The sequence below is a fragment of the Anser cygnoides genome, chromosome 1 (assembly GCF_040182565.1).
Source record: "Anser cygnoides isolate HZ-2024a breed goose chromosome 1, Taihu_goose_T2T_genome, whole genome shotgun sequence".
Classification (NCBI taxonomy): domain Eukaryota; kingdom Metazoa; phylum Chordata; class Aves; order Anseriformes; family Anatidae; genus Anser; species Anser cygnoides.
Window position 1 is genome coordinate 39,115,658 of NC_089873.1, and position 121,896 is coordinate 39,237,553.

The 121,896-nt window shown below is 40.5% G+C and overlaps 1 protein-coding gene and 2 long non-coding RNA genes across 7 annotated transcripts in view; 2 read left to right on the plus strand and 1 right to left on the minus strand.

Moving 5' to 3' along the window:
* LOC106045724 (uncharacterized) overlaps positions 1 to 3,678 on the plus strand; it is a 12,131-nt gene extending 8,453 nt beyond the window's left edge. The window contains exon 4 of the long non-coding RNA XR_001212932.3: positions 2,751 to 3,678. This is a non-coding gene — a long non-coding RNA (uncharacterized lncRNA). The remainder of the gene's footprint in view (positions 1 to 2,750) is intronic.
* A 25,028-nt stretch (positions 3,679 to 28,706) lies between these two features.
* On the plus strand, positions 28,707 to 121,620 carry CNOT2 (CCR4-NOT transcription complex subunit 2). Of its 5 annotated transcripts, XM_066992981.1 has the most exons (17): positions 28,731 to 28,864; positions 60,739 to 60,811; positions 82,061 to 82,183; positions 83,572 to 83,619; positions 94,544 to 94,610; positions 97,754 to 97,901; positions 98,516 to 98,698; positions 101,524 to 101,603; positions 102,846 to 102,971; positions 105,475 to 105,599; positions 107,180 to 107,300; positions 107,412 to 107,568; positions 111,507 to 111,568; positions 111,665 to 111,714; positions 112,559 to 112,659; positions 113,214 to 113,358; positions 120,459 to 121,620. In XM_066992981.1, exons 3-17 carry the CDS (start codon positions 82,073 to 82,075, stop codon positions 120,543 to 120,545), a joined length of 1,611 nt encoding a protein of 536 aa, XP_066849082.1. In that variant the 5' UTR covers positions 28,731 to 28,864; positions 60,739 to 60,811; positions 82,061 to 82,072; the 3' UTR covers positions 120,546 to 121,620. The 5 variants fall into 5 exon arrangements, with proteins under 5 accessions (XP_066849089.1, XP_066849082.1, XP_066849087.1 ...); XM_066992988.1 differs by lacking the exon at positions 60,739 to 60,811 and having other exon boundaries at positions 28,707 to 28,864; XM_066992986.1 differs by lacking the exon at positions 83,572 to 83,619.
* On the minus strand, positions 89,607 to 102,614 carry LOC106046861 (uncharacterized). The gene is made up of 4 exons (XR_001213489.3): positions 102,170 to 102,614; positions 94,166 to 94,205; positions 91,063 to 91,131; positions 89,607 to 89,819 (listed from the first exon to the last, which is right to left on the minus strand). It is a non-coding gene; the product is annotated as an uncharacterized lncRNA (long non-coding RNA).
* Positions 121,621 to 121,896: the final 276 nt, after the last annotated feature.

A 121,896-nucleotide genomic window follows, 5' to 3' on the forward strand; every position in this document is an offset into this window, starting at 1 on the left:
GAGCGCCTGCCCAGCTGGCCCCGTCCTGTGGGAGCCCTGCCAAACAGCCTCTTGGGACCATGTGGAGGATGGAGGGATTCTCCCTTCTTGTGCCCCTTACAACGACTTCCAAATAGCTTGAAGGGCGTCCACGTCTGCACATCTAGCTATGACTCTCCCTAAGGGTGTCCCATATCCCTGGGTAGAAAGCTTTCACATTTGAGGGATCTGGGAAAATGGAAGAGCTGGCAAATAAACAAGAAAGATCATTTCTAGAGAAGTTCAGTATTCATTCCTTAAGGATCAGTTGTCTTTAAGGAGACGGGGAAGCCGCGAAGCTGTCACCAAAACATCTGCTTCCACCTCGGCAGGGTCCCTGCCTGAGCCTGCTGGGTGATGCATGGCGGCAGGGAGGCAACTTTCAGACTCACATCTGTCACAGCTAATGCTAAAAATGACTCCTCTGCAGAGCCTCGTTTTCCCCCCTGACTTGCATTAGTTCTGCCCTTGCAGGTTTTCTCTCACTTCAGTGAAACTACTCCCCGCCTATAGGGTGATCTTGGAGGAAAGGAGGATCAGGCCTTGGCCTCATCCTATAAAAACACTCTCATCATGGAAACAGTGGCATCTGCTATTGCTAAAATTGTCCTTAGAGGACTAGGAGCTGTTCTTTAGAAAAATGAGGAGTCTTCTCAAAAGAATGTCAGAGCCTGGAGTCTCGACCAGATAGATCACTAATGATAGCTTGTGCCGAAATTGCAGCAGTAGGGAAGTTGCAGTATACGTTCCATAAGCTTAATCACTTGGAAACTTTTCATTATTTTTTAAGCAATATTTACCTCAGTCTAGATGTCTTGTGTGGCTTCTGGTATTTAGAGATCTTTCAGCTCCCTGCAGGCAGTTGACCAAGGCATCCAGGGGGGTTCTGAATATCTCCAGAGAAGGAGACTCCACGACCTCTCTGGGCAACCTGTGCCAGTGCTCTGTCACCCTCACAGAAGAGAAATGCCCCCTCATATTGAGGTGGAACTTCTTGTGCTTCAGTTTGTGCCCATTGCCTCTCATCCTGTCACTGGGCACCACTGAAAAGAGTCTGGTTCCATCCTCTTGATACCCTCCCTTCAGACATTTGTGTACACTGATGAGGTCTCCCCTCAGTTTTCTCTTTTCTAGGCTTAAGCCTGGGAAGATAACAGGTTGCTCTGGTCCTGACATCATAATTCCCCAAGAACTTTTGTCTACCTAGTGAAAATTGTCAAAAACTGTATCCTTGCTGGTAATACCATTTGAAAGACTGCGTAGTAAATGGGCATGGAGCCTGGATTATTCTGTTCCTTTTGGAGATGGTTCCTGCAAGTAAGGAGTGGTGACAGAAGATTGCTTGGGTTCTCAGTGTAGGTGGGTGCTCAAGTGTTGGGCCTATATTTGTTCTTGCCACCTCGTTACTTGCAATAAGCCCTGCATTAGTTTTCACAGCTGAAGGTTTGAAATTCTTGTCTTGAACCACAAATGTAAATACCAAAGAAAAATAATATGAAGAAGCAAAGATGTCAGGAACTTAGAGGGAAAGACCCTCCTAAACACTGGCATTAATTTATATGTTCTTGGTGAACCACTAATTCTTTGTTTCACTGGACCACAGAGATGTATGCAGAGTTAAGTAAATTAACGCACATGATAGCTATCAAAATAGGAATTTTCATGACTGCCATATATCCATATGATCTAATAGTACAGTTGCAGAATGTAATTAGTAGCTCTACTAGCAGCAGTCTACATTTGTCAAATCATCATTACCTCAAAATTGACTTTATGTACACATCTCATATAATCATGGAGGCCAGATTCTTGTATGGTTTCAAATCATCCATACAGCCTTTCCATAGAGGTGATGCTACTGGCTTCTTTGTTGCACGTCAGGAGGTAAAGCGATGGAGAGTGCAAGTAAAGAGATGAGCATCTGGCCCTAAGAACTATGTAGTGCTCTTGCTTACCTCCACAAGATGGAAGTGAATGAAAACACACTGATATAATATTGATGCAAATACCTCCTCAGCCCAAATTGTTATGGGTCTCTGCACAAGAGCTATGAGAGAAAAAAAAAAGTAAGGATAAGGAGATTATAACAAGAGGCATGTAGCAGTAAAGAGATCAGTAATCTGTAGTTCTTAATTCAGAACTTAATCAGGTGCACAAAAGATTATTTTAATTTTAAGCAAGGACTGGACAGATCATTGATATGGGCTGGTTGTAATTATGACTTCTTGTGAGTTAAGACTTATAAATTAAAGCTTCTAACCGTGCTACTTGCAGAGATGTTTGATCTATATCCAAATGTACTGCTGCTGCAGTAAGACATGGGCTTTCAATGCAGTGAATAGTTTGATAGCTTCACTAAGTTTAAAGCTGCAACAAAAAGTTATTGCTTTTTAGTGTCATTTGCTACTTACAGCTATTAATGCATCCCATATATAAGGCTATCAATTCTTAGGCATGAGTGCCCCAACCAGTATTCACAAAGAATGCAAAACTTTTCTTTGTAGTGGTAAAGATATGTTACTTTGACATGTAATTTAATTAACACTTTAAGTAGTGTGAGGTTTTCCGCTGAATGAACTTGGATGCCTGTCTTATGGTTTAATACCATGCGCAAGCAGTGCCAAACTCTGCTCTTGGGTTTACAATTTCAAGCTAGCTGGCACTTACTGCATCTTGCTGAAATGAGGCATCTAATGAAGTGAAGCATGTACTTACCCTGATTTCCTTTCCAGTCAACAGAGAGAGACTTCAGTGGACTAATTAGCCAACTGGAAGATGCCTATGTCCCTTACTGATGACAGAGCATGTGCAGCATGATCAGAGCCTGAAATAGGTGAGAAGAATCTGGGCCATTAACCTAAGATGTCCTTGTACACCTTAGGATAGACCACGGCCCTTACTATTTTGAACTGTTCACTTGCAGAATATTCATATGTTCACAAATCCAGTCAGAGAGTATTCAATAAAACAGTTAAAAATTCAGTGTCTTTCTTGTGAAAAAAGGACAATAGATCGAAGTTGGGGTTTGTTTTTTCTCGCGTTGCTCCCCACACAGGTGGCATTGGTAACAGACTGGTATACAGATTCTTTTTACTTTCTTCTTATAAATCTAAATTAAAAGTTATAATCACTTGTGAATTTTGCATTCCTATTTTACTCATGAGAGGAGAACACATGCAGTTTTATCTCAGAGAGCACAGTCAGGAACCAGGTCATAATATGAAAACCTTGAGTGTGCTCTTTCAAGGCAGGATGTCAGCATTGCATCAATGATCACTTGGTGCATCTAAAAGTAGCACTTTTCACTAGAACCTGACAGACAGGAAAGAGAAAAACCTGCATGAATAAAAGAGACTCAGCTTGTGCTGGAAACTTCCACGAAGAGTAGATAACTTGCAAAGGATGATACTGCTGGCAGAAAAATTAAAAAAAATAATGCTTCACTTCTTGATAAATAAGGCTTGGTCAATGCACGGATGAAGTACTCTTGTGTTCAGTGTATCCCAGTCTGTCAGAAGCAATTGTATTGAGGCACCCCGCTGACTCCAAGTCCTTTCTGCAATATGAGGCTTTGGGATATGGCATATTCCCTTTGTCCAAGGAAGAAATGATCTGTCTTAAGGAAGAGCACAGCCTTGGTGGTCTTGACAGGTTGAAAAGTCTGCACACCCAACACAAGAACTGGGCAGGATACAGCCAGGGAGGTGGTACACATCATTTTCATCTCTTAATGTCAGTCACAAGCTCAGGCACAGATGTCTCTGCTCCTTGTCCTCTCTTGTGATTGACAGGCTGTCAATTGACATATAGTGAGGTTTGTGTTTGTCAATTAGTATATAGTGAGGTTTGTGTTTTGTGATGCAGGTTTGTCTTAATGCAGAGCTGGATTGCAGCCTCCACTAATGACTCCTAGTCACCGTTTTCCAAGTGTCTTCTGCCATTTCCTCTCTGGGGCAGGTTATGTTTGGCAATCCAGAGGTGAGCAGATCTAGTCTAATGTCTCTAACTAAACCAGTCTCGGGTTTAGAGTGAAGCTGATTCTCATACCTGAGCCAGTTGTTTTATGGATTTCCTGACTGGCAGAGTTTCATTGTGCAGTCCTCAAAAGTTCCTGTCTCAGTATTGCACATAATATTTCTTTCATTTAAGGCTTATAGAATAGGCCAAGTTCGTAAAATTTAATAGTGCCATTTGCAGAGGTCAACTGTCTCTCCCTCCCCCCCAAAAAAAGCAATATTATGTAAGTGAAAAACTCCAACTATGAAAATCAGTGAAAATATCTCCAATAAAACAGGTATCCCCAAAATTGATGGCAGATTGCAAAAAGAAAGGCAGAGTTTCCTCTAAGCTAAGCATACAAAGCCATTATTTGACTTTTAAAAATACACTAAAGCGAGAAGGACATTTCTGTGGGTATGCAGAGCATTCACCAAAACTTTTAATGTTTTTGAAAAGTCTCCTAACAGCATCGAGTTGCTTGTGAGAAAAATCTTTATGAGTGTTTTGAATTTTATATTGTTGGCTTTCTATACCTTTTTTTTTTTTTAGTCCATGTCTCAAATAATTTGGAAAGGTGTTTTCAAACAGATAATAAAGTAAAGTCCTTAATAAGTTGGATAAAATATTTATGTACAGATGAAACACCTAATCCTGTCTTTTCTTTCTATTGGCAATATATAGAAGTATTGCTATTTGTATCTACTTTTAGTCAGTGAAAAGAATGGAAAATATAAGATGTTGGAGACGGTAGAAAGAATTAAAATCAACTATTTAAATATTGATTTTGCCCTGGACTGCTCTCATGTTTTTGACTTTTAATTAAAAGTATTCTCTTTCCTTCTGATCATATTGATAGTACATGGGGATCTGTTACATGTGCAAAAAAATACCCCCATCTACATATTGGCACAGGTGCACGCACCTCTTCAGGAGTAATAACGCAACCATCTGCTGTGTGGAAATGCCCAATATTCTCCCAGACCTAGTATTCATTGCTGTCAATAGGAACCATGTTTATATGTGAAGGTGACAAATTTTTGTTTTAGGAAACGTAAAAGTGAGGCTTGCTTTCTTCCCCCAAACTGGAAGACCAGCACATACCCACTGACAAGTGAATCAGAAACCCACAGCAGGCTGATTTATGAATGGATAAGAAAAAAAAGGTACTCTTAGAGGGAAGAAACATAAAAACAGCTGATGGTGAAGGACAGAGCAACACTTCTCCAAGTATGGACTTCCAGCATCTGGCAATATTTGCATTATTCTTGGAGCTGCTCCTGGCCATGATGTATCAGGTTACTTGCCGCAGCTGGAATCAACTAGTATAAGATGGTATGCTAACCAGTATTTAAAATGCCAGATACCTCGGCTGGTATTATGAAATAGGTTTATAGCAGGAACTACTACATTCTTTTCCTGCAGTAGTGAATTTCTATTTCAATCACTAACAGTATGGAGTTAATCAGATAACGTCTTCATACTGGCTGGACTTTGATCCTGGGAACTCCCTGCAACGAAGTAAGACTCCAAGAGGAGAAACTGATGCACGTGAATAAGAGCATAGAAACCGTTCCATTTATTAAAGGTGCCAGGAAATTCTCAATGATAATAATAAGCCTCTATACCTAGAGCTGAAAAATAGTCCTGTACATAAGCCTTCTCTCCTTCTTTAAAGGGAGACTTGTCGGGACAGACTCAGAGGAGCTGAGGTGGTTTCTTCCAATAGGAAAAATCAACATAGGCACCAAACACGATAGCAACCTAGAGATTAAAACTCTGAAATGTGAGGTATGTGTTTATTTCTATTTTACAGTGTTGATATAAAGGAGTAGAACAGTTTGACACGCATGATCTGCAGATAGTCTGGGCTGGTAAACTGGTAATGAGAGCAAATCAGCAACCTGATAATGGCTTATCACTTGACAGTTGTTTTATTATATAGCCTTTCATCAGTGAAATGAGTTGCCTGTCTGGAAAGCTACATTCAGTGGAATTTGCATTAACCTCTTGTTTCCCACAGTTTCAGCAGAAGGAGAGAGGTCTGCGTGCCTGAGCCCTGCCTCCACCTGCTCCAGATCAACCCGCCCACCCTCTAGCTCTACAGACCTCCCTCGCCAGGCCTTGCCTGACCCATTTGGAGTCTGCAACAACCTGCTAGGCACCGTATCTCTTTTTCCAGCCTTCAGCTGCTCCTGTAGCTGTGGTCCCAGAGTCTACTGCCAGCGTCCAGGCCCGGGTTCCCTACCCCATGTCCACCCTACTGAGTGGGTCTCACAGTCCTTGGGCCTGTCACCATGGCAGGCTCATCATGAAGGGTATGGACACTTCCATATCTCCTCTTCAAGGCAAATTACAGCAAAACAGGCTTTAGGCAGGCTGCCAGGGCTGCATATTTTGCACTCTTCACACAGGGTTTATTGCTGATCAAAGCCAGTTGTCAGTACAACAGCCTTCACAAGATCGAAATGTCATTTGGGAAAGGAAGTGTGTGTTTTTAACTCAAACCAAAGGCTGACAGAGATGGCCTCTCAGGGTCGGACACAGCTGTTTCACTAGGGCTTAGCCCTTTACAATGCCTGCAGAAGTCAGGGGGCCTGGAGTTCTTCATTCACTAATGCTGTATCAGTGTTGAAGCCTGGAGGAGAACAACTCTGGTCTCCCCAGGCCGCAGTTTCTGACAGAAACTACAAGTGGTGCGGAGAGACAACACATGGCTGCACCTCAGCACTGCTGGTGCAGCGTGAAGGCTGAGCTACCAGTGTGTTACACAGGACCCATGCTCGTGCTTGGTGTGATTTGGCACCAGGACTCTGACAGATCCTCACTGCCTGGTCCAGCTACAGCCTGGGTTTGGCTTGCTCAGGTTGCACATCCCAGTTCCCAAAGAGCAGAGAGGCTGCTCAGAAAGGGACAGTGGCCAAAGTGTAAGAACACCTAATAGTCTCAAAAATGGTTGTGTTTCAAATCTGCCTGATGTTCCCACTGTCGGTTATATAAACATAGCAGCGTTGTTATTGTAGGGCAGGCTATTTTAAGACAGACAGACTAACAGAGTTGGATTTCAACGTTCAGATTCTTATTTTTCCCATTGCATATGTTAGCTCTTGTTTTTTGTAAAAATGGCTTGACTAGAACTAATGTCTCGCACATATTCCTTAGGGAGGGATGCCAAGATGAACTGTGAAAGACACTTGTTATTTCACGCTCTTCTCCTGTTACTTTGGGTGAATTTGGTCATGCCAGTCGGGCTCAGATTCTTCCAAAACAAATTAACCAGATGAAATCTGTGGTGTCCTCCACCTTTTAAGAAGCAAGCTGCAGAGATGTCAAACTGGGCGAATAAAGCTAGTGATCACACATTTAAGGTTTGTCTCTAACTTCTCTGCTCCTTCCCTAGTAAAACAGGGGAACTTGGGCTCTTTAGCAAACTGATTTAAAATCCATGGACAGAAGCACTACAGAGCAAGTTTTAAGTGTTGTAAGACTTAGCTCTCAATAAAGAATTTTACTCCTTCCCAGTGAGACTGCTGTGCTGTCATGTAGATTGACATCATTAGTTTGTTCTTCAGCTCTTTCTCATATGTGACTTGGTTTTGACTACACTTGAGAGTAGAAGAGACTTTGCAGTGGATTCTTTTCCAGGACTTTAATAATTTAAACTCCCTGAGAATGAGATTCCTTTCTTTGCTTATCCTTAGTAACCACCCCCCCCCCACCCAAACTTTCTTAGGATAAGTAATTTGATCTCTCATTAGTCTCTTCTTGTGGCCTGAATCTTCCCTCCTTCATGTTCCCCCTTGATTTTTAACACTGTGGAGATTGTCTGAAGCCAGCAGCAAGCTGCATAAGTTTTTCACTGCTGGCATTTCTTCTTCAAAGCAGCATTGCTGTGGCTGCTCAAGACTCTGCTAGCAGAGGAAGCTTTTGAAATACATAAGGCTCCACAGCATGGTCAAAGTAATGATGAGAATAAAATAAAATGAAAAAAGAACTGTTTGTTTAAACTGTTGGTAGCGACCATGTAATTAAAGAGATGACAAGGTCTGGAGTTTGTTTGTCTTTTCAAAGGAAGTTGCCCCCACACTGGCTTCTGTTTTACTACAGGTTGGGCCAAATATAGCCCTGCTGCTCACCCAGTGACTGCGCTGTTATTGCTTCCCAGAGAGATTTGGCTCTCGTGTCTAGGCACAGCCTAGGCACAGGCCTGCTAACCTGCAGCTCTCTGCTGCAGAGGAAACGTGAGGTTATGCAGGTAGAGCGATGCTTTCCGGAGCAACCCTGGGATGTCCCAGCTGGGAAGCTGCCCAGGGACACTGGAGTCTAGGTTGGGAAACACAAACTGAGATGCAGGCTTGGTCCTTCCCCAAGGGGTTTGCCATCGTTCAAGAAGGCAGGTGAGATCTAAAAGCATCCAGATGCCATCTGAATGGCCCCAGAAGTGGGGAGGCTGAGGTCTCCGTGATCCAGGCAAGCTGATGGTGAGCACTTTTCGTGCAGGGCATCCTGCCAGCGGCTGTCCTGCTTTGTGCAGGGACAGGCGAGCATGGGCAGCAGGGGCCTGTGGCCAGAGGTTTGGTTGAAATGCCCAAAGGCTGGACCTCCAGCTGCCAGACCCAGTGGTGAAACCTTCTGGGCAGTGAGAGATCACCACAGCCTGCTGCCAACGGCAATGAGGGCCTTCGGAGCATGTCCAAGGACAAATAATCTCCAAGTAAGCAATGCAAACAGAGCAAAGAAATGAGTTGATCTGTTTCATCCCATCTGTATATACACAAAATTACTCAGTTACTCTGTCAGGTAATCCTGCCCTGGGTAGAATTAAGTTTGTTAGCCACTTTAGTAAAGCAGCATTAGCTAAAATGAGAGAGCATTATATTCCATTTATCAAGCTAATCTACTGGGCTAATACGATAATCTTGGAATGACAATTTGTGGAAGATCTCTAGGAAGCTGGGTTTTACTTCCTTTCTTCTCTTCTTTCTTTTTTTTTTTTTTTTTTTGTGGGGGTGGGGCGGGGGTGGGTGGGTGGGGGGGAAGTTCTAGGATAAATACGTGAAACATCCAAGTACTGAGAAATTGTTGGAATAAAAAAGGATTAGTATACAACAATACAGCTCCATCTGTGGAATTAAGAAGAACTTTACGGCTTCCAAATGAGCATTTTGTTACTGTTACTCAGATGCTTTTTTATATTGCATTTCAGAATGTAGCCAGGGAAGATTAGAAAATTTTGCTATCAAAAGAAGAAAACTATGTGAGATTTTGCAAATGTAGTAGAATAAAAGAGATGTGGATTAAACACCCTCTTACTTGTTCATGAAGGTTGGTCTCTCCACAGTGCCTGCTCTGCACTGCAATACCTGAGAAAGTTGCCAATACAGAATGAAAAGCCCAGATTTGGAGTTTTTTTGTTTGTTTTGTTTTGCTTTGTTTTGTTTTGTTTTTCTTCATGGGGTTTGAGTCAGGTCGAGGTGATCAAGGGGCACAAAATCGCCTGTAACAAAACACAAAGGCGTTTTGAGTTCAGTGAAATCTGGAGGGAACCGCTTTCATGACAAAATGCACCGTGGAAATACAGATACCTCCCTCATCAGCCTTTGCCGCAAGCAGGCAAATACAGTGGCTCACTTGGCAAATGTGTTGGGTACTTCCTAATGCTTGTCTTATACTTTCTAAAATCTGCAGCGATGGGTAGATTTCTTCTTGCTCAAGCTTTTCAGGCTGAGAAACTTGCAATAGTCTATATTTGCAACTTGGGACTCCTGACCCAGAGGGCGGTTCAGCCCCGAGGGCTGCAGAAGGCCTCCTCTTCCTGAGCACCTCCGTTTCCTCCGTGGAGCAACCCTGGACAACCATCGTAACCTTCAAGACAGCTTTTGGAGGGCTAGAAACCACCTGGCTGAATCAATCCTTCCTTGAATAACTGAATGTGGGGCCTGGCTGGGAGCTAAAAATTTTATTGGCCTAAAAATTAGGTCTAAGACAGTTGACTCCCTTTTCTAGCCGGTACAGTGAAGTAAATACTCATGGAGGTTGATTTATCTGACCCGACTAGATAAGAAAAATTGCCCTCTGGCGGAGCCTGTTCCTCTCTAGCAGAAAAAAAGAAATAAAGTCTGGGGTGAGCAGCAGATGTTTTGTCATGTCATCACTTTACAGCTTTGTGGAGGTATCAGGATGTCTTCGTTACGGCAAAGCTCCATACCTACACTGCCGGTACACAGCTGACCACGTATACAGAAAGCCACTTTGGTAATGTTATGCTTCAGTCAGACCACTTAAGCTAATATTTTCCTTTCTGAATGAACATCTTCAATATAATGCATTGAGTACTGTCTGTAATGGGTTGGAGAGGCCTGTCTGTGCTGTAAGCACCTTGGAATTTCAACCACAGTATAGCTGCAGGTGCTCTATACATGTAGCCTATAGCATTCATGAATGTAAAGAGTGGATGGATGTTTGAAAATACTTATATTTTATTCACCAGTGGTATCTGGAAGTTGTTGAAATTTTTATTTTCATTAAACATGCAAGAACACTATGTACTGTGGTGTGATCTGAATGCACAATTTAGAGGGATTTTTTTTTTTTTTGTATTTTATAAGGGTTATTTGCTTCCATTCCTTTCTAGAGTTTATTAAATCAAATTTGTTTATACAACCAGACACATCTAAAGTAAGGATACAACATTTGCATTTTTTTTTTCCAAAAACACTAATCATGCACTTACAAAACTTTTTAAAAGACTTTCATCAGTCTTCATGAATCAGCTAAAATCTATGCTTTCCACAGAAAGAGGTCTATAAAGTATAAAAAGTTAACACTTAATTTCTTGTATAATGTATTCAGCAGGTCAAATTAATTATGATAAATGAGTATTGTCTGCCCAGATTTTTGCAGACAAAATCACTGATTCATGGCTGCTTTTAGGATTTCAAAGGTTGTTTGGTTGGATTCCATACTCTCTGTCTCTCTGTTCATCTGAACTCTGCCACTTCTCCACTGCTTTCTTCTGCAATGAAATCCACCAGAAAATTTGTATTAGTTTTAATATAATTTCATTAGCATCACCCAATAACATACTGCTTCAGACACCCCAAAAAGCCAGTTCTGATGTACAAGAGTTTTATCAAGTCAGTTGTTACTGAAGTTTACTTTAAGATGAATATTTTCCCCATGGAGACAGCAGTTTATGAATATTTATATCACAGTATATAATTGCAGTTTAGTGTTAAATTCAAAATGAAGATACAGATATGCACCATAAAACTCTTCCTTCCACAAAGTCCACTGAAGTAGAAAATCATTTTGAAGCTAAGCAAGGCATGATGAAATAAAATCCCTTGACTGATGCTCTGGATTTTTAAACTTGCTTAAGTTTTATGTGACTTAGTCAAATAATTTCCACAGTTTACACAATGCTAACAACATAACTGAAAAATAGTCTCAAGTTTTGAAGTTATGCATATTTTTGTCTACCTCTTTCTTTGCTTTTAACAAGCTCTTGTGCGTATGAGGGAGAAGCTTTCGCCAATATCCTATGATTTGTTATCAGGTATTTCAAGGGTCTTTTAATTTGTCAGGAAAATATGTCACTATATGTCATGTCTGTTACAGTGCATTAGCATTTGTGACTATATTGTTTTGTTTGTGGGATGAACTGCTTTATGTAAACCATATGACAGCAGCAGCAGCACTACTTCTCTGGTGTAGAACTTAAAAAAAATTGAGAGGATGTTGATTAAATTTTATTGACAGAACTTTTACTGGAATAAATTGGAAATTAAAGTGGAAAGGAAGGGAGAAAAAAAAATCTATTTTCTTTCTTTTTTTTCCCTTTTAAAAAGATAGAAAAAGACAGAAGAAAATGAAAAAGCCAAGGACTGTGGGAAGGCAAAGAGTATAGCTATATATTTTCTGCTGGAAATACTGTGTGTACTGCCATGAAGTGCTTGTGGCGTTTGCTTTTACAGACTCTAACAGGTAAAAAAAGTCCCCCTGGTTGATATGCAGAACTAGAGGGGAGACAGGGAGCTTAGTCTGTGTCATGCAGGTGCCTAACTGTAGAGGGTCAGCCTCTGTTTTGGGATCTGGGAGGATGTCCCGGGCCAAAAATGGATGGATGTTTTGTCTCAGGACTGAGCACGGCACAGTCCCTCCTGCTCACTGCATGTGCTGGGTGCTGGTGGGGTCAGGCAGCCGCGGGTGGGGAAGGCAGCACCCGGGATTTTCAGCTCGTGTCCTCCCAGGTTGTCACACCGCCGCTCAGTCAGCCGTGCTCCGTGTTCTCGCTTGGCAAATGGACCCTTAAATCCAACATGACAGATGACATTTTCCATTGTCATACTTCTGAGCTCTGCTCCGTCTTTGCTGAACCTTCACTGATGTCCTGGGCGCAGGTTCGTCAAAGGTCTTTTGTGATAGCACCAAGGTTTTGCCACCAAGCTCTGGTGCCTGTAGGCCGCATCAGGAACGGCCAAGTTTAGCTGTGTTTATCCCGTGTGCTGCATGATGGAGTGCATATATTCGGCGTTGCCGTGCTGTAACATGCACTGCCGCAGAATTAGGAGAGCAAGCATTTATTTTCTGGTGGTAACTTTCACAAGGAGATACTAGAAGAGGTGTGTATGATGGGACGGAGATGTACAGTGCGGTTCAGAGCTGGCTGTGTGCCTGAAATTATCCCACTAACACATCCCACTATAATGTGGTGATCGCAGGGGACTGAGATTATTTATAGCTGGTTGGTGGGGAGCCTCAGAAATTGTTTTACATGTACGGGGAGAAGTACTCAGGCTGTTTCTGGATTCAAGACTTTCAAGGAACATGAAAAAGAACTAATCATTTGGACATCAGTGATTAAGGACTGACAAATTAGTCATTCTGAGGCAGTTGGTGTGATTTAGCATCTAAGGCAGTGGTCATGTGTTCTCAGAGACAGAACCAAGCTGCAGAGCCTAAAGCCAGCCGGTCTCAGTTTATACTCCCAACCTCACCTCCTGCTTTCATCAACACACTCCTGGGAGGGAAAGCAATGCGAATGGAGGCTCAGCGTGGACACCTGCCTAAATTTGAAGGAGAAAATGCCCAGAGCTATTGAATTGGCTGGAAACCTGCAGGTGACGGGTGGCTCTGGTAAGCAGCATCCCACTTCCATGCGACCCTGCACGCTCCCAGGCTGTTGGGAGCGATGTGATGTGAAGCAGCAGGGGTGTGTGTTCTGTCCATGCTCTCTGTTCTCGTACCATGTAACGGAAAGGAAATGTTGATTTTGTCCCCCTGGCCCAACGTACCGACAAGAGTCCACCTAAGCACACGTGCTGCTTCCCTGGTGGCTAGTGAAGCACGGGGAGGGCCACTAGAGGGCTCATAAACTGCTGGCTGGAGACACCGTGTCCCACAGGTGGCCTCCTGTTGGCGTTCAGTCATTGCCACAGCATGCACGCGTGTGATTTACCACGGTGCTTACTTCATTTACCACTACCAAGAGGAAACGACATCTGCAAAATATCTTCTCATGGGCTTCATATATCAGCGCATTCACTCAACGGCGCATCTCAGCGCCATCGAGTCCTATCTGCAAATGCAGGACATTAATCATCAATGAAACTGAATCGCCAGAAGTTTAAAGCAATTATAAAAGGAGGGGATGAATTCCAAATTTCCACCTACAGGAGATTTCCAGTTTTGGAATTGTTATTGCTTACATCTTACTGAAGAAAAATAAAAAAAAAAGAAAAGAGAAAAAAAGTAACGATACACAGAATGCTTCAAATCTAATATAACGGACAGATGTCACAGATTGAGATTATAGTTTGTGTTTCTAGATTACTGAGTAAAAAGACAAGCTGTTGCTTTCATTGAAATTACTAATTCCTGCATTATTTTGTTAAAGTAGTACGTGAAAATCTAGTCATCATTTTGGCTGAACTGGGTTCTGTCAGAAAATGGATTCATTAAAATAATTTTGAAGGAGCATTTCAAGTTCAACAAAATATTGGATAAAGTAAAAGTTTGTCACAAGATTTCCTTATATCAAACATTTAATTTCGATGCTGGTTATTAGCCCAGTGGCTCCAAAAGAACACCGCCCAGTGAATTAATACAATTAACTGCAATAGCGTGTCCGCTTTTCTGTGATATTTCCTGGGCTCTCATCTGCTGAGTTTGTGAGATCTAACACAAAATAATGTGAAGTGATATACCTCTAAATGCTAAAAGGTCTCACATAAACAGGCTGCATGGCCTGATGTGTGCTCCTTTTAAAATACAGGGTTCACCTTTTTTTTTCTTTTCTCATTGTTAGCTACCCACTTACGAAACAAAGCATTGGTTAGGCATCATCAAATCATTGCTTTATTTTGAAGACGGGGTGCTTGTGCTCATTTTGACTTTAAATATAATGCAGTTGATTTTTTTTTCTAAATGTAGCTTTATTATGAAGATGGCACACAGTTAAATAATGTCAAGGAAACTAAGTTTACCAGCATAAGTAATGTGATCTAATATTGCAGCCCATAAAATAAACTGAACAATGAGATGTGTGATGGCTTGCATTTCACTTCTTGCTATAACGTTTGTTGGCAGGCATAATATTTTTTATTAAATCAGCTGATGTAGTTGAATTAAATTAACACTTTCAGACAAACAATTCTTACATCAGTCTAACAGAATTATATAAAAAAGAAATGTTTCTAACCTTGGGATTTTGACACTTCTTTGTCAGAACTAATAGAGATGCTGTGTGCTCAGGAGCCTCTTCAATTTTTGGAGATGGTCTAGCAAAAGCATTACCTCTTTCTACAACTGTTGCTTATCCTGTATTTTGGCACATCATAATTGCAACTTTACTATGACAAGTATTTGCTGTAGCATTGATTTTTTGTTACTTGGCTTCACTGGCACTAAGTATTAATTTAAAAAAGATATTTTTACTCATTATTGACTAATTTTATTTCACTATCAGTAAAATATTAATCTTCTTGCTTATATCCTCAAAGGAGCATACAGTGGAATTTTATTTTTTTAAACGTGGGAAAATTCTTGTTTATGAGAATTAAGGCGATAGTCCCCGGTGAATTTCTTTGTCCTTCCTTTTATGAAATATTTTACTGAAGTGGTGTGAACTAAAAATCTATGACATAATATAACTTATTGTCAAAGATTCAATAGTAAAAAATCTTGGAGTAATTTCAGCACATGCCAGGCTTTAATGCTGGTGGAAGGTGCCTACCTGTTAATCACAAGTTACTGTACAGGATCAGCATCCCAGCTCTGGACTTCTGTTTGTGTAGCGACCACAGGACCCTGATGGGAGTTGCGGAGAACAGAGACCAGTAGGAACCTAAGCACGGTGTGCAGAATAAACACAGCCCGTTCTGAGGGGGATGCTCCTCAGAGAGGAAAAATAAATAAATAAATAAATAAATATCACTATGATTTCTCTCCAGGTCAGCCAACAAGTGCCGCAGAACCTCGCTGTTTACAGGCAGCTTTCTTGGTTTCAGGAGACAGAAACAGCCTCTACTGATGCTGCTCAGCATCCCGACGGGACCCTGATTCAGCCGTGACTCAGAAGGAAATGTGTCACAAAATGAGTCACCAGCATCGCCACCTCCAGCACCTCTGGTCTAGTAATTTAGGTCTCCCATCTGAGAGCTGACAGTCACCTCTTCCTACTTGTGGGTCCCAGGAAGGTGGAGGCAGCAGACGCCATCATTAGGAGGCAAAAATACGGTGGAGACGGTTCAGCTACTGCTCTCAGTGTGACCTTTACAGCCCTTTGTACTCTTCATTTTTGGTTTTGATAGGAATGGACAGCTGCTTAAGGTACGGTGTCAGCTTTCGAGAAATGAAAAGCTAGGATAGTATTTATATTACCTTGGTGCCATTATCGTGATAAAGATCAATTGTGTTTATGAACACTGCATTACTTCAGACTATGGGTATCTAACTGTGATCCGCAGCTGGAGAAAAATTGGAAAATCATGTGTCCCTTTCTTTCTTCCAGCTTTTTAATCTATTAATAATGATACCACAAGGAAGAAAGAGCTCACTTACAAAGACAACTGGAAATGAAGAAGGCTGGGCTATCAAAGGAAACAGTGTCGTTTCTGTCACCCCATCCCTCCCCCAAAACAAAACAAAACAAAATGCTCTTTCGGAGAAGACCTAATGCAGTAAAACATCCCTCGTTTTGTTTCCATTTCCTAAATAAGTATCTCTGATCTGGATAAAGGTTTTGATTTTTAATGAAGGGCAGATTTCTGTCTCTGGGGGTCCGGGAGAGCAGATGAGCTGCTCTGTATTAGCACTGTCTTCAGGGTAAGTCTGAAAAAGGAACAGAGGTTGCTGGGCAGCCTAGGGAGGGAGAGATGTGTGCCTGTGGTGCAACCTCTGTCATACTCCTCTTAATTTAGAATAGGAAAAGAGGAAGAGAAATGGGGGAAAAGGGAAGAAGAACTTTTAATCCTATGAGTGCCTTTCCAGTGGGAGAGAGATCATCTGCAAAACCCATTTCCTTCCTTACCTCCCTACTGTTGAAGCTATTCTCTATAAGGTTAGGGGGGACTATCAGTGGCTCTCACCACTTCTGATCCCATTAACTTGCCTGTTAGCAACACAAATACATTGCCATAAACCAAACCAAAACAAAAAAAAACTGCACAACTCTCTTGCTTTTTCATCACCTGAGAGCCAAGACTCTTATTTGTTAGCCTGTGCTAATATTTTTACTAATCATCTTGCCTTCTTTAGTCGGGCTACTCAGAAAATACAAGAAAATTATACACTGTCAAGGAGAAGATACTTCTCTAAAAGCTGACACTAGTAATAAAGTATTCTAAAACCTTTTTTCTTTTGCATCTTATACCAAAACTGGATCATATTCTCCTGAGCATCTTAAATCTCTTAGTCATCTGAAAGGTCACCAAGCCCATTCAGGGCACCTGAAAAATGAGATCCTGCCATAAGGTGCCACGGGGCCTTTGCCTTGTCACTTCAAACCACATCCTGGGTGCCACTGAGCAGCGACTGATGGTGTCTAAAAGAAGGCAGGGGTCAAAGAGCGTGATCAGAAGTGCTGTTCTGACATCAGGCTTCCTCGCAGAGTTAAATCTCATGATTAAAAACACCTCCTGTAATCAAGGAGTTGCATTGTATAAGGCAGAATTTCTGAAACATCAGCAGTTCAGTGACGTCCGTTTATGAGACCTATCATCAACCAACAAGCATGTAAAGGCTTCTGATTTTCTAATTAAAAGGGTGAATTTATCTTGATTCCCCATATGCTAAGTGAGGTTGATTAGTGAAAGATATAAGGGATTAAAACTTCAGCTGATTATAATTAAGACTAAATTATTCATTGCAAATAAATTATCTGACAAGTTGGCCATTATCCTGCTCCTGAGCCAATCAAACCACAATCTAATGTTTTCAATTCCGTAACTATTTTGTGAGATGTTTCCGAGTTAACTACAGAGGACATCTTCAGAAGACAAACATAGACGTGTGTGTTGGTTGTCCATCAGTGTAAGATACATCTGGGAAAGTCAGATGGTCTTAAAAATTTTACTGTATATCTGAAAAAATATGTAGATGCATCTTACATACCATCCACCACAACTCTCTTACAACTGTCTTTTTGTGTCTAAAATATTAGGATTGAAAGGAACTTATTTTCAGTTAGAAGAGAGGCATTTACTGCCATTTCTTTATCTTTCATCAGAGGTGGGTCTGTAGGATAAGAAAAGTCTGGCTGGTAAATGTGAGAGAACCAGGGCAGTTGCAGGCAGTAAGCTGGTGGTCAAGACCTTACGGCCTTTTCCAGGTTGTTCATGTAGTGCAAAGCTGCAAAAACCCCTTTCCCTTTTGTAAAAGGACTGGCTGCCTTCACCAGGGAGCCAAGGCACAGAGGGCAGTGGCTCTTGGTGCCAATGAGCTGGGCTGAACGTTTTAGGCTGAGGTTACATCTGTGGTGCCAGGTGGTTAAAGGAGTATGTTAGTGCCACTGCAGGCCACAAACAGATTATTCTGAAACTTCAGATAAGTTTAGTGGCCACACAGAAGTTGTTATTGGACTGAATTTTTCAATGGGTGAAGAGGAAACATTTGAAAAGTCCATTGCTTCTGTCTGTTTGGGTGGTAGTTGGGGGGTTGTCTTCTGGGGAGTTTTCAGACTGTTGTTTTTTTCTTTGGGAGGGGGGGTTGTATTTCAGAGTCATCAGATTAGAAACTCTGTTTGAATTCTTCATACTAAAGGGTGACTTGCATGACTGCTATCTGAATTTTCATCAGCTTCTTGAACAATTTTATGCATTCAAACCAAAACATCTAGAGAAATGCATCTTTCAAGGAAAAAAAAAAAAGTCATCTAGCCTGTTCATAATTAGAAGCACATTTCAGGAAAGCTAAACCTTTTATCTACCTTTTAAATATGAACACCATATTTCTAGCTGGCTAAGAGGGTTGTTAGAGTTTGAAGCTGAGGTGCACAAAGTGCATTGCCAGGAAATAAAGTGTCATGTTATTGAGCTAGGTTGCAGCTATTTAGACCAGACCCCTCTGTCGAGTTTTTTCCAGACAGAGAAAGGTGTAAGCAGCAGAAAATCCATGTAAAAGAGCCACCTGCAGTGGACTAAGAGTCTTTTCTGTCTTTTTCCAGCCTCCTTTTCCAAGATAAAGGGTACAGGAGTGGCTGAAGAGGGGCATTTGCTGCATGTATCAGATCACCAGCTTTTTTGGTTACTCTCCTACTGACTGCCAGGACGCAACATTGCCTGCAGCAGCAAGGCACAGACACATCCCCAGCTGAAGATGCCCCATGGCTGCCACATCCTTGGCCTTGGAGATGACCCTCTGTGATGCACCAAGGTTGGAAAGAGGCAGTTGCAGCCCAGACGATGTTCCTGGATGCAATGAGTGTGCTCTAATGGAGTTGAAGATATCCATGTACAATTCCTTCCCTACAAGAGCAGCAAAATAGCTACAGGCTTTTCTAATTCTTCTGGCAATTTTGGTTTGGTGTAGCAATAGTGTTTCAATACTTCCACCACTGACATACAATAAGCAGGGTATATTCCCTCTGGAAAAGTCCCCACTCTAAATAAATGTGTATTAGGACTTGAGAAGTAGTTAAGTTGGCAGCTGAGTGCCAGTGTTGGTTACATCTGACAGACAAGAGACATCAGAATACATGCAAAAATATTTTGGTTTTAACTGTTATTTTTATATGAGGATTTAAGGGAGGGGATGCTTGCATGAAAATTATAACTGGGCATAATTTTTTTCTCATGAAAGCCCAGTGAAAAAGAAAGTCATGCAATACGTAGTGGCAGGGATGACTGACGATCTTTTATTTTCATTCCAGGAGATGGATATAGAAAGTAGGATCCACAAATGCTCTGTTTCTCTCCAGAGAGCTATAACAGTACAGTATTCACACACACGACACACATGCATGTGACACAGCCCTTAAAACACAATTGTTAGTTATTTTCCTTGCTGTGGGTGGGTGAAGCCCCAGTGCTCATAAAATGTCTCTTATAAAGGAGAAGTGAAAGACTGTTTGCCCAGTTTAGAGAATACAAATGAGGAATTATTCTGAACTAATTCAATAGCTTTTCTTCTCCCCAAACTGCCATGAAACGCAAAATATTTGATAATATTGTAAAACAAAAATTATTGCTTGCACTTCTCCAGATGAATCTGTTCAAGTTACTGCTGCACTGTGCTTTTGACTGCCACTGGGATTTTAACTATATGTTACAAGTGATAAATTCTTTAATGCATTAGGTATGATTAAACTTATGAAAATGCTCAACGGTGAGCTTAGTAACATATGTTTTTGGCACTAGGTTACTTCCTTCCCTCCAACTTAATTTTCATCTACAGCATCAGGAGGATCTTCTACTGAAACTACCGCTCAGCCGAGGCATGGAGGTCGCTTCACAGTAGACTTGAATTAAGATATTTATTTCCTGATAACTGGTGAAATTTTGGTCGACACGCATTTCTTTATTTACAACAGCAACAGATGGTGGAACAAGAAGTTGGGGCTCACACAATAGCTCTACAAGTAATTAGCATCAACAATAACGACAATACCAATAACAACATTGAAATTCATCTCCCCAAATCCTGCTTATGGGCACCTGTGGGAATCACCAGGAGTACATAAAGCTACTTGCGAAGCATGAGCTCGCTCTGGAAGAGTTCAGCCAGCAGCGTTTCACTCCTGGTAAGCAATGTTTCTGTTTCAGCTCAGAACCGGATGGTTTTGGCATCGACCGCCCTGAACTGCGCTTTCTTTTATTGCTGTAACGCTTCAACAACCAGAAGTGGTGGAGGCAGGAATTGCTTCCAGGCAGCTGAGTCGGGCGATGGGGTGGCAAGACCCTCACCCGCACCAGAGGAGAGGGCAACGCCACCCGACCATCCCGAAGACCAGGCATGTCAGCGGGGAAGGAGCGTGAACGCTGATCGGCCTGGTGCCGCGCTGCCCGCAGGGCCTGCCACGGGCCCTGCTGCCAGCACAGGCCTGTGCCACGCGTCCTGGTCAGACATGGGGCTTCTCCACAGCTCATCCTCACACAACACAACACAGCTTCATCCACGGTTCAGGGCAGCAGATTTACCCCTGTGCTGGGGCTTGGGAGGCACGGCTTTTAGCAAGTCATCTCAGCTCTTCCTCATCCTCTCCTCCATTTGTGTCTGGTCTGTTGTGGCAGTGAGCGCACAGGAAAGGACTGTCTCTTCAAACCTTGATCTCTGAAGCTCGTAACAGCTCTTCATGATGGGGAATTGGAAATAAACACGACTTGTTACTAACGAAACAGACATAATGTAATCAGCATGAAAACAGAGGATGTTGTAACTTCTATTTGCACTTTAATCGCTAACAACAATTTTGTGTTAAAAATTGGTTTTGTGCAGATGATTCGTCCAGCCCTGAACAATGCAGGGCCCTTCTGGAATCATTTTTAGAAATACACATTAGGATTGCGTAGTTTCATGTCTAGGATCTTCCTATTAGATTAAATCTTGCAATCGAGAGCATATTTCCCTTTCTCTAATGCCAAAATAACATTTCATAACCAGATTTATCATACAGTGCATAAAAGAGAGACCTTCCTGCATATTTTCCAAACAGAGACCCTAAGCAGAAAATCTTCATAATTGTGTACAAACTTGTTTTTTAGTAAGCGCCTCCTGAACACATGCAATGGGCTACCCATGAAAAGAGCAGGCAGTGTAAGGCAGGGTGCCCCTGGCTTGCATGGGCCATCCCAGCACTGCTCCCTCCTCCTGCAGGGGTCCCCACAGCCCCCAGACTCCCACCGTGGGCCATAAGTATTTCCTTCTCTCCGCTGACTTGCAGAAGGGCCAGAGGAATGGGTTAGTGTGGGTGCTGAGTGTTTAGATAGCTGGGATAGTGATAGTATGCCAAGCCTTCAAATTTATCTTAAGGAAGGAAGGGAGGAAGGGAGGAAGGGAGGAAGGGAGGAAGGGAGGGAGGGAGGGAGGGAGGAAGGAAGGAAGGAAGGAAGGAAGGAAGGAAGGAAGGAAGGAAGGAACGAAGGAACGAAGGAACGAAGGAACGAAGGAACGAAGGAAGGAAGGAAGCCTTATTTTGCCTCTCTGAAGCTACTGCCACTTTCCCCACCTGCTGGCCCAAGCAAAAAGCAGATCCTGAAGAGGAGTAGGGCAGAAACAGCAATCATGGGTGCTGCTGGGGGTGGAGGGACATGGCAGCCACTCACTATACATGCAGTTCAGCTTCTTTCTGCTGAGAGGCACATCTGCCTGGGGGAGAAGCAGGTGGCCTCTGGCAGTCGGTTTCGCCGTGCAGAACGGCTCTGTTGCTCTCAGAGGTAGGTAGCTCCTTAACAAAGCCTGAAAAGTGATGAGCAAGATTTATGGGGGAGAGGTTTAAGTGTTTGAGGATGCAATGTTTACAGTTGAATTCGTGCATGACAAGCTTTCATATACAGCTTGGCCACTCTGTAAACAAAAGTTCGAATTAACGGCCGTGAAAGGACAGGATTAGGGAATCATGGGTGGTATCCAGGGCATTGGGGGCAGTTTTGTGATAAAATGACATCCTATCAGCTGCTGCAAAGCTGAGACCCAGGAAACCTCTGGATGGTTCAAGTTGACATGTGCATGTCGTTACATCTCCAGCTGGGCAGTGTCATGAAGGCAAAGAGCACAAAAGTAGCTGCTGTTGCTCTCTTACAGAGATGTTATAGTCCATGACAGAGTGGTTTTTGTAACTCAGCTAAGATCACACAGCCTTGACCCTGTGATGGCAATGGGTGTTGGAGTTTCCCAGGCACACCAGGAATTGGTTTTCTGCAAGCCAGAATGAAAATAAATTCAATTCAGTGTCCTGGCTGCAGATACAGATTAGTTTAGATGCACTAAGTTCCCTCTCTCATCTGCTTAGTGACATGTCACTGCTTGAGTTGGCTCAGGAGGTAAACAGCAGCTTTGGACTTAGGATCTGGGGATTCAGCCTGCGTCACCAAACTCCTGCAAAGCGTTATGAACTGGCCCCAACTTGGCTGCCCAGGCAGCCGTGCTCCTCTGGGTCTTCTGGTCTGCATGCTTGGCACCTTGCTTGAACAGGGATTGAGCCATGTTCCCTGCACTCTGCCCGCTGGGACCATGAAGAATAATTTTTTCACAGAGAGGGTGATCAAGCATTGAAACAGGCTGCCCAAGGAAGTGGTGGAGTCCCCGTCTCTGGAGGTATTTAAGAATCACATGGATGTGGCACTAGGGGACACGGTTTAGTGATGGGACTTGGTACATCAGGTTCGTGGTTGGACTTGATGATCTTCCGAAGGTCTTCTCCAGCCTAAATGATTGTGTGATTCTACGATACTGGAGTCCTCTGGCTGCTGGTGGGATGGCAGTCTAAGGTGATGCATGTTATATCAAGCTAGAAGAGTGGCATGACATTGGAAGAAAAATCAGGCTAAAAGAAGTAGGTGGATGGACCCCAAGTACCACACCTAAACAGACATAAGTGAGATCCAGCACACGCTTGAGTGGGACAAGCTGTATATACACAGCCAGCTTGTTTCCAGTCCTTATATATTACGGGACTTAATGTCCTGAAATCTAGCTGGTGGCCCCTTGGGGCTGCGTGAATTTGGTCAGCTTCTGAGTTACCTGCTGCTGGCTTACAGTGACTCACCACGTGGGCAGCAAGACACCACTACTTTTTCTGTTGCAATTTTATCCTAACAAGTTGAATGCAAACTGCTGAGGTGCAAGCACATACATACTCACTTCTAACAGTTCTGCTGTGGAGGAGGCAACCTCTGCCAAAAAGAGGAAGAAAACAGCTTTGTCCTGTAACATTGTCATCTGCTGGAGCTAGGGTTCACTTGTGCTCATTAACACTAATTTAGGGGAGAACGCCTTTTTGGAAATAGGCCCAACTGTCAAACATGAAACACTGTCAAAACACAAGAACTAGAATTCAGCACTTTCCAGATCCCCAAGCTCTGTTCCCTTGCCTAGCTGAGACCTGTCATGAGTGAAAGTAATTCTCCTTTTATTTTAGATATTGTGATTACTTCCCCTGGGCTGCTGGTTATATGTTTACTGAACATTTTTTTTTACAAAGCCATTGTAATAGCTCTTACTTCCAAGATTAAAATTAACTTTTAATTATGGCAGTCTTCAATATGTAAGTTTATGTTCTTTATCAATAGGACTGAAACATAATGGAGAGACTGTCCTATGTCACACTTACTCATATTAACTAAATAAGAGGATCACATGGAAAAGTCATGCCAAAAAAAATCCCACCACACACAGAGAAAACAAAACACAAAACCTATATGCCAAAAAAAACACAACCCACCATCTGTCTTCTAATATGGTTTAAGAGTTTCAAATGAGAAGCAGACCTTCTGACCAAGCAGCTCTCCAAGGACCACCAGCAAAAGCACTGCTGGCTGCACCCTTGAGAACCGAGATAGGAAGGGTTCCCCTGTCACCACTGCAGCAAGTCCCGTCTCTTCAGAAATAATCTTGCTTGGGAACGTCAGTCAGCACCTTCTTAGGCACAGACTTCTGTTTCTTTAATACTTTCTCTTCTTTGGAAAACATATTTCCATCTGTAGTATTTTTTTTTTCTTAACAAAAAATTCAGATTGCAGGTATCTCTAATTCTTGATTTATCCTTTCATTTACCAGCACTCGGCAGACCTTTGAGTTGCTACACAGCAGCATGAAGCATCTTATTTTTGGAAAATCTTCCATTTCATCTCCTGTTTGAGGTCATAATATTTTACAGAATTGACAGATTTCATTTCAAACTTTGTGTTTTTTTTTTTTAATTTTTGTCGTGATGGTCTAGTGTAATGAACACTGAAGCAAACACTGAAGCGACTGCTGCAGAAGGCTGAGGTAGGGTTTCCTGATAGTAAAAATATGAGAGACTGAGATAAAGATACCTCTGCTCCCAATATTCCCTCCTGGAAACTACAAATCCAGCAGATGAGAGGCCATCTGTGTGGATAACTTGTGATGCATTTTAACACTAAAACAGTAACAGAGCTGCACTTCTAGGGCTTCCCTTGCCAGCAGCCATCCCTGGAAATCCCTGTAGGTGTGAAAGGATAGATAAGGACATTGTCATGGAAACAGTTGACCCTTCCCTTCCCTTCCCTTCCCTTCCCTTCCCTTCCCTTCCCTTCCCTTCCCTTCCCTTCCCTTCCCTTCCCTTCCCTTCCCTTCCCTTCCCTTCCCTTCCCTTCCCTTCCCTTCCCTTCCCTTCCCTTCCCTTCCCTTCCCTTCCCTTCCCTTCCCTTCCCTTCCCTTCCCTTCCCTTCCCTTCCCTTCCCTTCCCTTCCCTTCCCTTCCCTTCCCTTCCCTTCCCTTCCCTTCCCTTCCCTTCCCTTCCCCCTTCCCTTCCCTTCCCTTCCCTTCCCCTCCCTTCCCCTCCCTTCCCTTCCCCTCCCCTCCCTCCCCTCCCCCCCCTCCCCTCCCCTCCCCTCCCCTCCCCTCCCCTCCCCTCCCCTCCCCTCCCCTCCCCTCCCCTCCCCTCCCCTCCCCTCCCCTCCCCTCCCCTCCTTCCCTTCCCTTCCCTTCCCTTCCCTTCCCTTCCCTTCCCTTCCCCCTTCCCTTCCCTTCCCTTCCCTTCCCTTCCCTTCCCTTCCCTTCCCTTCCCTTCCCTTCCCTTCCCTTCCCTTCCCTTCCCTTCCCTTCCCTTCCCTTCCCTTCCCTTCCCTTCCCTTCCCTTCCCTTCCCTTCCCTAGATAAACTACAAATTGGAGACTAACTTGCAGAAGTCAGCCTAACCAACCAAATCCTCCTAAATCTGACTATTTTGTGCTCTATTTTAGTGGAATACTTAGGAATCAGGAGAATACAGTAAGAAAATGAGAGCTCTTCATGTTTTTACTCTTGAAAAAATGTTTTAACGTACCTTTGTGGTGAGATCTCTACTTTGACACACCTCTACCCTTGTGTTAAAGAAATATTTAAAAAACAAATAGCTGTATTTATGAAAAAAAAATCTGCCATGTTCTTCTAGGGCAAAGATTAATGCATAGCTGTGCAGTAACCCTCCAGCCTTGCTCCAAAGAAAGCAAACTGACAGACTTTTGAACATCATGCAGCAAGGAAGACATCTGCGAGAAGCTGCTGCTCCCAATTCACAAGTGTTACACAGCTCTCAGTTCAGCAGAAATCAGAAACCTCTGCCTTCTTCAGAAGCAGTATTTCACTGTTTTAGCTAATCAAATACACCCCGCAGTCAAGGGGCACTATCGACGGTTCCAGCTGTTTCTACCAATGAGCTTAAACCCTATTTATGAAAAAAATAATAATAAAAAAAATACAGCCTGTTTTGCTATCACTGAAAAGCTGCTAACCCTTGCTCTTGGCAATTGCTCTGTATTTGCTACCCCTGAGGACTACTGTAGGTTGGAGAAGGGAAGACCTTTGATGCGCTCCAATGCACTTTGTGGTTGTATCTAAAAATGACTTACAAGGCTATTCATCATGTTCTGCCTCTGCTCACAACCGAGGACGGTGGTCTTACGATGGCTAATTTAATTCTACATTTTGGCAAAACAAATAAAACACCTTAATGGTGTCCTCTGCATACTTTAGGTGACTCCTTTTCCTCCCACATCTGTGACTGCATCATCCACCTCTATCAGTGATGCTGAGTGGGGCTGAAGAGCATCTAAAAACTTCCTGGAGCAGGTGTGAAGTAAAAGTGCAGAGGCTTGCCAGGGAACGAACACTCAAGAGCCAGGGTAAGAAAGCATTTTGGGGTTCTGAGTACATCTGTCTCGCTTGATGCCTTCTTCCCAATTTTTTCAGGTGCTCCGGACAGATGCTGAATGCTATTAGCCCTCTCTGGGTGGAAATTCAAATGGTTAGGTGAGTGTCTGTGAAATAAGTCAAGAAAAAATAATAATAATAAAAACACAAAACCAACCAACCAAGCAAAAAAAAACCAAACACAACACCAAAAAACAAAACACGGAAAAGAGACCTTTTATTAACTGGGATTAAAAATAACAAATGCATATTTGTAGACAAAGATTGACACAAAGAGGTCAAATTGTACCATATGAGGTTCAAAACGGATTAGGAGTGTCCACACGTGATTAGCAGCCATTTAATTAAACGAGCTCAGAACACCTCTTTAATTAAGCAGGTGCAGCGATGCAAAATAGGCCTCACCATTGTATAAAAATGTATATTGAGCCACTCTGAAAGTAGCGAATGTATGAACACAGCACACATTCGCTTTTATCAGCTTCAGAGATTATTCTGAAGCATTAAAGTGCTAACAACATTCATTTTAAGAAAACAAGGAAGTCAAATACACACTGACTACAGTCACCTTGATGATGTCCCACAGCTAAACACACAATTTTAAGCAGAAAGGCAGGTTAGTTTCACTAACAAAATTTAAATCACAATTTACACACCCTGTGATTGCTCATTGGACTATTATATTAAGCTAACCAGACTAAGACATGAAAAACTTTTACTTATTTTTTTCTATTTCCTGGCTCTGTTGAACTCTACAGGCTTCTTGTCGTCTAAATGCTAATTGATTTGCATGTAAACTTCAATCTTGTGATGGACACAGAGATCGGTCCACAGAGATGCAAGGACAACATCAGATGCTTTGTTTACTTACCACGTATTCTGTGGTACCTTAAGTCTTAAATGACTTTGAGGAAATGCAACATATATTAGCTTTTGGAAAAGACACCATAAAAGTGTAAAACGAAATCTAATGTAGTAAAATGCTTACAAATGGATGTAAAAGGGTTGGTAAGACAAAAGAAAAGTTTGTTTAGCAACAGTGAAGATGTGGAAGGTTCATTAACTTATTTGGTCTCGAAGTACTGCCTTTATGTCTGTCACAAGGTGTAAAGAAATCCTTTTTTTTTGATTGAACAGAAGTACTCCAAGACTTCAAATACTATCCTTACAACTGGATATTACTTACAGTGTTCTACGGTTCTTTGTTTACAGCAAATGCATTAATATTCGAGACACAAAGGTTAAGATACTAGAATAATACAGTATTTTCCTGGACAAAGTGTATAGACGTTTATTAAAGTGATATAACACCCATGTTTGGCATGTAGCTGTGCTCAGTAGTGGCATTAAGAAGCTGGTCTTCCAGCGTAGATGGAAGACTGTTCTTTGATCTTCAAAACATGTTAACGTTGTCCGGCACGTTACTGTGGGTATTAACGTTTCTGTGAAATATTAGTGTTGTATAATCTACTGAATACTTATTTTTAAGCTGTATTTGTAGCTCCAAAATCAGACCTGACTGATAAGGAAACAAACATGTGAAGTTTGACTGTTCCTGGCAAAATACTGCACGTTCATTTTTTGTCTGAAATTCTCTATCTCACAACAAAATCAAAGAAGCATCATCACTGATGTTTTTTCCTGCTGGAGTAGTGAAGCCAGTTCACAAAAAACACTGCCCTCCATCCTGAAAACACTTGCGTACAGGCCTGGCTTTTGTACCGTTTATCGTCTTGTTGAATTCAAGGGGATTATTTGCATCATGAGTGTTTTGTGCGTCTGCAGTTGCTGTAGCTATTGTTGTAACACACGCGTTTTCACGGTGATGAATTAAAAAAAAAAAAAAAGTCCAGTCGTGCCATCCCGGTGAAGCTTCTCCATTTTAATAATAAAGCGGGTAAGAAGGCCGGTGCCGAAAATACAGACTTTTAGACAACTTGGGTGCTCGGGACGGCAGTCCCCGACCCAGACCCCCCTCAGGCCTCCTCGCACCCTCCAAAAACCCCCGGGCTCGCCCTCAGCGCCCCGGCACCCGCAGGCCGGCCCCACGCGGGCTGCACCCGGGGACGGCGGCTGCTGCCCGCGGGTCGCTCTGCTCGGCCCCCGGCCGTCCCCACCTCCCCGGGGAGCCCGAGGAGGATCCGGGGAGCTCGGTGTGCGCCCCGCGGCCGCCTCCCCTCACAAAACGGGGGCCGAGCCCCGCGGCCGCCCGCTGCCCGCCGGGCGGTGCGGCAGCAGCAGCCCCGCGGCCTAGGCGCCCCGCCGGCGGCCAGGCGGAGGGAGCGCGGCGCTCCTTCCTCTTCCTCCTCCTCTTCCTCCTCCTCCTCCTCCTCCTCGCCGTCCTCCGGGCCCAGCCGAGCGGCGTCGCCGCCTCTCCCCGCCCCTCAGCGCCGCTGCCAGGCCGAGCGGCGGCGGCGGCGGCGGCGGCGGCGGGGTCACGGCGGCGGCCGGGTCAGAGGGTAAAGGTTGCTCCCCCAGCATCCTCCGTGCTGGATACTCAGCCATCTTGGATCCGCGGGACAAGAAAATTCATGCGGTGAGTCCGGCCCCGGCCGCCCCCGCCCCGGCCCCCGCCGCCGCCCCGCTGCCCGCCGCCGCCCGGCCGAGGCCCGATGAGGGAGGGCCGGGCGGCGGCGCTGCCCGCGGCGGGGCCCCGCGGGCCCGGGGCCGCGTCCCGCCGGGTTTCCGTTTGCTTTTGTCTCCGAGGGGAGCGGGGGGGGCACCGACGCGCGGCCACCGAGCCGGGAGCGCGGCCGCGGCCCGGCCCGGCCCGGCCCGGCCCCGCCGCCCTCCCCGCTGGGCCGCCGGGCGCCGCTCCGGGGCCGAGGCCTGGGCCCCGCGGCCTCCGCTCCGCCGCCGCGGCCCGCCCGGGACGGCCCCGTCCCGCTGCCCCCCGCCGCCCCGAGCGGGCCCGGCGGCGGCCGCTCCCCGGCTGCCTCCCCCCGACCTCCGCCGCCGCCGGGTGCCGCCGGCCCCGCTCCCGGGAGGCGCCGGGGTGGCCCCGCGGCCTGCTCCGCCGGGCCCCGGCCAGGCCCCGGGTGAGACGGGGATAGCGCCGGCTTGTTTCCTTCCCCCCACCTCCCCACCAACCCGGTTATATTATTTTTATTTTTTTATTTTTTTTTTTTTATTTTTTTACGAGCGCCTTTTCCGCTCTCCTCCTGGTGGCGGTTAAGGTGATGTGTAAACAGGTTCTGGCATTCCCTCGGCCGTGTTTGTGAAACAAACTTGGAGCGATTCTGCCCCTGTAGGAACTTGTCCGCCCGTGCGGGGCCTGGAGCTTGGCCTGAGCCTGCCTCGGGGAGAAGGGACCGGGAGGGAAGGAGGGGAAGGGAAGGGAAGGGACGGGAAGGTGGCCCAGGGTGACAAGTGAGGGTGAGGGAGGAAGAGGGGCACTGCCACGCTTGTATGAGATGCGGCATTTACCCTATAGCTGGTGTACGGGTGTTCCTGGCAGGAGCGAGGGCTTCCCTACGGACACCACAGCTTAGATTTTCAGTGGTTTTGTTGCTGTTGGCTTCTTGTTTTTTTTTTTTTTTTTTCTTTCTTTTTCCCCCCCTATTTTCTTCAATGAAGTTGCAGGTAACTTTGTTTTGGAGGTTTTGTAAGCCGAGCGAAAGAAAACGTGCTCGTGTTAGATGTGGATCGGCAGCTTCTGCTTTTTTGTAAGTCTGTTTTATCAGACAAGAACTCGTCTCCAACTTTGCACTGTTTTATCCCCAGGGGAAGACGCAAACTTTTTTTTTTTGTGTCGTTCTTGTATCTGCAAGCACGTACGCGTGCGTGTGCGACTTGAGTGTGTGAAGGAAACATTCCTGCCTGCCCGCACGGCAGTAACATCTGGTGCTGGTGGCTGCCTGCTCTCCTCACTCCTCAGCTGGGGGAAGGGAGGTTAAGATGATCAAACCTGCTGTCACATCGCTTAGCAGAAATCCTTACGTTTCTGGAAACTTGGATTTGTTTCAGGCTGTCGAAACTTGTGAAGACTTGCAAAAGCCAAATAATTGTTTAGGTTTGCATTGAAAAGGCGTCTTTACTTGGATCTAGAAGATTTGTTAGGTGAATGTTGTAGTACTTTGAGTCCTCTTATAATGGCGTTTTAATAGAACATAACTTGCGAGATCCAGTTGCGTGATACTGAAGACTATGGATGTGCTCAGTGCCTTTTTTTTTTCCCCCCCCCCCTGCTATTGTTTACGTTGAGAATTCAGCTGGCATGAAAAACTTCAAGGTGTCAGCTGCTTCTGATCTTAGGAAGGGATTTGAATACTTGATATCATGAGCTGACTGACTTGACTTGCAAGCGTATTTCCGTTTCACTTTCAGGAAGCTGTTGATAAAGCTAAGAGTGTATTAGTAGATAAACCTTGTCTACACAGTTCTTTTAGCAACGTAATACTGTTGTCAAAGTAGCCACTGTTACCAATGTGTGTGTCAGTTCTGCCAGCAGATGAAAGCAAAAGCCCTAAGAACTAAAACAACTCCACTGTTAACACTTGCAATTCATAAAAAATGATTTGAATTATCTTTAAAAGAATCTAATTCTAGAGAAGTGGTGTTCACTGTGAAAAATAGGACAGTTAATGTGTCCTGAAGTTTGATACTACAAACAGGTCCCCTAACTAGGTGTTTGCACCTGAAAGCCTTGGTCTTTACCTTGGCTCCACAATGGAAAAGTTGTGTATGGTGCATGCCTGTCGTGGAGCGGTGGCTCTCGTGAAGGATTTCCGCTGTACTGGCTGTACTTCTAAAGGTATTTCTGTCGCGACAGAAGTTAGCTCTGGAATTAGAAACTTTATTGCATTTTTAGAACCTGTTGTGTGCTTTTTTTTTTGTTTCTTTGTATAAAAAAATCCGTTTGTTCTGTAGTCACTGCAAGATTTGTAGCCTTGCTGTAGTTTTAAACCAGCCGCATACCATAACTTTATTTCTTCAAAAATGGCTTGCACCTCCTTGTTGTTATGGACTCCAGAAGTGAGTATAACCTAAAACCCCAGCAGTTTAGTTAAGAGGCGTTTCTTGCACCTCGCTTTCTGACTCGGTCTGGAAACTTAAGATAAACGTTGAATTGCTTGCTTTGTTCTGAGGGGGTATAGAAAGTGTACCTAAGCTTCCCAGTACAGCATTTTGTTCTGAAGTAAGTAGATTCTGGTATTTAACTTTTTTTTCGGATTATCTCTTCGTGTAAAGCTATAGCGTGGTTGAATACAGATTTGAAAACCACTTTAAAAAAAGTAAATAAAGATCTCGAATTCTTGGCAGAATACTTGCCATATTTGTTGTCTATTTCTAAATGTTAGCTTAGATAGGAGCTGTGTGCAAGCTTATATAGAAGGTCAGGACCACATTACATCAAAACAGTATTTTTGCCACAAATTTAAAGGGTTGTTCTCTAAATTATAGTTTTTCTTTTATTATTATTAATACAATTTATACGCAAATTGCAGTAGTTCTTGACAAAAGCCAAGAAATTCAGGTCAGGTTAACTTTGTCTCATCTGAGTTTTTGAGGTACAAGTAAATAATTTTTTTAAAAGTATGTAAACATTTTTCTACGCAACAGAAAGCTATTTTTTTCTTGAAATATATCCTGATGTCTCAGACTGTACTGAGTAATTCAAAACAACCTGCTTCAGTTGGTGTTTCCGGAACAGGGCTGACCTTTTTTTCCTTTTCCTTTTTTCATGTGTTTTAGCACCTACATTCAGTGTTTGTGTGTTGTCTTGGTCTCCTGACCCAGGTTCCTGTAAAAACATATGAACAACTGAAAGTTTGTGGGCAGTCTCATTGACTTAAAAGCACCCGCTCACGTGTTGACAGTTAACTTCTTGCGTTAAGAGCTTTCAGGCTCGTATGCTGACGACCAAGTCTACTTGTGTTGAACGTAATAACAGCACAGGAAGGGTTCCATCAAATGACGTTATTGTACTGCAGTGTGTTTAAAGTTGTCCTTACGGAATTATTTTGTTTTTAGAGATGTTTGTATGCCACGTAGACGTTTCTGTGCTAATCAGTAAGAGATTTTACATAGGAGGTAAAATCTTCGTGCTTTTATATCAGCAAGATTAAAGACGTGCAATTTTCAGATTGCTTTTAATTTCTGTTTTATCTTTCACTTACACTATTGTGCTGAAAACTGAATACTTGCATTGTGATAGTTTGTACTAGCTCAGCTGCTGGTTTGCTTCAGGTCCCAAGTCAAGATGGAAATGACCCTTGCCCAAAGAGGTTACTGAGCTCCCCCTTTGCTGCCACCGCTTTGTCTTGAGGTAGCGTTGGTTATCAGCAGTGTTACAGGAAAGTGGGCGGTATGTTTTCCTCTTGACTTGCTTTCACTGTCATCTGACTAATCTTTTTACACTTGTGATGTGTTTAAAATGTGATTTTAACTGTTTTTAGAGACATCTTTCTCTTGGTGAGTTACAGTGCCAGAGTTGTAGGTCTGAAATTCATTAATAAGTAAACCATTATTTCCTCCTGGTTTCCTTTATGGTTGTGTGTGCGTGTGTGTGTGTGTCTTTTTTTAAGCATCTTCTTGTACCCCACATCACTCGTGATTCTTTTTGGTTGCAGCAAGCAGTTTAATGAACTTTTAAAACGTTTTCAAAGCTCTACATTCAAATTCTTTGTGTATTTGAAATCAGTGGTGGGTGACTGTATACAGATGAGGTCATTACCTGTGAAAAGGGATAGTTTATTAAAGATGAAAACTAGTGTAAAATTACAGGTATACTTGTGGGAGATAAGATGGGAACTCCTACTTTGTATTACTCTCACTGGACAGACAGTACTGCAAGGGTAGAGCATGAGCGTAAGAGTCAGAGAATGCTTCCTGTCTCGTCCGCTGAAGTGATGTGTGGCTCTGGTAAGTCATTGAACCAATTTATGGCTGAGTTCTAGTCTGTAGTCTTGGGATAATACTTTCCCGTGTTTTGCTTGCTTGGTTCAAGGGCTCTGTGGAAGTAGACACTGGTAGTATTTAGTGTATATAGTTAGGGAGAACAGTTGGGGTTTATAAAACCCAGCTGGTTCTATACCATATTCAGTAGGTGGCAGTTGTATTGTTCATCATTACACATTTCAGAATTTGATGTCCATAACTTTTTCATTACAGTCTGTATACACGTGTATTTGAAAACAACAGCAAGGAGTTTCCAGGCACCAAAAAGAAGTGGTACGGCTAATTATACAACCACAAGAGTTTCAAATTATAAACTCTTAATGTTTAGTTTTGTAGGCAACTTCTCGGCAAAGTAGTTCTTCCATCTGTGTCTTGGTAACATGGATAATGATAATATAATATCAGCATCAGTCTTTTCTAAGGATTGTATGAAGATGGGAATCTTCATACCAAACAGTGCAAAATAATGCCTATAGTGGTGGACTGTGCACTTGTCATACAGTCTATAGGACTGCAAGCTTTTTCTTTGCGTTACAGTAGAAGAGCATTTTTCCCTTTTCAGCTTATTAAAACCTTGTATTGTTTGAGGTGCTGATTACTTTTCATTTTTAGTACATTTTTATGTTCTAATTGTGAAAACTATTCTTGCAAAGCAAGTGTTGCCAGGGAAGTGGAATGACGGCAAAAAGATAGGCCAGACTTCCTTCCATTGCCCTGGTGTGTAGGGGGCTTGTTTGGGTACATGCTTGGTGTCTTTCACCATTCTCACTGGTGAAATTTCATTCACCAGTGCTGCAATTTGTGGGAAAGTACTTGTTGCATATAAAGATATTAAAAATGCATAAGGGAGGAAAATAGCTGTGAAACAGCATCTTTTATGTAGTGACTAAGTAGGCTAAAAAAGTATATAGAAGAGGGTCTTCTCTCTTGTGGAGAGCAGGTACTGTGCTTTTTAGTGTGGAGAACTGGAAATCTGTAAGGTTTTCAGAAAGAAATCTAAACTATGCACGGCACCGATATGTGAAAGATAGAAAGCAAGCAATTCTGAACATTAGAAGTGTCTTGTAATATTGTGTCCACCTGTAAAACTGTTTGCAGAAAAAAAAATAAAGAACAACAAGCCATATATATAAATCAGTAATTTGATTAATTTCTTGGAATGCCAGTACTGTTCTTGATGCTTTTGACATGTTGAAAAAGTACAGCACACAGCAAAGTATCGTCATAAAGTCGAAAGGCATCTTGTACTGAAATCTGAATTTGTTGGCTTATTTAGTGTGGATGCACGTTTCTAGTAAGTGTGTTCTTTGAGATCAAATTGATTAAGATCAGCATTATACACAAGAGTACATCGGTATCTCTTATTTCATGGTGAAAGTTGAAGCAAATTCAGGCTCCCGTGCAATTGGGATATGGAGTTTTTGTTGTTGCTTTAAAGAAACTTTCTGTCACTTTCAGAATGGTATGTTTTGTGCAGTAAATACAAATCTTCTCCCCCCCTACCCCTAGTTCAAGGAAGCTTAGTTATATAAAAATGTACATATTATGGGACATCTGTGAGGAAGCAAGAAGTATTGCAAATTTTTTGGAAGGATAAAATGTAGTTTTAAAGAGATTGGTGGTGTTCTGAGCTCTCTGTATCTCAGGTGGGTGTATATTGTGACTAGCAGCAGTATACACTTGATGGCAAGTAGTATTTTCCATAACAGTTTAGTTAGGAATCTGCAAAATGTTGATATTAGCCATGATCCTAATCTCTTCATTTTTTTCTTCGAAAGACATATAGCTAGTTTAAATGACATTTTTTATGAATCTGGAAGTTGTTTTAGGGTCCTAAGTGCGGATTCAATTCCAGCCGTCCCTTTCTAAAATAAGTATGCTGCTAAACTGAATTTGTTTTTATATCAACAGCTCGATAAGTCTTGAAAACTGGGATGCCCAGTGTGGGCCTCGTTGGCAAACAGGAATGAGTCACTGAGAGGAGTCATCTTTAACTCTGCCTTTCTATCAGCACGCCTCTCCTCCAGCCTGCCGCGCTGCTGGACTTCTCGGTGCCGGGGCATACCTGCGTCTGCGGAGTCTGGTTTTGAAAACAAAACCTTCTTGTGAGGTGTTTTTTCAAACTCGGTAGACTAAGCATAGTCTGCAGGCCGTGCTATTAATGCACTTAGCAAAGAGCCTGGAGGGGAATAACGTAGGCTGCAAGGGAAGAAACAGTGGTAGTAAAATCTGTTGGTAGTGGGATGTGCTTAATGGGTTGTTTCATGTCTGTCTGCAGGAACTAGGGGAAGCAATGTTCAGGTAGGATTGTTCTGGAGAACAGTGTAATACATGACTGAGAAGTTAGGTGTAATTTTTTTTTATTTTTAATGGGTAAAAATGAGAGGAAAATTGATCATCAGAGATGGTGAGGAAAGAGCGAAGTTTCATCTGGGGAGGTGCACGCAGGGTTCGTTCTGCAGTACCGCTGCAGGTCACACTGCAGTTTGAAAGGAAACAAAGGCAAACACTTAAGAAGCTTGGGTTCAGTTTCTCAGGAAATCTCATTTATGAGATTATTTGGTTTGTCTGGCCCTCCCACTCACCAGTGTGTGCGTGTGAGTATGCGTATCTATGTGTGTATACAAATATAAATACAAATACACATGGAAAGTTCGTATAGTAAACTTGTAACTCCAAAGTTAAGCATTTAACTCAACTTACGCTTTATACATAGGAAGCGTACATATGGAAACTTAAATGGGAAGCAAGAATTAAATCTCAAATTATGGTCCACCAAGCCTCATAAAATTGTGACTAGGTAGAGGAAGCGTGTCCAAATTACTGCACCCACTGGGAAGAGAGATGGTCAGACCTGGAGTGCGTGTCCTGCGGGATGGCAGCTGTCAGGCAGCCCTCAGCACGTGCAGGCTTCCGGAGTGTCTGTGCCACGGCTCTCCTTTCCCTGGAGCAGGAGAGAGAGTCATGAAGAGAGAGGTGGAAAAGAGGGAAGTTCGGGGTCATCACGGTGCAGAAGTATTACGCAACAAAAGAAGAAAGCTGTAGGAAACCAGTTGTCAGTTCTGCGGCTCCTAAAAAAGGAATACATTTGTGTTTATGATGAGTAGTGTTTTTTCGGTGAACCCAAATTGACTTTCTTACTCTGATAGTTCGGTATTTTGGGGATTGGCGGGAGAGAACTCTAATCTGAATCTAATCTAATGCCCCGCTCCAGCTGAGCGGTTGTCCTTTGTGCACACTGATGTGACTGTCCACGGCTCGGCAACAGATTCGAGTGCAGTACTTAATTTTGTAATGTGCTTCTAAAAATAAGCGCATAGTCTTATGTAACGCTTCTTGCATTGTTAGCACCTAGAGGTTTCATCCCCACTGGTATGAAGCGGAATACAATTGCATCCTACCTAATTTCTGCATGTGGGTATTTACAGCTCAGCTAGTTTCCCTGTCAATGACTGTGGCCAAACAGTGTTTTTGCTTGTGTTTTACGATTATCAAATATCTTGTTCACGCAGTTAGGTGAGCTACTCCTCTCTGTTTGCACAATTTTACAGCGTTATTGTGGCATATCTGGCAGAACCAACAGTTTGAAAGAGCTGCAATAGTTTTTCAGACATTTGTTTCTATAATTTGAAGAAGCACAGAGCATTCCTGCTCACAGGTGCTTGCACTTCGTAAGTTACACTTTCTGGGAGACCTCTCACATAATCTGTCTGCAGCGTAAGTTTAATAGTGAGGAAAATGTGTGGATGCTGCGGATCTGAAAAGATGTTAATCATATTAATGCAACTTTGATGGCAAACTTAAAAATATGCTCAAAAATAATCCTCATTTTTTCAGTATTTTAGGTGACAATCAAATGTTACCTTCTCTTGGCTGTTTTATGCCTCTTGCTGTAGTCGTAGCGATAGTTGTAGTGACAGTCTGAGCTCCTCAATGTGCCTTTTCTCATGCTTTTTGCACTACTGTCCTGTTGGCAATTAAACTTGAATTCAGGCTGCAAATAACGCGTTGTTAAATTAAGTGACGGAATGCATTATGTCTTGCTGATCGGGTGGCATCTGTACGGAACAGACTTGTCATACGTAAATAATTTAAGGGACAGGAATTGGATTTATCAAGAATTATAGCTTTAGCAGAGTAACTTGGTTCTCGTATTTCACCACTTCTTGAAGTAGGTGCTATATTTTTATGCTGAGAGCACAACTGAAACCTCAGAATAGAGGATCAAAAGTTGTGAGACTGAAAACACAAGGCTGAAACAGGGAGACATTTATTATTTGTTCTGGTATTGTCCTTATAAAAATTAATTTTCTGTAGTGTTGTTTACAGACATCCCAAGCGTTTCATTTCATAAGGTCCTTTTCCTTCCCTGAGGGATCCTGTGGCTCAGTGAGGAGTAGATTCAAGGGGATCCGAGGGCTGAAGGAATATGTATGTGTAAATTAAACAAACACGGTTTCTTCAGCAGATCTCAGTTTCAAGAATAAATGAGATATTGTAGATGATTTTGATGATTGTTTTATCCAAGTTATTTAAAAAATTTAATTTCCTAGCAGTGTCTAGATCCATAGTTTGGGGGCTGGGGAAATTTGGGGGCTGCTGTCAGCCATCAGACTTCCTTGTGAAGCACAGATGGCATCAGGAAAGACCAAAAAAAAAAAAAAATTAAAAAAATCTGTCATGCGTGGTGTAATTTGTCATTACACCAGTAGCTCACGCTTCACTAGGAGGGTTGTCCGTGGTGAGTTATGGCTAAGCTTTGTCCTTCGCGAGGCCAAATTGGGGAATTTATGTATTGGGGTGGATAGGCACAGGCCACTTCTGCATGGGTAGGCCTCGCTTCTTCTACATTGGACTCAGGTTGTTTGGTGGGAGAGTGGGGATGTGACAGCCTGCTGTCCGGCCTGTCATCCTGTGCCCTCTCCTTAGGCGGTGGATCTTAAGAAAACCTTCTTGGCCTCGCTTGTGGGTTGGGAGAGGGCCAGGAGGGCAGGGATGCGGGAGGCATCCTGGAGAAGGAGCTTGTGCAGGGCAGGCCCCGTTAGCGCCATGCCCAGCACCTCAGACCAGAGCTCGCGCTGCGTTTGCTGAGGAGAAATGAAGTGTTTGTACTGGCGTTCCTCTGTTCTCTTCGGTATTGTTTCTCCTTGGTTATCCCAAGATTTACCCTACAACTATCTACTGTGCCCCTGTCCCTGCTGGTAAGAGAAGACCACTGGTGTAGAGGAGGCCCTGGCGGTTCTTGGCGTTTTACCCCCAAGTCTGCCTGACGTGCTTTGGGCAGGACTGTATGAAGAAACTGTTGGTACGGTTAGATTCCAGGGTGGTTATCAAGAGAGGGAAGTTTTGTGAAAACAATTTCCTATTTGTTTTGTGTAGTTGTCTTAGAAGCAGAGAACAGCTTGGGTTGGAAGGGCCCTTAAAGGTTATCTAGTCCCAACCCCCTGCCATGGGCAGGGATGTCACCCACCAGACCAGGTTGCTCAGGGCCCCTTGTCCATCCTGGCCTTGAATACCTCCAGGGATGGGGTGTCTGCAATCTCTCTTAGTACATCCTTTTTTACTTTAAACTAGTAATTGCCTTATTTCATTGTGTGAATTCAGTGTGTTTGTGCTGTGCTTCTATAACTTGCTATTTATAGAAAGTTTCAGATTTTTGTGAAAGATGGTGTGCCCCTGCTTCCCTCCGTAATCAAGTAAAACCATGAAATGTTATGTCAGGTGACTTCAGTGGCTGCCACGTAAAATTGCAACGTGTAGAATGGATGGATTGTCTCCTCCTTGAAAAATGTGGGGCCGAAACGAGCTCACATCCATCTAACGCTGTCCTTGCTGTAGCACTCCATAAAACTGTGTGGGTATGTTTTGATCCTTACGAGGTATGGATATTTCGGTTGTGAACGTGTTTTCTGTGAAAACTCTTAGTCACTAATAGTTGTAGTGACACCTTAAAACATCTATCACCGTTCTTACAGGAAAGGAAAAAATGCGAGAGTGACAGATTTCACTTGGAAGGCAAGCTTCTGAAACGGATGCACATTAGGAGCATTTAAAAACGATGCAGTTGTCAATGTTGAGCACGAACGCTGAAACAGAAAAAAGTGAATGGTGGTCTTGCCTAACCAGTTACCCTCGTGCTTTGTAGTGTCAAACCCAGAAAACACCAAGTTTTGACTTGTTTAACCAAGCACAAATCCGTTTGGTGTTGTGTTTCATCTCTCTGAACACAGCTACTGCTGCTCTGCCCTCATTATTATGGTTCTGATTATTGTTACTTTCTTCTCTTCCTCTGAAGAACCACTCAGTGTCTTTCTCTGGTAAGTGACAGCCCAGCCCTGTCCTGGAGAAGATAGCAGGCTGCTGATGGGGTGGGCTCCCAGGCAAGTCGTCGTCATTCACTGCAGCCCTCCTCAGCTCCTCCTCCTCGTGTTAGCAGTCTGACCTCTGCGGCCACTGCAAAACCTGCAAAATAAAGTTGGCAAAATTCAGTGCTACAAATGACTAAATTGCTAATGTAAATATAGCCCTTGAGTAAAATTGAGACTCGTAGTGATACCTTGTAATTACACCTGGGTTACGAGGCACTGATTTGAATTCGGGGTTGACGTATGGCGCGGTAGTGGTAAAAATCTATGTAACGCTGCTGAAGTGGTCATAGCCATTACGTATTCATTTTGCAATATTTCCTCTACATTTTTATAAGTAATATCAAATATGCTTTGAAATTTTAGCTATTAAAAGTTTGCATTTTTTTTTCCACTTAGAGCAAGAAGCTTTAAATTGGGTCGCTGTATAAACTGAGAGAGGATGAGCTACGCTCCTTCAAGCGTGATGAGGGCATTCCAGGTGTTAGGATATGCATATGGGGCTGTGAACTTAATTTGTGTCTGAAGACGGGGTTTTGGATAAACATGAAAGATTTTGGCTAGCCTTTTTTTTTTTGTCTCCCATGTTCTCAGAAAGCAACCTTGTTCTACCTTCTGTAGTCTTCTGTGTGATTGTTTTTTTTCTTAATTTTATTTTTTTGTCCCTGTAAATTTCTTGCCTTTTCATCTTTTTTCTCTTTCTTTGCTTCCACTGTCCTTAGCTGTAATTTAAAGTTGGAAAGCAAAGTTTTGGATTATCCTTGTTGTTCTTCCTGATGCTTGGTCTTTGTATTGCCATGTTGTAAGCTTGTCTCGTTTTCAACTCATGAACTGGGAGGGATGTAGGTCACCGTTTATATAAGCATTTAAACTTCTGTCACAAACAACTCTCTCCCTCAGTCGGTACATAAAACCCCACCTAAATGAATGTTAAAATTGCAGACTCAAGGCTCTCTGAATTTAAGAAATGCTCGAGTGAAGGTTTTCTTTCCCGTCTTGAGTCATGTTCCATCTGCATATCATTATTACATAGGTTTTTTGATCAAATGCTGCTTTTTCCCAAGGGACTTTGGCCTCATTTGTTGAACAAGATGCATGGTGCTCACTCACTGGATAGATACTGAGTTTTTAAAATTCCGTTACTCAGATCATGCTATCCAAAATCAGAAGTAAATTCTGGATTAGCATTTCCTTCCTGATTTTTTTCATTGTGGTTTCATAGAAGTGCTTTATAATATGTTCTGGAAAAAGTTGTGTTTTCATGTTACCTCACTGTTGTGACAGCCACTCGTTACAAATAGAGGAACTGAGGTATCGACTTACTGTGGGTGCTTCTTAATGTTTCATAACAGAAATACCTTTCATTTAATATGCAGTTGTGAAAGGTTAATGCTTCTGCACAGACTCGTGAAATATTTCAAGCAGAAAGCACTTAGGGAAATCTTTGCGTGGCTCTCCAAACGTTATTTAAAAAAAAAAAAAAAAAGTACGAGTCTTAAGAGACGGGCATAAAATCAGTTTACATGTGTGACATTTAAACATCTTAGCCAGGCATGTTTTCTTTCTGTAGTCCTCTGCCTCGGTAACTACAAGAGCGTAGAGGGATGTCTTGACAGTGGTCCCTGGCTGTCCACCAGGAGACGGAGGAAACCCAGAAGCGGTGGGTATGGCTCCAAGGCCCGGAGCTGCTCGCGCTGTGGTGGCTGCATCTTCAGGGCTGCCCGCTGATTGCATCTCGCACGCCTGCCTCTTGCTCTCTGCAGTTTCTCTTTCTGTTCCTGTTCCGAACTCTTAATTCCGCTTTTGGTTTGCCCCTCGCCTGTGTCCTAGCTGTGCCCTTGATGGCACCCAGAAGACTTTTAAGAGAATGAGTCCGTCTCGGCCCTAGGATGAAGTGTCCTTAGCTGTGGCTAGGCTGCCGTCTGCGCCGTTGCACAGAAGTCGGATGCCAAGAGATGAAAGGGGGGCTGCAGATCAGAGGCGAGAGGCAGTGAGATCCTGCCCGGCTCTCCCCGTAGTTGCCGCTGCGCAGCGTGCAAGTGCTGGAGCATCCCAGCAGGCTGGGTGTTAAAGTGGGAGGAGGGAGAGCGTGGAATGTTAGTCCCATCACTTCTGAGTGTTTTTAAACAGGATATCTTAACCACTTATAAAAAATAAATCTTACCAGTTCGGTCTCAGAGATGGTTAAAGGACCAGTTTGAACATCTAAGGCCCTCACTTTCTGTAGGCAAAGCAAACGAGTGTGGGGTCTTGCAAGCAAGGACTAACACCATCCGACAGAGTATTACTGCCCGTGCTGTCTGTAACAATGCAATTGCTCTTAAAGGTAAAACCAGATCTGTATGTTTTCAGTGTCTTTTTCCAAAGCAGTGTATTTGAAGGCAATTTAAAGACGGTCCGGAATAAAGTGCGTTTCATATGCGTTCAAGTTACTGTTCAGTTCTCCAAATATGAAATACGTACGGAATATAAGAAGAGCTGTAGAAAACTCCTGGAAAATCTGTAGTCCCAAAGTGTTGGATAAACATCAAATTACCAGATTGTTTTCAGAATTCCCGACTTGAAAACATGATACGGTTTTCAAAGGGAGTTATTTGCCCAAGAGTTCTATTTAAAATGACACTGGAATGAAATGCTCAGACAAAGTATTGCTGCTCTTTCAGTGGTTTTTGTTTTCTCCTCAAGTGAAACTTCTTTTCAGAAAACTTCTATTTTAGGAAAAAAACTTGGCCTGTAAATCTATAGGAAGATTACTGATGCTTGCAAAAATGGATTGGAGAGCAAGGGGGATGGCAGCTGTGACTTCAGAGTTATGGCATGGGTACCATTGCTACATTTAAAAATAATAATAATAATAATAAAAAAAAACCTACCTAGCTTTGTATAGATTTTTTTTCTGATTCCGTTGCATGTGAAGATACTTGAGTTGTACGGGTATGAGAGGGTTACGTAAGAGGAAGAAGGGTGATGCAATTAAAAGAGAAAGCGTTTGTTAGAGTAGGAGGGAATGTTCTCAGGTAAGATGAAAGTTTTGGTTTTATTTGGTGTGTTCACTTGCACTAAAACTATCATGAAAATAATGAAGATATATGCTCAGGTAATATATGACTCATTTTCTATTCCTCTTTGTGTTTTATAAGTGAAGCAGTTAATATCCAGACTTGACTATAAATCTTCTGGTATCTGTTTAAGATCCAGATTTCTCCCACATATCTTCCTCCACTTAATTTCATTGCTTGAGGTGAAATTTCTCTCCTCTGGCTTCAGCTGGCCGCAAGGTAGAAATCCATGCCTCTGAAAGCCCAGTGAAAGAAAGGGAAGAACGTCGTGAGCGTCCTTGAAAATGCGGGTGTACCAGGAATGAGCGTTTGCTCTCGGGATGGATAAGCAGAACTGATCAGAGTATGCGTGTTACTGCAACGCCTGCGTGGGTAACGCCAGTGTAAGCGGTGCTGAACACTTTGCCTCCTCTCCAGACTGTTCTTGTGGCAATACGAATACGCGAATCTGTCGTGCGGATATGCTGCAGGTAACGAATAATCAGTAGTCTTCACTAGGACTTGCAGTGTGTTGACGTTGTGAATTGGTAGAGGGAAACTTTTCGCCTTTACGCTTCAACTTTGAGGTAGAGGGATTGTTTTCTTATTACACGTGTCTTGCCCATAACCCAGGGCTTCGGTTAAAATCTCACTATATAAATAGGCAGTGGCAATGCTAACCTTGAGCTAAGGCATAACAGCCTGAATACATCTTGTATCACTGTAGCAATTAGAGCATAATTTATTAACAATTGTGAAGCCTTTGAATCAAAAGGAAAAAAAAAAACCAAACCCACAATGTATAGTCACTAGAAGTCTTGTGGGATTATGCATTTTCGAACGCTGCCTCTGTGTGACTGTGCAAGCAGTGTATATTGAGATTACAAATTAGACTGTGGTTAGCATATTTTCCTGTAACGGATCAGTTCTGGATTCTTACTTTCTTCTTTTCACCCTGTCAGGCCTGTGTTGTGGTTGTCGTCCTCTGCAGCAAGGGGCCTGTCTCAAATTAGGTTTTGTTTACTGGCTGCTCCTACCTCAGGCACAGCGCCTCTGGGGTCTTTCCTCTTCAGCCTTCTTTGTCTTGGAAAACTATAGTCTGTAGTTTATAAAATTTATTTAGATTCCTTTGGCTGAAAAGTGTAATAAAATTTTAATGTATAACTTTATAATGATGTGGAGTAGCGTTAGTGCATAGTTTTGTTAATTTTGCAGACACTTAGTGTGTATTTCCCCCCTGCAGATGCGTCTATAAATCATTACCAGTTTTGACTATAAATATTTAAAAGTTACAGTTTTGAGCTTTAGTTTTAGAGAATCGGAACGGTGTAAATTGGCGTAGGTGTAAAATATGCAGAATAAACAGTTTGTGAGCCGTGTAATTTCTGTTCAGTAAATGATTCAGTGTACTCTAATGCACTTATCTTTATATCTGGTGTGAAAAAGCCCTTACCAGGCCCAAATACTGATGGTATTAAGTTAACTTAAGGTGCTGGCCTTGCTTACAAATATTACCTTAAAATATGAGGTAGAGTTCTCATGGTTCTTCTGGGTCCTAGCAAAGTGCTAAACCAGCCTATGTTGCCACTCAGGTTTTTCGCTCTCAGTTTTTTCAAATATTTTTAATTGAAGTTTCATTTGTTTGTATCAAATCCTCTGTAACGTACTCGAGTCACAGAGCTGTAATGGTGTTAAATTTTCTCTTTCTGATGTATGCGTGTGCCTTAAATGAGCTTTGAGATCCTACAACTGTAGGAATGTGCTTGATACTGATAAAGCCCCTATAAACTTTTACAATGAATTTTTTAAAAATAATTCCAGATCAATACAGAATCTAATGGTGGAGGTCTAATTTTCTGAAAAGACGTAGATATGGAAGTGGTTAAGGGGGCCTCCCCTAATGCAGCAGCAGAATATTACTCCCATATACATCGCGTTACTGACACATGTTAATCATGATGCACTTCAAAGGAGTAAACTACTGAAACAATTCCTTTTGTTTATGCTTTTATCTTGGGACGTTTGGTCATGATTTGGGAATACTTTACTCTGAAAAAAAAAAGTATGAGCAGTTTAATTGTATTTAATTGAAAACTTTTACTTAAAGCATTCTTTTTTTTTTACACTGGAGCCATAGTAAATGACATTAAATGGTAACTATGCCAATTAGAAAAGATGATGATCTTTCATGCTTTATTGAAAACTTTCAACTTCATGTTTCATGTGGTTTTGAAGGTTCTTGATGGGCCAGTTCTCTTAAAAAGCTAAATTTCTTGTGCTAAGAATCAGCCTCTGTAGATTTCATTTCAGTATTAAAACCTATGGTTTCTCAGTATTGCAGATGACACATTTAATGGATGATGTTTGTTTTTATTTCTTTCCCATGTTAGAGAGAAGTCTAGAGACTTCCGGAATACTTCCAATTTGTAAATTCTGCAGTGAGAATTGCATTTTTCTTCTTGATTTGCAAACATGAGTCATGTTAAAGACACTCTCCAAAACTGCTGTGATGCCATCAGATATATATGTATTACAATATCAGGCAATCATTTGACACGCAGATTTGTTCTGAGGGAAAATGTAACACTAGATTGTGGCTATACTAAAGTTCTCTTTCTGTGTTTTGCATTCCTGTTGTCTTTAGTAGATAGTCCTCAAGTGAACTTTGTTATATGTTCTTCTTAAGATAGTTCAAGTTTTCGTTTTTCTGAGAAATATCAAATCACACCGCAGCAGCCTAATGCAGTGCAGAGAAATGCCTGTGCTACCCCTAGCTATCACAGAGGGCTCTGATCCTGACCTCAAGATCAGGGAGGTGAGTACAGGAGATGCAGAAATTAAAAGCATTGTATCCGCTTAAACAGATCTCTAGCTGGTGTCCAGGTGGGAGACTGACAAACACTGTGGTGATGGGGTGCTTAAAAACTGTTTGACGCACTTCCCAAGTGATGCCATTGTTAACCCCTGAGGTGGGCTCTGTCTGTTCCTTCCTTCTGGACCTTCCTTCCCCCAGGGTTGTCCCCTTGCGTTCAGATCCAGAGATTCCCCTGCTGCTGCAGGGAATCTAGGATCAGCTGTTCCCCTCTCGTCTTGTAGATAAAGTGCCTTGGAAGATGCCACTAAAGGATCAATACGGTAGGAGGGTGTCTCTTGAAATGCTTTTCAAGGATTTGTAAAGAGAAAGTCATCAAACTGTTCTTCGTTTGTATCGTTTCACTGATTTCTTACAGCTGCTCTTGCAGCTCGCCAGTCCATGGGCATAGAGAAATAAACTTGTCTTTTCTTCCCCTCTCTGCACTGCTCAAGTATGCCAGCGTTGCCACTCATAGCCTGTGAAAGGTGTTCTGCATAGGAAGCACAGAGTGTTAGAGAGAGTTGGGGAAAAAACAGCAACAAAAACCCCCAACAACTTGGGAATATAAAAAGGCATGAAGGTCTTAGGTGGCACGGGCTGTTCAGGAAAGTGGTATGCTCTCTTCTGAAGCAAAAGACAGAAACAGTTGGCACAAGGTGCCAGCTTCCCCCGAGGAAGGCGTTAGGAAGAGCGATCTAAACCTACTGCGCCTCACCTCTGTGCTGTCAGCCGGCCGAGCGCAGTGCCAGCCTGCAAGGGAACAGCTTTGATGCAGTCGTGTTTGAACAGACGATTTATGATCCTTGCTGCTGTAAAGCACTCTACTCTTTTTTTTTCCCCCCTTCATTCATAAAAGCTTCCTGGCAAACAGCGGCCTGCCAGCACAGGTATGTGTATGACAGGGAAGTGAGCCCGTGAATGAAGAGATCCTGCCAGTCCCTGAACTGGCTGCACAGTTACTGCGAGAGCTAGTGGAGAAGCTGGTTGGCAGAAGCCTGCTCTGGAAATCTGGAAAGCCATTTTTTCCACTGTTCCTTGCTAGACAAGCTTGCAAACCTTGCCTTAGGCTGTAACAATTATCTCTGATTTCCAGCAAGGCAGTTGAATTAAAGAGGACTGCTACATCAGGGAAAGGCAGAAGCAAGTTTCTAAAGAGATCTTTCAGGTAGTTTGCTGGGCTCTTCACCAGCATAACCGCATGGAGGAAGCTATTGCCGTTCCAGGTCCTTCTCAAGAAAATGTGATTTTGGAGGTCACAGATGGAATATTTCAGAGACAGAACAAGATCCTGGGGCGCAAACTAATTTAAACATGTCATTGAAGTAAGATGTTGTGCATCTGGTTATGATGTGACCAATACTTCACTGATGATCTGCTTGAAATTGCCTGAGCTGAGGTGAAGTCCAAGACTGTTTTTGTATAGGATGCCTTGTGTCTGTAACTGTAGAAGGGATACTTTTGTACAGCATTTCCAGAAGAATTTCTGCATTTTTGTTCTGCCTTGGTGCCTCCTTAAAGGTGAGCATTACGCCGGTAAGCAAATGGGCAGAAGAAGCCTGTTGTTTTCCATGTCAGTACTGACTTTTTTTAAGAAGTCACTTGATAAGCTGCTAACTCAAAATAATAAAGTTCTGTTGGGATCGATCTGTCGAATGAGGTAGGGAGGAGAAACGAAATCTGTCCTCTTGCATTGCTCTAAACTCATCTCTTCTGTCCACTTTGTTGTTTTTATCTATACACCTGTCTTACCCAAAATTAGCTTTCTGACATTTTCCTAGCAGTCAAATAATTTCTCAGCTTCTCGGAGTGTGTCTGTTTCCAGGAGCCAGACTATGCCCCTTTCTATAGCAAGTCATAAGTCTGGCAGTTGGCTGCAGTAGGCTGAGTATCCATTCTAATAGGTTTATAGGATTTATGTCTCTGCGAATAACAGTTTTTATGCTAAGCTTTATTTGTCTCACTTCTCAAACTTTGGATAGAGAAACAGAAGCTGCATTCCTTACATTGTATCCATAGGGAGTGAGTGAAGGTGAGGAGTTGTGCCTTTCAGTGAAGAGCAGAAGCCTGGGATTTGCCTTTTCGGGTGGTAACAAAATGGGCTAGTAATTCCTTATAACTTTGTTGGTGTTACTGTTCTCAGCTGGTTATGGTCCGTCTAGTACTAACAAGAATTTGGTGCGAATTGTTAACTTCAGAGACTCCTTGATAGTATGCGAAGGAAGGAGAGGGGGGAAAAAGCTCATACTCTTAACTGGTTGCCGATCTTTGGTAATACCATCAGCTCCCTTTTCCTTACCTGTTGCTTCTGGCTTTTGGTAATGTTATCTGAGACCTCTGGCTTTTTTTGCTCGTCACAGCTGATCTTTATGCTTCTTTGAGAAGTGAGTGAAAATGGGGATAGGGCTTGTCCAGAGCAACTCGAAGCAAGCTCTGAAAGCCAACTAATATTTAGACATCTTTGTATCTAAATGTAAACTTCTTTATTATGCTTTGTTTCCAAATAAATTATTATGAGACTGTATTGTGCTTTCAAAAAACCATTTTGCATATTGATTTTGTAACTTAAAGTATATTCAGGAATCAAGATTTGTATGAGACCAGAGATGATAATGTCATTATTTTTTGATTGATTTGTTATGGAAGGCTTTCAAATACATTTTATTTTTCTTTCTATGTTGCTACAGGAGCTGTTTGTAAGGGACAAATGCCAGCAAATATGTAGCAAGAGAAATTTGAATATGAGGCAGTCTAGGGATGATGCTGTTGGGAAAACTTTAAAAATATGTATAGTGTGTCTGTAGTATATTTTATGTAAACATATTATCCTCAACATTAACTTTGGATCATTTTTTTGGCTGTTTTATTATGCAGGCATCTTTCAATTGTAGTTACATATTGTCAGTCAAGATCTCTGGGTGCTAGTTTCTAGAAGCTCATAATTAATCTTAAGTAAAATACTTCAGGAAAAGCGTTTAGCATACGTAGTAGGATTTGTGATAATGAAATTTGATGGGAAGCCCGAAGCGTTGTGATGTACCCTCCCTTAAAAGAATTGGTCTTAATATAATGCAAAATAATCAGTCTCAGTATAGGTCTGTTTATAGAAGTGCCTGTGTAATGACACATTTTTCATTACAAGACACATGCTTTCAGACATATCCGTGCTTCCTTTAGAAAGAGAGCTTCTTTCTTTAGCTGTTATTAAATATTATTAGTGTCTCTTAAGAACTGATGAGCAGAATACTATTCTGGTCCATCATCAAAATTGTGTGTGTGGAATGGCATTGGCAGTACTGAAACAATGATTTGACATGAAGAGTTCTTGCATTATCATCTGCAACACGTTTAAAAAAACAAAAAAGTTTGCCATTTAGGCCTTACAATTTAAAGAGCAAAAGGCTGAATAGTTTTCTGATTTGAGAGCTAAGCATATTTACCAGAGAGAAGATAAACTTCTTGTTGGACCTGACACTTAGGGACGTGGTTTAGAGGGTGACATTGGTAGTAGGGGGATGGTAGGACCAGACGGTCTTGGAGGTCTCTTTCAACCTTAATGATCTTGTGATTCTGTGATTCCTAGTTACTTTTTTTTGTTTGTTTGTTTTTTTCATTATGGAGCTTTCTGGTCAAAGGCAAAATGACGTGAACATGAGCAACTGGAAGAGACGTGCAGGTTGGTGAGCTGACAGTGCTTTGCTCCTTCCTATAAAGGGGGTGTAAAGTCTGGGTGAGCCTTAGGAGAAGCAACTGTAGTACATTTACATGCTCAGTGCAGTTAGATTTTTGTAATTTTGCTTGATAATTAGAGGTGCTCTGCAAAGACTGCGATGTTTGGTGAGGAATTTTAAGTAAGCTGTAGTCAGTTTCCCAGTGTTGAAAGTGAAGAAACACAAATTTTGGTGTACCTGGCCCAAGCCAGCTGTGGAGGTGAGTGTTTCGTTACGAAAGCCCATGCTGTTTATGTTATTTATGCTCTGTTATTTAATGTGAAAACCAGCTTTTCTTGTAAGTCCTGTATGAAGAGTGTGTTATTACTAGGGAGTTGTAGACCATGATGCTATTCTTGTTTTTTTGTTGTTTGTTTGTTTGTTTTGGGGCTTTTTCCCCTTGGATTTTTCTTCCTTGTTGTCTTTAAAACAAGAGGAGGGAAGAGAAAAAAGATCTCTTCCACAGCCTTCTCTCTCTCAAGCATCATAACTCTCAGATCTTAATTTTGGAACAGCCTGGCCTGTGTTGGTATCAGTAGGGTCAGCGTATCACAGCACCGAAGGCAGTGCCAACTGGGCTTGATTTAAGACGCACCAACTTGTCGTTGGACTTCAGCGAGGCCAACTGCGCGTATAGTGTTTCAGGTTGAGTAGGTTGTATAAAAAGAAAAGTGCTTGAAGGGGCATTACTGATTGCTTCGAGTTGATGCTTTCTAGTAAGACATTTTAAATATTTTACCATGAAGCCTTTTTATTTATTGGAGACTGTTTTCTCCCTTGCATCTCCGTTGCTGATCTGCACTTTGCTACAAAACCCCTTTTGCACGTCAGCAAAGGTACCTTGCTGGTTTGTTCTCCTCCTTGTGCCCTGTTCGGTGCCTGCTGGCTCTGTGGGGTCAGAGTTTTCTGCCCTTTGTTTGGAGCTGCGAGCAGGAGAGGCTGAGGAGCGCGCAGTGGTCCCGTATGGCCCCGGCAGTGCCACTAAGAATGAAACCAGTTACTGCAGAGCGCTCCGAAACCCAGTAAACAAAAATAGTAAAAATATTTTCAGTAACTTTCGCTGGTGATGAGGCGTGTGCTCGCAAGCAGAGCTGACAAGAGCACAAGCCAGGGTTTGGTGGTTTTAACCCAGTCCACAGCAGGTATGTTTATTGAAGCCGTGTGCTTGGGTCTTTCTGAGAAGTATGTGTTTGTGCAAGGTGGAAGCACGGCTCCTTGTCCATGCCATAGGAAGCCCTGTTGAGGGGAGAGGCAGCTGTTCGTCCTGAATAGCACTTGAGTTTTGCTGCGTTACTGTAAAATCACTGTAGTGACAACCTAGGAGTAAGGACAACTGGGGATTATCTACTGTCTGTTGTATTCTGTGAGCTTCGTGGTGGATAAATGCTTGAAACGTTCATGGGAGGTGGGACTGTGGTGCTGGGTTAAATTAAAAGGCTGGAAAAAAGAGCAGAAAGGTGCAGCTCTGTCTTAGTGATGGTGGTTTTTGGGCTGTGGTGTGTGAGAAGACGAAGCAAAATGACGGTGCAAGCGTTTGACTGTGCTGGGCTGGCGCAGCTAAGGGTCTGTAGCTCCATGTCAGCACGTGGCACTTGAGGAACTAAGGAGAAGGAAACCTGGAGAAATCCTAATCTCTTAGAGGGAGCAGAAGGAAATCCAATTCGGATGTAAAATTTGCTTTGGTTGCCGTGATGTATGCTGAAGAACCTCAAACGGGAGCTGTAATGCTGTGTGTGTGCTGCAGGGCGCGCCGTGCAGTGGACAGGGCTCGTCCCTTCCTAGCTCCCGGCCTGCTGCAGCCAAATTGTCGGTTTCGAGAGGGTCACGGTTCGTTTCCACAGCCACGGTGCCCAACACGGCCTGTGCTGCACAGCCTGGGCAAGCCGAGATGCACAGAGATGTAGCACAAGTGAACTGCTGCAAACATTACGTTGAACATGATGCTCGTTTAGCACTGCTAAAGTGGAAAGTTGTTGCAGGTGTCTCAGACATGTAATGATTCTTTTCCTTTGGGGCACGAGCCACGTGTGTTCACACAGAGACCCTTGTGTGCCCACAGCGACTTGAGCCAGACAGCCCTCATCCTCTGAAACTGGTGTTCAGGTGGAGTATTCTTGGTGCCATCCCCTGTTTACTGACAACATTTTACTATTTTTGTGTTTCCCCAAGCTTCAAATGTTCACCCTGGGCTTCTGGCCTTTAAATCTACCCTCCCTACCTGTCGCTGGTTTCAGTGGCCTGACCATCTCTTCAGGCTGTGTGCATGGGGCCAAAAGATGGCAAAAGCTTCTGTTTACCCTTTTCTTTAGCAGGCATTCATCTCATCTGCTATTTAGGCGATGTTACTAGGCTTATGCTCCAGGCTGCAGGTTTGTGCACTACATCAGTGGATCTCTGTCATCTCCAGGTCATCTGGGAGTGGAACAGCTTTTTACACAACAGGTCTTTTGCCAGCTCTGCTTCAGAGAGGGCTCCGGCCCCAGCTGCTGGCTGCACGCCTAGGATTTCACACGGAAGAAGGAAGGGAGGCATCCCACAACCTCAGGGATGTTCTGCAGTAGCTGAGGTGTCCTTGCCTGCCGGTGTGGCCTTCGTGAACACAGCTGCGCTTTGCTTCACCCTTCTGCTTCCTCTGCTGGTGAAAAGAAAGGCCAAGAAGCTCTGGGGAAGAATTTCTGGTATTGCCTTCCTCTACAGCTTTCTTGAGACAAACAGAGAAGTTTTTTAATAGTCTGAGTTCAAGGGTAGCTGTTGTAAAGCACCCAGGGTATGCAAAAATTGATCTGCTTTGGGCAAAATTGTTGTAGGTGTTTGTAGAGATCTGCCTTTTAGTAAACCTGTACAGTTTGGCCTATGCAGATCTTTTATTCTGTCAGGGATTCAGCCTGATGATTCAGTCACTTCTTTTCCCTCTGTACTTTTTTCCAAGCAATGGCTTTTACAGAGCTTGAAGACTTCTGCTTTGGTTTTTCCTTAATCTCTGCTCAAACCTGCAGAGAAGTACTGCCAGCCTTAAGCCTGCAGCCCAGCTGCTTTCCCTCCCTTGGTATCACTCCAGGTGTCCCAGCAGCTTCAGCTCAGTCCCTGCATCCCCTGCCTACAGTTTCCTTTTTCTACAAGGAAACTTGTAACTTTTCCTTGTAACATCTTATTTTGTGACCTCTGTCCTGTTCTTGATACATTAGCCACGGGTTACACCAGGCATGCCGCTGTTACACAGCTCACCACAGCCTTTCCCTTCAGGAATCTGACTGTGGACTCTCACTGTGCACTAGGGAAAGTTGTGTTGCATTGCAGAGGGAAAGGATTCTTGGTTTCAAGGCACCGGAATGGAAACGCGGAAGTGAGCATCACAGAGGAAGCGTCTCTATTTTGTATTTTGTAGCGATGCAAATCTACTAACAGTAAAATATCTGGTTGATCGACTCTCTTATGCTGATGTTACTCCTTTCTCTTCGTAATAATGAAACAGGGGTCTTTTAAGGGACTCAGAAAACTATATTACTAACTTGAAGCATCTTTTTGTCTCATTGGAGAACTAAACTGCATGCTAAGTGCCCAGAAATTTTATTTATATCCTGTCAGTTTGATGCAGCTGACCGGGGTGATTGTGGACACACCACCTGTGAAGGCTTTTCTGCCTTGGTGGATTTAGGACCGTTAAGTCTCAGTGGTAAGATAGATACCTAGACCTATAGCAACTAATTCTTTACATTGGGATGTCCCTGAGGATTGTCTTTGTAATGTGCTGCTCCTTACAATTTGAGTTGATTTTGTTTAGTATAAGATAGGATGCCCTGGTCTTGCTGCTCAGAGTTGCTTTTCCTGAGGAAGCAGAAATGTCACAGCAGTTTTTGGGAACTTATGAGTAAAGCAGAGTGTCTTTGGGTGATGGTGGTGGTGTATATCAATACAGTATAGCAGTATCAAGGAAGACAATGTTGTGAAGTCACATGCTCCTTACCAGGGCCAGATAAATTAATGTGTCAAGGTTTGGGTTTATCTGTAGTTTTTCTGTGTGCTTTGAGAACTGTAGAAAAAGTGACTCATTTCGTGGTTTTGGGTCCGAATGAGAAATTCAGACTGTCATTTTAGAGATGGATGTCTACAGATGGACCTTTGTCAGCTCTGTTACTCGTTCAGAGAAAAATTCTTGAAACGTCAATTCCATTGATTTCAGCGCTGCAGTGATGTGTCGGGATCTGAGCCCCTCAGAGAGCACTGCCGCCAAGGTCAAAATTTGCCTAAAGCCAGTGAGAAAGTGCTACCCACACTGCTGTTTGGACCTGCCTCAGCATCCTCTTGGGAACCTGAAGATGCTTTTTAGTTCCCTGGTACCGACAGTAATGTTCTCAAATGTTTAAGATAATAATCATTTAATGTTTCTTGAATTAAATTTTGGGATTAAAATACTGATTGCCTACAGTGGATATTTTTGAAATCTCCTTTTTAATAGGAGAACCACTGGAAAAACAGCTAGAATGTTTTGGGTACCTGTAACTTGCAGGTAACAGACCAAATCTGTGAGACCATAAAAGCATGTAACAACAGGAAATTCTGTATTTCCGTTGACAGTGTAAATATTTACCTTTACTGGCCCAAACCAGTTAGTTCCTTTACATATATATATACCTGTTTGACCATGTAGCCATCTAAAGTTCCTTTTATATGCATGTTTATTTTCGCTTGGGGTTATTTTAGCACTGGAAATATGCTCAGTGTGGATATAAAAGGAATCTTACAGTGATGGCAATTAAGCCTCTGGAATGAAATGTTTTGGAAAAATATTCCTTGGAATCTCTGCTCTCTGACAGTTTCTCTAGAGAGAGGCTTCCCTTTGGGCATGATCACTGGAGACAAGAAGATTATTAGTGTTTATTCTATTAGAAGAGAACCTAAGCAGTGCTTGGTAAGAAATTGGGATGCCCCCACCAACCCACCCACTCCAAGATTAGCCAGCAGAACTGTGAGACATGGATCTTCAACAAAACAGTGACGGTGGAACACTTCACGCTTTTCCCTGCACACCTCGTGAAGTTTTTCTTCACTGAACATTGTCCGAAGAGGCTGCCAGCATTCATTCCTGCTGTCAGTCGCAGCAGGCAGCCTTTGTTACATCTCCTCAACGAGGACCCAAGTTGGTGTCTTTGGAACAGCACAATTTTGCGCAGTGTTGCGGTGAGATTTGCTTCAGCTTTTAAAACCCGTTTAGAAGTTCTTTGATGGTCTGAAATCTGAGCGCTTTACCATCCTTAGTCATCTTTATTGGATGTAAGTGGTCTTCACGTATGATATTCACCACTCAGATGAAATCTTCAATGTGCATACACACCCTGAACAATGAGGAAGGCACATGTTAGATAGAAGTTAAAAGTTACGTTATCTGGGGTGCAATGTGAGCAGGGGTTAACAGTGAGAGATGAAAAGGAGTTGTCAGACCACGCAGGCTAATGCAGAAATTTGAGCAACTTGAAAAATGTTACTGGTTGTGAATATCGTCAGCCAGAAACTGAATACCTGCTTGGGGGTTGATAACTTTGACTAGCCTGCCCTTACTCCTTTGTGAGCTTTTGGGGGGCGAGAGATAGAATCGGGAACCTTATATTACAGAACTCAGAAAATACAAAGAAAAACCTGAAAGTGCTGCCAGCTCAAAAAGCTTTTGGAATCCGTGGTCAACAGGGAGGCCTTTTTGTAGAGGTAACACACAAGACTTTCTGTATGTTCAGTGTGTATGTCTTCATATATGGGGTGTTGTACCTCCCACCCCTTAACCTTCGTCCAACCAAAGTCTTCTGCTAGGGCTGTTGTGCCACCTGCTTGGTGTGAGTGAGCACAGCTGTAGCTGTAAGGTGCCCGAGAGTGAAGTTTATTTTTGTCAAGTCAACTGGGCTGAAGGGTGAATACTTCAGGATAACCTTCCCGGTAATATCTTAAAGCTGTTCCTGAAAACTTCCCTGCGTTATTTTTCTTTGTGAAAGCTAGATGTTTTTTTCCAAATGGAAATTATCGCTGTATTTTGGACTTCTACGTGGAAGGAAAGGTCTTCTTTAGCCACTTCAAAAATGAAAAAGGGGAAGCAGCTAATAGAACAAATGTCAAGTATTACTTTTTTCCTACTTCATTTTACCTGCACAATAGGAAGTTTTAGAAGCCTTTTTTTGGAATTTTCTCTGTTCCTGTCCTTGCCAGGCATGACACTCGGGTCACGCAGGTGAATTTGCCCGCAAGGTAGCGGAGGTTGTGCTTTGCCAGCTGCCTCCTGCTGAACATCGTAGTGGCGGTGGCTAGGAAGAGGTGAGGCAAGATTACGGCTCCTTTGTGTTTAATGTTTGTTTTCTCTTAACTACCTTTCGTGGAGTTGTTTTGAGCCCCTGCCAAAGTTCAGCGTGTTTGAGCACTTTCTAAATCATTTTTGATTGTTTTAAGTGCGGCTCATTGGTGTCTGCTTTACTTCAGGTTTCAAGTGCTGCATCCTGATTTACTAAGAGCGAGTTAGAGCTGCCTTAGATGAGAAGGAGATGCAGTTGAAATGAAGTATGTGAGAGCCTAAGTAAACGTGCTGCTGATAAATACAGTAAGAGGCAAGCTTGGTTTTAGTTTGTCACATGTGGCTAATCATTTTTTAAATGGCGTTGCGTTGCAGTGTAACAAAGAAAATAATGATGCTCTCTTTACCATAACCCATTCATATTCTGGGGTAACAACTGTGGGATTATTGAGTTCGCTCCAGCTGGTAAGATCGCAGGAGGTGAAGACTCTCTCAGTGACTAGATCTCTCTTGCTTCTATTTAATTACCTGCAAGTTGGAGGTCTGTCTCACCTACCTGCTCAGGCTCCCGTTGTAGTCACCGGGTAGAGGTCACTCCAGAGAGCAATTCCTCCCCGATACTTCCCTTGGCTGACTAAAGCAAACATAAGCGTGGCTTTTGAAAGCCGGCTCCTTCACGCAGCTGTCTGCTTATGAGCTTTTACGTTACTGCCAAAGAGCCTGTGATGCAGATCTGGGTGGTTTAGCGGAGCGTACCAAAGAACCTCATTACCTAGAGGAACTTTTTCTTTTTCTTCCTGCATTAGTACAGGCTGGAGGGGAGAGATTTCTTTGTACAAGGTTTGTTCCTGAAAAGGACCTGAAGTGGTTGGGATTAGGATCACCGATCACTTGAAGGTTTCTCAAATATGTAAAGTCCAAGCAGCATCAGAATATCTGAATTTGAGGGAAGATGCTGAAACAGATTAATCTTCTAACTGTATCTAGCAACAGCAAACCAAAGTTGAAAATAATGAAACTGTCAATCAGTCCAGACTAATGAGTGTAGGGCTAGTGACATTAGTATGCGACTGCAGAGGAAATATCTTCCAGAGTAATTCTTCTACAGGGTAAAGTGCAGGCATCCTTCTCCAGTATTTAAAATGCAAATATTAAACTACCGTGTCACGAGTAGAAGCAGGCTCTATTTTCTGAGCGTGGCGGAGAGGAAATGTTATGCAAAAATGACGCGTATATGTTAATGTTATTTCAATGTAAACGCTGTTTTGACATTTTTACTGGGATTTGTATATTCAATATTGAAAGGGTTCCATTATTTAAATAATTAATTTTGTCCTTACTGTTTGTAAGGACTTAACATCAGAGGCACCTTTGTGCTGGCTTTGCTAAAACTATCTTCATCCATGTTAAGGTTCGGAATGCTTGAAGAAGTATTTTCCTATTTTGCTGGCAGGTCATGGCTTTGGGTTTTCTTGTTTTGTGTGTGTTTTTGTTGTGTTGTTTGGGTTGTTTAACTAGGATTGGGTGGTATGGAGGCAGTGTTCCAAGTTACGTTGTCTGGAGGTCAGAGTGGGGCTGGGTCAATACAGACAGTGCGTGGTATTTCTGAAAAACAAAGATGGGGGGGGGGGAGTCAAGCTGATGCTTAAGAAGAGCTTACCCACTTTCTCCTTTTTGACATAATAATTTTTCTGTGACCTTTTTTCCTCTGTGTTTAACTCTCTTTTAAAATGTGATAGTTCCCAGGGGGTGTCACATCTGCTTTTTTAATTTTCTGTTAAATCCTTTAAGCACCTAGCAAAGCTTTTTCTCAGTTTCTTTCAGGTTTGTGGCGCTAAATTGTGTTGCGCGCACCAAAAGTTGGTAGAAGAGAGGGTCAGTCACATGGTTAAGATTTTGGAAAAACTAACCCTATGTTGTAGGTTGAATTTGGCTTGGGAGCACTTCTGTGCTGTGCGGGTGCCTGAGCATGGCCCAGGCTGCCCACAGAGGCTGTGGGGTCTCCTCCTTGGAGACCTTCAAAAGCCGCCTGGACGTGGCCCTGGGCAGCCTGCTCTGGGGGGCCCTGCTTGGGCAGGGGTTGGGCCTGGTGGGCCCCAGAGGGCCCTGCCAGCCTCAGCCCGTCCATGATTCCGTGAAAATGGTGGTGTAAATACTTCATTGTGAAACCCTGGGGATTGCATCCTGGTAAAGGTCTTGTATTCATTTTATTGAGTCGAGTAGAGCGTGTGGTGCGTAGTGAGCCATTCGGGTCAGCGGTGTGTTGGTGGGGGACAGGAGGAAGCAGACGCTGTTCCAGGCTGGATGAGTGCATGTGTACAAGGCGTAGTGAAATGCTAGTGCTGTGATAAAAGATGTTAGGACCTCACGTGGAGTATTGCACTTACAGAAGTACAGTAACCGTTAAAAGGGCTGGAGGGGAACATGGGTCTAGAAAAGAGAGCCCAGAAGACCAGAGAAGAACTCCAGCTGTTTTCCTCAGGGAGTAAGAACACAAAGGAGGGACTGCGCCTCTAGAGTAAAAAGGGAAAGGGAGAGGAAAAGCTGCTCTCTGCCCTCAGGGAACAGATAAGATCATCATGATGTTTGTACAAAGGGGTTTTAGAAGGTCGGAGGGGGGTTTGGTGAGTGCAGTCAGGCCCTGGAATGGATTCCTCCCGGAGGTCGTGTGAGGTCTCTGGTGGGTCTGGCAGCTGCTGGTTTTTACCCGGTAGATACCGGCTCCCACCTTCTGCAGAAGTCAAAGCTCAGTAGGAACCAAAAACTGCTGTCGTCTCCAGAAGACGGTAGCAGCTGGTAGCCCCTCTGGAGTATGAGGTATGTCTTTGAGAGGCAGAATTTCTCATTCTGTGCAAATTCTTCATTACCGAGTTAACATCTAGTTTGGGAAAGAAGAATACAGCTGGTTGCACAGCCTTTGGGCCGCAAGAGTTCTCATTTCTCACGAAACATGGAGAACAAAAACCCTGTAATGGGGTGAAATTACAGTGATTGTAATCAGAATTTTTGTGTGGATATGAAATAGGCTAATATTTGTGTTAGCAAGTTGCATTCTCAATATAACATTACATACATATGTAACAAAGTGATGGCAGTTTCTCATCCAAAATGTATTCATTTTCCCTTTTTTTTTTTTTTAATGGAGCTCTCTAAAGTCATATTTTGGTACTTGAATATGGGTTCACCCTTGCTTTATTAATTGCCATCCCTGGCATGGCAAGCCTGGAGTGTTACAGGATTTTCATCAGTGCTGTTTTATTCGGCCTGGTAATGGCTGTGTTGTAGTGGCATGAGGCATCTTCCTTCCACTGGAGCTGGACACGGAGCTGCTTTGGTGTCGTTGGCTGTTGCTGTTCAGAGAGGGAGAAGCTGAAACTCGGCTACTTCTGTGGCGCTGCCTAGGGAGGCTTTGCAACCCAAATCCCCCAAATCCTTTCCATTCTTGCAAGGGAAAGGGGAACTCTTGTGTTTTGTTGATGTTTTGATACTCTGTTCACTGATAGTACCCTAAAAGCAGTTGTTTATGCTGCTACTAAATTTCTAATAGCAATTCAGGAAAAGAACATAACCCTTCTTCCTTAATTTCTCTTACAGTTTTTTTTATATTTGCACGTCAGGTGTGATACATGCTCCCATCAGTAGTTTTATAGGACTGGATGCAAGAAACCTTCCAGTTGTAGCAAGTCTGAATTGAATGAAATAAAGGAAATTTAGTACAGGCTGAATGAATACAGGGTTAGAAGAAAAGCTTAATGTTGTGAAGTGTATAGATGCTAGAACTAAACCGGCAGAATTTTAAGATAGGTAAAAAAAAAACCAGCGTCACTTAACGTGGGGTGCTACATCGTGAGTTTAGAACTGAAGTGGAAGGGAGTCTTGGAAAGTTTAAAGCTTTGTCTCACAGTGCTGGGCCTCCCTAAGGACCCAGTCCCTTGTCAGATGAGGAGGATCAGTCTGTAAGCTTTCAGCGCTACGCTTTGTGTTTTTATAGTGAGCATAACTCTTACAAAGATCCCTTCCTCAAAACCCAAACCTGTGGGCTATCTACGGCATCTGGTGCCATTTCTGTTCCGTCAGGTGAAGATTCAGGTGTCGAGACCCATCCCTCTACCAGCTGTGCCAAGTCCTGCTCCCTCCCAGCAGTGGGTTTTACTGCGCTTTGTTGATGCTGGAGAAGGGAGAGCGCCCCTGAGAGTGCAGTCTTAGGGGTGCAAATGTGCCTTTTGGCTTTTTGGTGCGATGAAATACAACTTTATCATTGTACGGAGGGGCTGGTTATCTCACCAGCCTCACGTCCTAGAATAGCACTCCACGCTTAAGACTGCCGTGATGTGGTTTTTCTCTGATGTAGTTGTTCCTTTCCCCTACCAGTTACAGCCAGAGCACGCTGGTTCTGAAGATCCCAAAAGATCAATCTCTGCTTTCCTAATTCCACCCCCAAACACTTTTTTTTTTCCCTCCCCACTATTTCTTCAGCGAACCCCAACTTCTGTGAGGGACTTGGTTTCCTTCCTTCTCCTTTGGATTTGGAAACGTGGATTCTGTGCCTCCGGTTTCTGGTTTTGTTTTTCCAGTTATCTCTGAAAGCCATAGAAGCAGGAATCTGTACTTGCTCCCGTGCTGTCTCAAGGGTGGCTTGGGAGCATTTCTGTGTTTCTGGTAGGGAGGCAAGGTAGGTAGGCCTTGAAGGTACATAACAGCAAGCGTGAGCCAGTGTTCAGGAGTTACTGGGGTTAGCAGAGAGAAAGATATGCACGGTTAAAAATAATTTGGGGAGTGTTTGTGATGTCTTGTGTGGTTTTCTGTAGTTTTTTTAGAATCATTTGACTTTACAGGATCAAGGAATTGGAGCCTATTTTGACAAAGGACGTGTAGATACATTAGACCTCTGTAGTCATTTAGTTCATGCTGTGAACGGGCTTTTTTTTTTCTTTAAAAAAAAAGCTTACCGATGATTCATTTTTCCCCTAAGACTACACTATTAATACTATTAATTAATAGTATTAATTAATACTATTAAATTCATTTTAAAAGTGAAGTTTTGGTGGTTAATGACTCACTTTAGTACGTGTGTGATTATCGCTTTTTATTGCATTTGCATTTTGCTTTAAAATTATTTAAAAATCTTTTATTTTAAGCTTATATTATTTTCAGTGCATTAAGTGTTTTAAAATGGATTTTTTTTCAGTTTATGGAACAATAAGAATTGTATGAAGTTTAGAAAGTAACAATATATTTTTACTAATAATGTTTTATTAATCTACTTCATTTACAGGAAGTGTTCACCGGTCAAAATTTGCTTACCTCAGCAGAGACAAAAAATTAATGGGCAAAAGTGCAGTCTGTAGGTAGGTAGCTATTTTTAGTGCACTTAAGGCTCTTCAAGGAGAATCCTATTCGAAGGGAGTGGGATAGCCATCAAAACATAACATTTTGCTCTTTAAAATATTCAGGCGGTGGATTGAATGAGGAGGCATTGAAGGAAGTAACTTGGAAGTACATTAAAAAGTGTAACACCTTTATAATGAGATTTTATTGAAGGAATGGAATAATGTATGCGTGTGAGAGAGAAATTGAAACAACTGTTTACTTTTCATATATGCTTTTTAAAAAGGTTACAAATACTTTTCTTTAGATTTGCAAAGTGTTCTTTCTGACAGTTTTTCCAAACTTGAATGTAACTTTACAAAGTTACGAAGGGATTGGGCATGGACATCTCTACTTTAGTGACTGTCGGTGTCTCGCTACATTTAATGCATTAAAATTCAGTGCAATAGTAGTTACACTTCAGTAAATTCTTTTCTTTTACAGTATTCTGTAATCATAATACAAATGAGTCAAGGTGCCATGTTTGTAACTTTGCAGCAGTAGTACTGTACAGTGGGTAGGTGAGTTCTGCACTTGGGCATATGGTTCACAATTGGTTTTTATTTTATTTTTTATTTTTTTAAAAAAAGCTCCTTGTGTGAAGTTTTCATATTAATATAGTATGCTCTGTAAATAAATGTTTTTTGGAATCCCTAGTGTTCCTTCAGCTGAAGTGGAAAAGACCGAAAAATCCCATAAACCAACTTTTTGTTGTTTATCCTGAAATGTATGTTAATTGCATAGGCTATTTTAGGATAGAATTACATTTAATTCAGTACATCTGTCTTTGAAGATGGGAAGGTCAGTCTTACAACTTTTTCTGTTGTCTCTTGAGATCATTGACTTAAAAAGTCAGTGCTTTCAGTTTGTTGTTGGAAGTCACAAATCAGGATGCTATATGCTGTGGCCAGTTTTCATGTTTATGACCTAAAAAGTAGAGAAGGAAGGAACAACCGTTTCTAAACAGGTCTTGTGCCATGCAAAAAGTAGAATTTGTTGAATTGCTCTGGGTTGGGAAAGAATTTCAGCAGATTGCAAGCTAATGAGAGCTTACAGTTTATTGGGAAAAAAAATGAACCATAGTATAAGGATACTAAGCTAAAAACGTATGAGTTGGTTTCTGGGTTTTGCCAAATACCAAGTGAAAGGAGAATGGGCGCATTCCCAGTGACATGTCACGACACGTTTAAGACTCATTAAAATAAGATGAGCATATAAGAGTCAGTAAACCTCAAGACCAGCTTGTTTTTGTGATTGCTTTGTTTTACATTTTGGCACATACGTGTTTGAATTTAATGCTGTACCGCGGAAAGTCCCAGAAGTCATTTTGAGGATTTTTTTTTTCTTCCATTTGCCGTGGGTTGTTTGTTATGCTCAGCTAGCCTTCAGTTCTGGGATTTGAATTTGGCCACGGGCTTCCCTCCTGCGTGCTTCTAGCTTTGTCCCAGCGTTACAAACAGGTTGGGAAGAAGGTAGGCATGGCCCAGGTTGGTTTCTTGTGCCTCGGAATAGTTTATCAGTGTGTTGTTTGTGCTTCCGAGGCACTCTCTGGGTTGTTTTGCCTTTCCTAAAGCCAAGCTGGGATGTGTAGTTTACCTCCCCATCAGAGAGCATGCCTTTTCACAAGTAGTTTTTGAGACTTGCTTCAAAAAAGCTGAGGCTGGAGCAGCTGTGGCATGGGGTTACAGTTCCGTGTCCAGGTGAGGGCTCTGTTTTGTGAGTCAGCATTTAAAGTACAACAGAGCATGCAGATTGGTAACCAGAAGCGTGGAAGTTGCAGTTTAAGGTACCCGTGGTGTCAGGAAGACGAGACCCATCCTGACTTAACTGCCGTGATAAGGAAGACAAGCGACTTGCCATATTTATGAATTTACTTGCTCTGAATCCAGCAATAGAATGACGACTTCTAGTCAGAAGTTGTTGAGATGGATACAGGCATCAGGGCATGGGGATTAAGGACTGGTAGAGCTTGTGTGCTCCTCCTCATGTGATTCAGGAGTGGCTGCTCAGCCCTACGTATTTAAATTTGGGCTAGATCTGATGCTTTATGAGGTAGTACCAGACAGACCTGTTTTGAAATACTGGATTCGTAGATGGAAAGTCATTAATTCACTGCGTGTAATCTTCAGCTCTGTTCTTTCTGTAGTGCTAACATGATTTTGTCTTGTAAAAGAAACCTGCTTTAGTTGTGCGCTCTTCTCTTTCTGTTCTCTTTTCCAGTCTAATGTTTTTGATGACAAGGACTTTTACAGAATCCTCTCATAGTAGGCTGTATACAATGTATGTTTTGTTTCCCTTAAAAGTAGGTATTTTAGAGCAGAACTTAACACAGAGAGACACTTTTTATGAGAATGTTTTCAAACACGGATTTTTGTTTGAATTAAGTCATTGAGAACAAATCTATGGCTTTGAAGAATGAGGTAGTAATATTTCAGAGAGACTGATTTAGAGGATATAATAGTCCATACGAATACATGCTGGGGTAGAGAGAGAAAAACTGTTAAATTCAACTTTCATACAAGGGACAAGACCAATTATAAAAGTTAGTAGCTTTTTACAGAAAGAAACTGGAGAATGTAGAGAGCTCTACAACAAGCTGTTCTCATGGAGAGAACAGCACACCTGCTCATCTCTTGATCAAAAGAAATTAGCAAGTATCATCAGTACAGAGTGATAGATCAGATAAAAAAATGCTAGAAGTCACAAAGTTCCTAAAGGAACTCATGTCTTTACTGTATCTTTCTGAATTTTTAAGCTAAACCCCATTTTTTCTCCCCTTGAAATCTGTTGAATCAACTTAAACAATTGAGATTTTAAAAAATTTTCCTCTGAAAGGCATCAGAATTGCGGTAAGAAGGCTGTTAAACTGGAAAACAGTAATAAAAGGAGGAAAACAAGGGACCAAGGCTGCACTTCATACCCAGAAAGTAAAAAGCTTAAGCAGCTTCATTTCAATCTTTTGTCAGTTAATTTGACTATGGGCTTTACAAGAAGTCTAGAAAAATGAATGCTTAGGGGATGCAGAGAGTTCTTTTAAAGTTCAGAGCCATAACATACTAAAAATCTGTTGGATTATTTAGTTCCAAAGTAACTCATGAAGTAGAAGCTTTCAACTTAAAAGAAAATATTCAGTCCTTCATTTTTTTCTGCTTAACTAGGCTAATGCCCAAACCAGCTATCAAAGCATTTAATCTAAAGTTTAGCAAATTTATCTCCTTAAAAAACAAACAAACAAACAAAAAAAACCCACAAACCTTCAAACCATGTCTCTCTTCTCTGTATGTTCTTCATGGCTTGCTGACAGATTCTGTTCCTTTAGGACTATTTTCTCTTAGCAGGTTTCTCTTAGTACCTGAAGCATAAATTAACTGGCACTGGTCAATATTTTAAGTTCTTCCAGTTGCAATTTTAGATTGAGGGTTTGCACTTTATTTGAGAAGCATGAAGGCTAGCAGCTAAGATCTTTCAGGAAGCTTTATAGACTGTTGTTGCCCTTTTTCCATGCTGGGGCAGTTGGACAGGTAAGGAAAAGGAGACGTGAGGGTGCTGCGGGGCAGTTTGTGCCCTGTGCAGTGAAAGCAGTGGCTGAAGCAATACCCACCCGCGGCTCTTCTCCTGCTCCTGTCCCACAGATCCTCGTGCCAGCCGCAGGCAGGATTGGACAGGATGCGTAGCAAACCCTGTGTGGATTTCAGTGTATCCTAACAGGAATAAATTGGGAATTTAAGTTGCTGATCGTACCCTGCAACTTGTCAGCAGCCCCTGGGGAAGGGGCTTGATGAAAATACGATACAGTTTCTTAGCAGTTAAGGTAATGTAAATGGGGGCTGTACTATTACATTGCCCTGCCCCGTTCCTTACGGTATGGTGTTCTGCAGCCATCTAGCAGTGGCAAATCACAATTTCACGAGTTGGCCAAGAGCAGGACAACGACACCAGGCTCGCTGCTGTGAAACCTTTCGCCATGTGAAAATCCTGCTCAGTGGTGCTGGTGATGATTCACAGTGCAGCGCATCTTTAATTAAAAATAAATTCATAAAATCCAGAGGGCTTCTGTCACTTCAAAATCCAAAAAGCTTGCACCAAATTTTTGTAACTTCGGACTGTAGCAGATCACAGTTATGCATTTGTTACCCGCCCAGCTGACTTGATATCACTTGAGAGCTGATTTTGGAACACCCTAAACAACATTCCTATCCTCAGACAGTACTTCTCAGTCTGAAGTAAACTGCTTTTGACCAACCATCAGTAGCAAATCTGTTCTTCCGTGTTCTGCTTTCAAAGCTTTCTTCAGGTATTCAGTTCAGTGAGTCACGTGGACTTTCCTTTGCAGTTGTTTAACAAAATTCTGATCGGTACAGTAGAAGCAGTGAGATCTAAAGTGTTGTTCCTTCCAGGAATCTCCAAATTTGGAGACAAAGGGTTTGCCTGCAACAGAACTTGCTTGAGAATTGTATAAATTCAGATTCCAAGAAATTGTCTCTCTCTGATTTATTTTTTTCTGCCTTTCACTTAAATGTGGGTGATCCAGCAATCTTGCTATCTTTTTTTTCCTGTTAAGCTTTTGGCTTTTGATGTAACGTGTATATCCAGACAATGTAAGGATTTTTTTAAGCTATTTTATTCTTACCTGCGTGCATTAAAAGTAGTGTTGTTTCTAAATTAGCTTTTTGAAGATAAATTCTCTGTGCAGTGCTGAACAGAACTAGAAGAAAACCACTTTGTTTATGATCAGGTCTTGGTAGTTGTAAATTCTGCACAGTGCTTCTCTATAGGCTGTTTATGTATGCTGCCTCCAGGAACATTTTTTGTTGTAGCAATGAGCATTTTGATGACTTCCTTTTCAAAAAGGGGGGGAAGGGTTAACAAAAGTGACAAAGAATACACTTAATTAACAGTGCAGTACAAAAGGATGGCACCACAGAGATTCAGAAACAAATTTTTAAAAATGATGACAGCAGCGAAGGGGATGAAAAACAAAGAATGCTGCAGTATTTGTGAATGCTTTTGCCGCCTCTAGATTTTGGGAGCTAATTATTGTACACTCCCAGTTGTTGAAAGGAGCCGTATTATGTGGGTGATGTTTTGTTTAATTTAAAAATAGTTACATTACCGATTTATGTGACTTGTAGCTGCCTCCAGTTATCCAGCACATAGATTCCTAATGAAATATATCACCTTTTGTGTTTTTACTAGCCCGATGCTCAGAGAAGATATATTGTTGCCTTTAAAGTATTAATTTGGATTTTGAGTGCAAATCTTAATTTCTTTTTTGTATTTAATAAGTAGATATATTGGATGGAGTTCTCTGAAATTATTTTACAGTCTGAAATGTGGCAAATAAATTATTCGTTCTCCATCCAGTTATCTTTCCTGAACAAGATTTAATGCTGGGACTGGCTCTCTTTTTAAAAGCAAAACTTTTAAGATTCCTGCTTCAACACTGCAGGGAGGGGGGGAAGGATTGTGTCATTTAAGAAGCAAAAACGTCTTCCAGGATTTGGCTGACCCTGAGAAGACTTGAAAGAATTTGGCATCAGATTGTAGTGTCATAATTTAAATTCTTGCATTTTCCCCCTTCTGCAATACTGGGAAAATGGGTTGAGACTAAAAGTGATTTGAGTGCTTTGGTATTGCAACTCTAGATGAAAGTGTAATAATATTGCTGGCCAGGGATAAGTTTTGAGTTTTACGAAACCAGATGTAGCAAAAGAAAAACTGAAAGTGGAGGGCTTGCTTTTGCAAACACTTCACCGAAGACAAAACTTTCGTTGTGAGCAAGACTATACATCTGAGTAGAAGGCTGAGTAGTCCTATTTTCAATAAAGCACTTTTTTTTTTTTTCCTTTAATGAGAGCAGAGTAGCAGGAAGTGCTGTATTGTTGCTGGTTTTACCAGGCTGTTGAGGCACTGAACATTGCCATCTTGTCTTAGTGCTCGAAATACGTGCGGCAGTGCTTTCAGAGACGCTGGGAGGAAGGTACGAGATGCAGGGGACATCCCATGTCTGGGACTTGGGCCAGGTCTAAGCAACATTTGCAGTCTGAGCTCAGACTGCCAATTTGGGGTAGCTCTGTTTTAAAAATGTTGTGGCATAAAGTCTGTCACTCCAAAGGAGAATTGTTTTAGAATGAAAAATGACATGTTATTTCGGTTTTTGGTATTTGAATGCTTTACAGCGCACGCTGAGCCAAAGTTTTACAGTATGGCAGTCTGACTGAAGTCCACCTGCTTAAACGAGGGAGTGCAACAGCTAATTAATTCATTTCTTGACAACCTTAATGGTGAACAGAGTGATTGAATAGGTTTAAATTAAACACGTGGAAGATTAGTAAATGCATCTATCATGCCTTTCTACTCGACTACTTTCTTAATTTTACTTGGTGCTTGTATTTGTTTTGCCTTGCTAGGGATCTCACCGAGTCTGTAATTTCTGTCTCCCAGTGTGGAACACTATCCAACCCTGAAAATTCTTTATGAAAAGCATTTAATGCTTTAAAAATTAAAAAAAATGATAAAATAAAATAAAAAATCAGTGCGCAATTGCAGTTCAGGACGTTAAAGTGTAAAACAAGTCTGCTACTTTTTCATTATCTTTAAAATAAATTCAGTAATTCTTTTAATTTTGAAGACTGCTTGTGTCCTTGTTCTTTAGATACGGTGTAAAAACATCGGAGTTGTTTTGTGATACTTTATTTTATGGCTGAACCCTGCACAGTTGTAATCACAACACAGCCTGGCTTTGTAGTCAGAAGGTTACAAGAAACAGGCCCTGGAATATTTTAAGAAACGTGCTTCCTAACGCAACTTAATGCTTTCATTTAAAAATAAAATAAAATACCCATATCCTTTGGTTAACTTTGCATTTTTGGGTTTCCCCTGAAGAGTCACAGACTCCCTTAGGTATATTTTAGGAGGACGTGCTAAAAAGGCATACATGCATTTAACTTTAACCTGCCTGTGCTCTTGGGAAATGTGTCTGCCTTTGCAGAGTGTGCCTTTATTGTGCGTGCAATGTCTGGAGAAGGAGAGCCACTGAGAAGCAAGTATGCTGCCAGGAAGCTGTGGCAGCTCGTAAATATTTTTTCTTCAAAAATTCAGTATATTAAACATTCTTAATGTTTTGAATTTTCCAGTTGTATTTTAAGGTAAGACAAGATGTTTGATGTGTTCTGTATGTAGAGTGTTGTTTTTTTTTATTTTGGCCAGAATATTCTGAGGTATTTCTCTGATGACCAAACCAAAAGAAACTTTCTTAAAATTGAATATAAAATAAAAACAGTAGCATTACCTTTTTCTTGACGATGCTTCAAACAGGTGGTCTGCAGCTTACTTTAATACTGTATGTGTGATTGTACTGCTAGATATACCTTTAAAATTAGCTGTGCTCTCTTTCAGTTGTCCTCTATATATTGTGATCCCTAAGCTACAACAACAACAAAAACCTATTTTTTTTTCCTGGCAAAAACTAGAGTGATAGTGGGCCTAGTTCTGAATCACTGCATGTCAACAAACTCCATCCAACTAATAAAAGGAGGGGGGAGAAAAAAGGAAAAACACATTACTGTTGATATTCCAGTAATCATGGTCTGCATCTTACTATATAGCACTTAAGTGTAGGAAATATTTAGGGAGCTAGGGCTTATGTCAAATACAATGTTTAAAACTGAAAGCTTTGGCTGTGTCCAGGAAGGAATAGGTAGGCAGTACTGCTTTTTTAAAAAGTTAGAAAGCAGATAAAAAGTCAAAAGTTCCTATTTCTTAATCTTTTATTCTTCTCCCACAATATAAGATCAAGAAGTTTCTGTCACATCATGTATCTTAAGGATATGACCCAATTTTGAGTTACCTCAAAGTCTGTTTTTTTCCTGTGTTTGTAAGCTTTATCTCTGATTATATAATGGAAAAGTTTTTAAATGGTAAATGGAGTAACAAAAGATAGTGGCCAGTGAGCAGATGTAGACTACCTAATGATAGTTATTGTAAGATACATAATTTAATAGGTCTTAATATATTACAGAAGCACGGGTTTAGAAAGCTTATCAATCTGCATTTTTGGCTTCAATTGAGTAGGGTGCGGAGAAACTGTTAAGAAATACTGCTTGAAGTGTATGACTTTTACAGTAGTGACTGTACGGAGAAGGCTGGCAGATGAAATGATAGCCGCTTGGCTCAGATGTGATGCAAGAGACCTCTTCAGGATATTAAGAGAAAGGGGAAGAACATTTTCCCAGTGGCACGGAGCGGGTGCTTACTGACAAGCATATCAGTGCTGTCCTCCTAACCCCAGAGTCGCTTCTCAGCTCAGCTGCGGTATCAGCAACCATCTTCCCTTGGCCGTGAGCCACAGCTGACATGAGTTTCTTCCTCGTCCCCTCTTGTCTCCACGCTCCTCTGCCCTGCCAGTGCTGTTGCTGCTGGTCTCCTTCACTGTTTGTCCCCTGGATGCCTCTAACGCTTTTGAGTGTTGTTTTTCTCTCTGCTCACCACCAACTTTCTCTTGGGAAAGTTTTGATTTGGCAAATAGAAGAAATTTAACAAAAGTTTTTGAAGCAGTGGGCTACAGTTCACATGTGAAATAAAGAGTTTTCAATTGTACAAAACTAGCAAGGTGTTAGGCTGTCAGTACACAAACTGTTGTTTGTAAAGTGTGCCGCTTTTACTTGAGGTTACCTTATTTTAACCATGTCTTACCATTTTGGAGGCTTAGGTGTGTGTGTGTGTATACATTTTTAATGAGATATAATGTCACCCTTGGCCAATATGTAAATAAGTGTATATATGTTTAAAAGGGAGGGTATACCAAAGCTGACATTAATTTGTGCAGTAACAAATAGCTGTCTGTTTTGAAGCCCTGTAAAGTAGACAGTTTGCAGTGAAGTTGGCAATCAAATAGGTACCTATCTTCTGCACAGGCAAATGGCTTTTCTTGCTCTCAGTAAGTTGTACTTGTAGACGGCTGGCTTCCAGAACATCGGTGGACTCTTGTGAAGGGTATCGGCTGTTAACATACTACTCACAGTGGGCATAATACTGAAAAACGGTTACCACCTGCTTTTGGTATAAAATCAGTGTTGCACATTAGTCCAGCAAGGGTTTCCTTACAACTTTTTGGGGACTCAATCTAATAAGGTGCAACGTAGAAACCTTTCAATAAAACCTTCATATCATTTCTGTCATACTGGGAGCAATCATCTGTGCTTCCTAAGTGGAACCTTAGGGAGGGCAATTGGCCAATGTGGACTGGGTTAGCACCCATGTCATTTTCTGGGTTAAGCTCTTGGTCCATGTCTGCATCATCTGAGTTGTCTGTTTGTAGAAAAAGGTGATGGCTGGCTAGAGTGACACTAAACTTCAGAGACAGTAAAGTATGTTTGTGTTAGTATTGAAGCTGTAACTGTTAGAGAAGACATTTTAGCCTTGTGGGGTCTCTTTATAGTGAAGCAGAAGTCCAACCTAAGATATTAGAATTCAGATCTGGCTTACTGCCTGTCTTATTATTCCTTAACCTGCTTAATGCTAGTTATGAGTGCCTTTGTCCCTTGAGTTCTTTTTCCTTCTGTATGCCCATACGCAGACCATGGAACATGTACTGGTTAAATGACTGTCCTGTTTCAGTGCATCCTGGCAGAGGAGGAGTACAGTAACAAGAGAATTGTTACTATGGGTACTTCAACAGTGGGCTGGCATCTCCCTGTTGAAATATCCTGTTTTCAGTTGCTTATGCAAATTGCAATTTTTTTTTATGCTGAAATGTCTTTGTTCCCAACACCTCCTTTACCTCCTTGTCTTGCACCCCTCCCCCCTTGAGTTTTCATCTGAAATTACTTAAATTATTATATAAGTAGTTCTAACACTAATTTCATTTCATGAGTAAGCAGTGTGTCATGTCAGCCAGATGGGCAAACTGTATCTTGGGATGCTTTAAACACAGCAGAGCTGGTCAGAAGGGGTGACTCTTCTGCTGCGTTTAGTGTTGGTGTGGCCTTACCTTGAATACTGTGTGCCATTCTGGGCTCCACAATATAAAAACGATGTTGAGGTGCTTGAAAACCACCAGAGGAGGATGACAAAGCTGGTGTTGGGGCTGGCAGGCGTGTCCCGTGAGGGCAGGCTGAGGCCCTTGGGCTGCCTGGGCTGGAGACAAGGAGGCTGAGAGGCGACCTCCTGGCTCTCGGCAGCTTCCCGAGGAGGGCGAGCGGGGAGGGAGGTGCCGGCCTCTGCTCCCCGGGACACCTGGGGACGGCCCAGAGCTGCGCCAGGGGGGTTTCAGGCTAGGAACAAGGAAAAATCTCTTTGTGAGGGTGGCCAAACACTGGACCAGGCTTCCTAGGAGGTGGTTGATGCCCCGTGCCTGCCAGTGTTCAAGGGGCGTTTGGACAGTGCCCTCAATCAATCACAGAATGGTTGAGGTTGGAAGGGACCTGTGCAGATCATCTGGCCCAGCCCAGGGGAGCACCTAGAGCACATTGTGCAGGATGGCATCCAGGTGGGTTTTGAATATCTCCAGAGAAGAAGACTCCACAACCTCTCTGGGCAGCCTGTCCCAGTGCTCTGTCACCCCCACAGTAAAGAAATGCCCTCTCATATTCAGTCAGAACCTCCTATGCTTCACTTTGTGCCCGTTGCTTCAATAACATGTTTTAACTTTTGGCTAGCCCTGAAGTGGTCAGACAGTTGGACTGAACGATCTCTGAAGGTCCCTTCCAACTCAACTTTTCTGTGCATGTTTTTTTGTCACGCTAACCTTTTAATTGTTTCCACGAGAAATGCATAGAATCTGTCACAGTTCCAACAGGCCTTTGAGAAGAGCAACTTGCATGTGCTTGGTGTGATTATTTTTTTAAGGGGTTCATTTCTCCAATTATCAGAATTATGTATGCTCCGCTTTTATGTGTAAGAAATTGTTATTTTATAAAATTTTGCTGTTCTTGGCTGCTAAAGCAAAACGAATGGGAGCATGTTGAGATTAGAGGAGAGCAGACTGAGGGCAGGTAGTGGTTGAGATGGCATGTTTTGGGAGGAAAGCAATGAGGCAGGGAAAGAGAGGCAAATTCCAGACTCTGAAGCGTACGAGTAGACTGAAATATGCTGCTGAAGTGATGCTGTGAAAATGTGTCTGGGTACAGCACTTGGATATTGCAATTGCTAACAGGAGAGAAATACCATTGAGAACTTACAGGTTGTTTGTCTCCTTAGAATTGGGCTTAAGGACATATGTGGGACAAGACCACAACGTTCAACAATTTTATTTTGTTCATCTAGCTGCAGGTGTCCAATGGATAAATTGAGATCCTGCAGTTAAGGCTCAGAATACTTAGGGCCTGTTTGAACACCTTACTGCTGGCATTTTTAAATGTTTGATTATATATTTTGATTTTGGTTGACAGCAAAATGAATATATATATCAGCAGCGTGCCCTGGCAGCCAGGAGGGCCACCCGCACCCTGGGGTGCATCAGGCCCAGCACTGCCAGCCGGGCGAGGGAAGGGATTGTCCTGCTCTGCTCTGCGCTGGGCGGCCTCACCTCCAGCACTGTGTGCGGTTTGGGTGCCACAACATGAGAAGGACATAAAATTATTAGAAAGCAGCCAAAGGAGGGCTACAAAGACGGTGCGGGGTCTAGAGGGGAAGATGTATGAGGCTGAGGCCCCTTGGTTTGCTGAGCCCAGAGCAGAGCAGGCTGAGGGGAGGCCTCATGGCGGCCTGCAGCTCCCTCACGAGGGGAGCGGAGGGGCAGGCGCTGAGCTCTGCTCTCTGGGGACAGCGACAGGACCCGAGGGAACGGCATGGAGCTGGGACAGGGGAGGGTCAGGCTGGGTGTTAGGGAAAGGTTCTGCACCCAGAGGGTGGTCGGGCACTGGGACAGGATGCTTCTCAATGTCATCCCCCTTATGCAAAAAAAACAATTCCTCCCCTCTCCCCAAATAAACAACAACAAACTTGGGTCTGTGTAGTGACATAATGGATTAGTGTGTGATTCCTGAAACAGCTTAAATAGTTGACTGTCAAGAGCTAACGTTTTTGGGTTGTTTCTTCAATGTGTTCTAGCAGTTGACAAATGAGTAACGTGAAGTCAAGAACTTGCTCTGCAGTAGCCAAAAAGACAGGAACTGTGAGTCATCTGAGGAAGGTAAATATTATTCCAGGTTTGCACATTAAGAGCAGTGACTCTGCTGCCCACACCTGTCTGAGTTCTTTGGAGTTTGGTGGGCCGAAGGGTGCACGGCCAGGAAGTCTGAGGTCAGTGCTGTCCTGCTGGCAGCAGGCTCTTACACTTCAGGCTGACTTTGCTGCTCTGTCACAGGATTGTCATTCATTTAGGTAGCCTATTACTACCCACATTTGGATAAAGGCTACACTTTTATTTCAGTGGTGTTGTTTCCCCCCCCTCCCCCTTTAGGGAGCAGGAGTTACAGTATACTTGCCTTGACACCATGGGTTGCTCATGGCTGAACACAGTGTTGCAGGTATTTTATGTATATCTGTACCTGCTCTGCTCCTTTCCAAGTTGATAGGATGTGAACGAGATCTAAAGTAAAGGTGCCGCAACTACCATGGCAAGTGTAGTTGGGAGCACCTTAAAACTGAAACTGAACTAGCTTGAAACACCTAAAGCTTGGTAAGTGAGAGAAACTAGTGGATTTTTTTTCGTTAATCAGAATTCTGAATACAGAAACTGTATTTTTATCTATTAGCTCTGAGTCTTGTAATGTTTAAGAAAATGCTGTATTCCAGCTTACTTGGGGACTGGAGGAAAGGGTAGGATTTAGTTATTTCTAAAGAATTTACTGCAGTAGCTTATTACTTAATCTTTTAAAGTTGGGCTTTACCATTATGTATGCCCTATTAAGGAACTCTTTAAAGTACATCTGAGGGGGATCTAGAACTTCCAAATGGGTAAAGTGCCTTTTTCTGCCTTTTTTTTAATAGAAAGTCAGGCTCAGGCAGAAAACTTGAGATAGAATTCAAATAGATAAACTTGCTGAATTAGAAGATATCTTTAATCTGTTATGAAAATCTAATTTCTGAAATACAGCAGAAGTTGTTTGTGTCTACAGCAAAACACTGTAAAGCACTAATGCAGTCCATGTGACAAAATGAAATGTTCAATTGTGAAATCAATTTTTAGTCAAAACTGCAAGCAGTTCTTAACCAGTGCATTTCTGAATTACATAGCGGGACAAATTTAAGATTACTGAACACAAGAAAGGGTGAAATGATGTCTTCCAATGAGAATTTTTCTTATGGCTGGAGTTTAAATACCAGTAGAAAGAAACTCGTATAATAAGCTTTCAGGGGCTAGAAGTGCCACGGTAGAAATACAGTCATTATGAGAATATTTGAAGCAAATGTGATTATCTTTCCAGAGCTCAGGTGATGCTATGATTTTGCACTGTTTCATGACCTCAGTAATTTTTCTTGGCATTTTGATTAGCACAGTTTCTCACTGTTCCTGTTAAAAAAGGGATTGTTCCTGGTCTGGCTAGGCTGACTCAGGTGACCTGTAAACTGAAACTGAGGTATAGTTTTTTAAAATTATTTTTATTTGCAAACTCGGCAGCTGAATTTCTCCTTTTTGAGACTGACTCAATTCCACATTAAAAAATTACCGTGGACAGATCTACGGTAATAGTTTTCTAGAAATTCAAATTTGTATATCAGTTCCTTCTTTTTTTTGTTTGTTGGGGTCTGTTTTCCCTTGACAACATAGGTACTTCAGAAGCTTGTTTGTTTTCTGAAGTTAATTTTGCTTGACTTTGGTTTCCTAGCATATCTCAGATTTCAGATCAGATGGTATTCCCAGAAAAAAAATAATCAAAAAATAAATGTGATACACACAGTATATATTTAAAAGCTGATAGTTTTCTTGATGGGTCATCAACTGAGAGCATACTTTAAAAATTGGAAAGAAAAAAAAAAAACCACAACAAAAAATAGCTCAATTTATAAATAGTATGTCTGTGAGTGTTATGTAAGTAGGTAACAGGAGTATGTTAGTATGTAATTCTTTAAACTTTAAAAAGAAAGTTTCTTGCTGTTTTTCTACTGTATGCATACTTAAAATAATACTGAATTTGACTTCTGTCACCCAGTATATAGGATACTTAAGTTACTGGCACAATTGTCACTTCCTTCTAAACTATGATTTTTACGACAATGCATTTAAGTTGAAGGGCATTTCACAGTCAAGTGTATAGTAATTCTGGCTTAATATTGTAAAATGCTATGTTAAATCCAGCCTAGAGCCAATCTCAGTCTTAAATGGACTGTAAATACTCCAAAGGACTGGAAGCATCAGGAAGAGAGAAAGTGGGTAAATGTACTCGTATTTTATACAGTCTGTTGAGGATGGTGTATTGGTTTATTTTTTTCTTGTTGCTGGCTAAGCAACACCAGGTTTATAATATCAGATGAGTAACCATTGTCCCTGATTGACTGAAAAATCCTTTAACAGTTTCTTCAGCAGATGATCCAGCTGCACGTTTTTGCAGTGTGTGTGCGTGCCCTGCCATACAGAACTTAGAATGATAGAATCGTTAAGGTTGGCAAAGCCCTCCGAGATCATCTGGTCCAACCGTCCCCCTACCACCACCATCACCCACCAAACCACGTCCCTAAGCACCATGTCCAACCTTTCCTTGAACACCCCCAGGGACGGTGACTCCACCTCCCTCGGCAACCCGTCCCAGTGTCAACTTGTGACTTCATTGCAGTGTCTGCAGGGGGACACGCTCCTGCTTCTGCTTGGGTCACTTTGCTAAATAAGGTAGAATGAGTTTGGCAGCTTCTGGCTTTCTCTCTGTGCCTGATCCAGATGGAGTGCTAGTTCATTTGCTCTTCTTTTCCTGGCTACCTTTCACATCTTTGAAATGTCTTTTCTACGTTTGGATTCTGTTGAATGGCTTGTCTAAAGATTATTTCCTGGCCTGTGTCTTCTTTTTGTGATTATTGATCAGATCCATAAAAAGCATCCACACAGCTTAGGGAACAGTCATAGCTCCAACCACTGCTGGCTTCTTGCATCTTCCAAATCCAGTGCTTGTGATGAGTGGGAGCAGAATCCGCTCCCAGAATGGACACGGTGTCAACCATGTTATGAAACCAAATGGGGCTTCCTATGATCTAAATTTTCTAGTTTAGCTTTAGTAATTTTGATGATGATTATTTTATTTCAACTAGGGATGGTTTCTGTTGTTCTTCCTGCTATGTAGTTTTGTTTCGGGAGAGCTTTAAAGCGTTCGTTTCATAGTAGTTAAGCATGGTTAAAGGTTTAAAACAGTTAGCTTGTAGGTCTTTGTCAGGGGAACGTCTGTGGCTTTGCTGTGGCTTGTTTGATGTTAGTGACTTTTGCACTTAACTGACATAGTTTGCATACAGCACAGATTCACAGTTTTAATGTAGCTTTTGAAAGCATTACTGTTCTCCATAAACACTTGGAAAACTAGCTTTTAGATGTCTGTTCTTGAGAATGTCAGTGGAGGATAGTTTGAAATCATAACTGAATGTCCTTTTTGTCTTTCATGCTCTTGAGTTTCTGCATAGAAGTCACTGTGCGTGCCATCTGGCATATTGTTTCCTTTCTGAAAGGAAAAACCATGTAGTGTTTTAAGGAGACAGGTTGTATCTTGATGTACTTGGAGACTTAAGTCAGTCTGTAAATGGAAGTTGTTTTATGGCAGCTGATTTCTACAGAGTTCAGTTAATTAAAAGAATATATCAACTATATGACACAAAAACTACAACACTATTCTAAAAGCTGTCCAACCTTCTCATTTCTTTGGCAGACTTGTTTCTCAATTATGTTGTGGTCGTCTTGATTTCAGTTTCCCATATTTCTGAGATTTTAACCTATCTAAATATTTTTAAGTTAAAAGATGATAAAAGCAGTGATGAGGATGGGCAAAAGCCATGTTTAACTATTGTATTCTTACAGTGAGTACAAATCTGTGCTAGTACTAAGTTCATTAAAGTTCATTCAAAAAAATGTATATGCCAAGTTGATAGGACAGAGCTGTTACCTGAAGGGTAACCACAGTGTAAGCATTGAGTATGCTCTGGTAGAGGTTATAAGTCACCTTAGAAAAATGGAGTAGCTGGGATTGTGAAATTAAATGAGGGAACAAAGTGTCTCAACTTCACATTTTGTTTTTCTTTCATCCTGAAAATGAAAAGTATTTTTTTTATTTATACTCATGTACATTTTTTAATAACTATTATATATATCCCACTAAAGGGTTGGGATTTGAGGTTGCTTTTGGATCAAGCAAGCTGGTAGTTTATTGTAGAACAGTTCCACTTTGTGCTGAATTGTAATCATCTTTGACACTGAGAAGTAGATTCATAAATGATAGCAGCTTTTCCTATAAATAACATTTATGCTGTCTTGCAAAAACACCAACTGGTGGAATTCCAAATTCTGTGTTTTGACTTAAATTGCAGATGGGTTTGGTGGTTAGCAGTGTGTGACTTGTGATAGCTAATTGAATGGACACCTGCATTTCACTGGAAGGCTCACTGAGGCTTTCTTTGTAGCTACTTCAGATACGCTAGTACGTTACCTTACGTGAAAACATTGATTTGTAACAGGAAGTAAAACTAGAGGAAACTACTGACTTGGCTTCCTAAGAGCTAAACAGCAACATCAGAAGCCCTAGGCTGGAGGGTGGTGGAAGCTGCCGAACATCGCGCAGAGACCGTAACTTGTAGTTGCTCTCGGGCTTGATGGTGGTGTGCATGTTGATAATAACCTTGGCAATTAGGAGCAGTACAGACTGCCCAAACTCCTAAAGTTTATTTTTAAAATTTGTATTATTTAAAAGTTTTCAGCTCTTATAATGATAATGAGGAGTTTAATCAGTTGTAACTCAATGATCGATTTTTCCTGCTCTGTGCAAAATTAAAAATATTCATTCTCCAGGGGGATTTTATAGTATCCTCTTAGTTTTGACTTTCCTGTGTTAATGTCGTGAGTGAGCTGTCCTCGGGCACTACCTATAGTAATACTGCGAAGCAGCGGTGTAATTAGTTTTCGTATTTTAAAATGATAATATATTTGCTTCAAGCTGCTAAAGTAATGCCATATGCAATCATAGCACTATTTTAAAAATGATTGTAAAGAAGATCTTTTTGCAGCTTAAGAAAAAGTTTTAAGTAAATTTTCCTTGGACAAATTCTGTGCCAATAACGTAGCTGAAGTTATTGCTAACAAACAAGTTTTTGTGTGTGCTGAATTATGCAGTACTAGAGTGTTTCTTGAAATCTGATTTTATTTTTTACTTCTGTATGCTGTCAGAGTAGCATAGAATGAAGCGTTGTTAGTTGTCGTGTGTTAGGTGCTCATCTGAAGGGTAAAGGTCAATGACAGCAGCAAACTTCTCATTAGATGCTTTTAGTTCACCCCTAATGGTTAGTGGTAGGAAATGGTCAACAGGAGTATTTAAAGGTCTTGTCGGGCTTGGGTCTGCATTTTGCTTGGTTAGCATTGACTTGAAGCTACGAATAATATGGTGGAGGACAAATGGATGGCAGTGTACCATTTTTACCTTTTTTTTTTCTTCTAGTGAGTGGTTGCTCTGCCTGTGTGTTCTGTGCGATGGAGGACCGGCTCCCGGAGTAGAATAGGAAAAGTAGTTTTTTCGCAAGATTACAAGAGAGATGAAATTAAGCCAAGTAGACAGGAGTTCTTTACGTAATAAAAATGCCATGCAGCTGGAGCACCACTTCTGTAGGGTGGTGTTGGCATAAATATGAGTGCGTGTATGTACGTGTGTGTGAATGGAGGACTGACTGCTGGGCGAGAGCTGACTGCTGGCTCACCTCATCCTTCCAGACCCTGGGAAGGTACCAAAACTGACATCACTGTTGCTTTCAAAATGATCTAAAATGTGTTTTAAAGTGCTGCATGAACTTTGCTGGTGTTTTCTTTTGTAGCTGACTGGATGCTGATCTATTGATCTGTAATAAAAAGAAGTGGTGGTCTTGGTACACGGGGAGGCTGCCTGGTGGCTTCTTGTCAGCAGAAGGAAGCAGCCAAGTTCCAGCTGGGCATCTGCCCCATTTGTTATCAGAGCTGCTTAGGAACAGTGCTGCAGGAGCCTTTCCTCAGTATCTGCAGACACACTTGGAGCATGACGGATTAATGAACGCGGGAACGAGTGCTGAAGTCAGTGTGGGCAGGGAGATGCCGCCTGCTGGTTTGGCAACGCTGCCGCCGTCGTTGCGTAAACCCCCTGTAATGCTATAAACGCCTGCACGGGGAGAGGTGCTCTTACCCAGTTTGCCAGCCATTTGCTGTCACCAGCTACTCCTGGGAGGCCGATGGATGGGCTGTTAGCCCTCGCCTACCAGCAAGCCCCAGTTAAGCGGGGTGCGTGTGGCAGCTGCAGCGTCAGCCTGGGATCCTGGGGTGCTGCTGGAGGGCTGTGCGCGGCCACCGCACCTGGCAGCCTTGAACAACGTGATCGCTTACAAAAAGGCCGCTGCGAAGATGTGCTAGTGCCCCCCAAAAGTTAGGGATCTTACCCGGTTTTTTGAAGGACTCAAGAGCAGCTGGCTGCAGCGTGGTGTTGCAGGCAGGGTGCCTTTGGGCTTCCCCCGTCCCCTCAGATGCATCCTGATAACATTGCTCTGTTCTCCTCGATTCAGCAGTGTGCTCGGGTTAGTAGAAACAGGGGTTGCCAATAAAACCAGCAGGATTTAATCTATCTATCTATTAAAAGCTTTCTTCTCTTCTAATACCCATGCACGCGGAAGACTCCATATTAATATCAGTGTGTTCCATCAGTCTTCTGGGCATAATCTTGATTAGTTTTTGGGCCACTTTCTTATACAATTATCAGCATGGAACATAATCTTTCAGACATCTTTATTTTGGGGCAGAGTGTTACAATATCTTCCCGCTTTTCAACGTGTACACTTCATCTGCTGGCATACCAGCTTTCTTGTGGCAGCTTTAAGCATATTTTGAGACTCAAAGCCCTGACCTTATCCCACTGACTCAGAAGTCTTTACTGTGTGTGTGTGTAGCCAGCCATGTGCAAACCTCTGCAGAAATGAGACCAAAAGCTGTACAGGGGGAAAATGAGGCATTTTGGTTATACCTTAGGGTGTATGCCTCAGTGACTTGCTTTCAGTCACAAGTTTTAAAATACTATCACAAAAATAGAAGTACATTTTTGATGATGATGATGAAAGGATGTATTACAAGAGAAGGCTACTTGGCAAAATAGATAAATAAATAGTCTCCTCTTATCCCAGGTATTGTTAAGAGTACTGTAAAATTCTTAGGGACTTGTGCAAAACCGCATTTTTACCTTTTCAAAAGCTGTAGTTGGCTGATAAGCTGAGCTTCTCCTCATTGCTAGGGGATAGCTTCACCAAAACATTTCGTTATCGTTTTTACGGTGGTGAAAGCCAGCCACTCTTCTCTCCGCACTTTACTCAGGCAGAGCAAAGGACAAGATAATCCCCTTAGCCTGTTAAATGCTCCATTCCAGCTGGTAGGTGATAATTGCATTGTAAGGGGATTAGCATAGTGGGATATGCTTATAGTGTAATGAAAGCTTCCCTATAAGTGTGAAAGTCAGCTGGATACATTCAAGCAGTTTGGGACTTCACATTTGTATTTTATGGTGTTTACAAAAATGTGCAAGTTTCATCTGGAGAAGATGCACAGTACCTTTACGTGCCTTTATATGTGTTTAATAGATTATATATATTTTGAGACATCAGTAGCCTAAATAACTGAAAATCTCGTGTAGGAATAGCGGAATAGGCTTTTGTTTAGCTGAACAATTTAGAGAATTTCTGTGATCACACCCATATTGCATTCATCCAAAGTGTTCGCTCTACGCTTACTCAAAAGTGCTGCAACTTTGCAATCGCGGGGATAAGTTGTTAATAGTGTAGGAGCGCTCATGTTACCAAACACTGCCTAGAAATCTTAGTCAGTGAAATTTGAATAAGCCACGCTCTGTGAGGAACAGCGGAGTAAATTTGTGGCAGTAAGGATAAGAGGATTTTGAGCTGAGAAGTAACTCCTGTTGCAGCTGACCAGAAAAAATGTTTTGAAATTCGGTCAATGTCAAGCGTGAGGCCAAGGTGGTGCAAAAGGACACTTTTAAGGTCTTGTGTTTTTCAAGTTTAGCCAATGCTGTCAGTAGTGATAGTAAATCTTATGGCTCGGAGCATTTCGTAAGCTAACTGCAATTTACCTTTCTTATCTCGCAAGATGTTAAAGATCCGCGTGAAGGTGCACGGCGTTTGATTGCCTCCTGTTCATTGCACTCTCTCTGGTCTTCTGTACCCTACAAGAAATGGGGCCAGCCACACGGTGCTGGCCAGTATGTGTCATTTAGGCGCTTTGAACATCTGCATGGTGCTCTTAGTATTTTGTAGCCAGGCGGATTAGCAATCTGACAGCAGTGCGTGTTTTTACATAAATAAAAAGTCAGGTGCATAAATATGCACTGTTATGTAGCAGATCCTGTAGCGACATTGTATGACCTTACTGTGGGATGAAATTTTCTCATGAATTATGGCTCTGTGAACAGCTGCGTGGTTGCTGTTTCTTCAGTTTCAAGTTCCTGACTTAGCAGCTGTGTGTGTGTGCCTCTGGGAGTAAGGGCAAAATAACATCTAGTGTATTTTTCTATATGGATGGATGCAGTAATTTTGCCAATCTTGATGTCACTTCAGTGTGGTTAAGCTCAACTCGCTCTTACTTCATCATAGATCTGACGGCAGGGTCAAATAGTTTTTTTTTTGTTTTGTCCTCTGCAAAGTTGTGGTGTTGAGACATGGCAGTGATTTCATGGATTCCTTTTTGTCCTTTTTATTACTTTTATTTTGCTATTTTTTTAAAGGTTACTGAGCTCTAAAGAACATTCTTCAATTTTCTTCTTGCTGGCGCGTTATCTGACGTTCTGTAACTTTCAGTAAACCTGAGTGAAAGGCCATGGGACAAACCAACACCCCTTCCAAAACCAAACCCCGTCCCCTCTCCCCACCCCAGTCCCTTCTGAAATAGATGTTTCTGTCAGATGAAAATCCCAGATGGACTAGCCATTAAGCTGGCAGTATACAGAAAAGATTTTTAGAGGAATTTTAAAATTTCTGAAAGCAATTTTTAAATAATCCTTACGTACGTGTATTCAAAATGTATAATATTCAAGTACGTGGCAAACCAAACCATATGTAACGTAGAATCTTTTTTTCTTATTCTTTAGGTGACAAACAGCATGTTTGGTGCTTCAAGGAAGAAGTTTGTAGAGGGGGTTGATGGTGACTACCATGATGAAAACATGTACTACAGCCAATCATCGATGTTCCCACATCGGTCAGAAAAAGATGTAAGTCGAATAAGATTGTTTTTCACCTTTTAATAGCAAGGTAGTTTAAAGTACGTGAAATGTATGCGAGGAAGGGCTTCATTGAGTTTTAAGACGTGAATGACTGTTTTCAGTGGCAAGTGATTTAATTTTAGTGTGCTACACACATAAAGTGTCAGTCATAGACTTGCCAGGTTTTAGTTTTTTCATCTTTAAGAACTGTATTTGTAACTTAAATCGGATCATTGTTTATATCTAGTGTTTACATGTTATCTCAAGTGTTTTTGTTCTTTTTTTTTTCATTTTTCATTTTCAATTCTTTGCTGTTTCTGACAATGCCTTGTGCAGCTTGTTTGTCTGCTCAAGTAGTCTAAGTTAGGCATTTCTCACCTCATAGTGGTACAAACTTACAAAAACAGTTGTTCTTAAACATTTTTCCCTTGGTAATGCGTTATTGTATGTTAGAACTTCATTGGCACTACTGAAGCTATTTCTTATTAGAGCAAATAAATAAGCCAGTGAAGTATTTCCATTTTTTGTGGAGCGGCTTGTGGGAATATATGGGAGAAAAAGGCTGAAAGCATGACTTAAAAGTTCATGTCACCTGAAGGTCAGTAATACCATGGCCAGGTAGGCGTGCATTTGATCTCTGTAAGCAACATAAATGTTGGATTTTCTTTTATAATTAAAAAAAAAAAAAAAAGCTTTCCCATCAGATTTTAAAAAGGGTGTCATTGCTTTAAGTCTGCTTCCATGGCTGTCCAGAAATACGTATGGTTTAATAGCAAGGTGAACGTAGTCCTGATAGACCTTGACCTGTGTAAATTTTATAAACAACATATAGAAAATGTTTAGTTTAAATTATTCTAGCTTTTCAAGGATAGGATGAAATAGGTTTAGAGCCAAGGCTTTTTTTTTTTTTATTTAAAGATGGGTGGTGCAAAAAATGCTTAAATGAAGCTTTCCAATTCTGTTTCGTAAGTTACTCTGGTGAGTTTGAGAAACCTCAGGTGAGCTAGCAAATGATTGACACACATAGAAAAGAGTAGCCTATTTAACTTAATTTTCTTTACACTTATTTCAATTACGTATGTGCATGTACCACAGATGCACACAGACATACAGTGGAATATTTGTAATGTTGAGCGTACTTTACTTTCTGCACGTTACCTAAAGGTGCAACCAGTACTCTCAGAAACCATAGATGCTATTAGATGCTGTTACTCCAAAGTGATTCTCAGATATTAAATTCCCACTTCTAGATTTGATACATTTAGGGAGAAATCATTAAGATGTGGTGAGAAGGGTAAAGTGAGACACCATGCCGCACAGTCTACACAGAGAAAGCTGATGCTTGGCACGTTGTTGACATGGTGAATGAGTGTTTTAGTTGCCTACTCTTTCTGTAGGCAATGTTGCAGAAGTGGATCTTAGGATGGGACTTCAAGAGAAGGAAGGTGGGTGTTCCAGTCACCAGGAATGAGAAATCCTGAAAGCTTGTGGGAGAAGTGGACAAAATGGGGCATAGAAGCTGCTGTAGTTGGCAGAGAAGAGTGATGGCGTACCAACAGGAAATGGAAGAGTGATTTTTGCAAAAGCTTTTCGAAGTTGCATTTCCAAATCATTGTTAAGGAATTTTTTTTCTGTGTAGCTTCACTATTGACCATTACAACTTTGAGTTTATGCTTATGAAATCTTAAAATATTACATGCTATTGTAACAACTTTTTTAAAAGTTGATCAAAATAAATATGTGGTGGTGATATTGACGTTGTCTTGTACACCTTTGATCACTATGTACAGCTTAAATGTATTTTATGTATTAGTTGTTCTTTTGGTGTCTCATGTGGCTCATAGCAGTTGAGAACATCTGCAAAGGTGGTTGTCTTTTCTTGATACTGTCCCACCAATTTTGCAGCCTTGAAAACGTTTTCCAACTAAATTTAATCACACTTTTTAAAATACTTTTTCAACTGGAGTTTTACAAAAGATGGTGTTCTGTGTATGAAGGCACAATAAATATATTGATTGTGTTGTTATTTGGATAACACTTACTACTTACAGACAAAAACAAGTTTTCTCAGAATTTTCAATGAGTAAGCTAATAAAGGATCATGTTCAAAACCTGGATCCAGTGTTACGAACACCTGGTGGAAAAAACTTCCAGCATTCTAGATTTTGAAACATTTTTCAGTCTTTCTAACTTGACACTTACATTGAAATAGAGTATATCAAAATGTGGGGGGAAAAAAACGTAGCGGAAATTTGGGGCAGATGAGTCAACAATCACTTTTATATTCAGAAAATGCAACTGGCAATAAAAAGACTAAAACCTAGCACACACAGTCTGTTTGCAACAGTAATTGAAAAATTGCACTGTGTTTTTTGTAGTAGAGTTGTCTAAACATTATGCAGTTTTTTGCAATTTAAATTATTTCCTGTCTTTTCATCTTCAGCTTCTTGTGCGTCTTTACTCAGAGCAGGTAAAACTTTATATAATGTACTACAGGTTTTAGATACAAGTCTGTAGAAAATGAGTTAGGTTGATTTTGTTGGTTTTTTTTTCCTCCGATACATCATCTGTACATACAAATCCCTGATTAGTACATGCTTCATGTATCCTGTAGAGCTGTTCAACCTGAGAAAGAGTAGCTCTGAGGGAAGCTCATTGCGTGTGGCCTCCTTAAATACTGCTCTTTGGGAAAGGCTAAAACTTGGTGGGAATTTGCCATTGCATTGAAGTGATTAGGTGGTGGTCTATTTTTTTTACTTTGTGTTTATTAAAGTGACAAATTCAGACACTGTAAAAGTTACTACTTTCCAAGGAGTTGTTACTGAGTTACATGTGTGCATTCAAAGTAGAGGAACATACTGAAACCTTCCTCAAATTTTGTGCAGAATAATGGTGGTTGGACCAGATAATCTTGGAGGTCTTTTCCAACTTTAATGATTCCATGACTCGAGTATTGTGTGTGATTTTGGGTGTCACAGCATAAGAAGGGCATAAAACTGTTAAAGTGTCCAAAGGAGGGCTACAAAGATGCAGAAGGGTCTACAGCAGAAGCTGAGGTCCCTTGGTTTGCTGAGCCCAGAGCAGGCTGAGTGGAGGCCCCATGGCGGCCTGCAGCTCCCTCACGAGGGGAGCGGAGGGGCAGGCGCTGAGCTCTGCTCTCTGGGGACAGCGACAGGACCCGAGGGAACGGCATGGAGCTGGGACAGGGGAGGGTCAGGCTGGGGGTTAGGGAAAGGTTCTGCACCCAGAGGGTGGCCGGGCACTGGGACAGGCTCCCCAGGGCAGTGGTCACGGCACCGAGCCTGCTGGAGTTCAAGAAGTGTTTGGACAGCGCTTTCAGATGTAGGGTCAGATTTTTGGATGATCTTGTGTGGGGCCAGGAGTTGGACTCAATGATCCGTGTGGGTCCCTTCCAAGTCAGGATATTCTGTGACTATTACTGCAAGAATAATTTTTTGCATAAAGGTTGAAGCCTGTTTTTCTCCTTACTTTTGACAGAGTTTGTTCTTGTGAAGTGGCATTGTCTTCAGGTTGAGTACAGTGATGCCTTGCACACAGTTTTACAGGGTTGGGAGTTTTTTCAAAAAACAACAACAACAACAAAAAAAAAAGATAGAAAGAACTCCTTTAGTTGGAGATTTTTATTTTTTTCAAATTGTGCTAGGAAATAGTTCTTCACTTACTAGGATAGAAAAAACACTAGGAAGCTGTCTGAAAAAGATGTGAAAAAACTTTTTATGCCTTTTAATGAACTCTTTTTTTATGGCACTTACTGACTTGGTATTCTTGTGACTTGTTGCTTTGGCTAATTCAAATTTTAGAAGAATTTTCTCTATCTGAAGGTAAAGTAAACTAAGTAAAGGCTTCTAAACTCATCTTAAATTTTGAAGACTTCTGACAAGTGGCAACAAGTAGCAGCAAATAGTTCAGCAGATATTTTTATTTCAGAGCCTTATTCTAGCTAAAAAATGAAAAGCTTTCTCCTAATTTGCCTTTTTTCACTAGGGAATACTGTTCTAGACAGTCGGGATTTATATGCTATTTGAAATGGAAAAGTTGCATGTTGCTTATCTACACAATTGCTTCTAAAATCATATGGGTGCTGCAAGGGTCTATTGTTCTGAGAACAAAAGAGCGGTTCCTTAGATTTTATTCAAGCTATCTAACACTTCCTCTTTACTAAAAAAGCTACTTTTATGGGCGGCTTTGCCATGAGTCATCACAACCTTGCTGTGATAAGTAGGCAAGTGGAACACAGTATAGCCATGAATGCTCATTCTTTGAATTCTGCTGCACTTAGTATGAGATAACCAGGTCAAAAATCCAAGAAATTGCTATATTTTATTGGACTTGTATAAAATAACAGTTTAAGACTTGGCTTGAAGCAAACATAGTACTGTAACTTGAATCCCCAAGAAGGGGCATACTGTGCCCACAAAATAATTACAGAGCTTATTTGTGGCCAGCGTTGCAAAGCTAATTAAGCTGTTTCTGTACTCAGTAAGATCTTTTTAACGACAGGGGTCCGTGTATTTTTACTTGGATAGAGTGATAATGATGGAAATTGGTAACTTAAAGTCTTCATATACTTTTGAACCTAATGCCCTCAAATAAGGGGAAAAATGACAGTAAACTTGGGACCCATTCAATGTGAATTTCTTTGATTTCTCATGTATAAGAATGCAAGGCATTGCCCCTGCAGGGTTTGACCAGTCTGGTCCAATCCATTGAGGATGCCTAATGGAGAATATAAGAACAGGGCAACATCTTTCCCTGGAATAGATGTGCAACCTTCAGTCTTAGGCAGCTCAGGGACTTGTGAAAAAGAATCGGCAGTCTACCTGCAAAGACCTGTCGTAGACTTACCTTCCATTGATTTGACCATTCACATTTGAAGCGGTTTTATCAACCACCCCTTCCTGTGGTAAGGAGCGCTGAAACTAAAGTATGCTTTATGTCAAAAAGTATCTTCTTTTGCTCTTAATCGCAGGTACAAGTCTGATTGTGCACAGTCATGCCTTTTAATGAAGGTCTGCACAAACTGTGAGAAAAGTTAGATATTTTTTTTTGCGGCGAATGCTTTCCTTGTTTCTTCTCCAAATGCTTTCTTGTTCATTTTTTCTCCTAGTTGCTCAACAGATGATAAAGGGCTCATAGCCGTATAGTAATAATTCTGATTTGCACTTCCAGTGGGTAAGTTTGGTTAGCTTATTCTCTTGTGTAAAAAATAAAAAATCTTAATGTTTTAACTGATTCTGGGCTTTCTCAGTTGAGACCCGATGTTCTTTTGCAGCTCAGTTCTTTCAAAACGTAGCTTCTTGTGAAATCAAATAAATTTTAACAACTGGAGCAAGTAACATCAAGCCTGCAGATTAGATTTGGCTCATTGCAAGTATTAATATGGCTCCGTGACACAACCTTTCCTGAACTTTCCTAAAGTTTGGATAAAATTTGGATACTGAGCATGGTGAAATGGATTATTGATTCTGGGAACCTGCTTTCCAGAGGACTCTTTCCTCCTTGCGTAGCAGAAGCGTGTTCACCATGGATTAAATTCAGGTGTTCCTCTGTTATGAGACAATTGCAGACCCAGTGGCATGAAGGGAGGTGTTAGTATTGTTGTCTTGTAATGGAGAGGATGATATTACAAAGGGGTCGTCAGAAGATTTTGTCAAAGCATTTTCCTGCAAACTTCTTTTAAAGTAACTTGTAGAACCTTTACATAATTTAGTGTGTTGTCAAAAATACAGCCTTTTAAATGTGTGGTACTTTTACAATAGGTGAAAGCACTGAAACAAGATTAAGGTTACCATGGAGATTGAGATCCAGAATCTTGCTAGATTTGGGAGACCAAATGTGGAAGGGTTTAATCACTCTTCTGGAGACATCTTTGGTTTAGGGTTGCTGAACATTTTTCTAGCTTTTTCATGCTATTCTTTAGGATTTTGAGGAATCCTGTGGTGTCTTTTTTTCCAAAGGCATCTTGCTTGGCATTTGCCTTAGTCATTGCATGAGAATTTGTTAGCTTAGTCAGTCATAATTTAACTTCAGATGCTGCACTTAGAATTGTTGTGTTTAAAAATTCCCATGGAATCCTCTTGTATCAGAAGGAGCAGTCGAAGCACTGAAGCTAATGCTGGCGGGTTTAATTGAGCTAGTTTATATGAAGATAACTTTCATATTCGGAATAGCTTTGATCCATTTGTGGATGAAAAAAAAGAAAGGCTTATTTTAGGAGAAAATAAATTAATGTCTTCTATTATAAATGAAAAATGAGTATTTTTATATGCATTACATTGCGTGTAAACGTACTTGTAGGTTTGACTGAATAGGGGGTTCGTTCACCTTGCTTTGTGAGATATATTCCTTGAAGTGTGAGATGCAAAGCAATAGGCTTGCATTTTACCTTCCCAGAGAGTGATTGACATCCTTGGCATCTTACAGTGGGTGCTTAATGTATTTTAACAAAACACATTGTAAACAGATTAAAGGTGTAATGCCATAACTTGAAAACAGTTGGAATGACTTCCATGGGATGAGATAGGAGAAATTCTCTCAACTTCTTGTTAGTTTTAATGCAGCGCACCTTTTCAGAATCTATCATCATTGTGCTTATAGCTTGCATTTTTATCTTAACTTCATATGCCATAACTGAAGTAATGGCGTATGAAGGAAGTATCAAAAGTTCAAAATGCAAAACGCCCTTTTTCTGTTTCACCTGTAAGTTAGTATTTGGATGGGGTTATCAAACCAAACAATATATGGTAAGCTAATTTAGTTAAGAAAGTAGATTTACATATCCTGACGGTTTGCAGGAAGTATATATCCGAATTAGTTTGTTTCACATCACTTACTTTACAATCTGAAATTGTCACAAAGAAATTAATTTCTCTGTTGATGATTGTAGCATTAATTCCATACTGTTGAGCTTGCATTTAATTCTTTGCTACACTGTGGTAGGTGTTGTTTCTGTACTTTATCTAAAAGTTATATTTTATTCTATCTTCACTTAAACCAACAGTGTAAGATAGGTTTCACATGTCAGTATTAGCATTTGAAGTGGTTCCTTGGACCAGATCACGTCCATGCATAAAATCACGTCTCTTTAAAAGGGAAAAGTTCTGGTCTCTTACACAAAAATTCAGTTGACGGAACAGATTGCATTGTAATATTGGTGTTTTATATTCTCAGTGTGTGGGGGGCGGCAGTGGTGGTTTTTTGGTTTGGTTGGTTTGGTTTTAGCTTTTAGTATGCAACTGGATATTTGATTAGAATGAAATATTTGCTTGTTGTCCTAGTTCTTAATGGCTTACGGCATTTTTTGTAGCAGCTTTCAACAAGTTCTTAGTAATCTCTTGGCTCATTAATGCACTGCAACATCGAACTGAATGTCTTAACAGAGAAAATTTGTTTTTAAACTTTAATAGCCATGTTGACCTCTGTCATTAACAATTAATGACAATTAATAATGTCATTGTCACTCAAAGGCAATATCCTGCCTTTAAGATCTTCAGATACAGCTGCCAACAAGAGAAAACTTCCAGATGAGTGTAATGCAGGTGGTGGTGCTTACCGTGTGTTCCTGACTCCGTGTGCTACCCAAGCACCACCAGAGACAGGAGACCACAACCTCAGATGATGAAATCTGGAAGACCGAATGCAATTTCATGTGTTTTTTTGCTATTGTATTTGGTTTTATATTTCACAAGTAACGGATATCAGTAAAATCTTCACATACGAATAATTCCCTCCAGTTACCAGGCTTTCAAAGTTTACTCATTGTTGTCTGATTTTGAGGTTTAGAAATATTTTCTCGTAACGTGCGAATTTTGCGCATGAATTTCGTGAATGCTATTAAAGAACAATATAGAGGAGGACCGATAATAATTCTAAATATTAAACTGGAAGAGCATATAAAATTGCATTTTTATCGGTTATTTGTTGGGTTGGATATTTTTTTTTGAGCGTCACTATAACACTTTCTCCTCTTGAGGCTGTGGGTCAGCTGTTTTATTATTAAATAGTGCAGCACAGATGGCAGATACCAGAAATAAAGTAGTGCAAATACAGAATTATGCTGATGCTTGCACCTGTGAGAAAGCCATCATTTATCAAGCCAGATATTACTCACGCACTTATTTGCTTATTCTAACATGTTTTTGCCTTTAGGAACTGGATTTCTAGAGTCAGATTGAGGTTGGCTTTGTGTTAAAGTGGCTTTAGGCTGTAACTGCATAACACAGTGCCCTTTGCAGGAGCGTTGCTCCACTGAAGTTTTCTTTGTGCCACGTGTGTGCTGCCACGGCAGGTACGGTGACAGCCCGCTGTCCCCGCGGCGGGGTGGCAGGCTGCTGGGAGGAGGCAGGATGCTGCGGCACAGGAGGGAGGTGGAAACCCTGCAAGCCAGCGCTGCTGGTGCTGCTGAGCCTCCTCCCACCCTGTTCCCCGGGAGGCTGCAGCCCGTGCTTGCTCGTCTCCTAAGAAAGTTTGAAAATGCAGCATTTTTTTTCCCAGTTCTGGCCAATTCAAGCAATTTTTTCAGGATTGCTGACACTCCTAGATAAATTTACTGCAGAAAACGCATCAAGACTTAAGGAAAGCAGTTACGAGTAAAACCTTCCTCATCACTAGGGATCGGAAATTGCCTGATAGTATGTTACGGCTTACTGATTTTTGATATGGACCAGAAAAATTGGGCCATCTCCTTGGATCACCAGGTGATTCGAGTTTAGACACAGATTCATACGTGGTCAGAATTGCACTGGCACCGTCTGAGACTTGGGAGCAATGTGGTGATCTCGTGTTAGCTGGTTAGCAGCCGCTCAGTCCAGCAGCTTGCCAGTACTGGGTACTGGTCCTGCGGTGCTGCGAGAGTAAAACACTGTTACACCAGGTACTGCCTGCGGAGTTGTCCCGTTGTCCTCTGGGGGATGCAAGTCTTGGGCTTCCTCTGGCACCTAACAGTGTGTTGGGGAAAGCCAGTTGAAATAGCTTGGTCAGTTAAATCACCCTAAGGTGGAAGAGAAGCAAAGATGCCAAAGCTTGAAGAGTGGTTACCTGTACGTGTGTGGCAAAAGCTAACGCTGTCAGGAGCTTGTTGGGTGCGTACTTCTAGGATATGCTGCTCATTAACGTGATTTCAGTAATTTGGTTAGGACTTCTTGTTTTCCCAAAGGTTGTTACAGGTATAATTTTGAGCATTGTTCCTAAAATGTGGACATAATTGGGTAAAGTTTGAAAGCCTGTCCTGCACTTGGTAAGCTCTGTAGTGACCCTAAGGGTTAGACTGCTTCAGTTTTGGTAAGGTTATGGTGCCTTTTGGTTTTTATAGACTAAAAGAAATTCGTGAGTGACTTCGAGCCACCCTTTTAAGTACACTCTTGGAGAATTGTTGTATTTTGTGTATCATGCGGCCATTAGCCCACAAGCAGTTAAAATAATGATGCTGGAAGGAATGTTTTTAGTAGTGCTAATAGCATTCACCTCCATTCTGCATTATCCTCGGTAGCCAAGTTCAAGCAGCGTTACAAGGCTGTAGTAGCAGCCCAGAGGTGGTGTATGCAAATAAAGGTCCTGACAGCAGAACTTCAGCTTTTGGCTAACCTAGTCGTTCTGTTGTGGACCTAAGTGATATGGAAGTTACAGAGGAATACGACAAGATTTTAAACTGCCCCTGACTTAGCTGTGACTGAAAAAAGTGCTTAACACCAACTTGAAATATCACAAAACAAACTAGAGAGAGGCTGAGAGTGGTACCCATACGGCAGATTCCTTCTCCCTGAGATGTGAGAAGTGCTGCATTTAATCAGCCCGGAAGGGATCTACTGTTATTTCTTCTTTCTTCTGGAGGATTAATATACTTAGGACATGGAGGATATCATGGCTTTAAAACTACTGCTAGACGTGCTGAATTTGATACTTGGCCTTTATTCTGGCCTTCCATAAGGGTTTCTCTACGAGTCATTTTGAATTTCACTTTTCCTATAACAACAGCAAATGGCACAATGGATGTGACCTACTTTGCAGTGTTTCAAAAGGAAATCCAATTTGTTATAAGCATTGTTCGTTAAATGTTATTTGCCATTCCTTTTCTTTTAACTGCTTAAAAAAAAATCAAGTAGTACTCAGAAGAGATGGGATTTTATTTTCCTGTTTCAAATAATTTAGTACCTCATAAGTCTGTGATTATTTTTTTTATGTATGCAAGCTAATGTTATAAATACAAGATTTTTATGCTGAGATTTGTACCATCTTCTGCTTATTATATCACATGCTATCACAGCAAGTTTGGAATAACCTAAGCAGCTATTCTTGCGGGATTTTCTTTTTGGTCTAACTGTTTTGCTTATCTATCCGAAAGCTGGTAGTAATTTGGTCTGCTGCTTGTGTCTCAGTGCCTGATTACCTGTTAGGTTGTGGGTTTTCTGGCCAGTCTGTTTTTTGAGGTGTGTCAAACTTATTTTTTCCATTGAATTAGAATTTGCCATCCCTTGCAGCACTTTCCAGGCTTTTCCAACTTGTCAAATGTTAATGTTTTTTTTTTTTCCTAAGTGTTTTAAGAAAGGAAAGCAGAAGTAAAACTGGTGTAACAGCTTGTTTCATCAGTGTTTAACATGCGTGAGTTTGGTAGCTTGGGCGGGGAGTGTGCTTTTGGAGCCTGTCTCCCACACGTGTCCCCAGTTCACCACGCCTCGGTTCATGTCACAGTGCAGCCGTGGTGTGAATCCGTCTGATTCCTTTGGCAGCAACGTGAGCTGGAAGAGATGCTCCAGGGGCGCGCAAGTCATATTGCACTCGCTAGTGGGCAACCGGTCCACGGGATCAGGTGTTTTAATCAAGACTAACTCCAATCAGAAATGCATACTGTGTGTGTGTTAGGCCTTCAGGTAGTCCTTCACTAAGAAGGAAGAACTTAGCTGCAGACCGGCATGTATTTTAGTTATTTTTTCTTTCTGCAGAAAGTTTGTCTCAGTAGTTCAGCCCTCATGTACGCAAGTGTGTGTGCTTATTGCTGTGGTTGATTCCTACAAAATGTGTGCGCAGTGTTCAAAATACATGTGACTCTGTAGAAGTTTGAGGTAATACTTCCAATATATTTTCTGACAGTGTATGGTAATTTTCTACTGTAACTTTTCCTCTCATACCTTGTGTATATATTCAAAAAATCATAAATACTTTATGTAACTTATGAACATCAAAACTACTCCTGGTATTTAGTGTCTACCCTGCAAGTTTTACTTCTCATTTCTGCCATCTAGATTTGACTCAGGTATAGACAGCTAGCTAACAAATTCAGTTTCTAAGGTTTGTTGGAGCTTTACATCTGTCTAGTTTAAGTCAACAAAACACTTGGCAGTGCATCACAGTAAAAGTAATTTTGATTGGAATTTTTTCCTCTCAAGATGAGAAAGGTTGAAATCCCGTTACATGGAAGAATCCAGGTATTCCTTTTCTCAAAACCATCCATCAGTTCAGGTCCAGACTACTGCATGAAACATGCAGACATTTGCCCAGGGATTAGCAAGAATGAGTAGCATATTCTGTTGTGAGCTGGATGGATCAGGTTCAACTAATACTTCTTGCTCAAAGGGAAGATCAGCTATACCTACCATTAACGTCTAACCTTTTTTTTTTGTGTGTGTATATATATATATATATGTGTATGTATATATATATATATGTATGTATGTATGTATCCTGGAATGGAGGCTTGCCGAAGGAAGCTGTGTAATCTGTTCCAATGCTTAACTGTCCTTAAGATTGCAAAATGGTTTTGTTTGTTTGTTTTTCCTGAACCTCCTCTTCCTCAAATATATTAATGCATTCCACTTCTGCAGCAGCACGGAGAGTAGTTCATTCTTTCCCTCTTACAGTCGTGACTGGTGTCAATGTCCCTACCTTAGTTGCCTTCTTTTTGGCAGTGTGCAAATCTCAGTCTTTATTCATGGATCATGGATTTTTAGATCTTACTCTTGCTCTTTAGATACTTACTCTTGAGAGTCTGTAGTTTATCACATTTCATGTGTGGTGCCTGGAAGGGGGGAAAAAATGGTTTTAATGGAAATACCTGGCAGTATGCATTATTTCTAAATTATTTCTCTGTCTTTCTCCTCTGTGCTAGTTGTTGCAAGTTAAAGAAAGTCTGTCTTTATACATTCCAAGTCATAGATTTTTTTTTATTGACATGTGATGTACTGTTGCAGTTTTTATTGTGCAGATATTTTAGGGAGTTTCTAAAACTTGATGATTGAAAAAGAGGGGGTTTTCATTTGCTTTATTGGCAAAAGAATGTACTATTGCAAACTTTCGGAGCAAGGTAACATGATATCTTTGCGTCTTTAACCTTTTGTTCTTTCTTTTAAATTTTAGATGCTGGCATCACCATCAACATCAGGTCAGCTGTCTCAGTTTGGGGCAAGTTTATACGGGCAACAAAGTAAGAACTATTTTTATTGATTTTATTAGATGTTCTAGTTTCACGCTCTTTGGATAGACAACTCTTAGCTCTTTGGGCTTTTTTGGTGATTGTAAAGACTATGTCTGCTTGAGTGTCTGTGATTTTTGGTTATTTATTTATTTTTGGAAGATGCATTTTTGCATTATTATCCATTTGCAGTGTTTAGTATGCAACGTGTCATGTATTGACACTGTATAGCTGTTAAATATCCAAATACAGTAATCCTATTAAGAATGTCTGTGATTTAACTGGCTCTGAAAAAAAAAAGACGGAAGGTGAGCTGGGCCAAAATGAGCCTACTTCAGAAAAACACGTAAGGAATAGAAGGAAACAAATTCTAACTGATATTTTATGCTCTGCAGGAGCAAATTAAGTCTCGCCTATATGTTTGACAGCTCACATTTAGCAAAGAATTATGCCAGTAAGATTTGTTTCCTTCTGTTCCATTTTTTTCCATCTATTGAAGATTTTTTTTCCTGTATCTGCCAGTCTTGTGTACACTGTTGCTGCTGAAGGTACACAGAGAATTAGTCACAGTGTGCAGTGCTAGATCTGACCTAAGTGCCAGAGTTAAGAACTGAATCTCCCTGTAGTTGAGAGGGGCACATGCAGAGAGTGACTCAGAGCACCTGAGTTAGATAGAGTTACACAAGTAAAACAGGTTTGTGAACATCTTTCATCACTGTGCTTTTGAACGTTTGCAGCTTTCTAGCCAAGTGCTTCCCACTCAGATACTAAGGAAAAGTGTCTTCAGGATATTTTAGAGTGTGGAATTTTTTAATCAGGACAAACTAAAAGCTTTGTCTCTTAAGTGCATGACCTAAGGTAAAAGTTTTATTTAGGCTTTCTTCAAATAGTTTAAAAATTATAGTGATTTTTTGACTGTCTCAGTGGCTGTTGATGGGTGACCACGTTATACCAAGTGGTTTTTGATTATGCTACTGAGACCTTACATGGTCAGTTTCTGGCCAGTCTGAGAGTCAGGTTTGGATCTTGGCTTGGGTCCTGAACGTGGCACTGCTAAACCTTTCAGGCTCAGCTGTTTAAAGATCCTGAAGTAGTGATTTATTCTGTTTGTCACTGTTATTTGTTGATTATTTTTAAGGGCAACTTATTTTTTTTTCGTGAAACTTGGCCGTTCAGCCAGTTGTATGTTCTTTCTAGGACTTAATCTCACGTGTAGACATGCATGGCTGAAAATTAGAAAGTAAATATTGTCAGGGTTCAGTTTCTTCCAAGTACTGAGAAAGAAGGGGGAGTAAATGCTTATGCTTAAATATTTTGGGGGAAAAACAAAGCTGCTGATGTCCATATGCTTTTAGATTGGTAGCTGTCAATTTAGCACAATATCAACTTAAAGAGTTAAGTTAAACTTATTTTCTAAGCACAAAACAAGCCACTTCATTGATCAGTCTGTGATGTAGCTCATGTAGATCTCTTGTCTCAGTTTAAAAAATGTAGAAAAAGGAAGCATAAGGAAGATTTTTTTGTAATGGTGAATATTTCAACTGCCCTTACTTGCCAGCCGTAAAAATATAGTAACAGTATTATCCATAAAAAAAATAAGTCTGATCCAAACCAAGCCAACAACAAGAAATAACGTTATTAGTGAAAAACTGGCTTTGTTGGAGTGAATGCTTACACAAAATTAACCTAAATGCAGTAATCATGTTTTTCAGCGTATTGTGTCTAGTTTCGAAGAATGTTTTTTCTTTACCATTTTATTTTTAAAATTCCACCTAATCGTTAATTAGTGTGAAATATTATTTATAATACGCTCATTGAAATTATTCTGATGCAGCAAATTGCCAAAATATTTACAGCGAGCACCTTGATATAATCAGCAATTAATGAAGTCTTGCGAGGCTTGTTACAGTGAGTCACGCTACCTCTTAGTCTGAACGTATAGAGAGAAATTCGTGGTATCAGGATTCCTCATTGCACGCTTCTCGGGCTGCGAATTGTAGGGTAAAACTGGGCAGGCAGTGCCACAAGGATGGGAGCTGAACAACCGGGGGGTTCCTTCAGACCGTGTCCGTACCAATAACCTGAGCGTATGCTCTGTCCGCTCTTTGCTTTCCTCGTACTTCATCATGTCGTACGCTGGCATATTCAGCTCTTCTGAAGGGGTGATCTATCATCAGAGAGTGCTGATTCCTCCTAATTTTTCTTTCCTTTTGTCTACTACATAAGGTTTTGAATTCCGAGCCTACCTCAGCAGCTTTATGCTAAAGTGATAGGTCTGTTATTTATAGCTCTCACGTTTTATATGCAAGTGTCTCTCTGCTGATATGTTCCACTAAATGGCTTTTTCTTGTCTTTGGACATCACTCTGAAACTTCATGAATACAGAAAAGCAATGTGAGGGCAATGACAAACTTCATGAAGTTTTCTGACATTTTGAGACAGAGCAGCCAACTGGCTACTTTTTGTTGTTCTGAGTTAAGGAGATTTACATATATATATGGATATATTACATATATATATATATTTAATAAAGTGCTAACTTTATTTTATTGCACCGAAGTCCTTGTGTAGAAAATACTCCTGATCACAATGTTTAAAAAACAGAAAAAAAACACAAAGTTTCCTGAAAGGTTGATTTTGTTGTCCTGAAAGCAGTGTCACCAAAAATTTGAAGTTTTATTTTTTTATTATAGATTTGCATGATTTACGTAATTTTTAACTAGATAGAGCAGCGTTCTAAGTACTGGCTAAATATATAACAGTTTATTCAAATGTAATTAACCTATTCCTTCCATGCAGATACGAATTTTATCGAAACGCTGCTTTTTTAAATGTGATATGTAGATCTCCATGTCCTCATCAACAAGATCAAAATTCACCCTGTTCTCTTCAGTATACCTCTCAAAGGCAACAAAATGTTGTTGTGACTCAGAGGCTGAAATTGCTCAAGTTTAACAAAAATGGGGCTATCTGTGAGATAACTGGGCTTCTACTATGCAAAGAAGGACTTAGCTTTTACACTGCACTTTCCTTCGGTCTTTGCACTTTTTTTTTGGTTGTCAGCATAAAGTGTTGCCACCCACACCTACCTGATGGCTAAGACTTTGTTCCGGATTGCTATATATCTCCCCCCCCTCTGAATTTTTTTTCAATAGGTGCACTAGGCCTTCCAATGAGGGGAATGAGCAACAATACCCCTCAGTTAAATCGCAGCTTATCACAAGGCACTCAGTTACCGAGCCACGTAACGCCAACAACAGGGGTACCAACAATGTCACTTCACACGCCTCCATCTCCGAGCAGGTATTTATTGATAGCCAATGTTTCTGCAATTGTGTCTTTCTGCAGAGCACTTATTAAATGTTCTGCATATTGTGCCTCAGCTACTTTAGTCTGATTAAATAAAAATATATAGTTTTTATTGACCACTGTCTGTGTTAGGTAAGTAATACTGTAAAACAGTAAGATAAGGCTTACTGTAAAATAGTATTTTGTTTTGTATGTAAAGGACAATTTGCTGGCAGATCCTGCTTCAGAATGTAAGAGACTTTTTTTTTGGCTCTTCTGGTAAATGAATGGTTAAAATTTGTATATGGATGTCGTACATTGTATGAAAATATTAAGGTAGTAGGTCTGAAGCGCTCTTTAAAACAGAGCTGTAACACCTTTTCAAATGCATAATACTTAAGTATTTATCTAAACCTGACTGAGGACTTGATTAGTACACAATGGGTCATCTGGTGTTTCTGAAGAAATCCCAAACTACGTTAATTATAGAGAGTAATCCAAACACGCTGTGTTGATCTAAGCATAAATTAAGTTGCAACAGCTCGAAGTCCATCCTACGTTAGCAATTTAAATGAGTAACCAAATACTATTGTATAGATTCATCTCTATGGATGGTTTTTCTCTTTCAGGGGGATATTGCCTATGAATCCTAGGAATATGATGAACCACTCCCAGGTTGGTCAGGGCATTGGAATTCCCAGCAGGACAAACAGCATGAGCAGTTCAGGGTTAGGCAGCCCCAACAGAAGCTCTCCAAGCATAATATGTATGCCAAAGCAGCAACCCTCTCGACAACCTTTTACTGTGAACAGGTAAGGCTGTTTGGTCAGACCATCCCTGTACAGCCATGGATGGACATCCTCATCCTTTAGCGCTCCTCTCAAAGTCTGATCTTTATCCATTAGAAGAAAACCTGAAAGTGCTGCTTTGTGTGTTCCAGTCTCTCAGTAGTAAGCTTTGAAGCTGCTTTTAATACTCATACAGGCTTTTTGAGGCCTTTCAGCTAAATTCTGCTTCTGAGTTTTGAATTTCTACTACTACTTATGTAAAATATGTGATGTTTCTATTGTGTTCCTGAGATTGTTCTGGAAACACCCTGATTTTTGTGTATATAACTCCATTTTAAGACTATTCGTCTATGAGTTTGGGAAGAAGTAAGGCAAGATGTAATACAGAATAACTGCTTAACAATAACAATAATAGTTATTCTCGAAGAATAGTTAACTGATTTGGACACAATAGGCACATTGTGTTTTACTTTTTTGAATTCTGGAATAATATGGAGAGCAGTGGTTTACCACTCATTTAAGGATTTGGTGTTCATTTGCTGCTAGGAATTTCTCAATCTTTTTTTCTATCTTTGGGCAAGATTCTGGCATCAGAAATCATTGGGCTTTAATTACGTTTTGTTGGTATGTTTATGCTTAGTTTATATTGATTACATTGTAGTAAAAAGTGTGTTGATTGTAATTACATAGCGTGTAGTCAAAGCTTCGCACAACTGACCATTTTCCAGGCTTCATTCCCCAGCCTCGTGATCCCTGTGCTCCCAGTTTCTTCCTTTTTCTAACTTTAGGCCCTACCTGGGGGACTGACTGCTACACTGCGCACAAATACTCTCATTACACTCAGATGCTACCTCTTACCCAATCTAGAATTTTACAAAACAGATGAAGAAAAATGAATGTCACAGTTATCTGAAACTTGGTCAGTCTGTTTAGTTCTGGAGCTTTGCATTATGATACAGGCATTAAATAAAACTTCTCTTAATCAAAGTAATAGAGGTTTGGTGGTAGTAGTTTGTGTTCTTGGAGTGTGAGAAGACTTTGTATTTTGCCTTTTCTGTGAAGTGGCAGCAAGCAAAGGAAATGATAATTTAAAAAGATAATTTTATATTTTAAGTATTTTTGAAACCTGAGCATCACAAAAGTTTGAAATGGTAATATATTTGAAAACTCTACATGAAGAGGATAATGAATTTGGAGATTGATATGTATGTATAGGAGGTACTTGTTTAAATAACAACCAGCTGTAGGACAAAGATAATGAAATTCCAGTGTGTAGGAGCATTTGAATTAAAATCCTCATCTTTTACTGTTTGCACTGTAAAGTTCATGTTAACGATGCTACAGTTTTTACAAGTTGAGAAGGACATATCACTGGAACAATGACAAGTTCTTATTCCATGGTTTATTAGTCTGCAAGTGTTGTAATAGTATATATCCAATTGTTAATTTGATTAAATGGTGAAATGATACTTGGAGGGGAAAAAAAGTTTGTTCCCTTGTGAGAGGTGCACAAGTTATGTGACTTCCATGAAGTGTTTTGTGAATTAATGCCTTAGTTGGAGCAATGAATGTTTTTAATACTTTGAACACATAAAATACTTCACTTTCCCATTCTTAGTTACATCAGTAAAAGATGTTGGAAGCTGAGATGATGCTGGTTAACAAACAGTTTGCAAATAATTGTAGGGAAGTACACATCTTGTGGCCTAACCCCTTTCTTATCCTTGAAATTCTTGACCTGGTTATTTCTAATTGCCTTAAAAACAAACAAACCTTGTATTAGAAACGTTGTCTGTCATCAAGCTAGATTATATGCCCCTCAAGATCAAATTGTGTCCAGTTGGTGCTCTCACCAGATCTAGGATTCACAGAGGATACCAGAAATGTATTCCTTCCAGTGCATGAAATGTCAAAGATCTGGATGTCCTTCAAATGCACCATCTTGCTGGAGCAAAGCAGGATAGGAACATTCCTGACTAACCGTTCCCTTTCTTGATGTCTCAGTCCAAATTGAAGCATTTAGGGTTATTGCAAATTGAAATTAAATTCAGATTTGGAATTGTGAAAAAGTCATATAGATAAAATTTCCACTAGGAAAACATTTGGCACTTTTATGCACAGAAACTTCTAACATATCAACTTGCGTCCTGTTACAAGGAGAAGTGAGTGTTAGGGTTTCCCATAGGGCAGAAATTCCGAATTTCACTCAGTTCTGGGCTGCCTTGTAGCTTCTCGACATCTTCAGCTTGCACAGGATGGAGCGGATTGTTTGTCAGACTACAGCAGCCCTATCTAATTCTTAGATGTCTTCAGACATTTCTGCTTGACTGTGTGAAACTTTAACCGGTGTCCTTGTGTGACAGAGACCATACTGATGTTCCTGATAATGCTGTATGTACATCATGATGATTGCACATAATAACTTCCCAGTTTTTAATTGAGTCTTTACGAACTTGATCGCTTCTGTGATTCAGCTTACCACCTGCAAATGTCTGACTTTTATGTCTGACTTTAGTCTGACTTTTTGCTATTTTATTTCCTGCTGTTTAATTTTTCAGTATGAAATTCTTGAGTAATGATCACGTTTGTCGGTTGGCAGATATCTAAAATATTGTGACTGTTAAAAAAATCAAGTTTTGAAGTCATTCCAGTTGTCTTGATTCAGCAGTGCTTGCTCAGAATTTTCAAAAGTATAAAGGAAAGTAATTAAAAATTGAGTTTAGGCTAACGTGTGTTGCTTAAGCTGAAATAAATTAAGTGTCTTAGGCTTTTTTCCATAATGCCTTCAGCTGGGAATTAGGAAGCCTCAATACCCTTTTCTCTGACTTCTTGGATTTTTTTTTTCACAGTATGTCTGGATTTGGGATGAACAGAAATCAGGCGTTTGGAATGAATAACTCCTTATCAAGTAACATTTTTAATGGAACAGGTGAGTTTACTCATATTTATGCTGATTTTGAAGTACAGTAGAAAGATTTATTTTTTATTGGGTAAGGCTGGTTGGAAATACTTGGAGTGCAGTTGTTGCACAGAAGCGCTGCCCTTAGAAAATAACTCTACATGATCTTCAGCAGAGTCTGTAACCCTGACGTTAATGTGGGAAAAGTATTTTGTTATTTTAGTTTGAAGATTCAGTGGAGATATAAGTGTATTAATGGTTGCTTTGTTTTTTCCCATGGCATAACATAACATAAGAGCAGTGTTATGACACCCAGTGTTATTACGTCATGACAAGGGATTGTGAGCAGAATACTCACTGTACCTCATGTGACTATAAGTTATACCTGGTTGGTTAGAAATGCAAAATAAAGTATGGAATTGGAAAGGAAATCAGAGAAGAAAAGATTTACGTTCCTACGAAAGCGTTACAGAGGATAAACACAGCAGGACAGTGTTTTTAGAGACCTCAAACTCCTTTTGAGCAGCTGCTTTATGAAGCGATCCTTTCAATCCGTTGTTTCAGTTGTGATTTCTCCCAGGGAGTTACTTCCTCACCTGACTTTAATGAGTCGAGAGAGGGAGATGTTCCTGCTCGATGGTGCCATAGGCTTGTGGGTGCTGCGGTTTGTTGGTGGCCACCTGCCCGGCGGTGCCGCTGATGTCACAGCACGGAAGGCTTGGCCGAGGGGTTTGGTGTCCCCGGCACCTTGTGACATCTCCACGGAGCTGCGCTGCTCACCTTGCCCATGTCATGTTTTCGCCGCCGATTAAAAAACGTTCCCGTGTTACTTGTCCTGCGTTGGCACTGCACCTGCTTGAGCTTTATCTTGTCTTACCTTTCCTAAGGAAAATAGAGCTCCTTGATGCTGTTGCTGATATGGGTTATTATCTTCTCTGAAATCTTGCCTTGACAGCTCCTTCCGTTTTAAATAGGCTACCTGTCCTAGTACTGTAGTTTTGCTAGTCTGCCTGGATTTTACTCGTGCAGTGTTTAATTCAAAATGAGCAAATCTTGTTACTAAATCCTACTGACTCGATATTGTTTAAAGAAAAACTTGATGCTCTTTAACCTAGTCCCGTAACACAGAAGTTGTATTTATTTGTGATAATTATAGTAAGAAAAAAAGGTGAATTTGAAAGAAGAAAATATATCTAACATTTATATTGTGTATAATGAAGTCCTTGAGTAAAAAAAAAAAATGGAAATTTAAAATGCCTGCTTTTTTTATAGATGGAAGTGAAAATGTGACAGGACTGGACCTCTCAGATTTTCCAGCGCTAGCAGACAGAAACAGAAGGGAAGGAAGTGGCAATCCAACTCCATTAATAAACCCTTTAGCTGGAAGGGCTCCCTATGGTAAGGTTATATATTTGAAAACTCTTTGAATGAAATACGTATTTGCTTGTTTCAACTTCTGTGGTTCTTAAGACAATGGGTAGCCTTTTGTAAAATGCCAGCTTCTAAGTCTGATTTTTTTTTTTTGAAATAAACTGTCCATATATCTCCATGACTGGAGATTTCCCTCAGGTTTTTTAAGTATTAGGACTTACTTGTTTTAGATTCACCACCAATAGAGGCTGCTGGGGTTTTCAGTCTGTGTGATAACTCTGAAGCTGCTCAACCTCAAGAAATGTCTTAAGCAGGAGGTTGTCTTCTAGTTGCATGCATACAAAACCTGTTGAATTCTGAATAGTACATTTTAGAAATAATATTTAATTATTAGAGATGTTTTTGTAGCAGTTATAAGCATACCATTTATTTTCACTGTTTATTGATAGTACTTGCTGTAGCACTGTTCACTGTCACTCTTATGATGAGGATCAGATTTCAAAAAAAATAGCCTGTAAGCATCAACTGTTATCAGTCAGATTCCAAATCTGTGTCTTATATAACTCTTGCTGAACAGCTTAAAAAATAATAAAAGGAAAAACTTAAGGGTGGATACAAATCTTGCTATTTGGGTCTGGAAAAAATTTAGGTAAGTTTAGCATGAAGGACAAAACTTTTTTTTGTTACTGCTTTAGTAGACTTTGTCATGCATGTTGCATCAGCTGCTCTGAAAAGTTGCATTTATAACTTATTTTCGTGACACTTGTCAAATTTCCAACTAAAAATACCTTAGTCTTTTCCAACTAAAAAAAGCTAGTGTTTTTCGGAGATAGCTCCAGTTTTAATTGGAGAGAAATAATAGATACTGCATTATCAGGAGAAAGTAGCCTCATGGATTGGGTGTAACCAAGGCCCTCCGCTTAAGATAGCTGTGAGAAACAGCTAAACAAGTTAAACTGAAGTGCTCCTAAACACAGGCAAAAGTCACTCCCCCAGATAAAGGCACTGGAAAGTCATACTGAGAGTGGAGAGCTAATACGGCCTGTAGCTTACACAAGATTTTCTCGTTCCTCAAGAGAAGCCTCTACTTGGAAAACTGATGGAAAGTAGGAGAGAGGTCCGCACAAATGTACTTGCAGCATTGGTCTCGGGTTTAACATTTAGCAGCATTGCTGCATAAAAAAAAAATAAATTAACCACTTGCTCCTCTGCTTACAGCATTTCCCCGTTTTGGTGCTAGCATACCTGTTTGCGTGACTCTGTGGTGAACCAGGCAATTAATGGCTGTCTGAAAAGTTATCTTCAGCGTCTGCTAACTTCAGGGGATAGGTATCATGGTAGAAACAGTTGAGACACAGGGATGTGAGATGCACTGGATGCTGTCTCCACCAACAAAAAGTGGACAGTGCTTTTGGTTGTGGTGAAGAAAAAGGTTTGAAACTCTGAGCAGAGGCTCAGAGTCATGCTTATCTTATTTAAGAAAACAAGCCTTCAAACGGTTTTTACATAGAAAGAGAAAATGCAATACAGTGAATTCATTATTCTGTTCACCCATTGGAAGAAATCATAGTAACTCTGGATGAAAAGGGGTTACAGCAGAAACAACGTTAACTCTGTTTTTTTCTTAAAGGAGCTTTGACCTTTAACTTAAGAATACTAGACAAAGTCATACATATTGTCAGCTGCTGAACCATTTTAGATCTTACACATCAATTAAGAGATATTGAAAAATAGGCCCTGGACTTCCCTCTGCCATCTCTTACTTGTCATGTAGTTTGCAAACAAGTCACTGTATCACTTATCTCAGCAGAGAGTATTTGCCCTTGGGTGCCTGGCGTGGGTTGGTTGGTTGGTTTGGTTTTGAACTGGCATAGGAAAAATGTTGCTTTTCAGTAGTCGGAATCCATGTTCCAATGTGACTGGCCTACTTTTTTTAAATTAGGGTCAGAGCACTGAGAGTTGCAGGCTAAATGCTTTCTGTTTTCATACTGAAAGCAGGAGTCGTTCTTATGTCACAGGCAAGTATTTCATTGGTGATATGTTCTGTTGCAAGTTAGCTGGGCATCTTCTTAAGAATACCTGCTTCTAAAGAGATTATGCTAGGAAATTCTACGTACAATTAGGGGATGGAGGAAAAATGTACAATCACGAAAGCAGTACATCCTTCCTTCATCAGTAGATTTCCTTAAACACCACTATAATAATGCCTGTAAAGATTTTTTAATTATTTAGATATGCGAAATAGGTGCTTTTTGTGGTAAAAGTTTTGGGCTTTGTTCTTAAAGCAGTGAATTTGTCTATGAATTTAACCCAGAGTGTTTCTCAGCTCACACTTAAATAGAGGCTTTAGTCTAATCTGTGTGGATGTTTTAAACGAATATGCTTTGTTTTGTTTTACCCGTTTTCTCTGAAAGTCGTTTCTGCTGTACAACATGCACATAATGAAAATGCGCAGTAAGCAAGATCAACAGCAGAAAATTCTTTTCTTAGCCGTCATTTAATGTTATTCCTGCTTTCATTTTGATGATAGTTGGAATGGTAACAAAACCAGCAAGTGAGCAGTCCCAGGACTTTTCAATACACAATGAAGATTTTCCAGCATTACCAGGCTCCAGCTACAAAGACCCAACATCAAGTAATGATGATAATAAATCTGTAAGTAAGGCATGAAGCTGCTTTTATTTCAAGTGTTCATACTTTTCTTGATGGCTATATTACAAAAGGCGCAGTGGAATATATTTATAAGATTTTCAACTTTGCTCCTCTAAATTAATGAGAAATCTTAAATAAGCAGGTTTTCATCTGTGGCCACGTAAATGGTATTTCTCAGGAAGCTCTTTTGTTCCAACAGTCACTGTAACCTTGCTTTCTTAATTTCGTAAGAGTTCTGTGTATCCTTTTGTATTTGGAGTGGGGCTGGGCAGGGAGGAACTTGCAAGAATACTTCAAACTTGTTTTCAGTAACTGACTATTTTTTTCTTTTAAGTTGTGCAGTTCATAACTTCCTTTTCTACCAATTCCAGCTCATTTTTCACCGTTGATGCCTCTCATCAGTAGTAGCAATTTACACATTATAACATCTTTTTTCAAAGCTGTCAAATCCTTTAAATATTAGGTGTTACGATATCGAGTCAAGGTAAAAGTCTTGATGGGAAAATTGAAAGCACAGGGAATAAGCTCTCTTAATAGAGACCACTGCATTCGTGGGTATGTTGTAGACTAGTTGGATACATTATATCTTAAATATTGTTGTAATTACTATGTTGTTTTCACTGTGTACTCTGAAAGATGTGTAATAAATTGTTTTTTTAATTACAAATGAAAGGTAAATATACTAAAATTTGGGTGGCAGAGAACAGTGTTCTACAGAATTTAACAAAATGTTCCAATTTACAATTGTTTTATCATTTATAATTGCAAAAATATGTTAATCGGGGGTGCCAAAAGTACTGACAAGTAGATATTGTATGCGACTACAAACTCATGTGGAAACTGAAAAATACGACTTCAGAAAAGGTGGGGGCCAGGTGGGAAGCCTAGCCCCCAAACTTTGTCGCCAGTTTTATGGTGTGGAAAATGTTCTGATACACTTAAGAGTTGAATACAGTAAGGAGAGAGGGAGTAGATGTGATTGCATCGTGTTACTGCAGAGTTGTTTTAAAGAATATTAAAGAATAAGAAATAACGGTTATGGAAAATACTTTTTTGTCAGTATACGAGCTCCTGGAGAGCAGGGAGAGTTTTCCTGCCAGACATAGTGTTTACATCTCTTTCTTGATAGTTGCAAAGGTGCCAACTCTATGTTGTTTGCACCTGAAATTGGCTTGAGTTACTGTCTATTGCTACATCATGGAGTGTTATGGACTGCAGGAGCAAGGCTATTGGAAAAATATATGATGTGATGAGTCCAAAATACTTGCTAACCACAGGCACTTGGGATATCCATTGTGTATTCAAACACAGGTTTGTGTTTGAATTTTCTTAGCCTTTTAGACTGCAAGCTATAGGCTCATTAATAGCTCTTTTTGAATGGGAGGTATATTTTAGGAAGCGCTGAATATTACATAAGGTTTGTCAGCAGAACACAGGAGTTTCAGCTTTGTTCCATTTTAGTGCCTAGTATATTAGAGTGACCTGATGTACTGTTCAGAGCTCCTGACCGAAAGATACGGTTAACCAGTCTTTCCATTTTGGATTGTTTCCATCATACCAACTCTACAAATTATTTTTAATAGAATTTGAATACATCAGGCAAAACATCATCCAGCACAGATGGGCCCAAGTTTCCTGGAGATAAAAGTTCAACTACGCAAAACAACAACCAGCAGAAAAAAGGGATCCAGGTGTTACCTGACGGTACGTATTGTTCCACTTTGTCCTCTTCAAAGGTTTTGGCAATCCTTTAGAACATCATGTTGATCTCTCCACTTCTTGAAAGGAGAAAATTAATCTGTTCTTCTTGCCCAGGTCGGGTTACCAACATTCCTCAAGGGATGGTGACGGACCAGTTTGGAATGATTGGCTTGTTAACATTCATCAGGGCAGCAGAGACAGATCCAGGAATGGTACATCTTGCATTAGGAAGTGATTTAACAACACTAGGTCTCAATCTCAACTCTCCTGAGTAAGTTTCTGGTTTTTAGTACTGTCTTCAGTTTTGTTTTTATTATGCTGTCATTCATAATAATAGGCTCACTTAGCTCACATAAGTATCAAACCCACAAGATATTTTGCCAAATAAAATTTGAAAATGTAATGACAGTAAAATAAAACTTTCATAAACAAGAGAATTGTGCTTCAAGGCATACTGAGATCTTGTTCTGCAAGCTTTCAATAAACCTAGTGGCTTTGTTTATTCTCTTAACTCCTTCAGGACTTTCTTCAAGGAATTGACAGTGTATTGTTAATAAATTTCATGTATACATTATTTTTCAAATAATAATATTCCTTGAGGATATCTACGTTTAGATGTCATTAATTTGGGGGTAAATATTAGTACATTTACAGTGTTTACTGTGCACCAAAGATGAAAATGTAGTGCTACAGTTAACTTCCAGTCATTCAGTTCACCTAAGTTTAGTCATCCAGGCTTCCTTTAGAGGCAGTGGAGAGAAAAGCAATTGGTGACTGCACAATGGTAAGAGAAGTTCTTAAGATAGTAAGGTGAATCACCAGCCCAGAGTGCTTCTTTTTCTCTACCTGTTACAGAAGGAACTTAGATGATCAGTTTGGGGAAAAATGCCTGTCTTGGGGACTGCAGTTATGTGAGATAAATTGAATTTTTGGTACCCTTTCAGCTGAGAATGTCCTATCATGACTCTTTTAGAGTCTTGAGGAATCTTGCACCTTGCTCTTTGAGGGAGTGTCTGAGGGAGACTATAGGCTGCTGGTTTATTTTAGTCTATAAGATACAAGTGGTAGGAAGCACAACTAGTGTTTACTATATCCTTTGCTAAAATCTTTCCATATCCTGATTTACTGTGTTAAATTACATAAATGTTTTTTTTTTCATTCTTTTGGCAAAGAAAAAGCAGAACTCAGTCACTTACCTTACTTTCATGGCAGTGCAGCTACAGACTTTCACTGAGATTGTATTTGTGCAATTGCACAAATTGTGTGGGTAAAAAAAAAAAAACAAAAACAAGGTACTTAGTAGCCTTGGATAAAGAGTTGTGATGTTTTATTTCAGCTGAGATTGTCATAGTATTAGGCTTTTTGGCAGTGTAGTATATGCATCTTAAGGTTTCTGTATAATATATATAAACAAAGGCCAAACAGCATACATACGCAGTTTCTGTGTTTCATAAATTTATGCACAGCTGCACCCTGAATGTGTGAGTTTAGGGAAGATATGAATGGGGATATCAAGGTGAGGGGGAAGTCACAGGAAAAATGGCTCCTGATCTTTGCTATCTTGAAATTATTGGTGTTAAATTACGTATTTCTTTCTAGGGGTGTAACTTTTAGAAATGATAATTTCTAGAAAATCTTCCTATGGTGTTTGCATCAAAATTAGTCAAATTGTCATGTCATTGGCACTTATAAAAAATATTTCAAAACCACCTCCCAGACTCAACCTTCGGGTACAATTGTATGTAGTTAGTTGCAGAATGCATTACATTAACATAGTAGCTTCTTCACTTGTGTTAGCCTCACAGCTCCCTTCTCCATTGAATCTAGCAGTTTCCCACTCCCATCCCTTTTTTCCACAACATGATGAGAATGCATAAAGAACAATTAAACTGACCATGGCTTGCGTCTTTTCCGTGGTAATTTCAGAATTTTCAGCATTCACTGTGAGATGGGTCACCCAAATCTGCCTGATACTAAAGTCATTAGCTGTTCTCATCACAGATTGCTAAAACGTAATTTGAGGAAAATCAGCTGAAAATGAAATTCCTTTGCTCATAAAACAACTAAAAGTACATCTGTGTCTGAATTCTTGAGCTTCTGTCTCACTGTTCCTTAACACAGGTGAAATCTGGTTACACAGCTACTTTTGCCAGGTATCAGCATGCAGAAGTAGTAGGGATAGTATTTCTGGCTATATTATTTGATATTTTACACAATGCTATGTGTTAAGCTTTATTTTAGGCATTGAAACTAAGCTTAACCTACCTATTGGAAAGTCTGTGTAAAACTAGTGCCTCACTGCAGAGGAATACTAAACCTGCTTTGGGATGACTTGTAGCTGTGCTATACAGTTCCTGAGGACAGCATACAAATTATTAGTGTGTGTACACAAAACAGTATGTATACATGGCATGCTGCTGCTTTTCTTTAGCTGGTGTGTGTTAAATAGCAGAATTTTTAAAAGATTCTAACATTTCATTACAATATATAGGATATTTATGATGTTGAATAGAGGGATACATTTAGTATTTAATCCAGACAGTTCTGTATCATAAAGTTGGTTTTAAATCATACTACCGAAAAGTTTTGTGGAAAGCCTGTGCAGTCCTTAGTGCCTGGCCTGCTGCCTTGTCTTACGTTAGACATCCTTTGCTTGGTTAACAAATCGTCGTTTGAAAAACTAAAAGCATTACATGTTTTTTGGATTTTTTTTCTGCCTTATGAGGTACTTCTGATGTTAAAGACACCTATACCACTTAAACACTTAGCACAATAAATGTGCTTTTAGAAACACAATTTTTGAATTCTGTGTATGTTTTTATTTGAATTAACCCCTGTAACTCCTAGTTTTATAAATGTTTTCTGTACAGGTAGGTTAACACTCATTTCAGTTGTTGAACAAATGATTATGTGTTGCCTGTGCAGTTCTAATTTCTTTAAGAGAAATGCTTTTCATTCCTTAAGATAAATTAATATTCTGCATGAACAAAAATGAAAATACAAATGGCAGTATTTCATTTAATTCTTTAGAGATCATGTAGTAGTTCACTCATTTTCAGAAGCACTCTAAAATGTTAATCAAGTAGGTTGTATGCTGTCCAATACCTCCTTGAAAAATGTTAAATTAGTAGAATTTTATTTGTGTCACAGAGGAAACGCTATGCACAGACCCTACAGTTTTTATTGTATTAAGAAGTGCAGTTTGAGTCTGTAAAAATCCTGCATTCTTTACCCTAGGAAATGAGATCTCTAGGGCATGCATGATGTGATGGAGCTACAGGAAACTCCTCTTCTTGGGCAGTGCCTATCTAGGCTTTCAGCAGAATATTTTAGTTATTTCCAACATCTGCAAGTTTTGCTACTGAAGTCTTCCTTCAGACTCTGTAGCACAAGCTTTTGCTAACACTAAGATTAGTTAACCTAGAACCAGACTGACACGATTTTATCAGTGTAATTTTTGGCCCATATAGCTCAGCTGGGAGTTGGTTGCGTTCTGGTAGTTTTGTAGGCTTCAGCTATTTTGTAGCAACTATTAAACCTTTGACAAAAAGGAAGCAAAGATTTAATAGAGCATACCATACACAAGTTTCATTTCCACAACATGCAATAATAGCCTGCTGTTGTGGATAAGTGAAAGTACATTGTAGCTACCTGCCAAAAGTGTATTCTACTTGGTCCTTTTTTCTGTCCTTTACCTGTTAAATGGAAAACTCATTCCTTGGTACGTCAGTCATTGTAGTAGAGTTAGCAGATTCATACTATTCTCTTTATTGAACTAATGACTTTGACACGTTAGCAAAATCTACTCAAAAGCAAAATATAAGTCTTAAACTTATTTTAATATTGTGCTGGGGTTCAGTGTATTTGTAGTCAGAGAAATAAATGAACTGTTCCTGATCAAGGTAAAACAGCACGTAAAATTGGATCCCTAAAAAGGGTTGAGATCCCTGGCACTTAAGTTGGAAAGATAAGTAAGGAATGATAGATTAGGAAGGAGATCTTGGCCCTGTAGATTCCTAAGGAAGTTTAAATGCAACCTTTCTTTGCCTATTAGAAAGAAAACAAATAAACATAACTATTTTAGGAAAATGGGCTGGAAATTTCCCCCTCTCCTTCCTTCTCACCCCAGGTGTAGTGATGTTGGTTGTGTGGTATGTTTATTACAGTAAAAAAAAATTATTGTAAATTCATATTTTTCTTTTTCTTCAGAAATCTTTATCCCAAATTTGCATCACCCTGGGCATCATCACCTTGTCGACCTCAAGACATAGGTAAGAGAGAAATGACTATTCAGTTCAATATTAATATTTGCAAATTATATTCATTTACGTGTCTTAATAGTTGCATCAATTCCGATTCTCTTTTAGACTTCCATGTTCCATCTGAATACTTAACTAACATTCACATTAGGGATAAGGTGAGTACGTGTGTGTGTGTGTGTGCATATTTTTTGTTTGTTTATTACCAGTAATTTTCTGAATTTTCTTTCAGATAGGTAATGTTCTTCAAAATCAGTGCATTTTATGGATGTTCTCAATCTTTTTAAGATCAGTGATGTGTTAACTAGCTAATTATATGTATCATGTACCCATTCCACCGTAGAAAAAGGAAGGGAAAATAAAACTGAGAATGGGCATGCTTAGTTAACAAATGCATTATGTTTTTACAAGTATTTCCTTCATGCAAAAAAAAAAAGTTGTTATAATCCATATACTGTATTAATATTCAAATGCCATATTAAATTGAGACATTTCTTCTTGAGATAAGATCAGAATTATGATTCAAGATATTCTTACATTTATCTGTTGCTTCCCATGTATATTTGAACAGGAATTTTTGTTAGGTATGTTTTCTTTGAAGTACTGTAGTTCCTTAAGAGGGATTATTGTGAAATATGGTAAGAAATTGTAGTAGAGTTACTTTATACAGTGTGAAGTGAGCAAATACATTCAAATGGTTTAAAAAAATAAGAATAAAAAAGTAGATGATGGACACAGGTACAGGGATAAAATTCTATTTTGCTGATTCATTGATTCTATTTATTTTCCTACTGTATCCCCTTATTTGGAAAGGTTAACAAAGTGAAGAAGAAATGATTGTTCTAATAATTGCTACTCTTGCTGTGTTAGATTATCATTTGCAACACACTTAGGATGGAAGCACGTTCTGGATGTATCCTTGTGTTATTTAAGTGGGATAGTATGTCTTAAAACATTTATCTGTTGTGATTTTTCATCCTCATTTTCTTCAATCTTTTGCAGCTGGCTGCAATAAAACTTGGCCGATATGGAGAAGATCTCCTGTTTTATCTCTATTACATGAATGGAGGAGATGTATTACAGCTATTAGCAGCAGTAGAGCTGTACGTTCAAACTATTTTGTCAGTCTTATATGATTTTAATCTATTGCAGTAATGAAGTAGTACATGTAATAAAAAAGAAGACATTGAAAACAGAAGCTTAGACAGTCTAAAGCTGGAAACCTTTTTTAAAATACCTCCTCCAACGTTGGTTTCATTTTGTACCTTTTTTTCATTTGTATAGCGGAAATCAAATGTCTATCTCATACATTTGGTATTCTTATAAAACAATGTGGAAAAGTGGTAATGCAGATGCCACTAGTTGTTAAACATGGAAATTAACTATCTTTAGCAAAATGAAAATCAATAAGATAGCATTAAAAGAGTTTGTTGCTTGAACATCTTGAAGTTTCATGTGTGATTAGGTTGGCATGTAATAATTGTATGGAAGAGGTGTGAGATTGCAGGTATAATGATATCTTAGAAATATTGGTTTGGTTTTAAATGCATTGTATAATTTTGATTTAAACTTAAAAAAAAAAAAAAAGTAGTTTATGAAGTCAAATTGAAGTAACTAACACTAAATAATATTTTTTGCTTCCTATTGAAAATGAAAGATTTAACCGAGATTGGAGATACCACAAAGAAGAACGAGTATGGATCACCAGGGCACCCGGCATGGAGCCAACAATGAAAACCAATACATACGAGAGGGGAACATATTACTTCTTTGACTGTCTTAACTGGAGGAAAGTAGCTAAGGTACCTCTTTTCCCTTGTGAGGATATTTTAAGTCTCTCAACCATGTATTTTTAGAAGGACAGAAACCCAAGCTCCTCCCAAAAGTCTTTTTTTTTTTTTAACCTCCTGTCATCCTCCTATCGTTTAAGTTCATTATCGTAATTTCTGAAGTGTGCAAGGACAAAGATCGCCTAAAAAGAATGTCTTGATTGTAGAAAAGGAGGAGCTTCTCTCCATTTCCTGATTTCTTTGGGAAGTACAAGGAGCTAGAACTTGTCATTTTCATTGTAAATTATGTTGAGATTGAAAGCTTTGTTTTTCCAAGTACAAAATTATAGAATATAAAGGATTACGTGGCATTTTAGAAATTGTGCATGCAAATAAATATTTTATTATTTTTCTTTAGAAAATTGGACAGAAAGCTACCACATCATGCTTTGGAATTAAAAATATATGTTTGAGATGGGAGGAGGGTTTTTTGTTTGTTTGTTTTTCAGATATTGTCTATCCTTGAGCATAATGTAGGGCTTTGGTGCTCTGTTGTTTGAACATCCAAGTATTTTGAAATCACTTCTTTTAGAGAGGAGGTATATTTTCATGGTTCTTTTCTGTATTCTAGGCCAAGAGGCATTAAAAAAAACACTAAAGAACAACGGTCTTCCCCCTTTTCCACTTGTGATAATTTGTTTCTTTCTGATCATGAATATTGTCCGTAATGTTCACCATTTACTTTCATTTTATGGAATTGTGCTTCATTTTATCCACCCTTCCCCAAAGATAATTCATTTTCAGTATCTTAATATCTTCAAACTTCTAAAGCAATCTTGTACAGTGTCTTTTCGTTGCTGGATCATGATTTTTGTGATTTCTTTACCCCACAAAAGCAAATATTTTTCTAATGAAGATATGTGCCAAAACATTTTTTGAGTGATCAGGAGTATTGTCATTCACTAACCAGACTAAATTATTCTTGAAACCTTGAAATCAACAGATGGGATTCCTACATGTTGGAACTATGCATTGTGGTTCTGCATGTTTAGGTCTTTTTTAAATTGAAATCTTTTCACTTGGAGCCTATCTTCTGCATTGCTCTCTGATAAAGCATTTCATTTCTGTAATCAAGTTGCATCTACAAGCTTTGAGATGATGAAATATTCCATTGAATTGTTTGTGTGTTGGTTGATGTGTTTTAAAACGTCAGCTTTAAATTGAAGGGGTTAGTCTTGAGTATTCCTGTTTCATTAAGTGCATTAAATGTCTTCCTACACAGTATATTGAAGTTTGCCATCATCTAGGGATTAACTAGATAGGATGTTTTTGGTTTTTTTTCACCCAAGAAATTGTTAGCCTGTGCAACCCCTTGAGAAATTTACTTTTTAGTTGTCTCAAATGATACGGAGAGCTCTTCAATCCATTTGCACGTGTGACTTGTTGCCTTTGCTACTTCTCCAGTGGTCATAACAAAGCTAAGATTTTTCAATGGAAGGTTTTAATAGCAAACTTTGCTTATGTAACTTTTTGGGGGTATGTGCAAGGTAATTCCAAGACCTTTAAGCTCACCTCAAAGAAGAACGCAAACAAAAGCAAAATTTTAATTTCTTTTTGAATTATTTATTTGTTGTTTGGAATACCTTAAGTAAAACTTAGGTTTCCCAAGGCACTGTTTAAAGCTATTTTATTATTACTTAAGATCTTCAGAGAGGAAGTCATTACTTTTTGAAAGAATAGATTTCTTCTTTGAGTCAACTTAATATGTTCCGTTTATTAACGAACAATAAGAGTCTCATGTAGGTACCTACACAGAGGATCAGACTGAGTTTTTACCATGTGTGGAAACAAAAAATGTCTTTTATTAGAGGGAAGTGGTGCCCATTGTATAAGGATAGTAACCCCTTCTTTCTCTACCTGTAGCAAACCTACCAAGGTGCTACTTGATGCTTAAACACTACTTTTGAAGACGGTATTTTCTGTATTTGGATTTGTAAGAGCTGCCCTGAAATTCAGCATCCAGTGCTTGAGTTGTTCATTGGCCTTCTGCATCTCTTCCTCTGCTAAAAAGTCAAGCTTACTTCATATAGTAGGCGTTCATGGAGGTAGTGGTGAAAGAGATACACAAAACACTGCTGTTCTCTAAATGATTCTGCCCGAGATCTATACAGATTCTCTTCTCTTTATTTTCCGTGCTGAAAATAGTTTCCCTAACATTAAAAAACAACTGATAGCTAGTAAGGGGAGGGATATAATTTTCTAGTCTTTTACCTGCTGCAGTAAGCTAACAGGAACCGTGATTTCATTCCAATATCCATATCAATTCCAGTATCTTTTCTTCTATGCTTGCACATTTCTTAATACAAAAGTAGGAAATGGAATATTATTTTGTATTTTCAATTATAGTTTGGTGCAAAGTGCACCAGGCGAGTTGAGTATTGATCGTAGGAAGCTAGAAGAGGATTTGAGGAAAAATTCATATGTCGTTACGTGGAAAAAGAATCACCTACTGGAAGTAATTTTGTGAGACTTCTATCTATGATAAGGAAATAAGAACTTCTATAAATGTATGTCAAGTGTGTTCTTGGCATTCTGTGGTAATGATGATACCTCTGATAATAATTTCTCGAGTTGACATTTCGTAAGAGGAGTAATACAACAAGAGTGGCAATATTTGATGACCTTTAAAGCGAAGGGAAATATGGTGAAGTAATTTTTTCTAACAAACACAGGAGTATTAATGTTTCAGGAAATTAAAAATATAAGAAGCTGGGAAAAAAGAGAATTCTGATAAATTGCAGTTTTTTACTGTAACAGCTATATTATTAGTGAGTACTGGGAATATCCGTTCCTTAGAAGGCCATAATAGTAACTGCTCTTTTAGTGGTTTAATTAGTGCTCTTTTGAAGCAGTCAGACAAAAATGATTTCTGGTAAATTACTCTCTCTTATTTATATGTGCAAATTAAATTATTTTTCAAGGTGCTTTGTCAATTCATCTGCTGTTTAATGTATATGCTCAAATATAGGGCAACAGATTTTAATGTGCTTTGCAGAAGCTACACTGCAATTATTAGCTTATGTATTTATCTACAAATTAATAACATTTAATTTTTAAAGTTATACTGCATTACAATTGATACAGTGAAATGTAACTGTTTACTCTGGATAATATTACTAAATCTTACAGCTAAGTTTGTAAAATGCAAAAAACGTAATTTAGCAGGTTGTGAAAACCAACCTAGATACTGTCAAAACAAAGCCCAGTAAAGTAGACTGCATAACTTCTTTCAAGAAAACAAATTTTTATTAGAGAATAGGCTCTGTTTTCTATTCCTACTTCTATTCGATTTCCTAAAAGAAGGAAATGCAGCAAAATAGCGGAGTATTGAGACAGTTCCTAAACTGTTAGATTTTAATTAATTCCACATTGATACGTGGTTTTACTTGTGAATGACAATTAACTTCAAATTCACCTTAAATGCCAAACAAAACCCAGGAAAATGCTGACTACAGATATGTCTCTGTATATGGTTTTTCATCCTAGGGCATGTGGAAAGTACAATATGGTTAAAGACACTTTGATTTTTCACTGAGGATTTGGCTTTGTAGTTTGCTGCTGTTGAGGAGACATGAAAGACACTCAAATGAGAGAGGAAGGGAAGTGGATATGAGACCAAAAATGCCTTCTACAATTGCACATTTACTGAAATCCTGATTTAAATTGTCTGAAGTATGAACTGTCTGGAGTTTCTCCTTTGAAAAGTAAGGAGAATTAATCCTGGTTAAAGAGAAAAAAAAATCTAAAACCTACTTTCGTTTTGTATTTATGAAGTGTGGAGTTCTTTATGGGAGAGAAGGTTAAATTTCCAAGTGTTTATTTGCTTGTAAGGGTTGCTGCCTGTATTAAATTACTTTCTATCATTTTAAGATCAATATTAATTTACATATTTTTATAATTGCTAGAAAGTTAAATTTGTTCTTCTAATAGAAATGTGCCATAGCATTTTAATTTAGTCCCTAATTTAACCTTGGGTCTTTGCATCCATCCTTAATTCAGTAGAAATGCTGCTTTTTTGGTCCCATTTGAAATTTCAGCAATCTCCTTTGATGGATTACACAGTCCAGAATATTTTGTCTGGACACTCAGACACTTCCTATTCAGCAAACCTTATTTTGATTTACTCTATTAATGCTATGGATCACCTTAACCAATTCTCTTCTATCTTTAGTATTCTTACCTATTATTGTTTGTATATGTGCAGGCTGATGTAACTTTGCCATCAAAATAAGTTTTCGGAATGACACGAGAAGTGATTGATTTCATTGCATAGAACAATTTATTATTTAGTGTTGCACATGTGCTCTAAGTTTCCACACACTTACTAGTCATTATTCTTGGTTAATAAAAGGTATTTAATTTTTAATAATTGCTTCCATACGGAAAATAAAACAATTTAGCAAATGTTTGTCAATGGATAAGTGGCATTTCTACACCTCATTTGTATCTGTTTATATTCAAAAATATCAGTGCTGCTGTTCACATCCTAAACTATAGTGGCCCCTGGGATCAAAAGTAAAGCATAAAGTACATGTAATATAAATATTTTTCTATATGTAATAAATAATTGCCTTTTAGTTTTCAACAAATTTTGGTGAATGAGTTCTTTTTTTTGATATTGTCAGATAAAACTTCAGGTATTCTTAAACACTGCTGGATATTGGGCTTCAGCACTGCTGACGCAGGGATATAAATCAAAAGGCTCTTTCAAGCCTTTTACTTTAAAAAATCAATGGCAGTTTGAAGTATCAACTCGTACTTCTAAAGCAACTTTGGTAGCTCAAGCTACCGAGCATTTCCTTCAGACACACACCTCACTCAGAGCAGCTACTGCCGACAGTGGCATGCAACCCCAGTAAGTTTGGAAATCCCCTTTTTTAGGTAATTGGTACTGTCTTACCAGTTTAAGTAGCTGTTTTCCACGTGTAATTTCAAGGGTGTTTCAGAGCCTGTGGAGGTTCAGGTAACCGATATGCGCTTTTATCATTAACCTTTTCTTTTGTTTACAATTCTGATAAACAATTCCCCAACAGCTGACAGTAGATTGATAGTAATCTGCAGACCCTTCCATGGTTATGTGCACAGTGAAAACTTTGAAGCCAGGAATGGGAGAGAAGTTTGCGAGGTATTTTTCTATTTATAAAATTACATCAGATTTACTGAAGACCCACCCAACGTAAACCAGCTTTTGGCACCAAAATACCTGCATAGATTTGTACACCTCGATCTTGCCTCTGACAAAAGGAGAGAACAGGCATTTCTTCAGTACCAGCACGTGTATGGCTTTGTACAAGAGGAGAACATACACCAACAGATGCGTGGTGTTGATCAGGATTGCCAAAAGCAATTGACTTGTATGCGTAACTTGAAGGCTACACAGGGTGTAGTGCAAAAAATAAGGAAAGAAAAAAACGGCTGGAGCAGACAGCAGAGAAGCAAACACAAGGTAGACATGCAATGCGTCAGTGCAGATGGCTATAACCTCACATAAGCTGTGCTAAGATTTTCCAGGTTTAGGTACAATATTCTCTGGGGAATACAGACTTACTGAATTCGTAGCATTTTTCCCTAATTTATTTCATTACCATGGTCAATGTACCTTTTGTGCTAGATAGACCTTGTTTTTGCAAGAGAGATCTGGGAGCTGGTTTTCCTAGATGTTAATTCTGATCTTAAATTGACTTTTTCTTTAGTTTGTCTACCTGCAAAAACTAAAATACTACACTATTTAATCACTTGAGGGAGAGTTCTAAAGTAATCTGTTCGCTACTCTTAGTGTTTCTACTGGTGCATAAAAGGAGTGGGATAAGTTTTCTCTGTAGATACAGATGATGACCTGCTGAGGTTCACCATGCAGTTAGACAGAATAAATGACTATGTGTGTCCAAGGTATAGCTGCTGAATTAACAGGAAGTAGCCTTAAAGAAAATTGTGCAACTTCCACTTACTCTGCTTCTTGAATGAAGATAAAATGGGGAGGAGACACAGTTAAGCTGCTGAAAGGATCTGAAAATGTAAGATTTAAGTAAGTCCTTGTACATTTTTGCATGTATGAAGTAACGAACACCACATGTCAAAGCATACTGATTAGGGTTGTGGGCACAAGTTAAGGTCACCGGGGGGGGAAAAGTTTTTTTCAGTGTAGTAATCAGGGTGCATTTAGACACCAGGGCTGGTTACAGCCTGATTTGTAGTGACTGCTATAGTCAGATTAAAAACTCCTGCTAGATCACTTAGATATTTTACAATTACGCAACGCAGACACCCTCAAACAAGTAAGGTGATTGTGCCAGTGAGACACTAAAGCTACTTATTTATGTATCAGTAGCTTGTGTGGCATCTGAATACATAGGAAAAGGTTTTTATTTGATATGTTTTTTTGTAAAACACCGGGTGAATTTCTCATGAAAGATGTTGATATTGTGATATAATAGTGAGGAACTCAGGAAGTGCAGGAGGGTTGGCTAAGTCTGAAGCTTAATTTTGAGTATGAAATGTGGTGGAATATTTTGTTCAGCTCTGTCTTAAGTAGGTTTCAGTAGTTTGTCCCTAGCATTTTAGGTCGTTTCCCAACGTTGTACTAAGGAGAAACCTAGCTAGTTTAACTTGCGCTTGGGCCTGGTAGTATTACACAGAATATCTCAAAACTTCGGATTGTCCAAAATAAGACTCCTTCTGTCTTTCAACATTTCAGACATACACTTTTATTCATAATTCAGCTCATGCAATGATTGTATGTGTGTTTTATGATTATACATGTATATATATATGTAATTGAGATCATACCAGAGGTTTTGAGAGTAATGTATTGTTTCATTTTTAAAAAGAGAGAGAGAAGGAGCCCGTACATTGCAGGTGTGATAGCTCAGGATGTTGAGTTTTTTCTAATTAAAATGTAGAATCCCAGATAGAGAAATCATGATTTTTTTTGCCTTAAGGTATATGAGGACTTGATCTCTTCTGTATTTGTGCTTTTCAAACATGGCTTGTAGAAAACAGTTTTTGACAGTTAAATGATATGTTGTTTTATTTGGCTTTGTCTTTTTTTTTTTCTTTTTTCTTTTTAATTGTAGGAGTTCCATCTGGAATATGACAAATTAGAAGAAAGGCCTCATCTGCCATCAACCTTCAACTACAACCCTGCTCAGCAAGCCTTCTAAAGACTTCCCTTTTCTTGGGGTATGGCTGTCTCAGCACAATACTCAACATAACTGCAGAACTGATGTGGCTCAGGCATCCTGATTTTAATTCCTTGAGGATCTGGCAATTGGCTCATGCGAAGGGTCACCATTTGAGGTCCTGCCTTACTAATTATGTGCTGCCCAACAACTAAATTTGTAATTGTTTTTCTTTAGTTTGAGCAGGGTCTGAATTTTTGTTTTTGTTTTATTTTTTTGCCAGCAGACAAGCTTGGGTCTGTAAAGACAAGCGAGTACACTGACAAAAGTTTACCACTTAGTTTTCCAAAATGTAAAAAGGAGGAAAAAAAGAAAAAAGACAAAAAAAAAGAAAAAAGACAAAAAATTAGACAACAAAATTTGCATTGTTCATTGTAGCACTATTGGTAATAAAAATGTTTGTGCATTTTTATGTGAAGATCCTTCTCGTATTTCATTTGGAAAGATGAGCAAGGTTTGCTTCCTTCATTTTACTTCCCCTTCTGTTTTTGAAAGGCAGTTTTCGCCAAGCTTAATGCAAGAATATCTGACTGTTTAGAAGAAAGATATTGCCACAATCTCTGGTTAGTTTCCAGAGTTGTGTATTACTGAGCTTCATCTTTCCAGAATGAGCAAAACACTGTCCAGTCTTTGTTACGATTTTGTAATAAATGTGTACATTTTTTTTAAATTTTTGGACATCACATGAATAAAGGTATGTATGTACGAATGTGTATATATTATATATATGACATCTATTTTGGAAAATGTTTGCCCTGCTGTACCTCATTTTTAGGAGGTGTGCATGGATGCAATATATGAAAACGGGACATTCTGGAACTGCTGGTCAGGGGACTACTTTGTCGCCCTGTGCACTAAAGGGCCAGATTTTCAGCAGCCAAGGACATCCATACCCAAGTGAATGTGATGGGACTTAAGTGAACTGAGACAATTCACTCTGGCTGTTTGAACAGCAGCGTTTCATAGGAAGAGAAAAAAAAAAAAAAAGATCAATCTTGTATTTTCTGACCACATAAAGGCTTCTTCTCTTTGTAATAAAGTAGAAAAGCTCTCCTCACTGCAGTGTTGACTTTGATTTGAGATTGTGAAATTATTTCTTCAACAATGAAAAATGGAAAAAAAAATTGAAGTATTAAAACTATCAAGCTGTACAGTGGTTAAGGCACTTGTTGAAGAGTCTTTTTGCTGCTGACAAGTAATTTTATGAGAGATTTACGTTTTTTTCTACAGTAGGCCGTAAAGTTTGGTCATCTTGGTTTGAAATCCTCAAAAAAAAAAAACACCACAAAACACATCATTTGTCATTTGTACAATGGGGGGGTTGGTGACATTT

Bases quoted from the DNA above. Each gene is read 5' to 3' on its own strand.
- CNOT2 (XM_066992988.1), top strand. From the start codon at position 82,073: ATGTTTGGTGCTTCAAGGAAGAAGTTTGTAGAGGGGGTTGATGGTGAC. The intron at 107,569-111,506 runs GTAAGTTTCTGG...CTTTTTCTTCAG, and splicing joins CTCAATCTCAACTCTCCTGA to AAATCTTTATCCCAAATTTG. The intron at 112,660-113,213 runs GTACGTTCAAAC...TGAAAATGAAAG, and splicing joins CTATTAGCAGCAGTAGAGCT to ATTTAACCGAGATTGGAGAT.